The sequence below is a fragment of the Erythrolamprus reginae genome, chromosome 7, assembly GCF_031021105.1.
Source record: "Erythrolamprus reginae isolate rEryReg1 chromosome 7, rEryReg1.hap1, whole genome shotgun sequence".
NCBI classification, from domain to species: Eukaryota; Metazoa; Chordata; class Lepidosauria; order Squamata; family Dipsadidae; genus Erythrolamprus; species Erythrolamprus reginae.
Window position 1 is genome coordinate 21625835 of NC_091956.1, and position 144179 is coordinate 21770013.

The following is a 144179-nucleotide window of genomic DNA, read 5'->3' on the forward strand; positions in this document are numbered from 1 at the left end:
CTGTTGGGCAAAGCGAGTTTTGTGCACACATTTGGCTGGCTGCTGGCTGCTGGCTGCCAAAAGTTTGGCAGTTTGAATCTCACTGGCTCAAGGTTGACTCAGCCTTCCATCCTCCCGCTGTCGGTAAAATGGGGACCCAGATTGTTGGGGAAAATATATGCTGACTTTGTAAACCACATAGAGAGGGCTGGAAAACACCTTGAAGCAGTATATAAATATCATTGCTATTGCTGTTTTTCTTTTTCTCTTTTCATCTTGGCTGCACTTGAAAAAACTACACAGGATCTTGTTCATATTTGGAGGGAGATAAATAGGAAATCTGAGGGCTGTTGTAGTTAGGGGAAATCCTTTTTTGATCTCCAGCCAGTGCCAACCAAACAGTGAATAATTAGATTTTAATTTAAGAGATTGCATTATCAATAACAACCGAATATTCATACACTCAAACACTAAATATCAGCAAGCTGTGATGTCGTTATGATACAAGATTTTAATATCTCTAGCATATCTGAGGTGAGCAAATTCTCTTAAGCATAGAGAATTCGTCTTTTAAGTTGCTGATAATTTTCTCCTTTGAGAGGGCCAAGAAAGACATAAAAAAAAATCCTGGGAACCAAGATAATATTCTGAAGCAGCACAGATTGATTTATTTGACAAAATAAGGAGGAGGAACAGCACAAGATTCAAAAAAACCATTTGGATTCAGAAAGAAACTATCCTGCAACCTACAACTACTTCACTGCAAAAACATCTGGACTACCCACCTTGATCAAGGAAAATCCATCGATGCAATTTATATCGACTTCAGCAAAGCCTTTGACTCAGTGGTTCACGACAAACTTCTCCTAAAACTCAAATCCTATGGCATCTCAGGACTCCTCCACAACTGGATTACTGCATTCCTGTCAAACAGGCAACAAGTTGTCAAAATCGGAAGCGACATTTCCACCCCCGTCCCTGTCAAAAGCAGCGTTCCCCAGGGCAGCGTACTAGGTCCTACTCTTTTCATCCTATACATCAATGACCTCTGTGATAATATCGCAAGCAACTTTGTGCTTTTTGCCGACGATGTGAAACTTTTCAACACCACTGACAACACACTCACTCTCCAAAAAGACCTTGACTTTGTCTCAGATTGGTCTAACACCTGGCAACTTCAAATATCAACCAACAAATGCTCTACCCTCCACATCGGCAAAAAGAATCCTAACCGCACATATGAACTGAATAAACAAATTCTCGCAGCCAACCCACACTCAGTAAAAGACCTTGGAATACTAATATCAAAAGACCTAAGTGCTAAAGCCCACTGCAACAATATCGCCAAAAAGGCTTCCAGAGTCGTTAACCTGATCCTACGTAGCTTCTGCTCTGGCAATCTCACACTACTGACTAGAGCCTACAAAACCTATGCCAGACCCATTCTCGAATACAGCTCATCTGTCTGGAACCCACACCACATCTCAGACATCAACACTCTCGAAAACGTCCAAAGATATTTCACCAGAAGAGCCGTTCACTCCTCCACTCGAAACAGAATACCCTACGAAAATAGACTATCTATCCTGGGTCTTGAAAGCTTAGAACTGCGGCACCTAAAACACGATCTAAGTATTACCCACAAGATCATATGCTGCAACGTCCTTCCGGTCAACGACTACTTCAGCTTCAACCGCAACAACACAAGAGCATACAACAGATTCAAACTTAATATTAACCGCTCCAAACTTGACTGTAAAAAATATGACTTTTACAATCGAGTTGTCGAAGCATGGAACTCATTACCGGACTCAATAGTATCAACTCCCAACCCCCAACATTTCTCCCTTAGACTCTCCACAATTGACCTCTTCAGGTTTCTAAGAGGCCAGTAAGGGGCGTATATAAGTGCACTGGTGTGCCTATCGTCCCCTGTCCAATTGCCTTTCCTTATATCATATATCATATATATTCTCTCCTTCTCTCTCTCTCTCTCTCTCTCTCTCTCTCTCTCTCTCTCTCTCTCTCTCTCTCTCTATATATATATATATATATATATATATATATATATATATATTTGTTTTCGTAAATTTTCACGGGTATATGTATGTAGATTGTTCTGAGTTCGGGTTTTGCCCTGTGTAATGTTTTGCATGTCTATGCGACGTTTCGGCAAAATCACATTCACCATCTTCAGGCTGAGGTTCCAATCTTTGTGTTGTTGTAAATGGAATGTTTGCAACTGACATTTCTTCCTAGTATGTAGTGTGGGGGTGGAGATTTGTTTTGAATGTAGCAAATAGATTGGGTGATTATGTTTCAGTGATCTGATTGGTTGGTGTAATCATAGTTATTAGAAGGAATGACATGGAGATTTTTGTGAAGTGTTTTGTTTAAGGCTGATTTCCAAATATAAAATTCTAAAATCATAATTATTAGAAGGATTGACATGCTGATTATTATGAAGTGTTTATTTTGTTTAAGGCTGGTTTCCAAATCTCTGGCAGGCGGGAGGTATCATCTCTTTTATTTAGACAAAGGGGTCTCCTCTCAATTTCGATAGCTTCTAGAGAAATTCTTCTATATAAATTCTCTGTTTTGTGGAGTAATTTAGTTTTTTCAAAGTCAATTTGGTGCCCTGTTTTTTTAATGTGCTGGACAAGGGAGGAGGTCTTTTCTTGTTTTTTGACTGCATTCACATAGCAGAACATCAGGCTGAGGTTCCAATCTTTGTGTTGTTGTAAATGGAATTTACATATATATATATATATATATATATATATATATATATATATATATATATATATATATATATATATATGTAGATTGTTCTGAGTTCGTAACATTACACAGGGCAAAACCCGAACTCAGAACAATCTACATACATATACCCGTGAAAATTTACGAAAACAAATATATATATATATATATATATATATATATATATATATATATATATATATATATATATATATATATATATCATATATATTCTCTCCCTCCCATCTACTTCTCTTCTTTTTTACTTTCTATCTTTATATATATTATTTAATGTCTATTCTCTTCCATATGTATTGTATATTGGACAAAGAATAAATAAATAAATAAATAAATAAGTTATTAAAGCCAATATCTATATTAAAAAAGTTAATTTTAACCTTCCTATAGAGTTGATTGCTTGGTCTCAGTGGGGTACTCAATGGGGTGATACCATCCCAGTTTCTGGGAGGACATGAATCCTTAGGTAAATTGGTTCTGTATATAATTTATATATAATATAAATTCTATATATAATTTATATACAATATATGATTTATATACAACATATCATGTTTCCTGGGTACGTTATTATAGAGGATAGACTGTTACCCAAGCAGCAATTTTTTTCAGTTCAATTTTATTGGATTAGTCAATCGACCATATCAAAGCAAAAATAGCAACCACATCGGTCATCATAAAATTGCGACTCATCATAAACACTATACAGCAGTGTAAACTGGTTAAAATACAATAGAATTAGATAAAATAAATGGAATTTGAATAAATGAGTTAAAATGCAGTATAATAAGCTAAAATTAAGTAGTAAAACATGAAATTATAACTCATGGAAAGGTTTACATTAAACAAATGTAAGATACTGATATAAAATATTCTTAAGTGAATTCATCTCCTTTGCACGCCACCCCAATATGTTCTATAAAACGTGTTCTCATCTATTTATTTTTTATTTATTCATTTGTCCAATACACAATACATATGGAAGAGAATAGACATGAAGTAATATATATAAAGATAATATGGAAAATAGAGGAGAAGATATATGAAAGGAAGAAAATATATATGATATATGAGATAAAGGAAAGACAATTGGACAGGGGACGAAAGGCACACTAGTGCACTTATGTACGCCCCTTACTGACCTCTTAGGAACCTGGAGAGGTCAATCGTGGATAGTCTAAGGGAGAAATGTTGGGGGCTAGGGGTTGACACTATTGAGTCTGGACAGCCCTGACTATAAACTTAACAGTTCTAGAAGCTACATACATATTTGTACCCTGAAGAAAGTAAGATAGTTGTTTATTACAGTCCCAGTGTGTTATTTTGTCAAGTAGGGGCTGTAAATACTGAGGTCTTACTGAGGAGTATAATTTACAATTGAGTAGGATATGTGCAATGTCTTCTATTTCTGGTGCACCGCAAATGCATGTTCTCTCAAAATATGGTACTTGGTGGAACCATCCATATTTAACCAACCCAAGCAGCAGAAACCCAAGCTTCATGCTCTGGGGAATCCAGAGCATGATACCATGGTCTTTTGAGACTGAAGAATGCCAATGCAAATCATGTTTCCCCCAAAATAAGACCCTGTCTTATATTTTTTTTGAACCCTGAAATAAGTGCTTGGCCTTCTTGCCATGCATACAAAAGCCTGATTGGGCTTATTTATTTGGGATGTCTTATTTAGGGGAAAACATTTGGTGTATAATTTATTTGTTTTGATTATTGGAAGTCAGTCAGCATACTATTTTAATTATAAATACCAGTAAGTAAATAATGAATAGAAATAAATTAAAAAGCTTAATTGTGTTTAAAGTGACATATTTCATAATTAATAAGTAATTAATGCTACATGCAAAAGTACTGTATTTTTCCATTTACTTTTGTATTTTGTATTAGTTTTTTTTTAAAAAAAGTATTTCCCAAAATATTCTTGAGTACTTATTGGCCTGTTTTTACCTATATTTTCACTCTCTTTTTTAAATACTGTTTTTGTAATATATTTAATTTTTGAAAAATAGAAGGTTAGAGAAGGATGAAGCAGGAACATTCCACTTGTATCCATGTTTGTGGGGATTTCCAGATAATGCTTCTTGATTTTAAGGAAAATGAAACCAGAACATAGTCAAATGTTTATCTTGGACCCAGCTGATTTTATTATGCAATTATTAATATTCTTTGACAGAAAAAAGTAAAGAGAAAGTGAACTCGGGATGAAATAAGACCACAGAAGATTGAGAAGAACAGAAGAAACCAATGTGACCACAGAAGAGGCTTAATATGGATCTAAAGACACAAATATCAATAATCTCAGATGATATTATTATTATTATTATTATTATTATTATTATTATTATTATTATTATTATTACTACTATTTCAATACAACACAGCAAATGAGATCACTACGCTGGATTTCGTATTTCATCACCAGTCGGGCGCTTCCCAAGCACCTAGGACTGCGTGATGTAGCGGCAAATTATGTTTGCCCATCCCAGTAAAGCGGCCTTTTGCAATTGACAGATGGAGATTTTGTCAATTCCGATGGTTTTCAAATGTCCACTGAGATCCTTTGGCACTGCGCCCAGCATGCCAAGTACCACTGGGACCACTTTCACTGGCTTATGCCAGAGTCATTATTATTATTATTATTATTATTATTATTATTATTATTATTTAGATTTGTATGCCGCCCTTTTCCGAAGACTTGGACTTGGATGTGCCAATGATACTACTCTAATGGCAGAAAGTAAGTATTCTTTTGCCCTCAATTTTTCCCAGCATTAGGCTCTTCTCCAGTGAGTCCTTCCTTCTCATTAGGTGGCCAAAGTATTTATTTATTTATTATTTATTAATTGGATTTGTATGCCGCCCCTCTCAGGGTGGCTCACAACAGACATAGGATACATTGTAAAACAATTTGATCCAATTAATTACAGTTAAAAAATTAAAAAGATCCTAAAACTTAAAAAACATTCAATTTATCATTCACTCAATAGTTCACGCTCAGCACATTCGTTGGTCAGTGGGGAGGAGATCTAGTGGCCCTGAGGAAGCTAGCCCGAGATATACATTCATATTTAGTGCTAGCCCAAATTCTGCATTTCTTAAGCCTCGACCTATGGCCCACATATATAGTTATGCTTGACATTTAGAGTACAAAAGTACATTTTATGTTTATAATCTATGCCTTACATCTGGTAGAACATAGCTGTGCTACAGGGAAAGGACATGGCTTTGATGGTGTACAGATAGATCCGACACCTGCTCTCAAGGCACATAGCTTCATGCATGAACCCACATACTAACCGCAAGTTCATTTTGTTGTACATTCTGCATCTTCTACATTGTACAGTGATCCCCCGCTCGTTGCGAGGGTTCCGTTCCAGGACCCCCCGCAATGAGCGGGTTTTCGCGAAGTAGCGCTGCAGAAGTAAAAACACCATCTGCGCATGTGCAGATGGTGTTTTTAACTTCCGCAGCGCTAGCGAGGAGCCGAAGATTGGGGGCGGCGCGGCTGTTTTAAAACATCGCTGCCGACATGGGGGGCTCGCTAGCACCCCCCGAACCCCCAACCCGGGTTTGGGGGGTGCTAGCAAGCCCCCCATGTCGGCGGCGACATTTTAAAACACCCGCGCGGCTTTCCAATGAGTCCCGAAGACAAACGCGGAAGTTTGACGTTTGTCTTCGGGACTCATTGGAAAGCTCCGATCGTTTTAAAACAGTTGCGCCGTTCTCCGCTGACTCCTGGTGAACTTCCCCGCTTTAGGAGTCAGCGGAGAACGGCGCGCCTGCTTTAAAACGATCGGAGCTTTCCAATGAGTCCCGAAGACAAACGTCAAACTTCCGTGTTTGTCTTCGGGACTCATTGGAAAGCTCCGATCGTTTTAAAACAGTTGCGCCATTCTCCGCTGACTCCTGGCGAACTTCCCCGCTTTAGGAGTCAGCGGAGAATGGCGCGCCTGCTTTAAAACGATCGGAGCTTTCCAATGAGTCCCGAAGACAAACGCGGAAGTTTGACGTTTGTCTTCGGGACTCATTGGAAAGCTCCGATCGTTTTAAAACAGTTGCGCCGTTCTCCGCTGACTCCTGGCGAACTTCCCCGCTTTAGGAGTCAGCGGAGAACGGCGCGCCTGCTTTAAAATGATAGGAGCTTTCCAATGAGTCCCGAAGACAAACGCGGAAGTTTGACGTTTGTCTTCGGGACTCATTGGAAAGCTCCGATCGTTTTAAAACAGGCGCGCCGTTCTCTGCTGACTCCTGGCGAACTTCCCGGGCGAAGGGCGAAGGGCGGGCGAGCAGGTGCTGGGGGGGGCTTCGCCCTCCCGCCAGCAAGAGGGGGAAGACCCAGGGAAGCCGCCCAGCAGCTGATCTGCCGGGCGCCATCTACGCATGCGTGCCCATAGAAAAAAGGGCACGCATGCGCAGATGGTGTTTTGACTTCCGGGTTCAAAAATCGCAAATTACCCTGTTTGCAATGGTCGGGGACGCAATAACCGGGGGATCACTGTATAACCCTTTTTTAACTTTCTGTATAAAGAAACGTTGACAACTAGTATCTGATTGGCTAATATTGTGTGTTTTTTGTACTCCTATGGAAATGTATAAAGAACCCTGAAAAACAATCCACGTTGTTCAGACATTGCTTTTATATCTTCTGAACCTGATGCATGCATCAAATAAACCTGAGTTATGCAATCTCCTTGTGGTCTCCATTCCCTTGACTGGCAACTGAGTTTTGCCGCAACAGCCCCAGGCCTGGTGGCAAAGATAAGTTTTCAAACATTTTTGGAAAGCAAAGAGGGTGGGGGCAATGCGAATCTCTGGGGGGAGCTGGTTCCAGAGGGTCACCCCCCCCACAGAGAAGGCTCTTCACCTAGGCCCCACCAGCTGTTATTGTCTGGCTGATGGGACCCTGAGAAGACTCACTCTGTGGGAACTCACCGGACGCTGGGATTCGTGTGGCAGAAGACGGTCTCAGAGATAATCTGGTCCTATGCCATGTAGGGATTTATAGGTCATAACCAACACTTTGAATTGTGTCTGGAAGCTAAACGGCAGCCAGTGCAGTCCGCGAAGTGATGTTGAGATATGAGCATGCCTCGGGAGGCCCAATACCGCTCGCGCAGCTGCATTTTGGATGATTTGAAGTTTCCAAATACTTTTCAAAGATAGCCCCATGTAGAGAGCACTGCAGTAGTCGAACCTTGAGGTGATAAGGGCATGAGTGATTGTGAGCAAAGACTCCCTGTCCAAATAGGGCCGCAACTGATGCACCAGGCGGACCTGGGCAAACGTCCCCCTCGCCACAGTTGAAAGATGGTGTTCTAAGGTCAGCTGTGGATCGAGGAGGATGCCCAAGTTGTGGACCCTCTCTGAGGGGGGTAATAATCCCTCCCCAGGGTAATGGACGGAGAGATGGAAGTATCCTTGGGAGGCAGTACCCACATCCACTCCGTCTTGTCTGGATTGAGCTTGAGCCTGTAGGCACCCATCCAGACCCTGACAGCCTCCAGACACTGGCACATCACTTCCACTGCTTCACTGAATGGACATGGGGTGGAGATGTACAGCTGAGTATCATCAGCGTACTGATGGTAACTCACCCCGTGCCCTTGGATGATCTCAACCAGTGGTTTCATGTAGATATTATACAGCAGGGGGGAAAGGACTGACCCTTGAGGAACCCCCACAAGGTAGGGACCTAGGAGTCGACCTCTGGCCCCCCACTAACACCAACTGCGACCAACCTGAGAGGTAGGAGGAGAACCACTGTAAAACAGTGTCTCCCACTCCCAACCCCTCCAGTTGGCGCAGAAGGATACCATGATCAATGGTATTGAAAGCCTCTGAGAGGACAAGAAGCACCAAGACAGAGGATAAACCCCTGTCCTGGGCCTGCCAGAGGTCATCTATCAGTGTGACCAAAGCAGTTTCCATGCTGTAGCCGGGTCTGAATCCTCACTGCCAAGGGCCTAGATATTTGAGTTTCATCTTCAGGATCTGGCCTTCTAAAGAGCGGTCAGCATTGATCTCCTCTAGGATTGACCAGTTGGATCACCTTGCAGTCCAAGGGACTTGCAGGAGTCTTCTCCAGTACCACAGTACAAAGGCCTCAATTCTTTGGCGCTTTATGGTCCAACTTTCACAGCCATACATTGCAACTGGGAAAACCATAGCCTTGATTATATGCACTTTTGTCGTCAGGGTGATGTCTCTGCTTTTTAGTACGCTGTCTAGATTTGCCATAGCTTTCCTTCCCAGGAACAAGTGTCTTCTAATTTCTTGGCTGCAGTCCTCATCTGTGGTGATCTTGAAGCCCAGGAAAATAAAATATGTCACTACTTTAATTTCTTCCCCATCTATTTCCCTTGTTGGTCTAGAAATGGCTAATGTATGCTATTATGTAAAGGTAAAAAGTTGAGGTTTGATGTTAATGTCTAATTAACATATTTGATGTTAATGCCTAACATCTAAGGCTGTCTGAGGTCAATATCTTTTCTTTTTTTCTCCCTTTTTTCTTTATCACTGTAAATCCCAATGTAATCATTATAAATTTCAATATAATTGATATAATCACCAATATTTACAAATAATATCAGCAAGAAATGGAAACAGCGAGGATGAAGAAAAAGAAAAGAGTAAAAAGAAGAGATCTGAAAAGGAAAATGCAGGGACAAAAGGGAAAAAGACATGGAAAATGAGGGATATTGATGATTATATTGTGATATACGGTGATAAAAAAAGCTTAGAAAATGGGGGTGGAGAAGATAAGAAGGGAACAGTGGAAAATTTAAAGACAAATGGATGATTGGTCTTATTATATCTGATTGTGATAAGAATATCAATTGTTTATAATTTGGTATAAATAATTATCATAATTGAATTAAAAGGTTTTTTTATAGTTAATATCTTTATATTGATTGATAAAGAGTTGGTGGCTTTAAATTAAATATAGTGGTTCCTCGTCTTACGAACTTAATTCGTTCCGTGACCAGGTTTGAAAGTAGAAAAGTTCGTATGATGAAACACTGGGAATCAATGTAAAAGCGAATAATGCATGCAAACCAATTAGGAAAATCCAAAACTTTAAGGTTTTTTTAAAAAAGCGGCTACCGGAAGAGGCGGGCAAGAGGTTACTTTGGAAGCGAGATCGGGCAAAGAACATAGCAGCAGGCAAGGGACATTTTGGAAGCGAGATTGGGCAAAGAGCAGCAGGCAAGGGACATTTTGGAAGCGAGATTGGGCAAAGAACGTAGCAGCAGGCAAGGGGCATATTGAAGAGAGTTCGGGCACATAGACGAGGTACCACTGTATTTAATTTAATTTAATATAATTAAATATCTGTACTGATAGAGAAAACAGAGCATTAGAAAGAATGAGAGTGAGTCAGGTGTATACATACATACATACATACATACATACATACATACTGTACATACACACACACACACATATGTTTTCATAGATTTTCACGGATACAGGTATGACGGTCTTGGCATATTCAGGTTTCTTCCCATGTAGGATTCAGAGATTTCTGGCAATGTTTCGACGAGGTCCCACTCGTCATCTTCAGGCTGGTGCTTCTGCCCTTGTTCTAGGGTGAACACAGCGAGACCTGAGCTGCCTTCCCTCTATAAATACTGGTGGGTGGGTGTGGTTTGATGGTTCAGCAATTACCTGCTGTGTAGAAACTTCCTGGTGAGTCAGTGGGGTAACACCTGGGGTTGTTGATGTAACTGGAGGTATGCTGATTAGTTAATGTTTGTGGATTGGGGGTGATATCCTGAGTAGTTGGAGCTTGCAGGCTACTTAGTTGTTTTGCAATGTGTGTTCTGAGTCTGGTTTCAGTTTGTATGACTGGGATACGTTTGTAAATGAGGGCTGGTTTCCAGATGTCTGGTAAGCGGGAGGTATCATCACGCTTGTTCATATTTTGGGGATGTTTTTCTATCTCGATGGCTTCCATTATTATTCTTTTGCTGTAGTGTTCTGTTTTGGAAATTAATTTAGTTCTGTCAAAATCAATTTCATGTCCTGTAGTTTTGAAATGTTGGAAAAGGGAGGACCTTAATTCTTTTTTTCTTAACGCATTCTTATGTTCTGCAACACGTGCATTTACTCTCCTGTTAGTTTGTCCAATATATGTGGATGCAGATTTTACATGGTATTTGATAAACTCCCTGGTTTTCTAGCTGGATATTGTTGGTTCTTAGGATGTTGGCTATTATTTTTATCTGTACCAAAGGCCGTCTTGATGTTGTGTTTGTGGAGAATTTTGCTGATTTTAGCTGTGGTGCCTTTGATGTAAGGGAGGAGGGCGATGCCATTGTCCTGTTCTGTGTCTTGGTTCTTGGGTGGTGTCATATACATATTATATATATATATATATATATATATATATATATATATATATATATATATATATATATAAACCCAAACTCAGAACAATCTACATACATATACCCGTGAAAATCTACGAAAACAAATATATATATATATATATATATATATATATATATATATATATATATATATCACATGTTTTTGCTGAATTTTTTTTTAAATTAAGGAAGACTAGGATAGCACTATTTCGGCCTTGTTCTGGCCTCATCAGCCAGCCATACCCTTACTGGGATTTGATCAATATACCAGGGTGATCCAACAGAAAAAACATATATATATATATATATATATATATATATATATATATATATATATATATATATATAATCTGAATAATAATTATTTTGATATACAAGACTTGTTTAAACATAAAATTTGGATAATTTATGAACTTGACACAAGACTGATAGGATTTAGATGACTATGGAAACTGTTAGAAGGATGAAAGATTTTAATAACAAATAATTAATACTATTATAATGTTTTTATTTGAAATTAAGCAATTGATGTGTTGGAATTTTGTATTATGGGGAATTTGGTTCTCAACTAATAGATGGAAGAGTAAAGACAAATATTATTGGCTTAAATATAGAGAAAAGGGAGACATAAGAGGGAGAAATTAGGAATTTAGGGCATTTAGAAATGTCAGAGCTAGGCGGGAAAGTGAATGATGAATAAATATATTAAATGAGGGTAGGGAGCAATATGGCTTATAATTAAGAGGCATGATGAATAATACATATTTTTAAAGATAACCTATAGCAGTTAATTTGGAAATAAAATTAAAATTAATTAGTGGTTGACCCAGGAGACAAAATGATGTTTGGAATAGGCAGCATCAGGTGAGTACCATATACCTAGAGGAAAGAGTGATATATACAGAAAAAATATAAACATAATGATTATAGGAGAGGCACCTTTAGTCTAAAAATGTATGGCGTATGTTATCAAGCTGTTAAATATGAGGTGAATTAGGACAAGAAGCACTGAGGGAAAGGTAAAAAGAGAGAAAGAGGAAGTAGAAAGGTGAAGAAAGGGAAGAAGGAGTGGAGGGAAGTAGGAGGGGGAGAGAAGGAAGGAGTAAGAAGGTAGAAGGAGGAGATAGAGAAAGAAGGAGAGGAGTGCAACGGAATGAGGGAAAACAGACTGATGAACAGGATAAAAATAGGTGTGCAACAGGATACCTCCGAGATCGCCTTCTGCCGCACGAATCCCAGTGGCCGATTAGGTCCCACAGAGTTGGCCTTCTCCGGGGCCTGATTGGATTGTGTGATTATTTTATTTTATTATAATGGTTTTAAATTGGATTTTTAAAAATTGGATTTGTACACTGTTTATGTTGTTGTGAGCTGCCCCGAGCCCTCGGAGAGGGGCAGCATACAAATCTAATAAATTATTATTATTATTATTATTATTATTATTATTATTATTATTATTATTATTATGTCAATACAACACAGCAAATGAGATCACTATCTGGATTTCATATTTCATCACCAGTCGGGCGCTTCCCAAGCACCTAGGACTGCGTGATGTAGTGGCGAATTATGTTTGCCGATCCCAGGAAAGTGGCCTTTTGCAATTGACAGATGGAGATTTTGTCAATTCCAATGGTTTTTAAATGTCTGCTGAGATCCTTTGGCACTGCGCCCAGTGTGCCAAGTACCACTGGGACCACTTTCACGGGCTTATGCCAGAGTCGTTGCAGCTCGATTTTTAGATCTTCGTATTTCACTAATTTCTCTAGCTGCTTCTCCTCAATTCTACTGTCTCCTGGGATTGCAATGTTGATGATCCATACTTTCTTTTTCTCCACGATCACAATGTCTGGTGTGTTATGCTTCAGAATTCGGTCAGTCTGAATTCGGATGTCCCACAGTAGTTTTGCTTGCTCATTTTCGACCACTTTTTCGGGCTTATGATCCCACCAGTTCTTTGCCACTGGTAAATGGTAGTTCCGGCACAATTATTATTATTATTATTATTATTATTATTATTATTATTATTATTATTACTACTACTACTACTACTACTATTATTATATTGATTTTTGATTGATTGAGGTAAATGTGTTGAGATAAAAATGGAAATTGTGGAGAAATTTTTTTTAAAATTCTTTACAAAAAAAATAGTACGAGACTGTTTGTTTTGCTCACTGGTTGCAGAAGTGGTAAATCTGACTATAGGGCAGAGCCTTTTTGGTTAGGAATGTCTTCTTAATTTCAACAATTAAGTTAACAAAAGGCAACTTGTTAATAGGCTTGCTTCTTCTGCTGGCTCCTGTTGGGGCCAGACTCCTTCCATCAGGCTGTCTGTGGCGGCAGTGCATGTGTGTTTGTGTGTGTCTCTCTCTCTGTGTGTGAATATGTTTCCCCAGCAGACCAGGAAAGAGAAATCGTGACAAAATTGGGAGCAGCAGGAGGGGAGGACGTGTGGTGAGAGTGACTGGGAAGGGGTCAGCCTCTTTTACGTTTCCTGTATATTCCTGAGAGCGTTTCCCATTCATTTCCCTCCTCTCTCTCCTGCATTGCTCCGAATGAGATTTTGATCACCAAGAAAACACAGCAGATTTGATTTATTGTATTGTATTGTACTGCATTGCATTGCATTGCGTCGCATCATATCGCATCGCATCGTATTGTTTTGTTTTGTATTGTATTGTATTGCATTGTATTGTATTGAAACCTTCCCATCCTACCACCATTCACAATATTAGACAACACAGTATCAACAGTAAAGACCTTCAAATTTCTAGGTTCTGTCATATCACAAGACCTAAAACGGTCACCTAACCTCAATAACATCATCAAAAAAGCATAACGACGAATGTTCTTTCTGTGCCAGCTCAGGAAGCTCTAACTGCCCAAGGAGCTGCTGATACAGCTCTATGGAGGAATCATTGAGTCTGTCATCTGCACCTCTATAACTGTCTGGTTTGGGGTTCTGCAGCCCAACAAGACCAACACAGACTTCAGAGGATAATCAGAATGGCAGAAAAAAACAACTGCTGCCAACCTGCCTTCCATTGAGGACCTGTTTACTGCACAAGTCAAAAAGTGGACCGTGAAAATATTTACTGACCCCTCGTATCCTGGACATAAACTGTTTCAACTCCTACCCTCAAAACGTTGCTATAGAGCACTGCACACTAAGATAACTAGACACAAGAACAGTTTTTCATTTTGCCAAACCAATAATTCCTTCAACCCTGTCAAACTATTTACTAAGTCTGCACTACTGTTACTACTAGTTTTTTCTCATTATTTCTATCACCCATTTCCTTCCACTAATGACTCTACGACTTGTAACTTGTTGCTTGTATCCTTAAGATTTTTATTAATATTGTTTCCTCATTGCTTATTTGACCCCTATGACAATCATTAAGTATTGCACCTCGTGATTCTTGACAAATTTATCTTTTCTTTTATGTACACTGAGAGCATATGCACCAAATACAAATTCCTTGTGTGTACAATCACACTTGACCCATAAAGAATTCTATTCTATTCTGTTGTGTAATGTTGTGTCCTGTTCTGTTCTATTCTACTTTATTTTTTATCTTATCTTATCTTATCTTATCTTATCTTATCTTGTCTTGTCTTGTCTTGTCTTGTCTTGTCTTGTCTTGTCTTGTCTTATATCTTATCTTATTTTATTATTTGCCAAGCACATATAAGAGTGGATATAAAATTATAAACATGATTGTGAATACATGAAAAATATAAACATTATTATTATTATTATTATTATTATTATTATTATTATACTTGGGGCAGATACATGAGATGGTTACAAATAAAAGAGAACATTAGGACAGGGATGGTAGCAAAGGTGTGTTTGGATTTTTAGTGACCCACTGATGATGTCACGTCAATGTCACCAAACTGGATCAGTTGGTGCCGGGCCATGGGTGACACCATCCTTTGTTTGAATTTTAAAAAAATTAAAAAAAAAATTGTATTTATTTATTTCTTCTGCTAGATGAGTTTCCAGCACTGTGCATGTGTTGTCACTTCGTTTTCAGCTTTAAAAAAAAACATCGGGGGTTTTGCACTACGTAATAGGAAGCGAAATGGCATCGATGTACGTTGGAACCAACCCTGGATGGTAGGCACAATGATGCACTTATGCATGCCCCTTAGAGACCTCTTAGGAAAAGGGTGAGGTCAACAGTAGACGGTCTAAGGTTAAAGTTTTGGGGGTTTTAAGACGTAACAACAGAGTCAGGTAGTGCATTCCAGGCATTGACCACTCTGTTCCTGAAGTTGTATTTTCTGCAAACGAGTTTCGAACAGTTTATGTTATGTTTGTATCTTTTGTGTGCTCATACAATGGTACCTCTACTTAAGAACTTAATTCGTTCCGTGACCAGGTTCTTAAGTAGAAATGTTCTTAAGTAAAAGCAATTTTTCCCATAGGAATCAATGTAAAAGCAAATAATGTGTGCAAACCTACTAGGAAAGAAATAAAAGCTTGGAATTTGGATGGGAGGAAGAGGAGGAAGAAGAGAAGGAGGACAATCACTGCCGAAGGAAGAAGGTGAGGTGAGAGGAATAAAAAAAATCCAAAACTTTAAGGCTTAAAAAAAAAAAGAGGGACTCTGAGATGGCAAGGAGCATGCGCCTCCAATACACCCGGCGCGAGGCTGCCTCCCATGCACTGCCTGCTGCTACTGCTACCTGCTGCCTCTTCCTTCCCATGCTGAAGGGCTCCCCTCTCCTCTCGCTCGCTCGCTCGCTCGCTTTGTAGCTGGCACGTTTCCTTCGCTGTGGTGACTCCTCAGTTGCCCAGAGCGAAGGGAGCATTTCTTTTCTCTGGGCGCTGGCAGAGATTTATTCCCTGTCCAAGTTCCCAGAGAAAGGAAAATGCTTCGTTCACTCTGGACTGCCAAAGCCTCCTTAAGCATCACCAAAAGCCTCCTCTGGCAGTCCAGGTGGCTGGGATTAAAGGGGGAATGGCAGGAAACCGGCTGGGCCTTCGTGCCGCTCTCAAATTTCCTGGGAAATTTCTTAAGTAGAGGCGTTCTTAAGTAGAGGAACCACTGTATATCGTTGTGGTTGAAACTGAAGTAGTCATTGACAGGTAGGACATTGTAGCAGATAATTTTGTGTACTACATTTACGCAGAAGAATGATTCTCCTCCATCTCCTTCTTATGATAATACCATGATTTTAATTTAATTTAATTTAACCCTGCTCCTATGCTTGGGTCTATATGACCTGAAATGAGATCCTGTAGATTATTTGTCATGTAGATCTGAAAGTTGTGATTAATTGACTTTTCATCATTTGAGGGGTTCTTACTATGAGTGTGGGGGTTTTTTTCATTTTTTTTTTCTGATTGTTACATTTCATTACACCCCAAACAGTACAAATGTATAGTAAATGTGAACACAACAGCAGAGGAGATAAAATCTGGAATTAATTCAATGTGATCTGGGTTTCTGCCTCCCCCTCTTTTCCGAATGGCAGTAGTATTCTCTAGAACAGAGGTCTTCACAGCTGGCTGGAGAATTCTGGGAGTTGAAATTCACAAGTCTTAAAGTTGCCAGGTTTGGGGACCCATTCTACAAAAATTAAAGGATAGTCTAAGGGTAAAGTTTTTGGGGGTTAGGTGATGAAACTACAGAGTCAGGTAGTGAGTTCCATGCATCAATTACTTGGTTACTACTGCAGGTATTTCCTGCAGTCGAGTTTGGAGCGGTTTACTTTAAGTTTGTATCTGTTGTGTGCTTGTGTACTGTTGTAATTGAAGCTGAAGTAGTCATTGGCAGAAAGGACGTTGTAGCAGGTTATTTTATGGGCTATGCTTAGGGTCATGTTTAAAGCGACGTAGTTCTAAGCTTTCTAAACCTAGGATTGTAAATCTAGTTGTTTAGGGTATTCTGTTGTGAGTGGAGGAGTGGAGGGCTCTTCTAGTAAAGAATCTCTGGACATTTTCTAGAGTGTTTATGTCCTTAATGTGGTGTGGGTTCCAGACAGATGAGCTGTATTCAAGGATTGGTTTGATGAAAGTTTTATATAGGTAGTGTGAAATTACCGGAGCAAAAGCAACAAGGGATTAGGTTAACAACTCTTGAAGCCTTTTTGGCGATGTTGTTGAAGTGGGCTTTGGCACATAGATCATTTGACATCAAATGATTTGATATCAAAATGATTTTATTTGATATCAAATGAATCATTTGTATATTCTATACAGAATTATTTTCATGTGGCTACCAGCAGGGCATCTTCACATTTTAAATAACCAGTCAAAATCTAGCTGCAGACTAAATCATGCTGTAGTAGGCAAACAACCCCTGTTTCATTGGGGTGGGGAAAACATTTTGTTTTAAAATGTTTTCCCTCTAGGCGTTTTGTTAGAACTTTTGTTAGGAGTTTGTTAGGACTCGTTATTATGTTGTTGAAAATCATTATTATGTTGCTTTCAGATAAAAGTGTCTTAACAACTTGTGAAGCTGTGCCTTCCCACCTCTCAACCAATGATGATATTGATTTTATTAGAATGATGGGTCAATTAAAGACCCCTCCAAATGGAAGATTATTTGTTTGTTTGTTTGTTTGTTTGTTTGTTTGTTTGTTTGTTCGTTCGTTCGTTCGTTTATTTATTTATTAAATTTGTATGCCACCCCTCTCCATAGACTCGGGGCGGCTCACAGCAGTGATAGAAACAATGTACAATACAAATCTAATAATACAAAGTTAAAAACCCATAATTTAAAAAGCATGCACACAACACACCATACATAAATTATATAGGCCTGGGGAAGATATTTCAATTCCCCCATGCCTGACGGCAGAGGTGGGTTTTGAAAAGTTTACGAAAGGCAAGGAGGGTGGGGGCAATTCTGATCTCTGGAGGGAGTTGGTTCCAGAGGGCCGGGGCCACCATAGAGAAGGCTCTTCCCCTGGGTCCCGTCAAATGACATTGGTTAGTTGACAGGACCTGGAGAAAGCCAACTCTGTGGGACCTAACCGGTTGCTGAGATTCGTGCGGCAGAAGGCGGTCCCGGAGATATTCTGGTCCGATGCCATGGAGGGCTTTATAGGTCATAACCAACACTTTGAATTGTGACTGGAAACTGATCGGCAACCAATGCAGACTGCGGAGTGTTGGTGAAACATGGGCATACTTGGGAAAGCCCATGATTGCTCTCGCAGCTGCATTATGCACGATCTGAAGTTTCCAAACACTTTTCAGAGGTAGCCCCATGTTGAGAGCATTACAGTAGTTGAGCCTCGAGATGATGAGGGCATGAGTGACTGTGAGCAGTGAGTCCCGGTCCAGATAGGCCGCAAATAGTGCACCAGGCGAACCTGGGCAAATGCCCCCCTCGCCACAGCTAAAGATGTTTCTCTAATGTGAGCTGTGTTGTCTAGATACCCATCAAATGCAGTACATGTGAGGCAGGATCATCAAAGTCACACCTATAAATACTTTTCGATTTCTCCCTACATGGAATTGCAGTTTCATGGTCTTCTGGTCCGTGCTACCAATTTTGAGGAGTTGCTGCTTTACTATTCTGAATTGTAGACCTTAATAGTTGACATGGGATCAAAGAACATTTTTGTTATTAAGGGGAATAAACAAAGAAAGTTGCATTTCCAGAGAAGTCCAGATCAAATAAAGCATCTCCTAAACCACCCAAAATAAATGAGGGATGTGATTGATAAACTGTTATTGGACACTAAAACTGGGGAGAGATATGTTCGCAAATGGAAATTATTGGACCACTAAGATGGAATTCTAAACGAAACACTCAAGCCTGCAAGGTTTGAATGCAAAATTTGCTATACTTATTATATAGAACAGGGATCCCCAAACTTGGCAACTTTAAGACTTGTGGACTTTAACTCCCAAAATTCTGGGAGTTAAAATCTACAAGTCTTAAAGTTGCCAAGTTTGAAGGCCTCTTACATTTTTTTAAAAAAATTAGTCATGTACATATTGGTAGTATACAAAGAAATAACATTGTTTATATACATGATATTGGTATTAATAAGAGAAAAGCTTAGGACAGCCAGACCCATCCTCAAATACAGCTCATCTGTTTGGAACCCATATCCCATCTCAGACATTAACACCCTTGAAAATGTCCAAAGATACTTCACCAGAAGAGCCCTTCACTCCTCCACTCGAAATAGAATACCCTACGAGACTAGACTTTCAATCCTGGGCCTAGAAAGCTTAGAACTAAGATGCCTTAAACAAGATCTAAGTATTGCATACAAGATCATGTGCTGCAACGTCCTGACTACTTCAGCTTCAACCACAACAACACAAGACAACACAACAGATTTAAACTTAATATTAACCACTCCAAAACTGACTGTAAAAAATATGACTTCAGCAACCGAGTTGTCGAAGTGTGGAACTCATTACCGGACTCCATAGTGTCATCACCAAACCCCCAACACTTTACCCTTAGATTATCTACAGTTGACCTATCCAGATTACTAAGAGGTCAGTAAGGGGCGAGTATAAGTGCACTAGAGTGCCTTCCGTCCCCTGTCCTATTGCTCTCCTATATATCCTATATATTTCTTCTATTCCTATATCTCTTCTTCTATTCTTTCATTGATATGTTCTATTACTATATCTTCTTTTCTATTCTTTCTTAGATATATTTTACTATGAGTACCTCCTATATTACCTTCATCATGTATTTTACTGTGTGTGTCTATATATGTATGTATGTATGTATGTATGTATGTATGTATGTATGTATGTATGTATGTATACCCACTAAAACCCTCATTGTGTATTGGACTAAACAAACAAACAAACAAACAAATAAATAAATAAATAAATATTTTAAAAGGTAGGCATGCTGGTGCACTTATGTATGCCCCTTACTGGCCTTTTAGGAATCAGATGAGATCAACAATGGATAGTCTAAGGGTAAAGTTTTGGGGATTTTGTGAGGCAACAAGTCTGGTAGTTAGTTCCATGCATTAACAATTTTGTTGCTGAAGTCATATTTTCTACAGTCGAGTTTGAAGTGGTTTACTCTGAGTTTGAATCTGTTATGTGCTTGTGCATTATTGTGGTTGAAGCTGAACTCATTAAAATATTGGAACTGCTAATTTAATACCATTAATCAACTTGATGTGGAGTACATACCTAATTCCACATTATTCCTGGTTAGAAAAGTATTGATTTTGTATTTCTTTTGTAAGATGGGCTCAGGAAGGATGAACTCAGTTAGTTGTTTAAAATTCTTTCAAATTCATTTGGAAAAAGTTGGACATTTAGCGTAGATGGCGTCTACACTAAGTATGATCAGAGAGACCTACACACACATAAGCACATAGATACACACACACACACACACACACACACACACACACAATGTGTGTGTTGCTTTTATTTAGCCGAGATTCTTAGAACTGGTCCATCTATTTTAAATGTTACATCAGCCTTAAGTTGGGATGCCAGAAAGTTCATAAATTATAACATTAACCTTTCTGAAGGAATTTGGTCAGGAATGCTGAAAGGCTTGCCAAGTGTTGGCATCAGAAATGTCTTTGTATTACGAAGTTTATTATTGTCTACTTTTTAACATCTAATCATTTTGCGGCTGCATGTCTCTGTGAACTCTGCTTTTGATATTAAGAAACATAGAAACATAGAAGTCTGACGGCAGAAAAAGACCTCATGGTCCATCTAGTCTGCCCTTATACTATTTTCTGTATTTTATCTTAGGATGGATATATGTTTATCCCAGGCATGTTTAAATTCAGTTACTGTGGATTTATCTACCACATCTGCTGGAAGTTTGTTCCAAGGATCTACTACTCTAAGCATTCTGTTTTTCCTCTCCTAATCTTGAATTTAGTTCTGGATATAGTGTGATGTTATTTATTTAATAATGGCTTTTGGGGAGTTGCTGTTGTTATGTACATAGACAGGTACATAAGCAAAGGGCAGGTGAATAAACAGAGGGTAGGAATCCTGACAAATCACCCAGTTATTATCAAGAAAACTACGTGGAAATGTCCCATCGTTTCCCCTTCCAAATATGAACAAATAACTTTAAACTACTAATCCTGAGGTAAAACTTCAAAACCATCTTAGGGCAAAATAAGAAAGTACATAAAAATGAGAAACTCCAGAACATCTGTCTTGGTTTTTTTTAAAAAAAACACGTTTAAAAATGTTGGAAAGACCATGTCAGTTGTGCCCCTAAGTATAATTAAGTGTTCTAAGTACTCTATGGCTGCGGAATTCTGAGAGTGGAAGTCCACACATCTTAAATTGAGTTTGAAAAAAAACCTTAAGCTGAGTTTGAAAAACCCCCACTGCTCTAAGGAGATATTCCCCTAACTAACTTTTGGTTAGAATACAGAGTAGAGTAGAATATAATATAAGGATAGAAAAGAAAAGAAAAATAGAAAATAATAGAAAATAGGATAGGATGAGATAGGATAGGATAGGATAGGATAGAATATAGGGTAGAGTAGAGTAGAATAGAATAGAACAGAATAGAATAGAGAAGAATATAGAATAGAGTAGAGTAGAATATAATATAAGAATAGAATAGGACAGAATAGAATGAAAAGAAAAGAAAAGAAAAAAAATAGAAAAGAATAGAAAATAGGATATGATGGGATTGGGTAGGATAGTATAGGATAGAATGTAGAGTGGAGTAGAGTAGAGTAGAATGGAATGGAATGGAATGGAATGGAATGGAATGGAATAGAATAGAAAATAGAAAATAGAATAGGATAGAATAGAATAGAAAAGAAAAGAGAAGAATAGAAAAGAATAGAAAAGAAAAAAATAGAAAATGGAATGGAATGGGAATGGAATGGGAATAAGAATAGAAATAGGAATAGGAGCAGGAATAGAATAACATAGTTGGAAGCATCCTTGGAGGGTCTTTTAGTCCAACTCCCTGCTTAGGCAGGAAACCTATACCATTTCAGACAAATGTTTGTCCAATCGCTACTTAAAAACTTCCAGTGTTGAAGCATTTACAACTTCTGGAGGCAAGTTGTTCCACTGAAGAGACTAGACAGTCACTTATCCGAAACGATATAGGTTCTCCTGCTTGAGCAGAGGGCTGGACTAGAAGATCTCCAAGGTCCCTCCTAGATCCTATTCTATTCTATATACCAGTGATTTTCAACCTTTTTTGAGCTGCGGCACATTTTTTACATTTACAAAACCATGGGGCACATTGAGAGGGGAGCGGCTAAAAAAAGTTTGGACAAAAAAAAATTCTTCCTCCCTTTTGCTCTATTTCTCCCTCCCTCTTTCCCTTCCTTTTTTTCTATCTCTCCATCCCTCTTTCTTCCTTCTTTCCTATTTTTTGCTCTTTCTTTCTCCCTCCCTCCCTCCCTCTATGTCTTTCTCTCTCCCACCTTCCCTCCCTCTCTTTCTCTCTCTCTTTCTTTCTTGTTCTCTTTCTCTCTCTCTTGCTCTTTCTTTCTCTCTTTCTTTCTCTCTCGTTTTCTTTCTCTCTCTGAGCTTTGCGGCACACCTGACCATGTCTCACGGCACACTAGTGTGCCACGGCACACTGGTTGAAAAACACTGCTACATACCCTGCTCAAAAAAATAAAGGGAACACTTTTAAACAACACATTCTAAATCCAAGTGAATGAAACTTCTGTGAAATCAAACTGTCCACTTAGGAAATAACACTGACCATCAATTTCACATGCAGTTGTGCAAATGGAATAGTTGTGCAAATGGAATATTCAATTAGAATATTTCATTCATTCAGACCGAGGATGTGTTATTTGAGTGTACCCCTTTATGTTTTGAGCAGTGTATATATAAATTGAGGACTAGTTGTCATTTGAGTTCCCAGGCTTTAGAACCAAAGGCAATTGCCCCAATCCGTCTTCCTTTCCTCAACCTCCATTCCCCCTGTCCTTCCTTAAGCTTTATTCCAGGATGCTTTCAAGAAGAGACTGGACTGTCATCTGTCAGAAATGGTATAAAGGGTCTCCTGCTTGGCGGTGGGGGTGGGGGTTGGACTAGATGACCTTCAAGGGTCCCTTCCAACTCTTTTAATCTGTCAATCTCTGCGTCTGGAGAAGATCACGAACAAATGGCTGGAGCATCTGTTGGAAAAAAAAGGGCAGTGTCCCGTCCATCCCCCATCCCACTCCCACCCTCCCAGGACAGTCTGGAGAAGAGGACCGGGGGCGGGGCTTCCCGGCCAAGCTCCGCCCCCTTCCGAAACAAGAAGCGCACGGCGAAGCTCCGCTCGATCAAACGCCTCTCGCTGGAAAAGCAGGAGCGCTTCGCCCGGGCTTTGCGCCGCTGGGGATCCGAATCCTTGCGAGACCGATCCTCGGGGGATCCCGCCGCGAAAGGGCTGAAATCCGACTGGAGAGAGCCGAAACGCGATGGAGTGGGTGGCGGCAGCGGGGCTGTTGCTGGCGCTGTGCTTCGCTGCCGAGCCCTGCCTGGGGGATTCGGGTAAGGGGCGCCCGCGGGAACCCGGGGCGAGTGTTTCGGGGGGTGGAAGGTGCGGTGTCAAAGCACCGGGAGGGGTCGGTCCGTTCTGTCCCGCTGGAGCCAAGGATCGGGTTGTTCCGGCTTGGCGGGCTGGGAAGAGGCTCTCCAGGGGTGGACCCAGGGATCTATCGGATCGATCAGGTGGGTTGGTTTGGGATAGGGTTTCCATAGGTGGAGCAGGGGATCTAACCAATCGATCCGGCGGGTTTGGGTTGGAATAGGCTCTCCAAAGTTGGACCCAGGAATCAACCGGGTGAGTTGGGTTGGAATAGGTTCTCCAAAAGTTGGGCCCAGGAATCGGATCGATCCGGCCGGGTTGGGTTGGAATAGGCTTTCCATAGGTGGACCCAGGGATCGATACGATGGATGATGAGGTGGGTTGGCTTGGAATAGGCACTCCAAAGTTGGACACAGGAATCCGATAGATCCAGCTCTGATCGATAGGGTAGATTGGGTGGGAATAGGCTGCCCATAGATGGGCCCGGGGATCTATCGGATCGATCTGGACGGGTTGGATTGGAACGCGCTCTCCATATTTGGACCCAGGAATCCGATAGATCCGGCTCGGATCGATCGGGTGGGCTGGATTGGAGTAGCCTCTCTGTAGGTGGACTAGGGGATCTATCGGATCGACTGGGTGGATTGGGTTGGAATAGGTTCTCCAAAGTTGAACCCAGGAATCCGATCGATCCGGCTCGGATCGATCTGGTGGGTTGGGTTGGAGTAGCCTCTCCATACGTGGTCCCAGGGTGGGTTGGGTTGGAACAGCCTCTCCAAAGTTGGCCCCGGGAATCGAATCGATCCGGGCGAGTTGGTTTGGAATAGGTTCTCCACAGGTGGACCCGGGGATCTATCGGATCGATCGGGTGGGTTGGATTGAAATAGGCTCTCCACCAGCAGGATTCCGGGAATGCATAGCCCGACGTCCACCGGGAGAACGATTGGAGATCCTCACGCACTCTTGGTCCTTAAAAAAACCTTCTATGGTGATGCTGTTTTCATTATCACTCCGGTTTTACCTGCTCCAAGAGTTCACCTCTTGTGAGATTGCCGGCTGTATGAATTTGCTATCTAGCTAAATAAATGCCAGGCGAGTCCTCGGCTTACAACAACTCAGTTAGTGACGATTCCAAGTTATAGCGGCACTGGAAAGTATAAAATGGCTTCCGATTGCTTTTCATGCTTATGACCTTGGCAGTATTCATCCCCACCCCCCCACCCGTCATGCAATTAATGTTCAGATGCTTGTCCATTGACTCATTCTTATGACGTTGGCAGTCTTCCTAGGTCACGTTCTGACAAGCAAAGTCACAACAGGGAATCCGGATTCGCTTAACAACCCACGTCGATAACTTTGTATCTGCGCGACTCGCATAACAACTGTGGCGAGGCAGTTTGTAAGAGGGGACAAAAACTCCACTTAACATAGGCCTAAATTTATGTTAGATAAATTTGGGGCTCAATTGCTGGTCGTAAATTGGGGACTGCCTGCACTCTAAAGCAGTGTTTCCCAACCTTGGCAACTTGAAGATATTTGGACTTCAACTCCCAGAATTCCCCAGCCAGCATTTGCTGGCTGGGGAATTCTGGGAGTTGAAGTCCAAGTATCTTCAAGTTGCCAAGATTGGGAAACACTGCTCTAAAGGAACAGGTCCAGTAACCAGCTGGCCACCACTCTTGCAGATCTGGCGAGCACCAGGTTGGGGAAACTGGGGCAGCAAACCCCGCCCCCAACCACGGTATTCTATATCTTCCACTAGGACGGGATTAATGGGTGGGGAGATGAAATGATGTGAATTATGGATCCTGTTGTCGTGGGAGATTAAGATGTTGATGCTGGGAGAGTCGAGTTCAGATTAGCAAGGTATCGTGGGAACTCTTTGACTTTGGAAGAGTTTCTCCCCCCAGCCCCCAGCCAGTCTACTCCACAGGGTTGTTGTAGTGGGTACAAGAGTTGCTCCAAAGAAGAAGTTAGATATAAATCTATCCTGTTTTTCTCCAAAATAAAACCTGCCCTGATAATAAGGGCTTTTGAGTGCATGGCAATAAGGCCAAGCGCTTATTTCAAGGTTCAAGCAAATATATTTGGGAAATGATTATTTCATTTATTTATACTTATTGTAATATTTATTTATTGTAATACCCATTGTAACATTTATTTATTGTAATATTTATTTACTTATGTATTTTAATGTTTATTTATTTTAATATTTATGTTTTGGGGGAAACAACAGGTAGTAGATAAAATAAATTGAATAAACAATTATTGTGCTATTAGAAACAGAATTATTATTTTGTTTATATTTATTGCAATATTTATTTATTACTGTAATGTTTATTTATTTATTTTTGATATTTATTTTTAATATTTATTTATTTATTTACATATTGCAATATATATTTATTTACATATTGTAATATTTGCTTATTTATTTTAATATTTATTTATTTTGTGGGAAACAACAGGTAGTAGATAAAATAAATTGAGTAAACAATTGTGTTATTAGAAACAAAATTTATTATTTTATTTATTTATATTTATTATAATATTTATTTATTTTAATACTTTTATTTACTGTTGTAATATTTATTTATTTATTTATTTATTTATTTATTTATTTATTTATTTATTTATTTATTGCTTATTTATTTTAATATTTATGATTTTGGGGAAACAACAGGTAGTAGATAAAATAAATTGAGTAAACAATTGCTGTGTTATTAGAAACAGAAAAGGGGGGGGGGGTAGCCCTCAAAAGCACAAAGTAGCCTGAGATTCATGTCTTTGCTTGACAGATAATTAACATTTAAATCACTTTTCTTAACAGTATGTGTTAAGAATAACACTTATACTGGGGATAAAAGTGTTGTTAACTCTTTAGCATTTTCTTTCAATGTGTCTTGAGGGACTCAGTGGTCCATTGGTTGGATTTCCAGAACACCGTTTCATTTTAAAGATATATTCAACTTGATGACTGTCAGAGAAGTCAAATGAGCATTTATACCTGCGTTGTTGGTCAGCATTTATAATTGCTCAAGAAGACAAAGAGGTGTGTTTGCGGGTTGGTCAGCTTAGAGATCCACCCTGAACCTGTTGTATTGTGGACCACTTTTTGATCATCTCTTTGGAGTTGAAAAAAAGGCCTTTGGCTTCTCTGCTGTGAAAAAAAAATACAGCCCGGAATTTCTGTTGTTAAGTGAGACATTTCTTAAGTCCTGTTTTATGACCTTCCTTCCTGGCCACCACTGTTAAGTGAATCCCTGCCGAGGTTAAGTGACCCTAGGACTCAGCGACAGTCATAAATATGAACCGGTTTGCCGAGCATCTCAATTTAGATCACAAAGGTTGTAACTGTGACAAATGGCCATAGGTTGCCTTCTTTTATTGCTGTTGTAACTTTGAATGGTCACTAAATGAACCGTTGTAAGTGGAGGACTACCTGTACTAACATGTTGGCACCGTCCTGTTCTAGTGGGAGAAAATAGTCACAAGAGATTGTCTTCTCTTCGAATTCTGGCGTGTAACACGTACAATCATAGAATAATGAATGGATGGTTAATTTAATTGGATGAATGTGGATGATTGAAAATGGGGTTTTGGAATTTTTAGAATTTTTTAATGTTAGATTTCTTACACGCTTTGTATTTATTTCTGTTTTAAGCCACCCTGAGTCAGTTGAGAAAGGTGGCATAGAAATCCAGAAAGAAAGAAAGAAAGAAAGAAAGAAAGAAAGAAAGAAAGAAAGAAAGAAAGAAAGAAAGAAAATCAGGCTTTGTAGATATCAGAAATACCACAGGGAGGGAAGCACTGGGCAAGAGCCCTGTCAGGCTGACAAAGTTTTCTCTAAGTATGGCATTTCAAAGGTTTTTAACCTGACCTCTTTTCTGTAGAGTAGAGTAGAGCAGAGTAGAAGCATAGAACAGAACACCCTTGAAAATGTCCAAAGATACTTCACCAGAAGAGCCCTTCACTCCTCCACTCGAAACAGAATACCCTACGAGACTAGACTTTCAATCCTGGGCCTAGAAAGCTTAGAACTAAGATGCCTTAAACAAGATCTAAGTATTGCCCACAAGATCATATGCTGCAAAGTCCTGCCTGTCGGCTACTACTTCAGCTTCAAGCACAACACAAGAGCATGCAACAGATTTAAACTTAATATTAACCGCTCCAAACTTGACTGTAAAAAATATGACTTCAGTAACCGAGTTGTCGAAGCGTGGAACTCATTACCGGACTCCATAGTGTCATCCCCAAACCCCCAGCACTTTACCCTTAGATTATCTACAGTTGACCTATCCAGATTCCTAAGAGGTCTGTAAGGGGCGAGTACAAGTGCACTAGAGTGCCTTCCGTCCCCTGTCCTATTGCTCTCCTATATCTCCTATAGTACCTTTCTTCTATTCCTATATCTCTTCTTCTATTCTTTCATTGATATGTTCTATTCCTATATCTTCTTTTCTATTCTTTCATAGATATATTTTACTATGAGTATCTCTTCTATAACCTTCATTATGTATTTTACTATGTGTGTGTGTGTGTGTGTGTGTGTGTGTATGTATGTATGTATGTATGTATGTATATATATATACCCACTAAAACTCTCATTGTGTATTGGACAAAATAAATAAATAAAAATAAAGAAAGAAAGAAAGAAAGAAAGAACAGAATCGAATAGAATAGAATAGAATTCTTTATTGGCCAAGTGTGATTGCACACACAAGAAATTTGTCTTTGGTGCATATTCTCTCAGTGTACACAAAAGATAATTAATCAAGAATCATGGGGTACAACACTTAATGATTGTCATAGGGTACAAATAAGCAATTGATATATTTTTTTAAAAAACCATTTAATTGAGGAAAAGAATGAAAAGTTTCCTCACCTGCAGGAAACCAGACTAGCTAGTGCTGAAAACTCCCATGTTTCCTGAGCAATGTCCGCAGAGTCAGATGCATGTTTTACAGATAACATATTAATAGAGCTGGAAGGGACCTTGTAGGTCATCTAGTCCAACCCTCCGCTCTAGCAGACCCTATATAATTTCTGACAAATGGCAGTCCCGTTCTTTCTTGAAAGCCTCCAAGTGATGAAGTTACTACAACTACCGAAGGCAACTTCTGTTCCCACTGTCAGGAAATTTCTCATTATTTCAAGGTTGAATCAGTTTCAGTTTCTATGTGTTATTTCTTGTCTGGCCTTCAGATGCCTTGGAAAATAGATTGTCCCCCTCTTCTCTGTGGCAGCCCTTCAAATACCCTAATCCTAACCCAAACCCTAGATGTGAGTGACATCAAGTTGGCCTTTAAGCCAGTCACATGACCTTTAAACCATCCCTCTGGTCACATGATCGACAACCCACTTCCATCTAGTCACATGGTGGCAAGCCTTCGGAGAGGGGCGGCATACAAATCTAAGTAATAAAATAAATAAATAAATAAATAAATAAGCCACACCCACAAAATAAGCCATGTGGTAGTGTGGTAGTAAATTTTTTTGCAGCCCTTCTCTGTTCAGGCCAAATATATATATATGTATACATGTTTATTTTTACGTGAAAGGACCGCCCTTTGCTTGCAGCGTCACTGCGGTGTCCTTTCACGTAAAAATAACAATGTTTATTTTTACGTGAAGACCTCCCTTTGAAGGAGCTGGGGAATCCCTCCCACGAAGAGATTCTGGGGGCGGAGCCTTGACGTCACCGGCAGGTTGCTAAGGACACCAAGGTGATCATTCCTGGATTCCATGGAATCCAGGAAGTGATCACCTTGGTGTCCTTAGCAACCTGCCGGTATAGGTGATGTCAACGCTCCGCCCCCAGAATCTCTTGGTGGGATTCCCCGTTCGGGTTTGGTTTGGGTTCGGCCGAATTTTGCCTAAAGTTCCTCTGAACTTGCTGAACCCGAACACCATTGGGTTCCCCCATCACTATACACGAGTCCCATTAAGATCAAATCTTTACCATGGTCGTAAACCAGCATAGTGAACTCAATAATATATGCATAAGCTCATGTTTAGGAACGGCTGATAATTACTTATGATGGATTCTCAGTGGGATTTGGACTGATACATAAACATGTTGAGTTCATTGGGGCCCATTAGAGAACATGCGTGCCTTGGACTATAGACTTCCATAAGTAAAAGCCAAGAATATTCAGCACGGAATAGATTATTCTAAATTACTGTACATGTTTCAAATAGCTCAGAAATTCTAAACGAAAAAATATTTCTCTTGGGACATTTAATAATAAATAGTGGGATCTTTGCTTCACAAAGAACATTTGTGACAGGAATCCCTTTAGAGTGAATGGAAATGATGATTATGGTAATTCCAGAATTAAGCCCTTGCCTGAAAACAAAAACAAACCAAACTGAAACCTTTCATAACTCTTTTCAATTTAAGTAAAATGTTGGGAAGAAATAGTGCTTAGGAATCTCTTTGGCTCAGCAAGATAACTCTTCAAAATCTGATTGGAATGAAATGAAAATGGGTCATATGTGACCAATGGCCATAGGGGGAAAATATCCAGAACATTTCCCTCACACAAGAAATGAGTGTGTATCAAAGGGAAAGAGAAGCACTTATTTCATTGAATGTTCTAAGTACAGTAGTCCCTCGCTATACCGCGCTTCACCTACTGCGGCTTCACTTCATCACGGGTTTTCAAGAAATATTAATGAGAAAAATCATTCGTGGATCTTCGCTGGTTCGCGGGTTTCTGAGGAAGTCGATCGGCAGATTTAAACAGCCCGCAAAACTCGATCGGCAGGTTTTTTTTTTAAAAAAAATATCTAAAATTGTAAATACTGTATTTAAATACTGTATCTAAAATAAATACTGTGTGGGAAGGGTTTGTAAACACTTAAAACAATGAAAACTTACCAAACAATTACAATATAAATACTTAAATAAGTACTATCAGTCGATAAATTCCCCATCGCGGATTTCACCTATCGCGTCCGGGTCTGGAACGTAACACCAGCGATAGGTGAGGGACTACTGTAGGTGAAACTACTCAGCAATGAGCCAGGGTGGTGCAGCAGGTAGAGTGCTGCACTGCAGGCCACTGAAGCTGATTGTAGATCTGCAGGTCAGCAGTTCAAATCTCATCACCGGCTCAAGGTTGACTCAGCCTTCCATCCTTCCGAGGTGGGTCAAATGAGGACCTGGATTGTGAGGGCAATATGCTGGCTCTGTTAAAAAGTGCTATTGCTAACATGTTGTAAGCCGCCCTGAGTCTAAGGAGAAGGGCGGCATAAAAATCGAATGAATAAATAAATTCAAAAAAATAAAAATCTGTGGCTCTGGAGCTGCATGTGGCTCTTTCATCCCTCTGCTGCAGCTCTCTGTCACTGGTCCACAATTGATAGGGCTTTTGGTTAGGATCAGTGAAGGGCTCCCTGTCACCAGTGCTCCTAGTGTGCTCCCAGTGACTGGTGCAGGTGCGCGGTCATCCAGCGTGCACGTATGCAGGAAGTGAAATCTCATGTGAGAAGTCTCGTGCGTGAGATATTTTGCCAATTTTCAGTGATTTCTTTGCTTCCACACATGCGCGGAAGCAAAAAACCCACCGAAATCAGCAAAATCTCATGCATGTGTGCATCCTCGCATGAGATTTTTCTTCCTGTGCATGTGCAGAAGCTGAATATTGCATGGGGGCATGCATGCACATGTCAGGGGAGCAGAGATGTATGTGCATCTGGGACGGCACACTGGGCCATCCATGCTGCAGCCCACTACTGGTTAGAGGTAGAGGAAAAGATAGAGGAAAAAGGATGCTGTGCTAGGAGGAGACTCTATGGTTCGGGGAACAGGATTTCTGGTCAACAGAAGAAAAGAGACGCCGTGCTAGGAGGAGACTCTATGGTGGAGGAATCGACTTCTGCTCAGCTGAGGAAAAAGGACACTATAATAGGAGGAGACTCTATGGTTCGGGGAACAGGATTTCTGGTCAACAGAGGAAAAGGCCGCCATGCTAGGAAGAGACTATGATGGGGGACCTGATTTATGGTCGGCAGAGGAAAACAGATGCTGCCTTATGAGGAGACTATGATGAGGGAACTGGACTTCCGGTCGGTTCCAAAATTGAATGGGGGGAGTTCTGGTTAGGACCTTTGTGTCTCTTTGAGTGTTTAAGGTTGCCGACCCCTGAACTAGACATATTTCATGAAAACATGCCTCAAGATGAATTACATCATTGAGGAATGCAGGTTGAAAGTCCCAGTCAGAATTCAAGATTCCTTTGGAGGTATTGGTGATTTTATGGACTTGCCAACATGGCTTTCTTTAGAATGAATACGAAACTGGCTGGCCGTTGCTTTTTCCTGTTTTTTAAAAAATTGTTTAGTCAAGCCTTGGAATGTTTCAGTGGTCTCCCATTCTGTCCCAATTGGGTTTGACTCTCTCTATAGGTTTCTGAACAGATTTTTTTTGGCTTAGATGTTACGAGTCAAATGGACTCCAGTCACAATTGAGCATTCAGTCCTACAGAACGCTTATGCTCCATCTTGGCTCAGCCTTGTGATGTGCAAATTCTTCCCGTATCCGGGCAAGGCTGTTTTCGCACAACTTAAAATACCTTTGTAGAAGCAGATTTCATTGTGAGCTTCTTATAATTCTAGGCTCTTGAGTGACAAAAATAAAAAAAGTAAATATACTGCTCAAAAAATAAAAGGAACACTCAAATAACACATCCTAGATCTGAATGAATGAGATATTCTCATTGAATACTTTGTTCTGTACAAAGTTGAATGCACCCAACAGCATGTGAAATTGATTGTCAATCCTAAATTGACAGTTTGATTTCACAGAAGTTTGGTTTACTTGGAGTTATTTTGTGTTGTTGAAGTGTTCCCTTATTTTTTTGAGCAGTGTACAATAGGAGCAAATGGAACTAGGTTTAACTTCTCTTATTGTCATCTGCAACAGCAACGGTAGCCAAGAAAGTTTCATGAAACTGCTAACCAGTAGTGGGTTCTAAAACTCTTTTCTCCCAGTTAGCCCCCGAGGGATGCTTCTGAGCATACACAGAAGCATCCCGGGCAGGTGGGCGGACCCTCCCTCTGTCGCATTGCCGGTTCTTAGAACCGGTCCAAACTTGGAGCAACCCACCGCTGCTGCTAACGGACACATAACAACCCAGGCAGCAGCATCTGTTGCTGTCTTTGAGAGAGTAACTTGATAACAAAATGTAAAAATATCAGGTTGAAATTCCCCTTGTTCAGTTTGCTTGATTATGAAATGCCTTCAAGGTAAAGAAAACAATAGCTCCAAACGTGTTTATTTTGGAACACAATTGTCAGTGTTTATTTATTATTTTTATTTATTTATTTTATTTATTTTATTTATTTTATTTATTTTATTTATTTTATTTATTTTATTTATTTTATTTATTTTATTTATTTTATTTATTTTATTTATTTTTTCATTCATTCATTCATTCATTCATTCATTCATTCATTCATTTATTTATTGCAATTATAGGCTGCTCACTCCAAACAGACTCTGAGCGGCTAATGAGATGTGAGACAATTGTGTCTCTTTAAGTCTGAAAAGCAAAACTCGGTGGGTGGTTACAAATGGCAGGGGGATGCAGGTACAGATTTGCAGAGGTGGAAGATACCTTGTACATCATCCAGTCTAACTCCCCGCTCAAGCAGACCCTCCACCATTTCTGACAGATGGCAGTCCAGCCTCTTCTTAAAAACCTCCAGTGATGAAGCTCCCACAATTTCTGAAGGCAACTTCTGTTCCATTGGTTGATTGCTCCCACTGTCGGGAAAAATGTCTCCTTATTTCCAGGTTGAATTTCCCCTTGTTCAGTTTCCATCCATTGTTCCTTGTCTGGCCTCTAGGTGCCCTGGAAAATAGCTTGACTCCCACCTCTCTGTGGCAGTCCCTTAAATATTGGAAAGATGCTATTATATCTCCCCTGGTCCTTCTCTTCATTAGATTATCCATATCCAGTTCCTGTAACCAGTCATTGTATGTTTTAGTCTCCATTCCCCTAAACATCTTTGTTGCTCTTCTCTGCACTCTTTTTAGAGTCTCAATATCTTCTTTATAGTGTGATGACCAAAATAGGATGCAGTATTCTAGGTGTAGTCTTATTAAGGCTTTATTGATTGATATTAGTATCTCACATGATCTTGATTGTATCCCTGTGTTAAGATTGCCTCTGCACATATTTGGCACATATTTAATTGGTTGTCCACTAAGGCTCCAAGATCCCTCTCACTACGGTGTGATGGACAGGTGATGGATGGAGGAGTATGATGCCAGCCCCACCTTTTTTGCATGCGTGTTGGCATTACACAAATGAGGCAAATGCAGTGGGTCTTGCATTGTGATGCTCCCTATTCCTTTTTCACTAATCCCCATTACCCATTGGGAAATGCTGCTGAAGAGCATATTCTTTTAAAAAAAAATTGAATACACACACAAAAGACAAAAAAGAAACATATAACAATTGTTTAGTTATTTACAACCTCATTTGTTCTTCAGAAGTCATTATCGGATGTTCTGTCAAGCTCTCTGGTAGAATCCTCCCGAAAATTCACTGATACAAATTTCAGACACACACACGTTTGAAAATTCAAAACAATGTTCTTTATACCGAAAATTCAAATAAACTAAGCACTCTTTTTGTATAGCAAAGAGCACTCGTCTCCAAACAAACTGGTAATTTGTACAAGTCCCTTATCAGTTCTGAGATACTTAGCTTGCAGCTGTGAGGCAATTCACAGTCCTTCTTCTTTCACAAAGTGAAACACACTTTGCTCTGGTTTAGTTTCAAAGCGGGGGAAAATCAGCACACAAAGGTCGAACTCAGCAAGGCAGTCACGAAACACAACGCTCAGATAATCCTCCACAATGGCCAAACCCACAGGTTGCTATTTATAGCAGCCTCACTAATTACCACAGCCCCACCCAACCACAGGTGGCCTCATTTTCTTTGATAATAATCTCTCAGTTGTTGCTGCCTATGCATCGCTCTCCACATGCATAGCTGTATCATTAACTCTTGTTCCGAATCCAAGGAGGAGCTAGATAATTGATCTCCTTCTGAGCAGTCTGCCACACTCTCCTCCTTCCTGTCACTCATGTCTTCTTGGTCAGAGGAGCCTTCATCAGCAGATTCCACCGGGAGCAAAACAGGCCTGTGGCATGTGGATGTCTCCCCCACATCCACAGTCCTTGGGGCAAGAGCTGGGCCAGAGCTAACCACAACAATCGGAGATATTGGAGAAATTGTCATCTAAATTTCATACATATTTTTACTTTGTTGTTATTATAATAGAATTATTTAATTGGCCAAGTGTGATTGGACACACAATGAATTTGTCTTGGTGCATATGCTCTCAGTGTACATAAAACAAAATATAGATTTGTCAAGAATCATGTGGTACAACACTTAATGATTGTCACAGGGCTTAAATAAAGAATGAAGAAACAATCAATATTAATAAAAATGTTAAGGATACAAGCAACAAGTTACAGTCATACAGTCCTAAGTGGGAGGAAAAGGTGATAGGAATGATGAGAAAATTACTCTTTCTTATGCTATACATACAGTTACTACATCTTTTCATTACTTTGCATCAGGGGTCCCCAAACTTTTTACACAGGGGGCCAGTTCACTGTCCCTCAGACTGTTGGAGGGCCGGACTATAAAAAAAACTATGAACAAATCCCTATGCACACTGTACATACCTTATTTTAACATTAAAAAACAAAATGGGAATGTACTATTTAGAGGGGGGGAAGAAGTCTGAAATTCATACATGTTTATGTTTTGTTTTTAATTTTCTTTTGTTAACATCTGATTGGCTAAACAAGGTTTTCTTGGTTTATAGAAAAATGTATAAAATATTTATAGAAAAATATATAAAGAAGGAAGCACTTTGGCATAATGATTAATAAGTTGGAAATATAATTGGTGTTGTACTTTTTGAAGGAACATTAAGGAGGGAATTTAATTAAAAGAAAAGTATGTACCTGGATGACAACATTAGAAAAAAAACTTTTGCAACTTTTTTGATGATTGATATTAGTTACTGACAAAATACCGCATTTTATTCAGGGAAAATTAGATGGTACATTGTATTGGTTGAATGTATGTTGAGAAAAATTTAAAAAAATTTACACCCCCGCCCAAAAAAAGTCCTTCCTTCCTCCGCCCCCTCCATTCATTTCATTCTTCCTTCCTTCTTTGTTCCCTCCATTTCTTCTTCCTTCCTTCCTCCTTTCCTTCCTTCCTTTTCCTGCCATTTCTCCTTCTTTCCCTCCCTCCCTCCTTCCCACTTCTCTCTTCCCTCTCCCTTTTCCCCCTTCTTTCTCATTTGTTTTTTTCCCTCTCCCTCGTTCTTTCCCTCCATCATTTTCTCATTTTTCTCTCTCACATTCCCTCCCCCCTCACTTGTTTTCTCTCCTTCTCTCTCTTGCTTTCTTTCTCTCTCTCCTTTTCTTCTCTCTTCCTTCCTCTCTTCTTTCTTTTTCTCCCCTGCAACACGCCGGGTGCAGTCGGCTGCAAGCAGAAGCTCCCAAGATGGTGGCACCGACGTCGGGTTGCAGTACATTGCTGGCGCTGGCCTGCTGGCTGGCCCAGGACGGAGGTGCCAGCCCCATGCCCAGCGCAGCGCCAGCAATGTACGGCGTCCTGCAACACATCAAGCAGCCGCCGCCGGTGCCTTGCAGCCAACCGCCCCACCGCCGCCTTACGACTACTGCTGTGCCCTCCCGCTTGACCCACGCTGCACCACCTTCATGGCTTGCCCTGCTAACCCGCGCCCACCAGAGCTCCCGGTGCAGCCGAAGCGCGGGGCGGAGTAGGCAGCGGCGGCGGCTGCTTCAGGCCCGCCCCCGAGCTGAGCTTCCTTCGAGGCAAAACTGCAAAGCTCACCTGCCGCCTCGAAGGAAGCCGAAGGAAGCTCAACTCAATGAGGACCGGCTGTTGGTCCCTTGAAGCTGCCGCTGCCCACTGCAGAGATCCCTTCGCCCGAACGGAGGCGGCGGGCTCAAGGGACCAAGAGCCGGTCTTTCTCGGCGCTGAATTGTTGCAGCCTCTGAGTCCGCCTCCGGGTGAAGGGATCTCCTCGGGGAGAAAGGAAGGAAGCCAAAGGAAGCTCAGCTGAAGGAGGGCCGGCTGTTGGTCCCTTGAAGCTGCCACCGCCACCAACGCCCACTGCGGAGATCCCTTCGCCCAAACGTAGGCGGCGGCGGGTTCAAGGGACCAACAGCTGGTCCTCGTTGAGCTGAGCTTCCTTTGGCTTCCTTCCTTTCTCCCCGAGGAGATCCCTTCGCCCGGAGGCGGACTCAGAGGCTGCAACAATTCAGCGCCGAGAAAGACCGGCTCTTGGTCCCTTGAGCCTGCCATCGCCGCCTCCGTTTGGGCGAAGGGATCTCTGCAGTGGGCAGCGGCACCTTCAAGGGACCAACAGCCGGTCCTGGTTGAGCTGAGCTTCCTTTGGCTTCCTTCGAGGCGGCAGGTGAGCTTTGCAGCTTTGCCTCGAAGGAAGCCAAAGGAAGCTCAGCTCGGGGGCGGGCCTGAAGCAGCCGCCGCCGCCTACTCCACCCCGCGCTTCGGCCGCGCCGGGGCCAAGTAAGCCGGGCTAGGCCCGTCGCCCCCGGCTCCAAGCGCGGGGCCTGGGCAGCGGGCAAGCATCGGGAGGGCCTCCTCGTCGCCTGGCCGGGACGGTGTGGCCGTTAACAAGTTAGTGCGCGGGGGTCCTGATAAATTGTTTACTGTCCCCTCCAGACGCTCTTGCAGGGCTTCCAGGCTCCCTGCGGGGCAGCGAAGAAGCAAAAAAGCAGCACTCTCCCGCTCTCTCTCTCCCTCTCTTTCTTGCTTTATTTTTCTCTCTCACTCCCTTTCTATGTCTCCCTCTTTCTCTCTCTCTCTCTCTCTCCCTCTCCGCAGCAGACCCCCCCAACACCAAAAGTGCCCAAATGCGTGCAAACTTCACCGATGCAAAAAAAAAGCAGGAGGGACCAAGACCGTCTGCAGTGTCTGGAGAGGAGGCGGAAAGCCAGGGGGCGGGGAGGAAAGCAATTGGCCAATATCTTTCTCGCCTTTAGGGAGAGGAACTGTTGCTGCTCTGCCATAGGGTGCTTTCCTCCCCGCCCCCTGGCTTTCCTCTTCCTTGCCGCCGCCAGACGCTCAGCAGCAGAGTGGAGGGGAGATTCGGGAACATAGTATATTATATGGTAAAATCTTGCACGCTGCTGCGGGCTGGGTAAATAGCCTCAGCGGGCCGCATCCGGCCCGCGGGCTGTAGTTTGGGGACCGCTGCTTTGCATTGTCTCTATAACTTAAGCTTCTTTACAATTTCTCTCTTCTAGCCAATTCTAGAATTTGTCCCATGTTTTATAATACTCTGAGTCCTCCTTCCCTTTTAACCTCCTTGTTACCTCACCCCGAGTCTTCGTACAGGGGCGGCATACAAATCTAATAAATTATTATTAATAATTATTATTATTGTTAACATAACGTACATAAGTGCACTGGTGTGCCTTTCGTCCCCTGTCCAATTGTCTTTCCTTTCTCTCACTTATCATATATATATTTTCTTTCTTTCATATATCCTCTCCTCTAAGTTCACTTTACCCTTATATATATTACTACATGTCTATTTTTCTTCCTATGTATTTGTGTATTGGACAAATGAATAAATAAAATAAATAAATAAATATCCATCTCTGCACAATCTGGGATTTAAAAAAAAATATCATCACTTCTTTAGGGATTTCATCATTTTTCCACTGCTGTGCAAGGACCATTCTCACAGCGGTCAGAATATGAATAATTAAATATTGGGTCTCTTTTTTATAATTCTTGGTGAAAATTCCTAATAGGAATAACTCTGGGTTTTTTTTTCAATTTTATTTTCAATTATTTCTTTTAACCATTTTGCTATCATATTCCAGTACTTTTACCTTAGAACACATCTATTCCTTTTTCTTAAGTTAAATAGGAAAGCCAAAGACAAGACAAAGAAAAACCACACCAAACACTGTAAAAGGAGAAACAACAACAACTAAAACTCAAAAGCACATCTATGCATCTCAAAGTTGCCTAGCAAACGTTTCAATGAAAAGAAGAATAAATGTTTCGGTCCGTACTGATCCAATTGTTTCCTGTTTTTTTTTTTTTGCAAAGTGCTTTCATTGCAGAGTGGCAGCTTTCATTTCAATAGCACGACCTTAGACGGACACATTATTTGGAAACATATTTAATGAATTTGACCAGGGAGCAAATTATGGTTTTCTGTTTAAACGACAGGGACATTTAAGTCACGCCTGAGAAAAATGAGATCATTATTAAAACCAAGTTCACCGTATTTCAATGCGCATATCCTTTAGCTGGACCTTGAAGTTAGAAGTGCAACTAAACAGGAACTCCACCCCAGGCATATGAATTGGAGAGTTGAGTTGCTAGCTCCTGAGCATCTGCTCATTCTTCCTGTTATGATAGCACTCATGAATTTCAGTCTGATGTTTCATGGCTCACAAGTTAACCCCTTCAATGGACAAATCGGCATTTTTTTCCCTTGAATGCTATTAGTTAGCATGCACAGTATATGTCATATATGTACATGTACATGTATATGTATAGAATAGAATAGAGCAGAATAGAGTAGAATAGAATAGAATGGAATGGAATGGAGTGGAACAGAACAGAACACAAAAGAAGACAACAGAACAGAATAGAATTTTTCTTAACCAATGTGATTGGACACACAAGGAATTTTTCTTTGTTGCACATGCTCTCAGTGTACATAAAAGAAAAGATAAACTCTCCAAGAATCATAAGATATAATATATTATACATTTATATTTGTATTTTACAGGTTCATCTAGTTCTTCAGATCCACCATCTCTTAGTATCCAAAACCATATGATTACAATAACTGCAAATGATACGCTACAGATTACTTGCAGGTAAGGAAAGATGGTGACTATTTTTGGTATTTAATGTATTGTCCTGATTTCTTCCCATTATACCTGTCTGTCTTGAAGGTATGAGCACACACACACAAAATAGTCAAGGGTGGGCTGCTGCCCGGACAGGGGGGCGGAACGCGGTGGGGTAGCAAAAATGGAGCTCTACCCCAGAGCACCCAATTTGCACTGAAAGATGTTGAAAGAAAATGCAGGGCATCCTGCATAAGCCAGTGTGGTAGTAAAAATTTTGGTAGCCCTTCACTGAAAATAGTTATATAACAATAAAGAATACAAATAAATAACTTTATAGTACATTTTCTGCAAAAAATGTACAATTTGGATAAAGAAATTAGGCTAAGGATTTGATAACTGTTATTTACTGACATTCTAGAGGGTTCATCCAATTCTACCTCCCTTTAGCATCCGAAGGTTATGGTTTGATCAGAGCGACAGCTTGTTGCCAATCTAGAACACATGGTCCCTTATTTGCCAGCCTCGTTCCCAACTTGCCCTCCAATTAGGGACCGATCAATAGCTTGTGTGTGGCTATTATTGAATATTTCCAAGCTGGCATCATATAAGTTTAGATTTGTGTGTTTACCATCTCTCGTTCGAGGGCTAGCTTTCTTCCTGCTGTGTCTATAAAGGGAGGAGTCACGGTTTTTATTTTTGGGATATTGTTTAGCACATCCTTTTTACGTGGGCTTCCTGTGTGTAAATAGGGCAAACATCGGCAGCAGCATCCAAGGATCCTAACGGTGCCTTCTACTTTTTAAATAAAAAGCAATGAGCTCCTGTGAGGGGAAGGCCAAAGAATCTATGAATATATGTTATTTTTATTCAGTTTTTTAATAGTGTTTTTAATATTAATATTAATATTAATATTGTTTTTAATTGCTATTTTTATACTGCTATCAATTTAATTGTTTTTAACATAATTGGGGTTTTATATAATGAGTGACTGGGGTATATATACTTATGGGTATGAATGGAATGACTGGTATGACTGGGTGGGTGGGGGTGGGGGGGGTTATGGTATGGATGAGTTGATTGATAGTAGTGTGAATGATAGATTTGGCCCACCTGACGCTCGGGAGACAGGAGAGGGAGGGGCACCGATCTCTGGGGTGGCAGAGGGTCGGAATATTCCAGTGTTGCTGGGGAGAGGCAGATATGGCGGGGGCCGCAGAACTAGCCGTTCCAGGGGAACGAGGGACCGTTGCTTAATAACGGTCCCTTGTTTTGGCTCTGTGAGCCCAATCTTGGGCACTGGTGATGAGTGTAACTCTGGCCCTGGGCTCAGGTTGCTGCTGCTTAATGCCAGGTCGGTGGTAAATAAAGCTCTCCTCATCCGGGATCTGATCCTGGATGAGGAGGCCGACCTGGCTTGTATTACTGAAACCTGGCTGGGCCCAGAGGGAGGTGTTCCTCTCTCTGAAATTTGCCCAGCCGGGTTTCAGATACGGCATCAACCTCGACCTCAGGGAAGGGGGGGAGGAGTGGCTATTATAGCCAGGGAGAGCCTTTGCCTGCGTGGACTCATTGCTCCGGAAATTGCGGGTTGCGAGTCTCTCTTGATGAAGTTGGACTTAGGGGTTCAGGTGGGCTTATTTCTCACGTACCTGCCTCCAAGCTGCGTGTCAAAAGCCCTGCCTGTGCTACTCGAGGAGGTAGCCGGGTTGGCGGTGGAGTTCCCCAGACTTATTGTCTTGGGGGACTTCAATCTGCCGTCACTCGGCGAAACCTCTGGGTTGGCACAGGAGTTCATGGCCACCATGACAGCCATGGACCTGACTCAAGTAGTTCGGGGTCCGACTCATGAGGGGGGGCACGCACCTGACATGGTATTCCTTTCCGAGCAATTGAGTAATGGCCTGAGACTAAGGGGCTTAGAAGCAGTGCCTTTGTCATGGTCAGACCATTTTCTACTACGGCTTGACTTCCTGGCTCCAATCCTTCCCCGCAGGGAGGCGGAACCAATGAAGATGTTCCGCCCCAGACGCCTGATGGACCCAGAGGGCTTTCAGACGGCGCTTGGGGTTATTCCAGAGGCACTCATCCACAATTCGGCGGAGTCTCTTGCGGAGGCCTGGAATACGGCTGCTGCGGAGGCTCTCGACCAGATTGCGCCTTTGCGACCTCTCCGTGGCGCTAGACCCCGTAGAGCCCCATGGTTCAACGAGGAGCTCCGGGAGTTGAAACGCCAAAAGAGACGTCTAGAGAAGCGATGGAGGAAGAGTAGGTCTGAATCCGACCGAACACTTGTAAGAGCTTTTATTAAGACTTACAAAGTGGCGCTCAAGGCGGCAAGATGCGCGTACCATGCCGCCTTGATTGCATCAGCGGAATCCCGCCCGGCCGCTCTGTTTAGGGTGACCCGCTCCCTTCTTAATCAGGGGGGAGTTGGGGAGCCCTTGCAGAGTAGTGCCGAGGATTTTAACACGTTTTTCGCTGATAAAGTCGCTCGGATTCGGGCCGACCTCGACTCCAATTGTACAACAGAGTCGACTGACAACGAGTCAGTCGAGGTGACTGGGGCACGTACTTGTCCACCTGTCTGGGAAGAGTTTGATCTGGTGACACCTGATGAAGTGGACAAGGCCATTGGAGCTGTGAGTTCCGCCACCTGTTTACTGGACCCGTGTCCCTCCTGGTTGGTTTCGGCCAGCAGGGAGGTGACACGGAGCTGGGCCCAGGAGATTACCAACGCTTCCTTGGGGAGGGGAGTTTTTCCATCACTCTATAAAGAAGCGCTTGTGCGCCCCCTCCTCAAGAAGCCCTCCCTGGACCCAGCTGTCCTTAATAACTATCGTCCAGTCTCCAACCTTCCCTTTATGGGGAAGGTTGTTGAGAAGGTGGTGGCACTCCAGCTCCAACGGTCCTTGGAAGAAGCCGATTATCTAGGTCCCCGGCAGTCGGGTTTCAGGCCCGGTTACAGCACGGAAACCGCTTTGGTCGCGTTGATGGATGATCTCTGGCGGGCCCGGGACAGGGGTTTATCCTCTGTCCTGGTGCTCCTTGACCTCTCAGCGGCTTTCGATACCATCGACCATGGTATCCTTCTGCACCGGCTGGAGGGGCTGGGGGTGGGAGGCACTGTTCTGCAGTGGTTCTCCTCCTACCTCTCTGGCCGGTCGCAGTCGGTGTTAGTGGGGGGTCAGAGGTCGACTCCTAGGTCTCTCCCTTGTGGGGTGCCTCAGGGGTCGGTCCTCTCCCCCCTGCTATTTAACATCTACATGAAACCGCTGGGCGAGATCATCCAAGGACATGGGGTGAGGTATCATCAATATGCGGATGATACCCAGCTTTACATCTCCACCCCATGCCCAGTCAACGAAGCGGTGGAAGTGATGTGCCGGTGCCTGGAGGCTGTCGGGGCCTGGATGGGTGTCAACAGACTCAAGCTCAACCCGGATAAGACGGAGTGGCTGTGGGTTTTGCCTCCCAAGGACAACCCCATCTGTCCATCCATTACCCTGGGGGGGGGAATTATTGACCCCCTCAGAGAGGGTCCGCAACTTGGGCGTCCTCCTCGATCCACAGCTCACATTAGAACAACATCTCTCAGCTGTGGCGAGGGGGGCGTTTGCCCAGGTTCGCCTGGTGCACCAGTTGCGGCCCTATCTGGACCGGGACTCATTGCTCACAGTCACTCATGCCCTCATCACCTCGAGGTTCGACTACTGTAATGCTCTCTACATGGGGCTACCTTTGAAAAGTGTTCGGAAACTTCAGATCGTGCAGAATGCAGCTGCGAGAGCAGTCATGGGCTTACCTAGGTATGCCCATATTTCATCATCACTCCGCAGTCTGCATTGGTTGCCGATCAGTTTCCGGTCACAATTCAAAGTGTTGGTCATGACCTTTAAAGCCCTTCATGGCATTGGACCAGAATATCTCCGAGACCGCCTCCTGCCGCACGAATCCCAGCGACCGATTAGGTCCCACAGAGTGGGCCTTCTCCGGGTCCCGTCAACTAAACAATGTCGGTTGGCGGGCCCCAGGGGAAGAGCCTTCTCTGTGGCGGCACCGGCCCTCTGGAACCAACTCCCCCCGGAGATTAGGACTGCCCCTACTCTTCCTGCCTTCCGTAAACTCCTTAAAACCCACCTTTGCCGTCAGGCATGGGGGAACTGAAACATCTCCCCCTGGGCATGTTTAATTTATGCATGGTATGTCTGTGTGTGTGTCTGTTAGCATATGGGGCTTTTTTTAAATTTTTAAATATTTTTTAAATTATGATTTGTTTTTACATGTTGTGAGCCGCCCCGAGTCTTCGGAGAGGGGCGGCATACAAATCTAAGTAATAAATAAATAAATAAATAAATAAATCTCATTGGTAGACCTTCCTCCCTTAGTGAAGAGAATAATCAACTGGTGGATGATCTGAACGTGTTCTACTGTAGGTTTGAGACAGGCGGGGATTGCCGCTGCTACTATTGCACTGCGTGCACAGTGCCTGGTGTCTTGCGGGTGTTCACATGTTGTCCCAGCGAGATTTGGCTTCTGCACATGCACAGGAAGACAAATCTTGCATGAGGATGCTCATGTGCATGAGATTTTGCTGATTTTTGGTGATTTATTTGCTTGTGCGCATGCTCCATTTTTGCTACCACTCTATAGAGTGGCCCATACTGGCTGCAATCCATTACTGCCCATGAGCGCATCTCTAAAAATCCCTCTGTTAAAGTACAGTGGTACCTCTACTTAAGAAGGCCTCTACTTAAGACATTTTCTAGATAAGAACCGGGTGTTCAAGATTGTTTTGCCTCTACTTAAGAACCATTTTCTACTTAAGGACCTAAGCTGGGAAAAATTTACCAGGAAATTTGAGAGTGGCATGAAGGCCCGTCCAGTTTCCTGCCATTCCCCATTTAATCCCGGCCATCTTGGCTTCCAGAGAAGCCTTTCGCTGGCACTTAAGGAGGCTTTGGCAGTCCAGAGCGATCAAAGCATTTTCCTTTCTCTGGGCGCTTGAACAGGGAATAAACCTCTGCCAGCGCCCAGAGAAAAGAAATGCTCCCTTCACTCTGGGCAGCCGAGGAGTCACCACAGTGAAGGAAAGGCGACGGCTACAAAGCGAGCAAGCGAGAAGAGAGGGGAGCCCTTCAGCATGGGAAGGAAGAGGCAGCAGGTAGCAGCAGCAGCAGCCAGTGTATGGGAGGCAGTGTATGGGAGGCAGCCTCGTGCCGGGTATATTGGAGACACATGCTCCTCCTCGCTGCCTCAGAGTCCCTCTTTTTTTTTTTAAAGCCTTAAAGTTTTGGAATTTTTTGATTTCTCTCACCTCACCTTCTTCCTTTTGCAGCAACTGTCCTCTCCTCTTCTTCCTCCTCCTCCTACCCAAATTCCAAGCATTTATTTCTTTCCTAATGGGTTTGCACATATTATTTGCTTTTACATTGATTCCTATGGGAAAGTTTGCTTCTACTTAAGAACGTTTCTATTTAAGAACCTGGTCACGGAGCAAATTAAGTTCTTAAAGAGAGGTACCACTGTACTGAGGGAATGAAACACTGTATTTAAAGCAACGGCCTTCTGATGGCTTTAACAATGTTGATGCAGACCAGGGGTAGGTTCCAGTTTGTTTTGCTGCTAGTGTGCTGAGGGACATGTTTCATGCGCACACGTACACATGCACAGTACCTTAAAAAAAGCTTCTGCGCATGTGCTGAAGCAAAAAACAAGATGGCGCTGCCTACGGTGCCACTGAAAGAACTGGTTTGGGGGTGTGAAAGACCTGTGTCACTGCCAGTTCTAGTGACCCACAGCGCCAACTTACTACTGGTTCTATAGAACTGGTCTGAACCGGTAGGAACCCATCTTTGATACAGTTAAAGGAGAATGCCTTAATGCTCAAATATTCTTAAGTAGCTTATGGATTTCACATTTTACTCCCCAGTGGTGAAAGGGCTTTGGATTGGCTTTTGCCCAACAACCAAACCAGCATCGAAAACCGAGTCATGCTGACTGAGTGTGCCAGCGACACCTATTGTAAGATGCTCACCCTGACGGAAGCAATAGGCAATGACACTGGATCCTACAAGTGTTTTTACCAAGACAGCTACACCTCATCAAGTGTTTATGTTTACGTACAAGGTAGGTGCATATTGGGATAATGCAGGGGGGGGGGTTCTGTTCAATGGGGAAAGGGCTTATTATTTAACAGGGGTGGGATTGAAAAAAATTAACAACTGGTTCTTTGCCTGGTTGCTGGGTGGGCATGGCCATGGGGTGTGTGGCCTACTCAGCCTCCTGCACCACGGTGGGGTTGGTGGTGGACATTTTCACTCTGGAGGCTTTCCTTAAACTTCTGGGAGGGCAAAAGCAGGCCTGTTTCCAGACTTCTGGTACTTCTGGTAGGTCTGGTTTTTGCCCTCACCAGGAGGCTTTTCTCGAGCCTCCAGCAGGATGAAAATGGCTTCCCCCAGACTCCGGAGACTCTCTGGAGGTGGAAACAGGCCCATTTCTGGACTTCTGGTACTTCCAGTAGGCCCATTTTTTGCCTGTCCAGGCTCCGGAGGCTTTCACTGATGGGTTTTCCTAAACCAATTGATCTAATTGGCTTTAGGAACTCCACACATTGGTGGGTTTCACAATCACCTTTACTAGCACACTCACATTTATTATTATTATTATTATTATTATTATTATTATTATTATTATTATTATTTTATTAGATTTGTATGCCGCCCCTCTCCCTAGACTCCGTAGACTCGGGATGCCATGAAATAGAGTGTTCTTTTATTAACTTATTTGCAGTGAAGGGCCACACTTACCTAGCCCTACCAGATCAGTCCCGGAGGCTGGCGGGCGCATGCACCCCTCTCACAAGAATCTGTGAGTTTGCTGGCCAATCAAGCGAAGTAATTACATGGTCATTGAACCAGTTTTGGGTGCTTTTGGCAGTGTGGGCAGGTGGAAAGTCCTGCTGGAAAATTAAGTCAGCATCCCTGTAAAGTTCATCCCTGTAAAGCCACTCCGAATCTTTGGAGAGGGGCGGCATACAAATCTAATAAATAATGATGATGATGATGATGATGATGATGATGATAATAATAATAATAATAATAATAATAATAATAATAATAATCAGAAGGAAGCATGAAGTGCTCCAAAACCTCCTTGTACACTGCTGCGTTGACCCTGGACTTAATGAAGAAGAGTGGACCAACATCAGCAGATGACATGGTTCCTTAAATCAACACTCCCCAGTGGTGAAAGGGCTTTGGATTGGCTTTTGCCCAACAACCAAACCAGCATCGAAAACCGAGTCGTGCTGACTGAGTGTGCCAGCGACACCTATTGTAAGATGCTCACCCTGACGGAAGCAATAGGCAATGATACTGGGTCCTACAAGTGTTTTCCCCTCTCCGGAGACTCGGATCTTTTGTTTGAGCAGGGGGTTTGACTAGAAGACCTCCAAGGTCCCTTCCAACTCTGATGACATTCTATGTTCTATTTGTCTTGAATCCTCATCCAGATTGAATGGATTCCACTAACATGAGAGAAAGCAAAAATAACCTGATGCATTTGTGAGTTTGCTGGCCAATCAAGCAAAGTAATTGCATGGTCATTGAACCAGTTTTTGGTGCTTTTGGCAGTATAGGCAGGTAGCAAATCCTGCTGGAAAATTAAGTCAGCATCCCTGTAAAGTTCATCCCTGTAAAGCCGCTCCAAATCTTCGGAGAGGGGCGGCATACAAATCTAATAAATGATTATGATGATGATGATGATAATAATAATAATAATAATAATAATAATAATAATAATCAGAAGGAAGCATGAAGTGCTCCAAAACCTCCTTGTACACTGCTGCGTTGACCCTGGACTTAATGAAGAAGAGTGGACCAACACCAGCAGATGACATGGTTCCTTAAATCAACACAGATTGTGGAAATTTTTGCATCTCATTTGGAAACCAAGGACCCAGAGCATGGAGGAAGGATGGAGAAGAACACACAGCAAGATGCTTGAAGCCCAGTGTAAAGTTATGTCTAGTCTAATGAAAAGAAGGATCAGAGGTGGTATGATAGCAGTATTCGAATATTTGAGAGGCTACCACAAATGAGGGAGGATTGTCAACCTATTTTCCAAAGCACCAGAAGGCAAGAGAAGAAACAATGGATGGAAATTAACCAAGGAGAGAAGCAACCTAGAGCTAAGGAGATATTTCCAATAGTGAGAACAATTAACCAGTGGAATGTTTTGTCTTCAGAAGTTGTGAGTGTCCATTACTGGACGCATTTAAGAAGCCTTAGACAGCCACTTGTCTGGAATGGCATAGATTTAGAATCTTTTGTTTGAGCAGGGGGTTTGACTAGAAGACCTCCAAGGTCCCTTCCAACTCTGATGACATTCTATGTTCTATTTGTCTTGAATCCTCATCCAGATTGAATGGATTCCACTAATATGAGAGAAAGCAAAAATAACCTGATGCATTTTTTTCCAGCGGTTTTCTTTATCCTGTTCAAAACTTTAAAAGGCCCAAATGTTGCAATTATTCCCAAACAGGAAGTTTTGACAGCTTTTTTTCCTGCTTTGGAATATATATTTTTTTAAATGAAGCAATTGGGAGGAGCACACATTGTTCCAAATGAAGTGGAATTATGGATTATTCCTGGCAGTTCTACTTTCAGTTTCCCCTTTCCTAATTATCATGAAGATAATCGGACTTTAAGATAGTGAATGAAAAGGCCCATGGATTATTATTATTATTTTTTAGATTTTAATGGTACCATTGGTTAAAAAAAAGAAATTACTTAAAAATTATTCATCAAGAAAAATATCCAACAAAAACAACTTGTAAAACTAGCAACCTACGTCACAAATCATAACATCAAATTGAAACGACAAACTGTAAACATCGATTGACACGAACTTTAAATTACAAAGAAAACAAACCCTTAAACCACTGATACATATTGACACTAACAATTACATCAAAAACATATGGATAAAACTTTAGGGAAAGCTACACCACCTATGTGCTTAAACCACAGGCCGCAAAGCATGAAAGCCCCAGCTCTAATGCTGGCCTTCTCTTCTTACTACTCCTCTTTTGCTCCAATTTCCTATCCCCCTTCCCCTTATATCTCTTTCCCTTCTTCCCCAACCCCCTACCTTTCTTCTTTTCTCCCTCCCCACCTACGTGTACTATATAAGTAAATTATAAATGTTAGAATGTACACTATATATATCCCCTTTGCTTTTCTGTACCCTATTTTTAATGTATATATTCAATAAAAATATTTTTTTTTAAAAAAAAGAAAGAAAGAAAAGGCCCATGGATTATTATTATTATTTTTTAGATTTTAAGAAAAGAGAAACTTTGCTCCAGTTGTTTTTATTTTTTGCAATACTCAGCATGGACAGGGATATAGAATAGTCATAGCTCTACAGAATACGATGGTAAAGAAACGTGTATAATGGCTGGCCTTCGGTATGTAGTCAATTACCAGGCCATTTGTAATAATAATAATAATAATAATAATAATAATAATAATAATAATAATAATAACAACAACAACAACAACAACAACAACAACAACAAAAACAAAAACAACAAACAAAAACAAAAACAACGCGTTGGAAGGGACCTTGGAGGTCTTCTAGTTCAGTGTTTCCCAACCTTTTTTGAGCCGCGGCACATTACTGTATTCGTATTTTCAAAATCCTGGGGAAAACTGAAAGGGGGGGGGGGGGCTAAAGAAAAGTTTGGACAAAAAACCCCTCTCTCTTCCTCCCTTTCGCTCTATTTCTCCCTCTTTCTTTTCCTTCCTTCCCTTCATTCTCTCTCTCCATCCCTCTTTCTTTCTTTCTTCCTCTCTTTTTTGCTCTCTTTCTCTCTCCCTCCTTCCCTTCCTCTATGTCTTTCTCTCTCCCTTGCTCTCTCTCTCTGTCTCTCTTGCTATCTCTTTCTTGCTTTTTTCTTGCTTTTTTCTCTCTCTTTTGCTCTCTCTCTCTCTTTCACTGTCTTGCTATATGTCTCTTTCTTTCTCTTTGCCTCTCTTGCTATCTCTCTTTCTCTCTCTGTCTCTCTTGCTATGTCTCTCTTTCTTTCTCTCTCTCTCTCTGTGCCTCTCTTGCTAAGTCTCTCTTTTTCTCTTGCTATGTCTCTCTTTCTTTTTCTCTCTCTCTGCCTCTCTTGCTATGTCTCTCTTTCTCTCTCTCTTTCTCTATCTCTCTTTCTCTGCCTCTCTTGCTGTCTCTCTTTCTTGCTCTGTCTCTCTTTCTCTGCCTCTCTTGCTATGTCTCTCTTTCTGCCTCTTATATGTCTCTCTTTCTCTCTCTCTCTCAGCTGACTGCAAGCGGGAGCCCTGACGGCGGCAGCTGGACGTGGTGCTGGACACCGTATATGCCAGGCACGCAGCGCCAGCATGTACGACGTCCAGCAGCACGTCCAACCGCCACCGTCAGGGCTCCCACTTGCAGTCAGCTGAGAGCGAGCGAGCGGGCGATCCCTCTCGCCGCCGCCATCTCCCCCGACTGCCTGCGGCCGCTGCGGCCACCGCCCCACCGCTCCCATCGGACACTTGCCGTCGACGCCAGAGGAGCTCCAGCTGGGCCGGGCGCTGCCGGTACTTCCGTCCTGGGGCTCCCGCTCGCAGCTGTCCCCCGCCTCCTGCTCGATGCCGCGGTTTTCGGCGCTCTCCTGCTGGGCCCCAAAGAAAGAAGGCGGGAAAAAGGTGCAAAGAATGGAGCTCTCCTTCTTCCTGCCTTCCTTCTTTGGGGCCCAGCAGGAGAGAGCCGAAAACCGCGGCATCGAGCAGGAGGCAGGGGACAGCTGCGAGCGGGAGCCCCAGGACGGAAGTACCGGCAGCGCCCCGCCCAGCTGAAGCTTGGCGGCACACCTGGCCATGTCTCGCGGCACACCAGTGTGCCGCGGCACACCGGTTGGGAAACGCTGTTCTAGTTCAATCCCCCAAATCCTGCACAACTTCAGACAAATGGTTATCCAACATCTTCTTAAAACCTTTCAGTGTTTAGCTTTCACAACTTCTGGAGGCAATCTGTTCCACTTATTAATTGTTGTAACTGTCAGGAAAATTCTCCTTAGTTCTCAGTTGCTTCTCTCCTTGTTTAATTTCCACCCTCAGGTGCTTTGGAGAATAGCTTGACTCCCTCTTCTTTGTGGCAACCTCTGAGATAATGGAACACTGCTATCATGTCTCCCCTGGTTGTTCTTTTCATTAAACTAACCATGCCCACTTCCTGCAACTGTTCTTCATATGTTTTAGCCTCCAGTCCCCTGATCCTCTTTGTTGCTCATCTCTGCACTCTTTCTAGAGTCTCAACATTCTTTTTACATCGTGGTGACCAAAACTAGATGCTGTCTTGCTGGTTTGTTGTTATATTGCTAAAACAGGTTCCAAATGTTTCAACATGCTGTTAGACTAGAGAAGTTCTGGGTAGTACAATAGAAATAGCAACAGAATTTAGACTTATATACCACTCCTCAGTGTTTCACAGCACTCTCTGAGCTGTTTTTAACATCAGCATATTGCCCTCAACGATCTGGGTCCTTGTTTAATCTGGAAGGCTGAGCCACCCGCAAGCCCCATCAGGATCAAACTCCAAACTGTGAATAGAGTCAGCCTGTGATATTTCAATGTGTCACCAGGGCTATAAAACACTGCACACTAAAACTACAGTCAGCATTCTTCTGAACCCCTTTCTTTCTTGTTTGGCTGATCTTCGGGAATTGGGCGGCATATAAATATATTTAATAAATAAATAAATACATCTATGGATTTGGGGGAGCTGCCCCAAAGCACAGTCCTCCTTTAATGACATTGATGTTTAATCTGCTATAAGTTCAGTTGGATGGCTGCTGCAAATGAATTGCTCCAAATAAGAGATTGCTGAAGTTGGATAATATTTAGAATTTTCTATATTCTTCAGATTACAGATCTCCATTTGTGATGTCAGACAGTGAGCCTGGAGCTGTGTATATCACCGGAAACAAAACCATAGTGATTCCATGTCTCGGATCCTCATCAAACCTGAATGTATCACTCCATTCGGTAAGGCAAACGGTCATAATTCATTTTGCCAATGATTCTAGCTCTTTTTTTTATTTTCACATTTCATATTTTACACTTGAGGCAGATGTCTTGATAAAGGCACTGGGTTAAAAAAAAAGTAACTAGAGTGGGAATTAAATTGTGAAAGATGCTTCCATAATTTACAAGATTCAAGGGGTATAACCCGCAGCCTGCTATTAGATCACTGTTCCCTAAAGTCTTAATGTGACTTCCAAAATGATGAATCATTTGTAAATTTAAATTTGGCGGAATGGAAACATGATTAACTATATGTGGAATAATCATTGTAACACATTTGCATTTACCATATTTTTTGGAGTATAAGATGCACCGAGTATAAGACACCTCTTCGTTTTTGGCGAGGCAAATAGGGAAAAGAATCTGCTTACCAGGGATTCATCTGGCTAGCGTCCTTAGTCTGGTCAGCTTCAGCACATTATTTTATCTCCTGGTTAGAGCTTTAAAAAAACTATTTGGAGAAAGGAACAATGAAAGAGCTTGCAAGCCAGTAAAAGCTGGGGACATCATTAATACCTGGAAAGAAACGATCGGAGCAAGTAGAGTAATGGAAAAAACCCTGCAAAGACTTAGGGCTTGGAAAACATTCTTCGCAGAGTAACAATGAAAGAGCTTGCAAGCGAGTAAGAGCTGGGAACCTCGTTAGCACCTGGTTAGGGCTGGAAAGAAACTTATTCAGAGCAAGTTAGACCAATAGAAATATCCCTGCAAAGATGTAGGGCTTGGAAAACATTCTTCGCAGAGAGTAACAATGAAAGAGCCTGCAAGGTAGGAGCTGGGAAGATCGCTAGCAGCTATTTAGGGCTGGAAAAAAAATTCAGAGTATAAGATGCACCCAAATTAGGGAGGAAAAAGATGTGTCTTATACTCCAAAAAATACGGTAATTATTTTAAAACTTTTATTACATTTTTGTTGAAATTCAGTTCAAGCTTGCTGATGTCTTATTCCCTTACATGCCACTCAAATGGGGGCCTTTTAGTTCTGTACCTACTGTAGCTCCTAGACCCCTGATGTTGAATATATGGCACATATGCCAGAGATGGCACACAGTGCCCTCTCTATGGGTACATGAGCCGTTGCCCCATTTCAGCTTCGTTGTGCATGCACGCATGCTTCTCAATGGCCAGCTGGTCTCTGGTTCTCTGCCTTACATACATGGTGTGTGTGTGTGTGCAGGCGTGGAGCGCATGCGTGGGCAGTGCATGCGTGCAGGGGAAAGGCCGTGTGCAAAGTTGTGCGCATGCAGGGAGTGGGGGTGTGCAGGGGCATTCACGCATGCGTGGGGGGGGGGCCACACGGGCATTGCAGTTTGGGGATTTGGGTGCGTGCTTTGGGCACTCATTCCAGGAAAGGTTAACCATCACTGTCTTAGACTATTTTAGACAACATCAGCATTAAAGTTATGGTTGTTTTGTCGTTCATATAGAAATATCCAGAGAAAACCTTCATTCCTGATGGGAAGTCAGTTACGTGGGATAGTCAGAAAGGTTTCACAATCCCCACTAACCTGATCAGTGATGTAGGAATGGTCTTTTGCAAAACTAAGATAGATGGTGAAAGCTACCAATCGGTGATGTACGTCGTGGTGGTTTTAGGTAAGTGATGGGCTTTGTTTATTTACTTGGGGGGTTTATAAAGTAACTACAGTGGTACCTCTACTTAAGAAGTTAACTCGTTCCGTGACCAGGTTCTGAAGTAGAAAAGTTTGTAAGTAGAAGCAATTTTTCCCATAGGGATCAATGTAAAAGCAAATAATGTGTGCAAACCCATTAGGAAAGAAATAAAAGCTCGGAATTTGGGTGGGAGGCGGAGGAGGAAGAAGAGGAGGAGGACAGTCGCTGCCCAGAGTGAAGGGAGTGTTTCTTTTCTCTGGGCACTGGCAGAGGTTTATTCCCTCTCCAAGTGCCCAGAGAAAGGAAAATGCTTTGTTCACTCTGGACTGCCAAAGCCTCCTTAAGCGCCACTAAAAGGCTCCTCTGGCAGCCCAGAAAAGCCCAAGATGGCCGGGATTAAAGGGGGAGTGGCAGGAAACTGGCCAGGCCTTCGTGCTGTTCTCAAATTTCCTGGGAAATTTTTCCGGGCTCGGGTTCTTAAGTAGAAAATGGTTCTTAAGAAGAGGCAAAAAAATCTTGAACACCCAATTCTTATCTAGAAAAGTTCTTAAGTAGAGGCGTTCTTAAGTAGAGGTACTGCTGTATTTGGAAAATGAGAATTCAGAACATTACAATAGCTTAATAATCAAAAGGGGAAGATAAAGTCCCACTCAGATGGAACTTAATAACTTGGTAGCTGATATCAATTCTTTTTCTTGAAACACTTTTTATTCCTTTTTTTAAAAGTACAGTTAACAACCACAATTGAGTCCAAAGCTTCCGTTGCTAAGCAAGGCAGTTGTTAAGTGAGGTTTGCCCCATCTTATGACTTTTCTCGCCACAGTTGTTAAGTGAATCACTGAAGTTGTTAAGGTAGCAACATGGTTGTTAAGTGAATGTGGCTATACATGCACAGAGGACAGGTGGGTGGAGTCTCATGCTCCCTTCATGACCGGCTCTTTTACAACCAACAAGCATGAGTGAACTGGGAGCATTTTATCCCTGATTGACAGGATGCATAGTGGAAGACTCAACGTCTTTCTCTCGTGGAGCAGAACTAAATAGAGGTCATACTATTCGTATTATGGTGCAAAAACTCTATTTTTTTTTTTTTTAAAGTTTCTGATAATCCATTTCCCAATTTAATTTGTTTGTCTCACAATTTAAGAACGAGATCAATTGTATATTCAGTGCTGTTTCTCTTCTGATTTGTCCCCTTCCATTTAGGATATAAAATTCATGACCTTAGTATGAGCCCCCGGCACCAAGTAGAGCTGGCAGCCGGAGAGAAGCTATCTTTAAATTGCACAGCAAGGACCGAGCTGAATGTGAGAATTGAGTTTCAATGGGATTTTCCTTCGAAACAGGTAACAGGAGCAGGGAGCTTCTAAATCCAAGAGGAATTTGCTAAGGGTCCATGTCATGTGTTATTCTTTTTATATATATATTTAAATATTCAAAATGCATTGATCAAAATGAAAAAATTGTGTCATCAGTCTAGTCCTCAATCAGTTGGTGTCTGATTATTAGTAGCAATAGAGTTGGGTGCGCTGGACCACTGACAGTCAGGAGCTGCCCAAGTTCAGGTCCTCTGGACCAAGATTTCATTCTCTTCACTAACAATAACAACAACAGAGTTGGAAGGGACAGTGGACGTCTTCCAATCCAACCCCCCCCCCCACTTAGGCAGGAAACCCTACACTACTTCAGACAGATGGTTATCCAACATCTTCTTAAAAACTTCCAGTGTTGGAGCATTCACAACTTCTGGAGGCAAGCTGTTCCACTGATTAATTGTTCTAACTAGCAGTAATTTTCTCCTTAGTTCTTAGTTCTTAGTATTTATTTATTTATTTATTTATTTATTTATTTATTTATTTATTTATTTATTTATTTATTTATTTATTTATTTATTTATTTATTTATTTATTTATCCAATACACAATACATATTGAAGAGAATAGACATGTAGTAATATATATATAAAGAAAAGGATAGAAGAAAAGATATAAAAATAGAGGAGAAGATATATGAAAGGAAGAAAAGATATATGAGATAAAGGAAAGACAATTGGACAGGGGATGAAAGGCACACTAGTGCACTTATACACGCCCCTTACTGACCTCTTAGGAACCTGGAGAGGTCAATCGTGGATAGCCTAAGGGAAAAATGTTGGTGGTTAGGGGTTGACACAACTGAGTCTGGAAATGTGTTCCATTTTTCAACAACTCAATTGCTAAAGTCATATTTTTTTACAGTCAATTTTGGAGCGGTTAATATTAAGTTTGAATCTGTTGCGTGCTCTTGTGTTGTTACGGTTGAAGCTGAAGTAGTCATTGACAGGCAGGACGTTGCAGCATATGATCTTGTGGGCAATACTTAGATTGTGTTTTAGGCGTCGTAGTTCTAAGCTTTCTAGATCCAGTATTGTTAGTCTATTTTTGTAGAGTATTCTGTTTCGAGTGGAGGAGTGAAGGGTTCTTCTGGTGAAGTATCTTTGGACATTTTCGAGGGTGTTGATGTCTGAGATGCGGTATGGATTCCAGACAGAGGAGCTGTATTCAAGGATGGGTCTGGCAAAAGTTTTGTAGGCTCTGGTGAATAGTGTGAGATTGCTGGAGCAGAAGCTGCGTAGGATCAGGTTAACAACTCTAGAAGATGTTTTGGTGATATTAGTATCCCAAGGTCTTTTACTGAGTGAGGTTGGCTGTGAGATTTTGTTTATTCAGTTTATATATGAGGTTCGGGTTCTTTTTGCCAATGTGGAGGGTAGAGCATTTGTTGGTTGATATTTGAAGTTGCCAGGTGTTAGACCAATCTGAGACAAAGTCGAGATCTTTTTGGAGAGTAGATGTGTTGTCTGTGGTGTTGAAAAGTTTTACATCGTCAGCAAAAGTTGCTTGTGATATGATCGCAGAGGTCGTTGATGTAGAGAATGAAGAGAGTAGGACCTAGGTCTAGACCTAGACCTTGTTGCTTCTCTCCTAGTTGCTTCTCTCCTTTTTCAGCTTCCACCCATTGCTTCTTGTCCTACCCTCAGGTGCTTTGGAGAATAGGTTGACTCCTTCTTTGTGGCAAGCCCTGAGATATTGGAATACTGCTATCATGTCTCCCCTGGTCCTTCTTTTCATTAAACTAGCCATGCCCACCGTTCTTCATATGTTTTAGCCTCCAGTTCCTTAATTATCTTTGTCGCTCTTCTCTGCACTTTTTCTAGAGTTTCAACCTTCTTTTTGCATCGTGGTGACGAAAACTGAATGCAGTATTCCAACTGTAGTCTTACACTTGGAATACAGTTTTAGAACCCACTATTGCTCTTAATCCCTGTAGTACCACTGAGTTGCAGGCAGGGAAACATTATTTCCTCCATAGAGTTCCTGCTTGTTGCATCTTTGGTGTAATGGCAAAGAAAGGGAATTCATGAGACAGGAACCTCATGATCCATTGTTTAACAGAGGAGTGATGTTCATCTTGAGCCATGGTAGAACAGTGGTTAGAGTAAAGTACTGCAGGCTACTTTTGCTGACTGCTGGCTGACTCATATCCCACAAGGCTCAGCCTTCCATCCTTCCAAAGTTGGTAAAATGAGGACCCAGATTGTTTGGGGCAATATGCTGACTCTGTAAACCATTTGCAGAGCACTGAGAACCAGTGTATAAGTGATATCGCTATTGCTAGCTACATCTACTGAGTCTGTCCCATGAGTCAGAAACCTAATGCTGATAAGTGAATACTCTTCAATTTCTTCCTTCTGGGCAAATTACCAATTTTAAGCTATTGGGCAGGGACATCTGCAGGGTTGTGGGGCAAAACCTTCAAGATTTTGGACACAGCAAAATAACAGTGTACAGAAATGGATAGCCCAACAAAATAATTTAAAAAAGGAGATGAGCTAAAGTATACTAACTGTTTGGATAGGTTGTATGATTGGATGGAAAATGAAGAAGCCAAAACAGAGAGTTAATAAATGTTAGAAAATTTGGAGAGCTAATGTCAGAGGATTGGTTATTAAAAGGGGGGGTGAAGGAAGGGAAAAAAGGAAAAACAGTGTTCCCTCAATTTTCATGGGGAATGCGTTCCGAGACTGCCCATGAAAGTTGCATTTCTGCGAAGTAGAGATGTGGAAGTAAAAACACAATTTTTGGCTATGGACAGCTATGTTCACTCTAAGGTGTGCGGCCGGGTGCCCAAAAACTACCCCCCGCGCACCCTTTTCCAAGGCCACGCAAGGAGCCAGGCTTGAAATTGCGGACGGGGAGCGACGAAAGTGCGGAGGTTGGCGAAGGTTGTTTTGAATGTCAGCCGCCCCTCCAGTGCCTCTGGCCCCCTCGCAACCCTGGCTTCTCGCCGCTGCTCCCTGCCCGCCCAATCCGCCCCTCTCTCCGGCTTTCTTGGGGTGCGGCTCCTCCCACAGCAGTGCTGGCAGCTTCTTGTCCTCCTCATCTGGCCGCTAGCCCCTTTGAGCGCTTTGGGAACGCCCGCCCCACCTCTCTCGCAGCCTCTTAGCTGAGAGCGCTTTCGTCCCGGCTGTCAACAAGGAGGCTGCAGGAGAGGCGGGCAGGTGTTCTTCTCACAGCGGAGGCCGGCGAAGGTTAGTTTGAATGTCGGGCACACGTGCGCATGCGCTTCCCATCCCCCTGCCAGCCCCCCCAGAACATTCAAAATAAGAAAAACCTTTGTCAGCTTCCTCAGAGAAGAAAGGAAGAGAGAGAAAGAGAGAGAGAGAGAGAGCAACAGACAGAGCGAGATAGAAAGTGAGAAAGAGAGAGGGGGGAGAGAAAGAGAGATAGCAATAGAGAGAAAAAATATGGTATAGGCCATTCATGAAGTTCGAACCCGCGAAAATCGAGGGCACTGTACCTGAATAAAATCATTGGTAAGATCTGATGTATATTTCAGTAATCCCTCGCTACTTCACGGTTCATCTTTTGTGGATTCGCTACTTCACGGCTTTTCAAAGGGCACTTAAATCCATTAAATCCATTGAAAATTTTAAATCCATTAAAAATTCATAAAACTCTTCTATAGTACTATGTACTCTATTAAAGAAACTGGTAGGATATCACATGTAGTTCCAGCTGAGAAACATTATAGAATGACTGTTTAATGCAAAGGGTGGGTTTTAAAAGTACAAATACTCATTAAATACATAAAAAATATATTTCCTCTACTTCACGAAAATTTGTTTTTCACGTGTGGTCTTGGATCCCCCGGGAAAAACGAAGGATTACTGTATATAGTTAGAATCTGTGTAGTAGAAAATAAGCACTGTTAGAATTGTATTACAGGCATGTCATAAACGATCCATATTTTAAATATATATTTTGTGTGTTTTGTTGTTTTTGTTTTATAAATAAAGTTTATTTTTATTTAAAAAAAAGATTTTGGACACAGCATTGAATCTCATACATGTACAAAGGGTTGGATTTTTGATTGCAATGCTTTCTCCTGAACCAGCCCAGTCTACAGCTGAAAGGATAATTCCGAATAAATGACTTTGAAAAACTCTATTGCAGAAAATGAACGCTGCATTCAAGGAAGGGATGACAGACTTGGGCCCTGAAATGAAAAAGTTTGTGAGCACCCTCACCATCAACCATGTGACTTTAAGCGACAGGGGTCTGTATAGCTGCACAGCCACCAGTAGCCAGATGACAAGGAAGCACAAAATTAATGTCATCGTTCATGGTAAGGCTCGATTCAGGATCAAGGGTTCTCAAATGTGAGCTACTGGGAGAAGCCATGAAATGAATTGTCCACAAAATCAAGGCGAATAGCTTGAGTTGAACTTTCATTCATCTTCAGAATGATTCCCAATCCATGGTCTGTGGAACCCTGAAATATGCAATATCATCACAGAGAGTCCACAAAGTCTTGATTAAAAAAAAAGATTATGATTTAACCCTGCTGTGCTGTTCGGGTCAATGAGACCCGAAATCAAATTTGAGACCCTGTAAAAAATTTCCCCTGCATATCTGAAACTTGAAATTTCATGACTTTTCATCATTTTCGCCTCCACAGCCTGGGGTGGGCAACCCCCCCCCCCCATAGTGCAGGAGGCCAAGTAGCCCATGCCCTCCAGGCCACACCCACCCAGCAACTGAGCAGAGACCTGGTTGCTAAAATGTTTGAATCCCATCCCTGCTGGGATGATCTTGACTGACACTCTGTGATTTGATGGATGGGTTCAGACCAGTATTAGGTTCCTACCTGGATGGGAGGGAATGGTGCAGCGGTAGTGGAATTGTTAATTATAGGATGAGTGAAAATAAATCTGATAAGTTGGTTGTTTTGAGTGGTTCATATCCGATGTTGGTTTCTAAAGTCAATAAGCAATTTAAAAACTGCATTTCTTACTAGAGGTAACAGAATCTATTATATTATTAATATTATCAACTATTTATTTATTTGCAAAATTTATATGCCACCCAACTCCAATTGGACTCTGGGCAGCTTACAATAATAACAGTAATTAAAAGACATACATTAATAACTCTTAATAAAACCATACATAAGTCCCAATTATTCATAGCTGAGTCAAGATGATAACCTCATGGCCCCAGGCTTGCTGAAAAAGCCAGGTTTTAACAGATTTCTGGAAGACTGCTAGGGTGGGGGTAGTGTAGATCACCAGAAGCAGTTGTTTCCAGAGCATCAGAGCCACCACAGAAAACGCCCTTCCCCGCAGCCCTGCCAACCAACATTGTTTGGTTGGCGGGACCTGGAGGAGGCCAACTCTGGGAGATATGAGGTAGAAGGTGGTCCCGTAATTAGTCTGGTCCTAAGCCATGTAGGGTTTTAAAAGTAATGATCAACACCTTGAATTGTGTCCAGGTACCAACTGGGCGCCGATGCAGCCCATAGAGAGTTGGAGTGATGACAGTTCGTGTGGCTGCATTTTGAACCAACTGAAGTCCTGTGCTTTCCATTGTTTTAAATTATTATCTTTTAAATTTTTTGATAGAAAAGCCTTTTCTCTTCTTGGGCAAAATGCCACTTCTGGTGGAGACGATTCTCAGAGAACCAGCTAAAGTGCCTGTATTATTCAAAGCATATCCACTCCCAGAAGTCAAATGGTAAGAACCTGACCAAATCTTATTCTTCTTTAGTTTCTCTCCATTTCTGTATACATTTTACAATGTCCAATCCCATAGAAACACTGAAGGAATGGAAGAGGCAATTGTGAAGGGTTCACAAATATAGGCCGCAATATAAACTTAGAGGAATGGGAAAGAATATGGGGCAAAAACTATAAATTAACATTGTCAAACGCATTCAAAGAGAACCAATAGGTTAAAAAAGAAAGAAAATGATGACATCTGGGTGGGTGAGCGGAGTCTCGTGCTGCCGCCACTACTTGTTCTCCAAACCCTTAAGAGCCGGGGTGGCGCAGCAGGTAGAGTGCTGTACTGCAGGCCACTGAAGCTGACTGTAGATCTGCAGATCAGCGGTTCAGATCTCATCACTGGCTCAAGGTTGACTCAGCCTTCCATCCTTCCGAGGTGGGTAAAATGAGGACCCAGATTGTGGGGGCAATATGCTGGCTCTATTAAAAAGTGATATTGCTAACATGTTGTAAGCCGCCCTGAGTCTAAGAAGGGCGGCATAAAAATTGAATGAATGAATGAATGAATGAATGAATGAATGAATGAATAAGCAAGCAAGCAAGCAAGCAAGCAAGCAAGCAAGCAAGCAAGCAAGCAAGCAAGCAAGCAAGCAAGCAAGCAAGCAAGCAAGCAAGCAAGCAAGCAAGCAAGCAAGCAAGCAAACAAACAAACAAACAAACAAACAAACAAACAAACCAACCACTGGCGGATGTAACTACCAGTACGCCCAAACCAGCCCGAACTGGTAGCATTTGACCCCTGGCTTAGGATTTAACTGCTTCCATTTTCTTTTACATTTCCTTTTTAAAATAAATGAAAATCCCTATTTAGCACTAAACTTCACTGAGGATTGCAGACTGATAACCTTTCTCCCCCAACTCTAACCCAATCTTAGGAATATCTTGCAGGAAAAATCAGATTCTCTCTCTGCAATGTACTTAGGGTGAAGAAAATAGAAGGTGGTTAGCAGTAGTACAGGTGGGATCGGCGATCCATTAGCGGAAATGGAGTTGCGCATGCATCTATGTGCCCCCGATGTTGGTGCATGCAACCATGTGCAAGATTTGGCTTCTGCGCATAGAAATATAGAAGTCTGACGGCAGAAAAAGACCTCATGGTCATAGTCTGCCCTTATACTATTTTCTGTATTTTATCTTAGGATGGATATATGTTTATCCCAGGCATGTTTAAATTCAGTTACTGTGGATTTATCTACCATGTCTGCTGGAAGTTTGTTCCAAGGATCTACTACCCTTTCAGTAAAATAATATTTTCTCATGTTGCTTTTGATCTTTCCCCCAGCTAACTTCAGATTATGTCCCCTTGTTCTTGTGTTCACTTTCCTATTAAATACACTTCCCTCCTGGACCTTATTTAACCCTTTAACATATTTAAATGTTTCGATCATGTCCCCCCTTTTCCTTCTGTCCTCCAGACTATACAGATTGAGTTCATTAAGTCTTTCCTGATACGTTTTATGCTTAAGACCTTCCACCATTCCTGTAGCGCGTCTTTGGACCCGTTCAATTTTGTCAATATCTTTTTGTAGGTGAGGTCTCCAGAACTGACCACAGTATTCAAAATGTGGTCTCACCAGCACTCACAGCATGCCCCGGAAGTGAAATCTCGCACAAAGTTGCTCTCGCGCATGAGATTTTAACCATTTTTGCAGCACTTTTCTTCTTCGCATGTGCAAAAGATAATTGGCAAAAATTGCCAAAATGTCATTCGCGAGTGTGTCCTCACACAAGATTTGGCTTCCGGCACATGCGCAGGAGCCAAATCTCGTGCCGAAAGACATGCGCCCACCCACTGGATATGCATGCAACCGCACCAGTTGCCAGGAGCATTCCGGTAATGCTAGCAAAGAGGAATCCCTGCCTGGTGGTTGGACTCTTTTCTCTGTCCTCATCTTTCAAACCACATCATACCTCTGTCTTGCAGGTATAAAAACGGAGAAGCCATTGTTGCAAATCGTACGGTGAAACTTGGTTACTCTTTAATCATTACTGAAATGAGCGAAAACGATGCTGGGAATTACACCGTGGTGCTGACCAATCCCATTAGCCAGCAACGTGAGAAGCACATGTTTCACCTAGTGGTAAACGGTAAGATCTTGTTCCACTTTTGTTTTTTGTTTTTTAAAAAGCTACATTTTCTGCAGTTGCTAATAAACTGGGGGTTGGGGTGGGGAACTGGCATCACATACTCTACAAATTTTAGAGAGTTTGTTTCTAAAGCATCATGCGCCAAGAATAGGTATGGTCAATGAAGGGCTGCAACAAATTTTACTACACTGTGGGCATAGCTTATTTTGTGGGTGTGGCTTGCTGGAATGTGGAGGTGGGGGAGACATCCACATGCCGCAAGCCTGTTTTGCTCCCAGTAGAATCTGCTGACAAAGTCTCCTCTGACCAAGGAAGCGTGAGTGACAGGGAAGAGTTTGGCAGACAGCCCAGGAGGAGATCAGTCATCTGTATCATCCCTGGATTCTGAACAAGAATTAATGACACATCCATGCATGCGTAGAGTGATGCATAGGAGACAACAACTGAAGGATTATTACAAGAGAAATGAGGCCACCTGTGGTTGGGTGGGGCTGCTGTAATTAGTGCTATAGATAAAAGTGCAGCCTGGTGTTTTAGCCTCATGGCAGTTTATCTGATTCATTGTTTCGTCAAGATCGTGGTTTTTGCTGTTCAGGATTGTGTGTGTGGACTCTCTGGACTTTAGAATTGGACTCAATTTCCTAGTTATTGGGTGAGCAATTGGACTGCATTTAACCTGTGCCTTGTGTGTACCAGAAAATCCCTTTGACATTTAAAAAGGGAGCAGTTTCTGTTTTTCTGTTTATAAAAACTTTTGGGTTTTCCTTTTATCATGTGGTGTGTGTCTTCATGGACTAATTACCCTGTAAATACGGGCGGTTGAGACACGCCGGCAGAACAGGGACTAGAGAAGAAAGGACAATAAAAATATATATTAAGTATTCAATAAATAGTTCATAAACCTATTACCCCCACTGCATCCCCCATCCCCCCCGCTGTGGGGGCAGCAGCCCATTACTGGTGCCATAAGACCTAGGTGCGATGTTTTCTCTTTTTCCAGCCCTCTTTGATAGAATCTATTTTACAATCATAGGCAAGCAGCAAAAACAAGATAGGTTGATATATGGCAGTACCGATGCATTTGTTTTGTTTGACTTCAGGAACCGCCTCTGTTTATTTATTTTTCAAGAGGGAGGAGAAAGAAAGAGGCAGGCGTTTGAAAATTCCAGTTTTGTTACAGAAAGAATGTTGTTTTTCATTTGTTGTATATTTTGGTTTGGGCTTTGTGTCCTGGTCTTTTCCTGTCTTCATGCTTCTTCTTACTTCTGCACCACATTGTTTACTTCCCATTACCTCGCCCATCCTGTCGTCTTAAGCTTCACCCTTTGCATTTCTTCTTCCTTTGCATCCTCAAGAAACTTCCTTGTTTTTGCTTTTTTTTTTTTTTAAAAAAAGCCAGGTTATTGGTTATTAAATAGCCAGGTTATTGGTTCAGGAGGAAGAGCATCCCATAGTTAGCAATCACCATATCCAAGTACTGCTATGGAGTGATGTCTAAACATTGCACCACTGTGAAGAGCCATGGTGGTGCAGTGGTTAGAGTGCAGCACTGCAAGCTACTTCTGCAGATCACCAGCTGCCAACAGTTTGGCAGATCGAATCTCACCAGGCTCAAGGTTGACTCAGCCTTCCATCCTTCCTAAGTGGATATAATGAGGACTCAGATTGTTGGGAGCAATATATGCTGACTCTGTAAACCGCTTAGAGTGGGCTGTAAAGCACTTTGAAGTCTAAATGCTATTGCTATGCTATTGCTATGTTGGTTACTAAGTAAGAAAGAGGTGATGATGGCTGAACCAGTGTTCATTGTTAGTGATGGGCGAACCCAACGGTGTTCGGGTTTGGCAAGTTCAGACGAACTTTATGCAAAATTCGGCCAAACCCGAACCGAACCCAAATGGGGAATCCTTTTTTTAAAAAAATATTTTTTATTGATTTTTAACAATTTAACATCACACAACATAAAACAGTGCGTAGTGAATTGTGCCCACCACCAAATTGGGGGTATTTCTTGTATAAACCACTTAACCCAAGAGCAATATATCTGTTTACATATTATAGAGTGATTCCAATTTATTTCTTGTAGCTTGGTCTCGGATTCTGCTCGTCATATATCGTCTTACCTTGTCCCACCGTCCCATCAGCTATCCCAACTCAGTTTCATTATCCAAATTTATCCTTTTTTCCATAATTTCAAATTGAATATGGTCCACCATGTACCTATACCAATTTTGCATTGTCCATTTTGTCGCATCCTTCCAACCCAGAACTATTACTGCCTGAGCGCTTTCTATTGCTGATTTTTTTATTTCTCTAAATTCTCCCATCGCATTACTTTTTACTAGTACTGCCATTTCCCACCAAGAGATTCCAGGGGCAGAGCTTTGACGTCATGTATACCGGCAGGTTGCTAAGGATGCCAAGGTGATCACTTCCTGGATTCCATGGAATACAGGAAGTGATCACCTTGGTGTCCTTAGCAACCTGCCAGTGACGCCAAGGGTCCGCCCCCGGAATCTCTTCATGGGAGGGATTCCCCAGCTCCTTCAAAGGGAGGTCTTCACGTAAAAATAAACATTGTTATTTTTACGAAAAAGGACCGCCCTTTGCTTGCAGCGCTACTGCGGCGTCCTTTCATGTAAAAATAAACATTGTTATTTTTACAAAAAAGGATGCTGCAGCAGTACTGCAAGCAAAGGGCGGTCTTTTCACGTAAAAATAAACATTGTTATTTTTACGTGAAAGGACCGCCTTTTGCTTGCAGCGCCGCTGCGGCGTCCTTTTTCGTAAAAATAACAATGTTTATTTTTAGGTGAAGACTTCCCTTTGAAGGAGCTGGAGAATCCCTCCCACAAAGAGATTCCGGGGGCAGAGCCTTGACGTTACCGGCAGGTTGCTAAGGACGCCAAGGTGATCACTTCCTGGATTCCATGGAATCCAGGAAGTGATCACCTTGGCGTCCTTAGCAACCTGCCAGTGACGTCAAAGCTCCGAACGCCAAACGCAACCTCGAACTTTGTCCGAAGTTTCAAAAAATTTCGGGTTCGTGTTCGGCATACCGAACACCGCAAAATTCGGTACGGATCCGAATTGTGCGGGTTCGGTTCGCCCATCACTATTCATTGTCCAAAACACAGATACAGATTAACACAGTTAGAAGGGATCAAGCACACCCAATACTATTGCTGACTGATAGCAGTCCAGTCTCTACTTGAAAGCTTCCACTGATGAACCTCCCACAACTTCTGAAGGGAGGTTGTTTTACTGGTTGATTGTTCTCACTTTCTGAAAAGTTTTCCTCATTTCCAGGTTGAATCTCTCCTTGCTCAATTTCCATCCCTCATTCCTTGTCTGGTCTTCAGGTGCTTTGAAAAAATATCTTGACCCCTTCCTCTCTGAGGCAGCCCCTCAAATCTATCTATCTATCTATCTATCTATCTATCTATCTATCTATCTATCTATCTATCTATCTATCTATCTATCCATTTATTAGATTTGTATGCCGCTCCTCTCCGTAGACTCGGGGCGGCTCACAACACAATAAAACAGTTCATAACAAATCTAATAAATTACAATTTAAAATATTTTAAAAACCCCATTATTAAGCAGACATACATACAAACAAACATACCATACATAAATTGTATAGGCCCGGGGGAGATATCTCAATTCCCCCATGCCTGATGACAAAGTTGGGTTTTGAGGAGTTTATGAAAGGCAAGGAGGGTAGGGGCAGTTTTAATCTCTGGGGGGAGCTGGTTCCAGAGAGTTGGGGCCGCCACAGAGAAGGCTCTTCCCCTGGGGCCTGCCAACCGACATTGTTTAGTTGACAGGACCCGGAGAAGGCCCACTCTATTGGAACACTGCTATCCTGTCTTCCCTGGTCCTTCTTTTCTCTAGACTAGCCATGGTATAAGGTTTCTTGCTTCCGCAGCGGGTTGGACTAGAAGACCTCCAAGGTCCCTTCCAACCCTTTCTGTTATTCTGTTAAATGCTTCAGGATGGTAACAAGGTGCCAAGTGCAGTTTTTCACTTGCAGAATCTGACAGCACCTAAAGAAGAACCAAATATTTCAAAAGGCATGAATTGTTTTGTGATTGTTTAACCGTGAGGAGTAAGGAAAGGATATCTTGTTCTGTCTGCCACCTTCTCCTAGAAATGAATTAACAGCCAAAGCAAAAGCAATAGCACTTAGACTTATATACCACTTCACGGTGCTTTACAGCCTTCTCTAAGCAGTTTACAGAGTCAATATGTTGCCCCTAACAATCTGGATCCTCATTTTACCCACCTCAGAAGATTGGAAGGCCGAGTCAATCTTGAGCCTAGTGAGATTCGAACTACCAAATTTCAAGGAGCCAACAGTCAGCAGAAGAAGCCTGTAGTACTGCCCTCTAATCACTCAATTAACCTTTCACTTAAATTGAAATAAGGAAAGAAAGGAACCAATGGATGATCAGGGGAAAAAATACAATTGGGCTGGTTGGCATGCAGCTCTAAGTCAGAATGTAGTTGCTTATTTTTCATTTAGTACGAGACCATACTTCATTTAGCATTCTAGATGAAGATTGAATCTGTGGTTTTGTTACTATTCCCTACAATTGGTAGTTAGGAGATAGTTGGATGTCTTCAAGGGAATGCTTGAAGGCCTTGTGATTGCGTGCCATCGGTGAGTTCTCCTACCAACAATTTGTCAAATCTCACAGTCTTCATCAGGTCTCCTGGTAGCAATTTCATTAATGCATCATTTGCAGGAAGACTTCCTTTTTATTAAAGTTTGTTGCAAAAATCAAAACCAGAAGCACACGTAGATGACTGATTCAGCTGGATGCATAAACTTCTTTATAAACATAGTCACAGACGAATTTACAATACCCTTAGCAGAGTTCTTCTTCAAGCAGTTGCAGACAGCAGAACAGTTTGTTTCATTTCAGCAAAGAGTTACAGAGAGGAGATAGAACAGAGAGGACTGGAGCCACACTGAGCCTTAAGCTTAAGCTTCAATTTCGATTCTCTGCACAGATTCAGAAGTGTTCAAGCTCCCATTGGCTGACTCAGTTGCTGTGCCTGGCTCATCTTGTTAACACTGGTTCTCCCAGTTCACAAATATCTTTAACACTTTTTCAGGTCCTAAATTTATTTATTTATTTATTTATTTGTTTGTTTGTTTGTTTATTTATTTATTTTTATGGGATTTATATGCTGCCCCTCTCCGAGGACTTGGGCAGCTTACAACAATATAAGTTTCCTAATCCAATTAATTTAAATAATTACTACAAAACCCTACAGCATTAAAAAAAATCAATCATTTTCATTCACATAACAACATACATTACATTTCATCGGCCAGGAGGCTAGAGTCTAATGGCCCCAAGCCTGGTGGCATAAATGAGTCTTTACATTCTTGCAAAAGGCGAGGAGGATAGGAGCGGTACGAATCTCTGTGGGGGGAGCTGATTCCAGAGTGCTGGAACCTCCACAGATAAGGCTCTTCCCTTAGGCCCTTCAAAGTTACATTGTCTAGTTCAGGGGTAGGCAAAGTTGGCTCTTCTTTGACATGTGGACTTCAACTCCCAGAATTCCTGAGCTAGCATGATTGGCTCAGGAATTCTGGGAGTTGAAGTCCACAAGTCATAGACGAGCTAACTTTGCCTACCTCTGGTCTAGTTGATGGGACCCAGAGAAGACTGACTCTGTGGGACCAAACTGGTCACTGGGACTCATGTGGCAGGAGGCCGTCCCACAAGTAATCTGGCCCGATGCCATGTAGGTCTTTCCTGACCCATCCAGAGTTGGCAGACATTAAAGTTTCCTCTAATGAAATGTCTTCAGTAACAGAAAGGAAATGCTAGAGGTTGTTTCGTATTAGCCAGTGAAAGAGGGAAAAGTGGGGGAAAGGCCGTTGACCTTACCTTGATTAGTTAGATTTTTTTTTGAAATTGCAGTCATGAGTGTTCTTCAAAGTTCTGAATTTCAAAGCATGTCCATCTCTTCTCCCAGAATTACTTCCTGCTCAGGTGGGAATTACACTTACCAGCTGCTACTGTAGTAGGACAAGAACGACTTGTTGTCAATAAGGGAGCAGAGACCACGAGAAGATTGAGATTACAGGTTTATTGCATGCGGTTCAGAAGGAATAAAAGCAATGTCTGAACAGTTATAAATCTGTCCCTTGGGAGTATTTATACATATTCAAAAAGCAGAAAGTGAAATAACCAATCAAACATAAAAGAGACAAGGTTATATGATGTAAAAATACAGAAACGAAAATTACAGATCCGAAAGTACCTACAGTAGGCATAAAGAAGAAGTTGTGGTTAATTAGTGGTTATATTCGTATCAAGCTATATGCCAGTCTCCCTGCCTAGAGTGCAGGTAACAACCTATCTTACACCATCAAAGCTTTGTTCCTTTTCCTGAGTACATTTCTTGGTTACGCTTTTAGCGCTACAGCTGTACCTCAACCGGGCATAGAGGAAGCACAAGTGTGAAAGCAAAAAGTTTGCCTGATTGTCGGCACTTAGAAAATGTCAAGTTTATATCAGAGATATGTAGGACAAAGGTCATATATCAAAAGAGTATAATACTGGCAAGAATTGCAGTATAAAATGAAAATACAGATATCAGGGCATAGCCTAGCTTCCTCACTACCAGCGCACTCTCTGGGACCATCGCGTTCACATGCACGTCCGTCGGCACGAGATTTAGCTTCTGAACATGTGCAGCAAGTAAAATCTCACACGAGGACACTCTCGTGCATGAGATTTCACTGATTTTCAGCTATTTCTTTGCTTCCACACATGCGCAGAAGCAAAAAAATGCCAAAAATTGGTGAAATCTTGCACACGAGAATGTTCACGCGGGAGATTTGGTTTGCTGCACATGCACAGAAGCCAAATCTCATGCAGGCGGGGAGGTGGCATGTTGGGGGCCTGAAGATGTGTGCGCATCTCAGTTTCCGCTACCGGAACCCCGATCCCAGCCATACTGGGTGCAACCTGCTAGTGTTTCTTCTGATGGCTAGTCAATACAATACAATTTTATTTGATTAGGCAATTGACCATATCAAAGTAGAAATAGTGACCATATTGGTCATCAAAAACGTCAACTTATCATAAGCACTATACAGTAGTGTGAACAGGTTATTGTAAAATACAATAAAATTAGATAAGGTAAAGAGAATTTAAATAAAATAAAATAATGAAAGGGTTAAATAAAATGAGTTTAAATGCGGTATAATATGCTAAAATTAAGTAGTAAAACATGAAAATATAACTCATAGAAAAGTTTGCATTAAAACAAATGCAAAATACTGGTATAAGATTTTCTTAAGTGAGTTCATCTTCTTTGCATGCCACCCCAATATGTTCTATAAAACATGTCCTCAACTGGACAGTCCTGGCTATAAACTTAATAGTTCTAGAAACTACATTTATATTTGTAGCCTGAAGAAAGTGTTCTGTCGGGCTCTCTGGTAGAATCCTCCCAAAAATTCACAGGTACAAATTTCAGACACACACACGTTTGAAAATTCAAAACAATGTTCTTTATAATGAAAAGTCACTTAAACCAAGCCCTCTTTTGGTATAGCAAAGAGCACTGTCTCCAAACAAACTGGTAATTTGTACAAGTCCCTTATCAGTTCTGTGATACTTAGCTTGCAGCTGTGAGGTAATTCACAGTCCTTCTTCTTTCACAAAGTGAAACACACTTTGCTCTGGTTTAGTTTCAAAGCGGGGAAAAATCAGCACACAAAAAGTCAAAGTCAGTAAAGCAGTCACGAAACACAACGATCATATAATCCTCCACAATGGCCAAACCCACAGGCTGCTATTTATAGCAGCCTCACTAATTACCACAACCCCACCCAACCACAGGTGGCCTCATTTTCTTTGATAATAATCTCTCAGTTGTTGTTGCCTATGCATCGCTCTCCGCATGCCTGGCTGTATCATTAACTCTTGTTCTGAATCCAAGGAGGAGCTAGATAATTGATCTCCTTCTGAGCTGTCTGCCCCACTCTCCTCCTCCCTGTCACTCATGTCTTCTTGGTCAGAGGAGCCTTCATCATCAGATTCCACCGGGGGGCAAAACAGGCCTGCAGCATGTGGATGTCTCCCCCACATCCACAGTCCTTGGGGCAGGAGCTGGGCCAGAGCTAACCACAACAGTATAAGATTTTCTTAAGTGAGTTCATCTCCTTTGCATGCCACCCCAATATGTTCTATAGAACGTGTCCTCAACTGGCTATAAACTTAATAGTTCTAGAAACTACATTTATATTTGTACCCTGAAGAAAGTAAGCTAATCATTTGTTACAGTCCCAATATGTAATTTTGTCAAGTAGGGACTGTAAATACTGAGGTCTTACTGAGGAGTATAATTTACAATTGAGTAGGACATGCGCCATGTCTTCTATTTCTGGTGCACCACAGATGCATGTTCTCTCAAAATATGGTGCTTGATGGAATCGTCCGTATTTAAGCATAGAATCTAACTGCTCAAATCTTGCTCTACTGAGATCTGTTCTGTGGTATTGGGTGATTGCTGCTCATTTACTTATCTTTTCCTCTGGCAGTTCCACCTCAAATCGGGGAGAATGCTCTCTTCTCGTCCGTGGATTCCTACAAGTACGGCTCTACCCAAACACTTACATGTACAGTGTATGCGGTTCCGATGGTGAGCCACATTCAGTGGTACTGGCAACTGGAGGAAGAATGTACGTTCAATCCACAGTAAGTAGAACACAATTTCATAGTTATTGCTTTTCCCAGATTTGACTTTTTTACACATACATTGTGTGGGTGATTTGTTTGGAGATCTCTTGACCAATCTCTTCTGATCCTTTGGAAAATTCTTCCCCTGGAGCAGCGGTGAAATCTACTTACCTTCCCAGTTTGGAAGCTGTGCGATATGCCATCATCGTGTGTGCTTTTTCACCCTCTGCACATGCGCAGGAGGTTTTGCACAGGTGCAGAGGGTTAAAAAATAAAAATGGCGGCGGGTGGGCGGAGGCTCATTTTGCTACCGCTACGAGTTCTCTGAACCACCAGAGGCTACCAGCTAACCTGAACCAGACAGAACTTGTAGCATTTCATCCATGCTCTGGAGATAAGGCATGCCCCCTCTCATATCCTTTTGAAAAAGGGTTAAAACATGGCTCTGTGGTCATGCTTGGAAATGTCAAAAGAGGAGTTGGAGTTTAGTGCCATGAGAGCCTTTCCTTCGCCTTTGCCCACCAATTTTTTACAGGGTTATTCTTGCCCCCTGAAAAAAACATATTAAAGTTTGTTGCAAAAATCAAAGCCAGAAGCACGCACAGATGGCTGATTCAGCTGGATTCAACAACTTCTTTATAAACATAATAGTATACATATTTACAATACCATTTTCAGTTACAGACAAATCACAATCAGCAGAGTTAGTTTCATTTCAGCAGAGTTCAGAGTGGAAGAGTACAGAGTGGAGACTGGAGCCACACCCAGCCTTAGGCTTCTCAATTTTGATTCTCTGCACAGATTCAGAAGTAGTTAGCTCCTAATGGCTGACTGAGTTGCTAGGCCTATTCATTTGCTGACCTTGTTACCACTGGCTCTCCTAGTTGACGAATATTTTAACAAATCAGTATAATTTTTTAAAATCATTACCTTCAAATTTTAACTCTAACATTTTCATCTTTTTTGTATTTCAATGTTTTATGGTAAAACCACCCAAAAACCCTCTTTGAGGGAGACAGGTGGTTTGGAAATATGAAATATAAATAATTAATGTTAGTCTACATCTGGTTATGCCACGAGTCAAAACTACCATATTTTTTGGAGTATAAAACGCACCGGAGTATAAGACACACCTTAGTTTTTGGGGAGGAAAATAATCTGCTTACCAGATATTCATCTGGCTATTCATCTGGCCAGCTTCAGCACATTATTTTATCCCCTGGTTAGGGCTTAAAAGGAACTTTATTCTGAGAGAGTAACAATGAAAGAACTTGCAAGCCAATAAGAGCTGGGAACATCATTAGCATCTGGAAAGAAACATTCAGATCAAGCAGAGCAATGGGAAAAACCCTGCAAAGACTTAGGGCTTGGAAAATATTCTTCTTCGCAGAGAGTAACAATGAAAGGATTTGGAAGCCAATAAGAGCTGGGAACATTGTTAGCACCTGGTTAGGGCTGGAAAGAAACATTTGGAGCAAGTAGAGAAGGAAAAAAAATATCAAAGATAGGGCTTGGAAAACATTCTTTGCAAAGAGTAACAATGAAAGAGCTTGCAAGCCAATAAGAGCTGGAAACATTGTTAGCACCTGGTTAGGGCTGGAAAGAAACATTTGGAGCAAGTAGAGAAGGAGAAAAAAAAAATCAAAGATAGGGTTTGGAAAACATTCTTTGCAAAGAGTAACAATGAAAGAGCTTGCAAGCCAGTAAGAGCTGGGAACATTGTTAGCACCTGGTTAGGGCTGGAAAGAAACTTATTTGGAGCAAGTTAGAACAATGAAAAAAACCTGCAAAGACTTAGGGCTTGGAAAACATTCTTCGTAGAGAGTAACAATGAAAGAGTTTGCACTGGGAAGATCATTATAAGATGCACCCAAATTATCAGCCTCTTTTAGGGAGGAAAAAGGTGTGTCTTATACTCCAAAAAATACGGTACTCAGATTCCCTCCATTTTTGTTGTGCACCAGAATTTGACTAGAGGTGATTGCTGGTTCTCTGTTTTGGAAGCTTTTATTGTTGTTGGCATTATATAGAACAGATCTGTAATGTTCTCCCACAGTTTTCTCTCCTGGAGCAAACCAGGCCTTCATTTGTCTGGGTGTCTTATCTCTATGAAAGCAAATGTCGGCGGAAACCCCTTGATTGATGGCAGGAATGATAGAGCGAGCTTCTTACCAAGGGCCACTTCACTTCCCTTATCTGAATTCTGCACAAGAACAGACTTCCTTTTAGAATAAAAAAAAAAAGAAAAAGAAGAGGGAATCTGTTTTCCTGTTGTTGTTTTGAAAACAACTTCCGTTCTGTCTTCTTCCTTTGGTGCCTGGCTATTTCCTATGCAAAGTTGGGGTAGTCCAGAGAAATATTGATTTCCACGTTAACCTTTGCCTTTTTTATATAACTAAATCCACACCGATTTGTTGATTTTATGAATGGGGGTTTATTGGCAAAACACTATTTCTTACCTTTAATATCTAACTTGGCTGAGCTGGCAAAAAATAAAGAGCTCAAAATACAGTGGTACCTCATCTTACGAACGCCTCTTCTAACGAACTTTTCAAGATACGAATCCGGTGTTTAAGATTTTTTTGCCTCTTCTTCCGAACTATTTTCACCTTACGAACCCAAGCAGCTGCTGTTGGGATGAAGGGGTTTCTTTCCCCCCCCCTTTTTTGAAGAAAGAAAAGGGAGGGGCAGCTTGGAGGAGTAAAGATTTTGCATGCTTGCAAAAGCACTGAAACAGTGTCTTTTTAACAAAGAAAAGGGAGGGGCAGCTTGGGGGAGTAAGGATTTTGCATGCTTGCAAAGGCACTGAAACTGTGTCTTTTGAAAAAAGAAAAGGGAGGGGCGCCCCCTTGCCTTTCTTCCTTCCCACTCACCCTTTAGCCTAGCCTTACTTCTTCCACCTACCCCCTTTAGCTGCTCCTCCCTGCCCTCTGTTCGCCTCCCTTCTAAAATTTGGGATTTTCCTGAAGGATTTGCACGCATTATTTGCTTTTACATTGATTCCTATGGGAAACATTGTTTCATCTTACGAACTTTTCACCTTACGAACCTCATCCTGGAACCAATTAAGTTCGTATGATGAGGTACCACTGTATTCCTTTGCACAAAGCAGGAAGGACTTTTTCGGCATCACGTGAGAGTTTAGCTATGATCCTGAAATAGGAGATGCAGAAGTCTAATTAAGGTTTTACTCCCAATGTCAGCATTCCTCATAACGATCCCAACAAAAGGCTGGGGAGAGTTGGTTCCAGAGGACCAGAGCTGCAACAGAGAAGGCCCTCCCCCACGGTCCTGCCAGCCAGCATTGCTTGGCCAATGGGTCCCAGAGAAGGCCAACTCTCTGCGATCTAATTGGTCACTGGTACAAAGGGTCAAGATACTTAGCCAATTAACAATCCTAGCATACTAAAGAGATAGATAAAGAGGACCTGTAAACTGCACTAGTCAAAAAGAAGGTGGGGAAAATATTTACTGACCCCTCACATCCTGGACACAAACTGTTTCAACTCCTACCCTCAAAACATCGCTACAGAGCACTACACACCAAGACAACTAGACACAAGAACAGTTTTTTTCCGAACGCCATCACTCTACTAAACCAATAATTCCCTCAACACTGTCAGACTTTCTACTAAATCTGCACTTCTATTCTACTAGTTTTTCTCATCATTCCTATCACCCATTTCCTCCCATGTTGACTGTATGACTGTAACTTGTTGCTTATATCCTAAGATTTTTATTAATATTGCTTCTTCATTGCTTATTTGACCCCTATGACAATCATTAAGTGTTGTACCACATGATTCTTGACAAATGTATATTTTATTTTATGTACGCTGAGAGCATATGCACCAAGACAAATTCCTTGTGTGTCCAATCACACTTGGCCAATAAAATTCTATTCTATTCTATTCATAATGCTCCACAATAAATATTGCAGGAAAAAAATGTAGTTTGCCACCTCCTGTCCCAAGGTGTGTGTGTTTTTTCAAGAGGCAACTGGACTTTCTGGTTTTTCTTCGAAGATATTTTGCTTTTCATCCAAGAAGCTTCTTCACTTCTCATCCAAGCAACGGAACATCTTCAAAGAAAAACCAGAAAGTCCAGCTGCCCCTTGAAAAATTAAGAAAGCACCTTTGGGAAAACCATGACCTGGATGACTGAGAATCTCCATAGATATTTGCCACTTGCTATTAACAATTGTGCTACTTTTTTGGTGATAATTTTGTTAGCAAAGCATCCAAGTGTAAGATGAAATTTCTTTGATTTTTCTCAGCCAAGCTGGATTGGGGAATAATCCGTATGCGTGTAAGAAATGGAAAACTATAGCAGACCGAAGAGGTGGCAATCAGATTGAGATCTTAAAAGATCAATTTGTTGCTATTGCTGGGAGAATGAAGGTGAGACACTGATTTCTTATTTGCTGTTTGCAAAGCTGGTGGAAAGTTGGACGGTAGAATTTAACTTGCTACATTGCAAGTCTCGCTGGACTTAAACAAAATGCCATATAAGTAAAGAACTGTATGCATAAAACAGAAAATGACATAATCCAGTGACTGAAAACTGAGAAATGATTATAAATTCTTCCTAGGCTCACCTGCTGGTCTTCGTTATCTTTTAGCCCCAGTAATTTAGTGGTAAAATAGATCTGATAGCATAATGCATCAAATTAAATAAAACTTGGCAGGTATTTTTTTTTTTACCATTATTAATCATCCCTAACATTTATTATCATAAATAAATGCATTGAAATGCTAATTTAAAAGGTAAATTTTAAAAGATTCGAAACTGAGCAGATGAGTTTAGTTGGAAAAGGCTATTTTTGGAGATTTTTTAATATGATATGAGAAACAATATAGAAACGATGATAATGATAACAGTCATATGAGTGTTTACTTGGCCACATAAGATAATGGTTTTTCTCCAATATGTATACAGTTTCGTTTATAGCTTAAGGCTGCAATTTTAAGCAACTGTCAAGCCAGTGCAGAAATTGGTGATAAATTAACGGCTTGCCACACTATCTATAGAAGTTCTGATGTTTATGGGAGCTTGGGAGGGGTGATTTTCACGAGGGAACAGATGCAGCCACAAGGCCATCCTATGCCCACTCACCTGGGCGGAAGCAGAAGGAGGATTTACCATGCTGGCACAATCTGAGTGGGCAACATGACAGGTTTGTGGGTGGAGGACAAGGGATGTGAACTTTCAACTGGGTGGGGAACTCAGATTCAGGTTTCCCAGTGTAGGTGCCAGGATGGCTCCGGCAATAAAAAGTAACCTTGAGGAGTACTTTGATTTGGACTCTGATTTAGTTTATCGATTGATTGATTGATTGATTGATTGTATTTATATGCTGCTCACTCCAAAACAGACTCAGAGCAGCTAACAACAGTCATAAATATAATACAGTGTTCCCTCGACTTTTGCGGGGGATGCGTTCCAAGACCGTCCGCGAAAGTTTAATTTCCGCAAAGTAGAGATGCGGAAGTAAATACACTATTTTTGGCTCTGAACAGTATCACAAGCCTTCCCTTAACACTTTAAACCCCTAAATTACAATTTCCCATTCCCTTAGCAACCATTTAGATTATTACTCACCATGTTTATTTATTAAAGTTTATTTAAAAAATATTTATTAAAGGCGGACGAAAGTTTGGCGATGACATATGACATCATCGGGTGGGAAAAATCATGGTATAGGGGGAAAAACCGCAAAGTATTTTTTAATTAATATTTTTGAAAAACCGTGGTATAGACTTTTCGCGAAATTTGAACCCGCGAAAATCGAGGGAACACTGTAGTAGTAAAAAGAGCGATAAAAATACAACAATCAAATCTACAATACAATTGTATTGGATGCTTGGATGCTACCTGGAACCTTGACGGCAATCTTATTTCATATTTACTGCCTCTATTTGTCTTACGTTTCTTAGGCCAATGAATCAATACTTAGCAGAAAATTCATTCTGAACTCAAGAGGTCTAAGGTTTACATATGTCGGGGTTATTAATATTAAATATAATATATAAAATTAAAATAATAAATTAAAATTAAAATAAATTAAAATTAAAATTAAAATTAAAATTAAAATTAAAATTAAAATTAAAATTAAAATTAAAATTAAAATTAAAATTAAAATTAAAATTAAAATTAAAATTAAAATTAAAATTAAAATTAAAATTAAAATTAAAATTAAAATTAAAATTAAAATTAAAATTAAAATTAAAATTAAAATTAAAATTAAAATTAAAATTAAAATTAAAATTTGGACTTGTATGCCGCCCCTCTCCGAAAGACTTTGGGCGGCTCATAGAACACAATACAAAAATAATATGTGTACAAATCTAATAATTAAAAACTATAAGTTAAAATCCCATTACATTAAAAAGCAGTCAATAACTCAATCACATCCACACATAACATTTAATGGTCAGAAAAGGGGGGCATGATCTAACTGCCCCACACCTGGTGACATAGATGGGTCTTGAGGCTCTTGCGAAAGGTGAGGAGGGTGGGAGCAGTGCAAATTGTCCACATTGTTGTTATGGACAACAATAAGCTCCCTATTGAGAGAATTTACGAATGATCAACAGTTTTACAGTACTTCTAATATGTAGTAGGAGATACTGAATAAGATTAATGCATATGTGGAATTAAATTTAGAATTGTTGGGGATATTAATGGTGTTAATGATCTTTAATTGATTGGAAATATAAAATGCTTAGAAGTATTTTTTTTAATTGATTGAAATTATAGAATATTTAAAAGTATTAACATGCAAGTAAGTAATATGGATAAGTATTAATTGGTTAAATGTTATATGGGTTGAAAATAATTTTAAAAATTGGGATTAGTTAAATGTAATATTTAGAGGGGGAAGAAGTCTGAAATTTGCTTGTGTTTATTTGTTTTCTTTTGTTTTTAATTTTTTGTTAACGTCTGATTGGTTATATAGGGTTTTCTTAGCTTATAGAAAAATGAATAAAGAAAGGAAGGAGGCACTATGGCATAATGTTTAATAAGTTAAAAATATCATTGGTGTTATACTTTTGAAGGAACATTAGGAAGGGAATTTAATTAAAAGATAATGTATGTAACTGGATGACAAAATTAGAATTTTTTTTTGCAAATTTCTTTGGTGATTGATATTAGTTACTAACAAAATACTGCATTTTATTCATGAAAACTAGATGGTATACTGTATTGTTTGAATGTATGTTGAGAGAAAAAAAATTAAAAAATACCCACAAAAACCCATTTTGCTTCTATCCATCCCAGAGGGTACTCAACTTACCATCTAAATTCCAGATGCCAATACATCCAACAAAGGTGGATTGTGTTGAAGTAGAAGCAATAGCTTTGGCTAAACTAACACAATGACATGTTCCATTGACCTGTTTTGCAAAAAAACAGTTCAAAAATACTTAAACCACTTGACTTGTTTTCTTGTAGACAGTGAGCAGCCTCACCATTCAAGCCGCAAATGTGTCCACCTTGTACAGATGTGTAGCGAGTAATAAAGCTGGAGAAAGTGAAAGAATCATCTCCTTTCATGTAACTAGTAAGTTTTGCTTTCCGAACCCATCTATCACATGTTGGTTATTTGTGCATATTTCCCAAACAAACCTAAAAGGCCGAGTTTGCTGGGATTGAGGAACCATCCCAGTCTGTTTTGATGGATTCAAAATGGGAAAAATATTTCAGATTTTGGAGTGGTTGCAGCGGTGGGTTGCTACTGGTACGAACTGGTAGCAGCGGGGGTGGGAAGCTCCCCCTAGATGCTTCTGCGCATGTCCAGAAGCATTGCATACAAACTGGTAGTGACAGGATTTGCAACCCATTACTCAGTGGGTGTTTCAGAACTTGAAACTGACGACTGGTGTCAAATGTCCAGCTTATTGGATCTTTCCTTAAAAACTTTCTCAAAAGTTTTAGCTTCACCCAGTCTGGACTGAAAGAATGTTCTTTGGAGGCTCTGGTCATCCTTGAAGCAGCGAGTAGAGAGTCCACTCATCCCCAATAGTGATGGGCGAACTGATCCGCACAATTTGGGTCCATACTGAATTTTGCGGTGTTCGGTATGCCGAACACGAACCAAATTTTTTTTGAAACTTCGGGCAAAGTTCGGGGTCGTGTTCGGCATTCAGAGCTTTGCCGTCACCACCAGGTTGATAAGAATGCCAAGGTGATCACTTCCTGGATTCCATGGAATCCAGGATGTGATCACCTTGGCGTCCATAGCAACCTGCCGGTGATGTCAAAGCTCCGCCCTGGAATCTCTTTGTGGGAGGGATTCCTCGTTTGGGTTCGAGTTCGGGTTCGGTTCGGGTTCAGCTGAATTTTGCGTAAAGTTCATCCAAACTTGCCGAACTCGAACACCGTTGGGTTCACCCATCACTAATCCCCAACACTTCCAGGAGAAGCTATGATCACAGTCACAATTGCTTGATCAAAAACCGTCGCCCTTTTTCATACACGTAAAAAGGGTGGAGACTTTGTCTGAATGGTTTGCATGAGCTGTGGGTGGAGCGGTGCTTAGAGTGCAATATTGCATGCTAATTCTGCTGCCTGCCAGTTGTCTGCAGTTTGATTCTCATTGGCTCAAGGTTGACCCAGGCTTTCATCCTTCCGAGGTTGGTAAAATGAGGACTCCAGATTGTTGGGGGCAATATGCCGAATCTGTAAAACCGCTTGCAGTGGTTCTCAACCTTTGTAATGCTGTTTTCTCAACAGAGCTTTAGGCTGATTGGCAGGAAAGTCACCACTGATTGGTCGGATTGTAAAGATATGTTCCAAGATGCCAGAATAGAAGTTTTAGTTCCTAACACCATGGGAAATTTGTCTTTTCCCATGGTCTTAGGTGACATCTGTGAAATGGTCTCCTCTTCAACTCCTAAAGGAGTCCTGACCCCCAGGATGAGAACCACTGGTAGAGAGAGGGCTATAAGTGTAAAGCCCTGGGAAACGGTATATACTGCAAGTGCTATCATTGTTGCTATTGTAGATATTTTCCTGTGAAGTGCCCTTGAAGAGATCTCAGAATATTTCAAAAGCTTATCAAGCATTATTCTCTCTTGGGCCGTGAGAGGCAATGGCTCCCTGATCATTTACTTTAGATCAGGGGTGTCAAACTCAATTTCATTGAGGGCTGCATCAGGATTGTGTTTGGCCTCGAGATGGGGTGGGTGTGGCCAGATTTTAAGTGTAGCCAGCTCAACATCACTTGTGCTGGTCTGCCTGTGGCAGCCTGAGCACTCTGCCAGCCAAAACAGGCTCCCGAGCTCTGTTTTTGACTGCAACAGCCTCCTGAAACCCTTTGCCAGTGAAAACAGAGCTTGCGAGGGTCAGCTGCGGCCCTCATGGGCTCTGTTTTTGCTGGCAGAGGCACCTCCATGATCTGGTTCTTTGCTGCTTCCAGGGTGGCCCCATGGGCCAGATCCTATCATCTCAGGGCTCAGATCTGGCCCCGGGGCTTTGAGTTTGACACCCCTGCTTTAGATCCTTTCTGATCATTTTTCTTTTATTCCCAGGAGGACTTGAGATCAGCGTTCAGCCTCAAGGCCAGCCTACTGAGAAGCACAACGTAACCTTGCAATGCACCGCAGGCAAGCACAGCTTTGAAAGCCTCACCTGGTTTAAATTCAGCCCTCGGGTTTCAAGGACTCGCCTGGATCGAATGCCTATGCCTGTGTGCAAGAATTTGGAGGCCCTCCAGAAACTGAACGGCACCAGCATAAATGCCAATAGGGAGACCGTTACCCTGAGTCTCTTTCTCCACAATATCACCCTCCAAGATAGTGGGGAGTATGTGTGCATCGCTGTGGATAGAAAGAGCAAAACTCGACACTGCCTTGTCAAACATCTCGCTGTTCATGGTAAGCCCAATGCTGTATGGGGAAATTTTTATTCAGTATGTTTCTCACCCAAATTGAATCCATCAGACGATAGGCAAAAAAAATATCGGGTTCACCCATGTTTCTATGAATGTTCCTAACTTTAACTTTAGTGTCCCTCTTAAATGCCCCATGGCAGGGACCGCATTTTTCATAGTATTTTTCCTTCCTTCCTTCCTTCCTTCCTTCCTTCCTTCCTTCCTTCCTTTCTTTCTTTCTTTCTTTCTTTCTTCCTTCCTTCCTTCCTTCCTTCCCTCCCTCCTTACTTCCTTCCTTCTTTCATTTCTTTCTTTCTTTCTTTCTTTCTTTCTTTCTTCCTTTCTTTCTTCGATTTTTGTGCCACCCTTCTCCTTAGACTCAGGGCAGCTTACAACATATTAGTAATAGCACTTTTTAACAGAGCCAGCATATTGCCCCCAGAATCCAGGTCCTCATTTTACCCACCTCGGAAGGATGGAAGGCTGAGTCAATAAGATGCACTGGAATATAAGATGCACCTTAGTTTTGGGGGACGAAAATAGGGGAAAAAATAATCTTCCTACCAGGTATTCATCTGGCTAGTCCTTAGTGTGGTCAGCTTCAGCACATTGTTTTATTCCCTGGTTAGGGCTTTTAAAAAAACTTTATTAACTTTATTCAGAGGGAGTAGCAATGAAAACAAGACTGCAAGCAGGGAAGATCGTTAGCATCTTGTCAGGGCTGAAAAAATTTTTTTTGGAGGGAATAGCAATGAAAACAAGCCTTCAAAGAGAGAACTGGAAAAAAATTTCAAAGTAGCAATGAAAAAATCCTGCAAACCGGGAAAACCATTAGCACCTTGTTAGGGCTGGGAGAAAAGCTCTGAAAAAGCTACATTTGGAGTATAAGATGCACCCAAATTTTCAGCCTCTTTTAGAGGGAGAAAATTTGTATCTTATATCCTGAAAAATAGCATAATTTTATTGGTAGACAAAGACTCTATATAGAGGTCACGGGAAACATTTAATTTTATCCAATGACAAGCTTGGAAATGACCCCATAATTTTCATGTGTTTCCTAGCCTCCAAATGACAGGAAGTTGTGTTGTCAGTTTTGGCTGTCATTGTTTAAGGAGGTCACCTTAGATCAATTTAACACTTAAGGAGTGATCGTCATGCAAAGCAAGAAAAGAAAGCGGAAAAGGCAGCATACCAAAAGAAATATATTTAACATTGTTCTCAAAGCGTGTCTTTTTGTGCAGTATAAAAAATTGATTTACAGTGTAGAACATTGGTTTGGTTGCACAACTTTGTGGGGCCAAAGACTGCATTGGAATCCTGAATAATGTGCAAGAGACGACACTACAGTAGTGGATGGAGCTAGAGCAAAAAATACATTTGATTTCATTTAAAGCAGCAGGGTCAAACTCAAGGCCTTGGCCTAGATCCGACCCACTGGGTGCTTAGATATGGCCCATCGTACACTCCTGGTTATGGAAAGGACTGGTCTGTAGTATGTCTGCCAGCAAAAATGGAGCTCTGGAGGGCCACTTGCAGGACTCCCAGCTCCGTTTCTAATAGCTGAGGGCTGCAGGATGCCATCATGGCTTACAATGGAGCTTGGGTGAGCCATGCACAGCCTCCCCGAGCTCTGCAAAGGGCTGCAGGAGGCAGTCACGGCTTAAAATGAATCCTGGGTGGGCCACACATGGCCTCCCTGATCTCCATTTTTGCTGGCAGAGGACTGCAGGAGGCCACTACGGCTTTAAAAAAAGCTTGGGTGGGCCATGCACAGCTTCCTTGAGGTCTGTTTTAACCGGCAGAGGGCTGCAGGATGCTATCGCGGCTTAAAACAGAGCCTTGGCTGGCTACGCACAGCCTCCCCAAGCTCTGTTTTTGCTGGCAGAGGACTGCAGGAGGCCATTTTGGTAAAAAATGGAGTCCTGATGACTGATGTCGAGCTGCCCATGTCCCCTGGCCACATACCCTGCTCCCCTGACCCACTGAGGTCAAACACAACCCTGAAATGTTTAACCATTAAACTCGATCAAATTTATCTAGGGGCCACATTCACATCTTCCAGAGAATTCAGTTGTGCTTCTGAACTAAATTAACTGACACAAACAAATCCCGTGCATTTATCCTGGAACATTTTGTGCTCATTCTGCAATTTTAAGAAAGAACTTTTAGCAAGGCTACTAACCATTGTGTTCCTCCCATTGATTATAAGTTGTGTTCAGGTTTACCTTTCTAGAGGGGCATTTTTCAGGACCATCTCTTAAGATCTGTATTTCTTTCGAACAGAACCAGTGGCACCCGCAATTATGGGACACCCTCAGAATCAGACCACGAACATCGGCGAAACCATAGAGGTTGTTTGCACAGCAAGTGGAATTCCTTCCCCACGCATTGCTTGGTTTAAAAACAATAATTCTCTTGTTGAAGATTCAGGTGAGAAAGTTCTCCTCTATCCAATTGCTTAGGTTAAATTGCCTGCTGATGTTGCAGTCCCCAATGTATTGCTTATCTAATTCAAGAAATAGAATTATCCAAGAAATACTTTTTCTATGATGTCTCTTAAATGCTCCTATCAGTTCTTATTGATTATTCAGTGAACAAAACTGTGATTCCATTGGACAGTACTTTCTGTCCTTTTGTCTGAAATCTGCCACCTGTCCTGCCAACACAATTCGGCCATGACAACCAACACAATTCGGCCATGACAAATGGTAGTACAGTGGGACCTCTACTTAAGAACTTAATTCATTCCGTGACCAGGTTCTCAAGTAGAAAAGTTTGTAAGTAGAAGCAATTTTTCCATACGAATCAATGTAAAAGCAAATAATGCGTGTAAACCCACTAGGAAAGAAATAAAGCTCAGAATTTTGGTGGGAGGAGGAGGAGGAAGAGGAGGAGGACAGTCACTGCCAAAGGAAGAAGGTGAGGTGAGGGGAATCAAAAAAATACAAAAATTAGTGCCATACTGTGGACGTGGCTTGTTGTGTGGATGTGGCTTGATGGTCATGTGACTGGGTAGGAGTGGCTTGCTGGCCATGTGACCAGGTGAGAGTAGCTTGACAATCATGTGACCGGGGGTGGCTTAAAGGTCATTTGTCTAGGTGGGTGTGGCTTACTGACCAAGATAGGTTTTCAAATAGGTGCTTGGACTCCTTCAGTTGATTAAGTCACATTATTTGAATAGCCACAAAAAGAACAAATGATTATTTGTTGAGGAGCATAGTAATATTTTAAGGTTTTTGTACTGAACCCACAAAGTTCAGTATGATAACAGATTAGGCAAGTAGCTCGGTTTTCTTTAATTGCTTTAAAAATTCAGTTCTAGATAATGATGAAAATGATTAAAGCATTTATGGGTAAAACATACTATTTAATAATTTCCTATTTTAAAAGTAATTAAGGATCGTACTAAGGCAGTGATTTTCAACCTTTTGTGAGCCGCGGCACATTTTTTACATTTATGAAACCCTGGGGCACATTGAGCGGGGGGAGGGTGGGGGGCTAAAAAAAGTTTGGACAATAAAATTCTCTCTTTCTCTCTTCCTCCCTTTCGCTCTATTTCTCTCTCCCTCTCTCTTTCTCTAACTTCTTTCTTTCTCCATCCCTTTCTTTCTCTTCCTTCCTTCCTCTCTTTTTTGCTCTTTCTCTCTCCCTACCTCCCTCTATGTCTTTCTCTCTCTCTCCTTCCCTCCCTTTCTCTCTATTGCTTTCTTTCTTTCTCTTTCTCTTTCTTGTTTCTTTCTCTTGTTCTCTCTGTCTCTCTTGCTTTCTCTCTCTCTCTTGTTCTCTTTCTCTCTCTTTTTTTCTCTCTCTTGCTTTCTTTCTCTCTCTCTCTTGCTTTCTTTCTCTCTCTTGCTTTCTTTCTCTCTCTGAGCTTCGCGGCACACCTGACCATGTCTCACGGCACACTAGTGTGCCACGGCACACTGGTTGAAAAACACTGTACTAAGGTACTAGGGAAGGAAGGACAATAAAAAACTATTAAGTATTCAAAAATAGCGCATGAACTTACTACTCGCACTGCGTTCCCCTCCTCCATTATCATGACCATAGTATGTCACAGGAGTATACACAGTACATCCCCCACATTTTGTAAATTTATTTTTCACATGGCAACACTGAAGAAATGACACTTGGCTACAATATAAAGTAGTGTGCATACAGCTTGTATAACAGTGTAAATGTGCTGTCCCCTCAAAATAACACAACACACAGCCATTAATATCTATTAATATATATTGTATATATGTCTTAGGGCTGAACCTCATCACAAAAAAATCAAGTCTGGAGTTTAATCTAGACAAGCTTGGGTTCAGATAAATGCTACATCCAGTTCCGTAGTTCAGTTGTTCAAAAGTAATAAATAATTTGTAATGTGGAGTTTTAGAATGCTCTCGTTTGGGGTTATGTCAAAAGACTTTCTTTCTTTCTTTCTTTCTTTCTTTCTTTCTTTCTTTCTTTCTTTCCTCCCTCCCTCCCTCCCTCCCTCACTCACTCACTCACTCACTCACGCACTCATTCATTCATTCATTCATTCATTCATTCATTCATTCATTCATTCATTCATGGCGGCTTACAACATGTTAACAATAGCACTTTTTAACAGAGCCAGTTTATTGCCCTTACAATCCGGGTCCTCATTTTACAAACCTTGGAAGGATGGAAGGCTGAGTCAACCTTGAGCTGGTGATGAGATTTGAACTGCTGACCTACAGATCTACAGTCACCTTCAGTGGCCTGCAGTACAGCACTCTACCTGCTGCTCCACCCCGGCTCATATATTTGTACTTCTTGTTGTCTCTGTTACAAGGTATTGTCCTGAAAGATGGGAACCAACGGCTCACCATAAGAAGAGTGAGAAAGGAAGATGAAGGACTTTATATGTGCCATGCCTGCAATGTCCTAGGCTGTACAAAGGCAGCTGCATTTTTTGAAGTGGAAGGTTGGTAGCACTATGCATTTCCAGGGTGATGTTGGAATGTCTTACGGTCGTTCCTCCTTGGACTTGCATTAATCTCTGTTGGTTAACTCCTTAGAATTGTGTTAATGCAATTAATGCAAGTCCAGGTTCTACTAGATTAATTGATAGTGAAATAAAAACAGAGCCGGAGAGAAGCTTGCCAAATCTGGGGCCATGCGGGAAGCCCAAAAGCTGGATGGCAGCCACAGGAAAAATGCCAAAATCTAAATGGAAGAGGAAAACCTTGGAATTTAAGAGGGATGTGGATTCTACTGCCAGGCACAAAAGACCAAATTCACACATGAAGGTTCAATAAAACTGATTTATGGCTAAAGGTTTATGCATAAGAATCTTCTCGACTGATGTTTGGCACCTGCTTGGAGCGAGAAGAAGTAGAAGTTAGATTTAGTTCTGTTGGGCAGTGTAGGGATTTTCACTCTTCACAGGTTCTGCCAAAAGGATCGATCGATCGATAGATAGATAGATAGATAGATAGATAGATAGATAGATAGATAGATAGATAGATAGGATAGATAGATAGATAGATAGATAGATAGATACATAGATACATAGATACATAGATACATAGATACATAGATAGAAAAAGAGAGCGAGAGAGCTACACACACACTAAGAGACAGACAGACAGACAGACAGGCTGATTGACTCAGAAATTATCTAAATGTAGTAAATGTAGTAATTCTGAGTCAATAAGTCTGTCGGTTTGTCTGTCTCTTTCTCTCAGTGTGTGTGTGTAGCTCTCTCTCTTGCTCTCTCACTCTCTCCCATCTATCTATCTATCTATCTATCTATCTATCTATCTATCTATCTATCTATCTATCTATCTATCTATCTATCCATCCATCCATCCATCCATCCATCCATCCATCCACCCACCCACCCACCCACCCACCCACCCACCCACCTACCTACCTACCTACCTACCTACCTATCTGGCAGAACCTGTGAAGAGTAAAAATCCCTACACTGCCAATGACAGAACTAAGTCTAAATTCCTCTTCTTCTAACTCAAAGCAAGTGCCAACTATTGAGAAGATTCGTATACATAAACTTTTAGCAATAAATCAGTTTTTTTATTTATCAGTCCAACACCTGCTCAAGCAGGAGACCCTATACCAGTGATGGTGAACCTTTGTCATGAGCCACATCTGAGGGCACACGAGGCATTGGTCTATGTCAGCTCCACCACACATGCATGCGCTGGCCAGCTGATTTCCACCCTTCTTTTCAACCGTTTCCACTCTCACCAGACATCAGGAGGCTTCCTGAAGCCTGCTGATGGTGAAAAAGGGCCCAATGGGCAAACCAGAAGTTCATTTGCAAACTTCTGGTTGGCCCGGTTGGCTATTTTTCACCATTCCCAGGCTTCAGGTGTACACAGAGGCCTGTGCGCATGTGCAGGGGGCAGTGAGGGGGGGAGGTTGTGCACATGCGTGGGAGGAGAACATGGGTCTGGGAAATCATGTGCACAGTGGTGGGCAGCACCCAGTGTGCCCAGGTGCGCGGCTCCAACAGGTCAGCTGTGCCCAGGTGCGTGGCTTCGGTAGGTCGGCAGCCGTGCACAGAGCAACCGGCGAGATTTGGATGATTTTGCCTCTTTTCCCCCCTGCGCAATTGTGGAAACAAATAGGCAAAAATCGCTCAAATCTCACATGCGTGAGCATCCTTGAGCGAGCAAGATTTGGGTGATTTTTGCTGCTTTTTTGCTTCCACACATAAAGGGGAAAAATTGCCCAAATCTTGCGCAGGGATGCTCTCGCGCACAAAATCTGGGTGATCTTTGCCTCTTTCTTTGCTTCCACATATGCAGTAAATGCACAGAAGCCAAATCGCGAGTGAGTGTGAGTGCAAGGAGATGAACAACACGTCACTGCATGTGTGTGCTAGCATGCACGCACACCCTTTTGACACCCGAGTCAAAAGAGGTTCTCCATCCCTGCCCTATACCATTTCAGACAAATGCTTGTCCAATCTCTTCTTAAAAACATCCAGTGTTGGAGCACATGGCAATGCAAATATTATATGGTACCTTTCTTCAACTTATTAAAGCAGCTACATCTTTCTTGAGATTGCAAAAGGTCCTGCAACTAACATATGGTGCCAGGAAAAGATACAGCTGTTTGAAAGCATTTCAGATGAGTCAACTACTCATGCCTCTGCGTGCTGCAAAACACTGTTCTGGTACTGAATGCCTAGCCCTGTGATTTCATGTTAATGTTTAAATATCAATATACTATTTCCCTATACCATTTTTCAAAAGTACTGCTTCAGTGTCCCGAGTTGTTGTTTTTTTAAAAAAAGACAAGCACGTCAGAGTTACATCCTGTTATTCTTACAGTGCCCAGCCTGGAGTGGATGTGTTTTGCTAAGCAACTTCTATTGTTGGATGAAAAATGTCTGTAAATAATCCTTTGTGCAAATATAACACCAGTTATTTAACAAATAAGTTTTGTTTTTTCAGAATCTAGCATGTTTTTTTTCCTTTTTTTAATGGAAACAACCAACGGTTTATTCTTTGCCTCTCTCCCTCCCTTCCCCACTTTCTCCCTTTGTCTCTGTATATATCACCCTCCCTCTTTGTTTCTCTCTCTGTCTCTCTGTCTTGCTCTCTCTCTCTCTCTCTCTCTCTCTCTCTGTGATTCCTCCCTCCCTCTCTCTCTCCATTTGTCTATCTGTCTCTCCCTTCCTGTCTCCCCTTGTTTCCGTCTCTCTGTTTCTGTCTTGTCTCTCTCTGTGATCTCCCTCTCCCTCCCTCTCTCTTTTTCTCTGACTGTCAGTCTCTCTCTCTGTGTGTGTGATCTTCCTCCCTCCCTCTCTCAATCTCCCTTTTCATCTTTCTCTCTCTCTCTGTGCGTGGAAGAAAAAAATTGACAAAAATCACCAAAATCTGTGTGCACATCCTCACACAACATTTGGCTTCCAGTGCATGCAGAAAAGTTGAATCTCATGCCATATATATATGTATATATGAAATTATAGGTTAATTTACTAATGGTAAAAAGCATGTACCAATTTATATAATGAAATAGAATATAAGTGTGTGTGTGTGTGTGTGTGTGACATGTTTTTTTTGCTGAATTTGAAAATTAAGGGAGACTAGGAGAGATCTATTTCGGCCTTGTTCTGGCCTCATCAGCTAGCCATATCCTTACTGGGATTTGATCCTGGGGCCTCTTATCCTAGTTTCCCTTAATTTTAAATAGCCAGCAAAAATATGTGATACATATGTGTGTGTGTATATATATCACACGTTTTTGCTGAATTTTTAAAATTAAAATGTATGTACATTAGTAAATTAATCTATAATTTCATATATACTTAAATATATGAGTGTGTGTGTATGTGTGTGTGTGTGTGTATGTGTATACACACACACACATATGTGTATCTAAATAAGTATATATAGGCTTTTTTTTCTTCATTTATCAATGAATCATTTTTTTTTTTTTCAGGGACTGATGAGAAAACAAACCTTGAGCTCATTATTCTTGTTGGAACTGCGATCATCGCTATGTTCTTCTGGGTGCTCCTCGTAATCATTCTCCGGACTGTTAAACGGGTAATGAAACCAACTCTCTCCACTGTTGGCATTAATCTTGCATAACAAATGAAACCTGATGGGCTTCCTTTTGTCTGTTTTTCTGCTTTGTCTGGAAAGCAACAAAGGCTTCCCACCCACCACCCTCTTTTGGGGGCATCACATTCCTGTAGAACAGTGGTCCCCAATGTGTTTTCCACCAGGGACCAGTTTCAGCAAGACAATTTTTCTATGGCCCAGTGGGGGCGGAAAGGGGCGTGGTTGGGGGCGGGATTAAGCATGAGGGTGCTGGTCCTCCCCGCCCCTCTTTCCCACCATCGTCCCGTGGCCAGCAGAACCTGCCTCCCAAGCCCTCTTGCCCAGCGGGAGCTAAGCGCTGGAGAGAGGGGGTCAGGCTGGCCCTCCTGCCTCCCCCCAGCCAAAAACGCAAAAGCGCCCCGTGGCAGAAGCCAAAAGAGGCTTGAGCCTCTCGGTCCTTCCCGCCCCTCTGTCCCATCCATCGTCCTGTAGCCGGCAGAACCTGCCTCCCGAGGCCTCTTGCCCGGCGGGAGGCGAAGCGCTGGAGGGAGGGGGTGGCGGCATGAGGGCCGGCAGCTGCTGACTCCACGGACCGGTGCAACATGCCCCGCGGCCCGGTACTGGTCCGCGGCCCGGTGGTTGGGGACCCCTGCTGTAGAACATTGAAGGCATCCAAATATTTTGCTTTTAATTGGTGGGGGGAGAGAGAGAGTGGGAGAGGAAGAGAGAGAAGGAGAGAGAGGGAGAGGGAGGGAGGAGGGAGGAAGGGAGAGAGAGGGGGGATAGAGAGGGAGGGAGGGAGAAAGAGAGGGAGAGAAAGAGAGGGAGAGGGAGGGAAGGAGGGAGAGAGAGAGAGAAGAAGAAGACAGAGAGGGAGAGGGAGGGAAGGAGACAGGGAGGGAGGGAGAGAGAGAGAGAGAGAGAGGCATTTTTTTCCAGCTATTAATAAAGCAAATTCCTAAGGATAGTTGATGGCTACATGCCTCATGGAGTAGTTATGGGAAATGCTGTAAAATTCTTACATTTCTGGAAAGAAAGGAAAAGAAAACTTCAGGTCTTAGCAATGCTAGCAAACGTGAGAGAGGGCAGATGACTCAATACAGGCAGTCCTCGAGTTATAACAGTTCACTTAGTGGGGCAAGAGCACTAGGCTCTAGGCCCAATTGTGGGGTCAACCTGTAATTAGAAACATAGAAACATAGAAGTCTGACAGCAGAAAAAGACCTCCTGGTCCATCTAGTCTGCCCTTATACTATTTTCTGTATTTTATCTTAGGATGGATATATGTTTATCCCAGGCATGTTTAAATTCAGTTACTGTGGATTTATCTACCACGTCTGCTGGAAGTTTGTTCCAAGGATCTACTACTCTTTCAGTAAAATAATATTTTCTCATGTTGCTTTTGATCTTTCCCCCAACTAACTTCAGATTGTTTACGGAGAAGGGCAGCCCAGAAATCCTAATAATAAATAAGCCAAAGCTATTATTGTTGATGTTATGTTTCTTTCCAGGCCAATGGAGGAGAACTAAAAACTGGCTACCTGTCTATCATCATGGATCCTGATGAAGTACCTATGGACGAGCAGTGTGAACGTCTCTCTTACGATGCCAATAAGTGGGAATTCCCCCGGGATAGGCTGAAACTAGGTATGCCAGGACACTTAGAAAGCTTATCCTATTTGTGCTTGGAGTCTTCACTGGGAAAATGCAGAGCCATATCAGAAGGCACGCGAGACATTGCCGGAGGAGGAGGAGGAGGATTTGCTTCTCATCCAAGAAGCTTCATCAGTTGTAACTGGTCCAGTTGTCTCCTCCTCCACCTCCTCTTCCTCTTCTTCCTCTTCCTCTTCTTCCATCTTCTTCCTCCTTCTTTCCTCCTCCTCCTCCTCTTCCTCCATCTTCTTATTCCCCTTCCCTTCCTCCTCTTCCTCCTCCTTCTTTTTCCTTCTCTTCTATCTTCTTCCTTCTCCTCCTCCATCTTCCCTTTCTTCCTCTGGTTCCTCTTCTTCCCCTCCCCCTCCTCCTCTTTCTCCTCCTTCTTCCTTTTCCTCCTCTTCATTCTCCTCTTCTTCTCTTTCCCCCCTTCCTGATCCTCCTTCTTCTTTTTCCTTCTTCTCCTCCTCCTTCCTGACCCTCCTCCTCCTCTTGCTCCTGCTGCTCCTTCTCAGAGAAAACATAGTTGCCTTTTGAAAAAGACAACTATGATCTGGATGACTGAGAATGTCCATAGACTAGGATAAGGGAAATGATTAGGATATTTGTAGCTCCCATTTTGCTTCAGCTACAAATGCACTCGGGGGTCAAGTAACCCCAGTGTCAGTTCCCCAATGCCTATTGGCTAACCTCACAGGAATGATAAAATGTTAGGATCAAAATCGTATCAAATATTAATACTGCTTTATAAATCATCAGTAAAACCATGCCTGGAAGTTTTGGTTACGACCATAGTTCCCTCTAAGCTGAGCAGTGAGCAATCGCTCACTTAAAAATCATCATCAACTCAGAGTTTTCCAAACCTGCCCAGAAGCCGAGAGGGAAAGAGTGAGAGGGAAGGAGAGAGAGAGGAAGAGAGAGAAACAGATAGAAAAAAGAGAGGAAGGAAAAGAGAAAGAAAAAGAATGGGAGTAAGGAAGAGAGAAAGAAAATCAAAATCTAGTTTGAAACTAGCTCAACTATTTAAGTGGCATTTTGATATTGATAGAGTTGCCCTATTATGAGCTCACTGTTATAGACACACAGTACAGTATTTTATTTTGAAATTCTCTGAGGCAAAACAGGGTGGGTTTTTTATTTGTTTGTTTGTTTGTTTATTTATTTATTATTTCTGTGCCGCCCAGTCCCAAAGGGACTGCCGCTCAGACACTATACTTTCCCCCCCCCAAAAAAAAAAAAATTAGAGGGAACACTGGTTACAACATTACAAAAAAGAGGTTGAGACTTTGGAAAAAGTGCAAAGAAGAGCAACTAAGACGATTAAAGGTCAGGAGACAAAAACATATAAGGAACAATTGCGGGTCTGGAGACAAGAAGAATTAGGGGCGACATGATAGCAGTCTTGCAGTATTTGAGGGGCCGCCAGAAAGAAGAAGGGGTCAAAATATTTTCCAGAAGACAAAACAAGAAACTCATCAAAGAGAGTAGCGAGCTGGATTTCAGGAGAAACTTACTCACAGTTAGAACAGCCGGGAGTGAGGGTGGGCTGTTAGAAGACCTCCAAGGTTCCTTCCATCTCTATTCTGATTGATTGATTGATTGAAGCTAAAGAATAGTAGTCTAGTTAAGGCAAAGCACTGAGCTTTTATTATCGCTTGCCTGAGTCCTCTGCATTGAGCATTCTTCCTTTGACTTGTAGACCTCTATAAAATAATCTTATATATTCAGAAATAATACAGACTTACTGTATACCAACATTTCCACATTGCCCAGATGACCAACTAGGATAGCATTCTCAGATTCATTCCTTCTTGCACATTGGTTTTGGGTTTTTTTTAACAGAAGAGGTAAATTTCTTTCCTGCCATTTGGGGATAAATATCCCTTTCCCCCCTCTTTTTCCTACATATCCAGGAAAGCCACTTGGTCGAGGAGCGTTTGGTCAAGTGATCGAAGCTGATGCATTTGGAATTGACAAAACAACCACTTGTAGCACTGTGGCAGTCAAAATGCTTAAAGGTAAGAATCAAGAATCTACATTCGCCTAGCAAGGAAGTGATTATAAGCAAACCTAAAAAAACTACACCGATTATTTATTTATTCATTCATTCATTCATTCATTCATTCATTCATTCATTCATTTATTGGATTTGTATGCCACTCCTCTCCATAGACTCGAGGCGGCTAACAACAATAATAAAAACAGCATGTAAATCCAATACTACAACAACTAATTGTTGTAGATTAGAAGATTAAAACTTTTGGATGAGGAGAATTGTTAATTAATTAACAAATTAATTAACAAATTAATTAACAAATTAATTAACAAATTAATTAAAAAATTAATTAACAAATTAATTAACAAATTAATTAACAAATTAATTAACAAATTAATTAACAAATTAATTAACAAATTAATTAACAAACAAATTAATTAACTAATTAACTAATTAATTAATTAATTCCATTTTTATGCTGCCCTTCTCCTTAGACTCAGGGCGGCTTACAACATGTTAGCAATAGCACTTTTTAACAGAGCCAGCATATTTTCCCCACAATACAGGTCCTCATTTTACCCACCTCGGACGGATGGAAGGCTGAGTCAAGCTTGAGCCGGTGATGAGATTTGAACTGCTGACCTACAGATCTACAGTCAGCTTCACTGGCCTGCAGTACAGCACTGTACCTGCTGCGCCATCCCGGCTCCCCTTATACTGCATTTAATTAATTTTAGGGTCAAAAGAGGTTCAATTGCTTTATTCTTTCGTTCAGACAATTGTCTGTATTTACCAAAAGACAGGTAATATACACATTAACAGTATTAATGGAGTAGAGTAGAGTAGGTTAGGGTAGGGTAGGGTAGGGTAGAGTAGAGTAGAGTAGAGTAGAGTAGAGTAGAGTAGAGTAGGATAGGATAGGATAGGATAGGATAGAATTGAATTCTTTATTGGCCAAGTATGATTGGACACACAAATAATTTGTCCTTGGTGCATATGCTCTTAGTTTACATAACAGAATTTGTCAAGAATCATGAGGTACAAAAATTTACTTTAAGTTTGTATCTATTGTGTACTCATGTATCATACTGAGATAGTCATTGACAGATAGTACATTGTAGCAGATAATTTTGTGTGCTACACTTAGGTTAGATCAAAGACAGCATAGTTCCAATCTTATGTTGCTACAAAGAAGCTTGATAGACCTGATGGATTTAGTAATTCTTCCCCGCTTTTGGAACGGAAGTTGGCAGCTCAGCTAATTGAAGCCCTTCGGATAAATTGCGACTACAATCTATAGAATTCAGTTTATTAAAAAGAACCATGGTGGTGCGATGGTTAGAATGCAGGCTAACTCACTGCTCACTCCAAGAGTTCGATTCTGAACTGCTCAAGGTTGGCTCAGCCTTCCATCCTTCCATGGTCAGTAAAATGAGGACCCAGATTGTTGGGGGTGATATGCTGACTCTGTAAACCGCTTAGAGAGGACTGTAAAGCACTGTAAAGCAGCATATAAGTCTACATGCTATTGCTATTCCTATTATTGCTATTGCTTGTGTGCTTTTTTGTTTTTCAGAGGGTGCAACCCACAGTGAACACCGGGCCCTGATGTCAGAACTTAAAATTCTTATTCATATTGGCCATCATCTCAATGTAGTCAACCTACTTGGAGCTTGCACAAAACCCGGAGGTCAGTGTTGCTACTTAAGAACATCTCTGATGTATGTTGCATTAACTGATTTTCAGTGATGGGCTCCTACGGGAATGGTCAGGAACGCAGTTCCGGTAGCAAAATTTGGAGCTCCACCCCAAAGCTCCCAATTTGCACTGAAAGATGTTGAAAGAAATTGCATAAGTCACGCCCACAGCATGGTAGTAAAAATTTGGGTAGCCCATCACTGCTGATTTTTCTCTGAACAGATGGATGAATGAATGGATTGATGTAAAAACTCACATCGTAGACTTCTCTTGGAGTTTAGCAATGAAGAAAAAAATAAGACACAAAACTAAGCAGAAATATTTAACAGAGAATTAGTCAATGGGGAAGATTGATGACTGCTTACCATATTTTGCAGAGTATAAGATGCACCTTCCCTCCTTCCCAAAAAGAGGATGGAAATGTTGGTTGTCTTATACACCAAATGCAGCCATTTTTGCCATCCTAAAGCCCTTTCTCCCATCTGCAGAGAGCTCTTGGGTGCTGTTTTTCACAAAATGGGGCCATTTTTGCCACCACCCCCAGCACCCAGGAGCTCCCTGCTGGCTTCCCAAACCATGCAAAACACGGACTGGTTTTTTTTTTTTGCAAAACTGGGGCTGTTTTTGCCTTCTAATTACCCCATCTAGCATGATTGGAGGAGGAATTCTGGGAGTTGAAGTCCACTAGTCTTAAGGCTGTCAAGTTTGAAGACCCTTGGGCAAGGGTCTTCAAACTTGGCAAGTTTAAGACTTGTGGACTTCAACTCCCATTCCTGAGCTAGCATGACTGGAGGAGGAATTCTGGGAGTTGAAGTCCACAAGTCTTAAAGCTGTCCAGTTTGAAATTTGTAAAAAGTGTACGTGGTTGTAAAAAGTGTACAGGTTGTAAAAGGTATTCTGCTACACTGGTATTTTATTAAATAATACATTACTACACCATTTGGTTCAGAATACTTTTTTCCTTGTTTTCCACCTTTAAAATCTAGATGCGTCTTACACTCCAGTGTGTCTTATGCTCCAGAAAACATGGTAATATTTTTGAGTCTTCCTAACTGAAGCAGAGGTGTATTCCTGCTGGTCCAGACTGGTTCTATAGAACCAGTAGCAGGAATTTCCTCCAGCTGGCCAAATTGGCAGCAATGGCCAGCTGGACATGTCCCATAACAGCTTTCTCGTGGTGCTGTGGGCACTGCCATCTTGTTGTTCACTTCTGCGCATGTGCAGAAGCTGGGTTTTTAGCGCATGTAATGCAGGTGCACCCACGTAATGCTTAAGGAAGCAAACTAGCAGCGAGGTAAGTCAGAACCCACCATCTGAAGGCTTCTAAGATTCTGTCTGATGATGGTTGACCTACTTAACCTTAAACATGCTTTGGTTTGTTTTCCTGAGTCCCATGGAATTGGACTTCATAGAAGTATAATAATAATAATAATAATAATAATAATAATAATAATAATAATAATAATAATAATAATAATAATAATAATAATAAATTAAATTCACGATCTGCCCTTTTTTCTCCCTGTCCTTTCTTCAGGTCCACTCATGGTGATTGTGGAATACTGCAAGTTTGGAAATTTGTCTGTCTACTTAAGGAGCAAGCGAAATGATTTTGTTCCATACAAGGTGAGGTTTCAGAACCTTGGAGAGCCATTCACTGTATTCCTGATTAGATTTGTTGGAACATTGTGTGATATGGAGGTTAAGCTAGTGGGACAAGAATAGAAGATTCTAGTCAGCCATCAGCCACAGATATTCCACGGATGACTTGGTGGCCACCATTCTTTTCTTTCTTTCTTTCTTTCTTTCTTTCTTTCTTTCTTTCTTCCTTCTTTCTTTCTTTCTTCCTTCCTTCCATCCTCCCTCCCTCCCTTTCTTTTTTATTTAACTAACTAATTATCTAGCTAACTAGCCAGCTAGCTAGCTAAGTAAGTAAGTAACTAACTAACTAACTTACTAACTTACTAACTAACTAACTAACTAACTAACTAACTAACTAACTAACTAACTAACTAACTAACTAACTAACTAACTAACTAACTCAGCTCCAGTATGTATGTGTGCACTAGCCAGCTAATTTTCAGCCATTTTGTCCTCCAAACACTTCAGGGAGGTACAAAAATCCCCCAACAGACAAACTGGAAGTTCGTAAAAATGCACTTCCAATTTGCCATTGTGCTGTCAGAGAAGCTTCCTGAAGCCCCACAGTGCAAAAAACAGCACAACGGTAAATCGGAAGTATGTTTTCTCGAACTTCCAGTTTGCCCATTTGGGCAGTTTTTTCACCTACTAGACTTCAGAAAGGCCTATGAGCATGCACGAGGAGGGAGGGGGAAGGGGTATAGGCACGTACATGCATGCTAGCACACCCACTCACACCCCTTTTGGCATGCAAACCAAAATAGGTTCGCCATCACTGACATAGATGAACCAGTGATGTGGAATCTTTGCATGTGTGAAGCAAATACAGTGGTACTTCTACTTACAAACTTAATTCGCTCCATGACCAGGTTCTTAAGTAGAAAAGTTTGTAAGAAGAAGCAATTTTCCCCATAGGAATCAATGTAAAAGCAAATAATGCATGCGATTGGGGAAACTACAGGGAGGGTGGAAGCCCTGTTTCCTCCCAGGAGATTCCTAGAGAGGCCCCATGGAGGCTTCTCCTCACCTTTTCTGGCTGTGTTTCCTCCCAGGAGATTCCTAGAGAGGCCCCATGGAGGCTCCTCCCCAATTTTTCCTGCCCTGTTTCCTCCCAGATTTCTAGAGAGGCCCCATGGAGTCTTCTCCCTGCCTTTTTCCGACCCTGTTTCCTCCCAGGAGATTCCTAGAGAGGCTTCTCCCCGCCTTTTTCGGTTAGAGTTTGGGAGGCTCGGGTTTGTAAGTGGAAAATGGTTCTTGAGAAGAGGCAAAAAAATCTTGAACACCCGGTGCTTATCTAGAAAAGTTTGTAAGTAGAGGTGTTCTTAGGTAGAGATACCACTGTGCTCTCTTTTTCGCCACATTTTCTTGCCTTTTCTATTATACAGCTTCCATTATTTACCACCAACTAAAACTGTGGGGGTTGTACCCTCCTTTTTCTTGCCGTCACAGAGAAAGTACAAATTTGATGGCCCTCATTTTTTCTTTCTTTGTTTTAACCACCATAGACCAATAATATCAGATCTGGACGAACCCACAGTGATTTCTCTGCGGATCTAAAGAAACGCTTGGATAGCATTGCAAGCAGCCAGAGCTCAGCAAGTTCAGGTTTTGGCGAGGAGCGATCCCTAAGTGACGTGGAAGAAGGCGAAAGTGAGATTTGCCATCATCTTTTAAGCCAGTGGTTCTCAACCTGGGCGTCAGGACCCCTTTTGAGGGTCAAATGACCGTTTCATAGGGGTTGCCTTAAACCATGGGAAAAGACAAATTTCCCATGGTGTTAGGAACTAAATCTTCTAGTCTGGCGCTTTGGAACATATTTTTACAATCTGACCAATCAGGCGTTTACAGTGGGGCTGTCCCTCTGATCTTCCTGCCAATCAGCTTAAAGCTCTGTTGGGAGACTTGGCACTAGACTTATGGTTGGGGGTCACCACAACATGAGGAACTGTATTAAGGAGTCGCGGCATTAGAAAGGTTGAGAACCACTGTGTTAAGTAAATGTTACGACTGAAGTTGAAATGAATAATAAAATATATGAAATAAAATCCTCTGTACCCCCAAATAATTTGAAGAAATCAAGAATCAATTTCTGTGAGGAAAAGAAAACCTTCAAGGGTGAATTAGTAAGGTTGTTAATATTAATTGGCATTTTTTAGCTTCACCATTCATGGTCAGATGTTCCCCAGGTGTTCATTCTCATTAACCCACAATGAGTTTTTTCCTAAGGAAAAAAGGTATCTGTCAACTAAGACAAGGACATTTCCCATGAAAGATATTCCATCCTGTTAATTCAGCTATGGATGGGCTTCAAAAATTTTAGCAAGGGATTTTCTGCCGGAATAGCAAAGTTGTTAGAGTGCAGCACTGCAGGCTACTTCAGCTAACTGCTAGTAGTAACTGCTAGTAGTTCAGCACTTCAAATCTGACCACCGGCTCAAGGTTGACTCAGCCTTCCATCCTTCCGAGGTGGGTAAAATGAGGACCCAGATTGTTGGGAGTAATATGCTGATTCTGTAAACTGCTTAGAGAGGGCTTTAAAAACACTATGAAGTGGTATATAAGTCTAAATCAGTGATGATGAACCTATTTTCCCTCGGGTGCCAAAAGAGCGTGTGGGCATGTTATTGCATATGTGTGAGTGACCAAACCCACAATTCAATGCCTAGGGAGGGTGAAAACAACTCCCCCACCTCCTGGAGGCCCTATGGAGGCCAGAAACAGCCTGTTTCTCAACTTCTGGTGGGCCCAGTAGCATAGTTCCCTCTAAGCTGAGCAGTGAGCAATCGCTCACTTAAAAATCATCATCAACTCAGAGTTTTCCAAACCTCCCCAGAAGCCGAGAGGGAAAGAGTGAGAGGGAAGGAGAGAGAGAGGAAGAGAGGAAGAGAGAGAAACAGATAGAAAAAAGAGAGGAAGGAAAAGAGAAAGAAAAAGAATGGGAGTAAGGAAGAGAGAAAGAAAATCAAAATCTAGTTTGAAACTAGCTCAACTATTTAAGTGGCATTTTGATATTGATAGAGTTGCCCTATTATGAGCTCACTGTTATAGACACACAGTACAGTATTTTATTTTGAAATTCTCTGAGGCAAAACAGGGTGGGTTTTTTATTTGTTTATTTGTTTGTTTGTTTATTATTTCTGTGCCGCCCAGTCCCGAAGGGACTGCCGCTCAGACACTATACTTTTCCGCCCCCCCCCCAAAAAAAATTAGAGGGAACACTGCCCAGTAGGCTCGTGTTTCATCCTCCCCACGCTCCAAAGACTTTCCTGGAGCTGGCAGAAGGTAAAAAGGCACTCTCTCATCCCCCCAGAGGCTCTCTAGAAGCTAAAAATACCCTCCCAGAGCCTCTATGCAAGCCAAAAATTAGCTGGCTGGCACACACATGCACATTGGAACTGAATTAGAGCAACAGCTCATGTGCCAGCAGATATTGCTCTGCGTGCCACATGTGGTACCTGTGCTATAAGTTTGCCATCATTGGTCTAAATGCTATTGCCTGGTATCTTGGTGGGTGTGGCCATGGTGGGTGTGACCTATTTGGCCTCCTGCACCATGGCAGAGGGGGCGTTTTTGCCCTCCACAGGCTCTAAAAGATTTATTTCAGCCTTTGATAAGGTGAAAATGGGCTCCCCAGGCACCAGAGGCCCGAACTTTTTGTAGGCCCATTTTTCGCCCTCCCCAAGCCTCCAAATATGCCCTACACTTACTTGTATTCAAAACAGGCCATGTGGGGGACTCCTGGGCAGAGTGGGGTGGGCAGGGCAGGGCCATTCAGGATTGGGATTTGGGGGCTCTCCAAACTGCACAGAATCTTAGCTAGAGGTTCTCCCGAACCCCTGCGAACCCCCAGCAGCCCACCCCTAAATTCAACTGATGAAGGGTAGATGCCACCCTCAGCCATTTCCATGGAAAATATTTCATCATTCCCATGCGAGCTACAATTTTAACTATGTTTGCTCGAGATGTGCCGTAGAGTGTGCGCTGAACATTTTTCGTTTCTTTGCAGCAACATCAGAAGATCCTTGCAAAGCTTCTCTGAGCCTAGAAGACCTCATCTGCTACAGCTTCCAGGTGGCTCGGGGGATGGAATTCCTGGCATCCCGGAAAGTAAGGAATTTCTTGTAGGGAAATGACACTTGTGGAATGACAACATCCTTCCGGAAATAATTGTAATAAGGATGGGGCTTAAGGGGAAGGAAATTGTAATGTTTGCATCTGCGGTTCATTCAAGACTTCATTGCATTTCTTGAGGTTAAGACTTAAGCTATTGATACTCCTCTTAAGTGCTTTGGTGAAGGTATCAGCCCTTGTGAATTCGCCAACAACATTGAGATACAAGCTGGAAGCACTTTGTCCATTTTCTCTGGTCAGGTTTTATAGTTTATTTTATGAATGTACATGAACATTTGCATATCTAAAAGAGCTGAACAGTGATTGCAAGCTTACAGTTTGGCAGTTCAAATTTCACCAATTCAAGGTTGACCCACCCCACCCCACCAGTGTTGGGTTACTACAGGAACTGGGGGGGGGGGGGAACCGTCCCAGTAGCAAAAATGGAGCTGTGCGTGCAACTCCAGCTGACCGGCAGGCAGTCACATCGGTGCAAGATTCAGCTTCTGCGCGTGCGCCGGAAGCCAAATCTCATGTAAGGACCTAGGACTTGACCTATGACCCCCCACTAACACTGACTAGAGAGGTAGGAGGAGAACCACCATAAGATGGTGCCTCCCACTCCCAACCCCTCCAGTTGGCGCAGACGGATAACATGGCTGATGGTATCGAAAGCCGCTGAGAGGTCAAGGAGCACCAGGATAGAGGATAAACCCCTATCCCAGGCCTGCCAGAGATCATCTCTCAGTGCAACCAAAGCAGTTTCCGTGCTGTATCCAGGCCTGAATCCTGACTGTTGAGGGCCTAAGAGTGTCTTAGGGTGTCATTTTGTGTCATTTTGATGGTGGTGTGCCCCAGGATTTTGTAAATGTAAAAAATGTGCCGTGGCTCAAAAAAGGCTAACTAAAGGCTAACTAGAGTTTATCCAGTTAGGTTTAGGTAGTTGGATTTAGTTTTTCCTGTTGTATGACTCATTAACTACAGGAATTTAACAGTTAAATACTGACTGTTGAGCTTCATCCAAGGACCGTTGGAGCTGGAGCGACACCACCTTCTCAACAACCTTCCCCATAAAGGGAATGTTGGGGACAGGACGATAGTTGTTAAATACAGCTGGATCCAAGGAAAGCTTCTTGAGGAGGGGGTGCACAAGTGCCTCCTTGTAGGGAGCCAGAAAGGACCCCTCCCTCAAAGAAGCATTGGTAATCTCCTGGACCCAGCTTCGTGTCACCTCCCTGCTGGCCAAAACCAGCCAGAAGGGACATGGGTCCAATAAACAGGTGGCGGAACTCACAGCTCCCATGGCCTTGTCCACTTCATCAGGTGTTACCAGGTCAAACTCCTCCCATACAGATGGACTAGGACCAGTCCCTGTTATCTCGACTGACTGATTGTCAGCTGACACTGCATTTCAATTGGAGGCAAGGTCTGTCCGGATCTGAGCGATTTTATCTGCGAAAAACTTGTTAAAATCCTCAGCAGTACCCTTCAAGGGTTGGTCAACTCCCCCCTGATTAAGGAGGGAGCGAGTCACCCTAAACAGGGTGTCTGGGATTCTGCAGATGCAATCAGGGCGACATTATATGTGTATCTTGTCGCCCTGAACGCCACTTTGTAAATCTCCATATGAGCTTTTACAAGTGTTCGATCAGATTCGGATTTAGTTCTTCTCCAACACTTCTCTAGACATTATACATTAAGTATAAGGTCATGCAATTTGCAGAGATTATAGCTTTTAAAGATAGCCCTATTTTCTGGAAGAATCCAGACAAGTGACTGTTTTTCTTGCTTCAGTGTATTCACCGAGATTTGGCTGCTCGCAATATCCTTTTATCGGAGAATAACGTGGTCAAAATCTGTGATTTTGGACTGGCTCGAGATATCTACAAAGATCCAGATTATGTCAGGAAAGGAGATGTAAGTTCAGTGTCTGAAATTTTGAGACGTTTATTTGAAATGTTGACCATGACATCCTAAATCCCCAATCCCACCTCCACTTCAATGATTTGCAAACATGTTGCAATCAGTTTACTAAAACTACAAGTTATAGCAGCTTACTACAACTATAAGTAAAACTTGTTTACTACAATTGTTCATATTTTACTGTGTTATATCTTTAACATTTGTGGAAGTTACTGTAACAACAATGTTCTTGTTATCGATTGCTGGCATTTTAGATATGTAACATTATTTCTTAACTATTTAGGCTAGACTACCCCTTAAATGGATGGCTCCAGAAACAATTTTTGATCGCGTATATACAATTCAAAGTGATGTATGGTCTTTTGGTGTGTTGCTGTGGGAGATATTTTCATTAGGTAAGTCAAATATCTTTGCTGGCTAATTCTTTTTAAAGTTTAATATGAACATTAACAATAACATTAAGACTACTGAAATGTAACCATGTTTGTTTATTTTTAATGGAGTGTCATTGTAAATACCTATTTCTTCATCAACGTAGAACAAAAAAGTAAACATTCAGTAGGTTTTTAAGCATTTGGAATACAGTGATCCCTCGATTTTCGCGATCTCGATTTTCGCGAAACGCTATATCGCGATTTTTCAAAAAATATTAATTAAAAATATTTTCCCACCCGATGACGTCACTCTCTTCCTTTCTCATCTTTCTTTCTCTCTCTCTTTCTCTATCTTGCTTCTTCCTCTCTCACACTCTCTTCCTCCCTCTCTCATCTCTTTCTTTCCTTCTCTCTCTTTCTCTATCTCTCCCCCTCTTGCTCTCGAGCGGCGCGTGGGTGGCGGGGAAGACCCAGGGAAGGTTCCTTCAGCCGCCCAGCAGCTGATCTGCTCGGCAGCGCTGCAGCAGCGAGGAGCCGAAGATCCGGGTTTCCCCTTTGCGTGGGCGGCGGGGAAACCCGGATCTTCGGCTCCTCGCTGCTGCGGCGCTGCCGAGCAGATCAGCTGCTGGGCGGCCGAAGGAACCTTCCCTGGGTCTTCCCCGCCGCCCACGCAAAGGGGAAACCCCGATCTTCGGCTCCTCGCTGCTGCGGCGCTGCCGAGCAGATCAGCTGCTGGGCGGCGGAAGGAACCTTCGCTGGGTCTTCCCAGGTGCGGAAGTAAAAACACCATATGCGCATGCGCGGCCATGGAAAAAAAGGGCGCGCATGCGCAGATGGTGTTTTTACTTCCGCACCACTATATCGCGAAAAATCGATTATCGCGAGGGGTCTTGGAACGGAACCCTCGCGATAATCGAGGGATCACTGTATGTTTATTTGTTGCTTCTTAATAAAATCCAAAACCTTCAATAAGGCCCAATTATGCCTGTGCGTTTAATGGGATGGAGCTCTCGACTCATCATCAGGAGGTTGTGAATTGCAGAGGATGGCGCAACAGTTTACAATGACCACAAAATAATGTCTATTTTTTTTGTAAGGCCATCATAACTCAAAACACCAGTTTTGAGTTAGTTGTTTTAGAAGTCTTGATTTTTCTGATCTTCTCCAAAAGACTCAAAGGTTTACCTGCCAAGCCTGATCTATCTTCCGCCTAGCTTTGGTTGAAGTGATGTACCTGTTAAATTTGTAGCTATTTTTCATATTGGTGAAGAACAATGAGCCAAGAATTTTCAATTTAAAAAACCCACCAAAAATCTACTATTTTAGGGGCCTCGCCATACCCAGGTGTAAAAATTGATGAAGATTTCTGTAGAAGATTAAAAGAAGGAACGAGGATGAGGCCTCCAGACTATACCACGCCTGAAATGTAAGACTTTTTGCTGTTGCAAACATATTTTGTAGCAGAGGTTGATCCTACCTTCATTTTGCTTCCTTCGATGTCATTTAGGAACGTTCCAATAAAAATAAAACACATTCATTAGTTGGCTAACACGGCTTTCACTTTAAAGAGGTAGAAGTGCAAAGCCAAACCATGCAAATCTTAAGTATAAGTAATAAGTAGCTGAATGGGTTTTATTCTGGGACATATTTATTTATGGTGGGTTTAATTCTCCAGGTATCAGACAATGTTGGACTGCTGGCATGGTGAACCCAAACAAAGACCAACCTTCTCAGATTTGGTGGAGAGCTTAGGGAATTTACTGCAAGCAAATGTTTACAAGGTATGGAATTGTTCTATAGCAGGGATAGGGAACAATAGCCTCTTTTATGACTTGTGGGCTTCAACTTTATTAATTCGCAAAACTGTATTAGAATTATAGAATTACATAGATAATTTCAAAATGTAATTGGAAATGTAGAAGATTGATTGTAAGTTAGCAATAGTTAAATGCTAATTGCCGGAATATTAATTGAGTTTGGAAGTATTGAATGAAATTATAGAAAAGTAAATATGGAAATACTGTATATTAATTGACATATTGAAGTTCAGATAGATTTTTGCAATGTTATTATATTATTACAAAATTATGATAAATACTTAAAAAATGAAGATTTAAAAGTATGGATTGACTAATAGTTGTGGAGTGTTTTGTTTTGCCGACTTTTATTTTAGTTTTAAAAGTAATAGAGTTTGGGTTTTTTTATTAGTATAATTTTTCTTTTGTTTTTCTTAAAAAAATATTTTTATTAGTTAGGGAAAGGTGGTATAAAGGTTTTTAGTTCTTTTGAGAAGAATGTATAAGAAGGAGGAGTAGGCATGATGTCCTTTCTGGATTTGAAAGAGAATAATGGTATCAATTTATAAAGAAAATCAATATTATTATTATTATTATTATTATTATTATTATTATTATTATTATCAATTAGATTTGTATGCCGCCCTTCTCCGAAGACTCGGGGCGGCTCACAGGATACAATGTAAACAATACAGCAACAAATCTAATCAGTTAAAATTACAAACTAAAAACCCAATACAGTAAATCAATCAGCCAATTCATTCACAACCACACATCTCATTTATAATGTTGAATTCAATTAGAAGAAAATTGGCTATCTAGACGACAAAATTAGATGTCAGGGTTTGGAGGTTTGATGAATACTGGAAGTAATTAATTTGAAATCAGTAATTTTTTGGCAGCGATTATATTTGTTTTATTAATACGATATTTTTTTTATTGTAATGTGAATAGAAGGTAGTTTGAAATGTATTGAAAAAGTTTGTATGGAGGAAAAAATAACCCCCCCCAAAGAAAACCCTTCCAGAATTCCTAAGCCAGCCATGCTGGGCTCAGGAATTCTGGGAGTTGAAGTCCACAAGTCATAAAGGGGCCATTGTTTTCCACCAACTCCCTGGATTCCCCCCCCCCATCTGCTCCACTCATTAATAATAAAAAGTGAACCTATTTTTGTCTGTCTCTCACACCAGGATGGTAAAGACTATGTTGTCCTTCCCCAAGTTATGTTGCTCCATACTGAAGAAGATTCTGGACTCTCCTTGCCAACGTCCCCTGTTTCCTGCGAGGAAGAAGAAGAAGTACACGATTCTCAGTTCCATTATGACAGCACGTCGCAAACAAGGTTTGTAATAGTCAGAGCATTCCATTGGGAATGTTCAACATCCCTTTCCCAAGGTTGACACTTGATGTGGTGATCAGAGGTGGTGTTCGGATTGGTTTGGGCAAACTGGTAATAGCAACCTACTGCTATACCCATGATGGCAAATGTATGTGGTACGCAGAGCCATATCAGTGGTCACGCAAGTTCAGATCCTACGCGCATGTGTGCACTGGCCAGCTGATTTTGGGGCCTTCTGCGCTGACTGGAAAACAGTCTGTTTTCAGCCTCTAGAAGGGGTGGGGAAAGCTCCAAGCTCCAGAGCTTTTCTAGGAGTCTGGGGAGGGGAAAAACAGCCTGCCTCCCCTCCGAAGTCAGAAATAACCCATTTCCCAACTTGAAATGGGCCATTTCTGGCCTCCAGAGGGCCCAACCGAAGCTCCTAGAAAGCTTGGGGAGATCAACAAAACAGAACTTCCAGTTCAACCAGAAGTCGGCAAATGGAATGCCTCCCAAGGACCTCCAGGGCAGTTGACGAAGGCCATTTTCGCTCTCCCTAGAGTCCTAGAAAGGCTCTGGAGCTTGGGAAGAGCAAAAGAATAAGTCTTCTGGTTCAACCGGAACTTGGCAAATGGGCGATTTTCCGCCTCCAGAGGAGGTGAGGCTATTTTCGCCCTCCCCAGGCTCCTAGAAAGGCTCTGAAGCCTGGGGAGAGCAAAAATGGGCATGCCATCACATGCTGGGAGTGGGGGGGGGGGAAATCACACGCACATGCACAGGGGGCGCATGAAATTATTGGTATGGGCACGCACATGCACGACCTCCCCTTTTGACACACGAACCAAGCCGCACACATGTGTAAAAGCTGTGCGCACGAGCAAATCATAAATCTGTAAAGCATTTAAATGCATCAAGGGGTTGACTAAATCCATAGGAAGTACCTCTTTCTACTGGATAAAATTGTAATCAGTCAAATCGTACGAGATTCTGGCAAATTTTGAGTGTTGCCTGGGGTCCAAACTGCTGGCGATCACAGCTTGGTGGGATGCTAGTTGTACAATAGAATAGAATAGAATAGAATAGAATTTTTATTGGCCAAGTGTGATTGGACACACAAGGATTTTGTCTTGGTGCATATGCTCTCAGCATACATAAAATAAAATATACATTTGTCAAGAATCATGTGGTACAACACTTAATGATTGTCATGGGGTCAAATAAGCAATGAAGAAGCAATATTAATAAAAATCTTAGGATATAAGCAACAAGTTACAGTCACACAGTCAGGGAGGAAATGGGTGAAAGGAATGATGAGAAAAACTAGTAGAATAGAAGTGCAGATTTAGTAGAAAGTCTGACAGTGTTGAGGGAATTATTTGTTTAGTAGAGTGATGGCGTTCGGAAAAATTTGTTTTTGTGTCTAGTTGTCTTGGTGTGCAGTGCTCTGTAGCGACGTTTTGAGGGTAGGAGTTGAAACAATTTGTGTCCAGGATGTGAGGGGTCAGTAAATATTTTCCCCGCCCTCTTTTTGACTCGTGCAGTATACAGGTCCTCAATGGAAGGTAGGTTGGCAGCAATTGTTTTTTCTGCAGTTCTGATTATCCTCTGAAGTCTGTGTCGGTCCTGTTGGGTTGCAGCACCAAACCAGAGAGTTATAGAGGTGCAGAGTGCTAGCAATAGCACTTAGACTTATATACCATTTCTCAGTGCTTTACAACAGTTTACAGAGTCAGCATATTTGCCCCCAACAATCTGGGTCCTCATTTTACCCACCTCGGAAGGATGGAAGGCGGAGTCAAGCTTAAGCCTGTGTGATTTAAACTGCCAAATTGCAGTCAGCCGGCAGTTAGTAGAAGTAGCCTCCAAAGCTTGCTTCGGATAATAATTGCAGAACGGAAGTGAAGTTTTGACCATCCAGTTCTATTAAGCTTTGGGAGGCTAACAAGAGATCTATTTCTTTTTTTTTAGTCAGCATCGCACAGGAAGTAAAAGGAACAGTCGCCCTGTGAGTGTCAAGACTTTTGAATCTGTGCCCGTAGAACCAACTATAAAAGTGGTTCAAGATGTAAGTCCATTTTATAGCTTCTTCTTTGGGGGAGGGCTTTTGATCTGTCTGTCTGTCTGAGGGGTGAGTTCCATTTACCTTTGCCACCAGTCTGCAATATGATGTTTCATGCGTGCATGCATGTCCCCTCGTGCAATTTGGCTTTCCTGCATGCTCAGAAGGTGGATTCAGCCCGAAACACAGCTGAGGAGTTGATCAGCTGTGCTTCGGACAAAGAGGAGGGTCCTTTTTCAAGCAGCGGAAGAGGAGAAGCCATCCAAACAGGGAAAAATTCGCTAACATTTTCAGAAAAGAAGATGGCGGCACATACAGACCAGCACTGGTTGCTACCATTTCAGGCGATCTGGTTCAAACTGGGAGGAACTCACCCCTGGTCGGTCGATCGGTCTGTTTGTATTTCCATTAATTGTCCAAACATCCTTTTTTCCCCTTCCTGTTTTTTTTTCCAGGAAAATCAGACAGACAGTGGAATGATTCTTGCGTCTGAAGAATTAAAGGCATTAGAAGAGAAAGCTAAAGAACTGGAGTTGCCCTTCAGGTAAATCTGGAGAAATAATCATTATACCCATTTTATTAAAATAAATAAATCAACCAAGGCAGTTCCTAAAAAAAGCAAAGGTTAGTTTTAGGAACTATCTAAAAAATTAGGTACGTAATTCCTAAAAAAATCAAAGAAGTCCCAGTGTGACACTGAAGGCATGGCTTATTTTTGGGGGGCGGGGGTGGCTTGATTATTATTATTATTTATTAGATTTGTATACCGCCCCTCTCCATAGACACGGGGCGGCTTGATGGTCATGTGACCAGGTAGGAGTGGCTTGACAATTATGTGACTTGACCAAGGATTTCCCAAGAACCTCAAAACAATACTCATATCAATGGACTCAAGACAAGCAGGTCAACAAATTTACCCACATCCTAGAAGTGAGCAGCTATAGAACAGTGAAATGACAGAAACATCTCACTTAGAATTTTGAAAGCACATTTTGAGCATTGTCATCAAGGTGCCTTCATGATTACAATGGCCACTCACAAAATAATCACTTACTCAAAGGCAACAATACTTTCACAGCCTAAGTGAACACCCCAAAATGCTCCATTCCACATAACAGTCTTAACCCTCCTTCCTGCCGACTACCAAACAAAATCAAGGTTTCTGGCAAAACATTAGGTTTCAAGCATTATTCATTTTATTTTTCTAGAGCAGGGGTCCCCAAACTTGGCAACTTTAAGACTTGTGAATTTCAACTCCCAGAATTCTCTAGCCAGCTATGAAGACCTCTGTTCTAGAGAATACTATAGCCATTCGGAAAGGAGGGGGAGGCAGAAACCCGACCACATAGAATTAATTCCAAATCTTATCTCTTTACTTTTTCTAGACACTTTTGTTTGTAGCAGAATTGCCGGCTTTGGGGTTTTTTAAATGCTTTCGAGAAGAATGCAGAGGCTGCCCAAAGAGGACGCCCTGCATTTTCTTTCAATATCTTTCTGTGCAAATTGGCTGCTCTGGGGTGGAGCTCCATTTTTGTTACCCCATTGCATCCCCCCCCCCTCTGGTCCGGGCACAGCTCACCCCTGCATTTCATATACTCAACTTTGGTGCAAAATTAGCCATTTTTATTATTTTTTAAAAAATATACTTTATTTGTAAATATAGAAAGAAAAAAAGGAAATAGGGAAAGGGTAGCGGGGGGTAGGAAGGAATATACAGAAAAGAAAAAGGGGGGTGGGGGGGGAAATGGAAATATGAAATCAAGCAGTTCAGGTAAGTAATACAATTATACATTGTAAGCTGTAGATTGTAATACATGTAATTCTTGATAACAATGTTGTATTTCTTAAACATTGTAAATAGACAATATCCTTAGTATTTTCAAGAATTTTCTTAGGTTTTAATAATAAATGTTACATCTCATGTTAATATATATTAGCTAATAACAAATTAATGAAAATATTTTCTAAATTTGAAGAATAAAAAGAGAGAGATATTAAATTTGCAAAAAAAAAGGGTAAGTGGAAAGATGGGAAGAAAGAAGAAAATGAATAAAAGAAAAGAAAGAATGCAAAAAAGAAAAGAAAGATCTGCGTGTGACGCAGACTTTTTCAGGGACGACTTTTTGTGGAAAAGTAGGAGGAGGAGTATATGCACAATATAGTAAATGTATTTTATATATAAAAGAGAAAAGGGAAAGAAAAAAAAAGAAAGTATATGTTAGTATTAGTAATGATGTGTTGTGTGATATGTATTGCATTAGTTTAAAGACGGATAAAAAGAGATATGATATAAGTTTTGTTGCAAATTGATTAGTTTTTGGCGCTGAGTCTTTTAATTAATTTGAGTTTGGTTGGAACGTTCAAAAGTAAGATATGATTAATGGTTTCATAAATTAGTGGTTTTATAATATAAAAGTTTGATATTTTTTTGTGAAACCCACACAAAACAAAAAAGACTCAGAATATTATGAAATATGGGAAAATTGGTACAAATGGGTTTCACAAAATTAGCCATTTTTATTTTATATTTTATTTTTGTTTTTCAGCGGGCTGATTTCCAGTAAAAGCAACGAATCTGTTATGTCTGAAGCTTCAAATCCCACCAGCGGCTACCAGTCAGGCTACCATTCAGATGACATGGACATTACCACTTATCCAAGTGAAGAAACAGAACTGTTAATGCTCAGGGACGATGCTGCTCAGACCTGCTATGTTGCCTATGGCCCTGCTATCTCCCTGAGTACCCAGTCTGTATAAGGATTTCTCAAAAAACCAGCAGCAACTGGAACTCATACCAAACATTGCCTTGTCCCATTGTATTCATACCCAGAATACAGGAGGGGAGAAAAATATGAATTTTCCCATTAAAAAAGAAGAAATTTCAATAAGGAGTCCTGCAGACGCAATGCAAGACTTGAAGAGAGCTTGAAGATATATGGGGCATTGCTGAAAGTCATAGACAATTGTTTCATCCTCAGTTTGAACATAACATCCGTTTGTAAAATCTGATAAGCAAGCCATCTTTCTCAGTCAAAATCCTTTGAATTTTGGGTTTGGTCAGCAATCAGATTTCGAGAAACATGGTCAATGGAGCTTAAGACAGTGTCTGACAGTCCATCCTAAATTCTCTTTCATGTTTATCTCTTCCATTGCAGGACCCTTCTTGTCTAAATCTTCCTGTTAAAAAAGTAAGGCGCTGAAAAGCAGTGCAACTGTCTTTGTGTGAGAAGCTCTGTTTTTAGTATCTAGGTCTGCCCTTGATGTATTTTTGATCCTTTCAAAGAAGGTTTCCTACTGAAATGAACTCCTTTAGGCTTGGGAAAGGCTTAAAAATTAGCAAATAACTCCAGAGTTTAACCATTATTCACCAAAGAATGTCGGCGAACATTTCTTTATTCAATCAATGTTGTATGGTTCTTAAGATGCAGTTGCGTATTAATTTTTTTCTGAAAGTAAAAAATTCTCTGGATAAAATAACCTCTTCTAATGCAGCCAAGCGAATTGTCCATAAAATTTTATCATGGAGATAACAGAGTTGGAAGGGACCTTGGAGATCTTCTAGTCTGACCCCCTACTCAAGTAGGAATCCTCTACCATTACTAGCTGCTCAGAATGTTCTGATGGAACTTTCAAGTGGACAGAATCCACAATTTGGTCACTTAGAGCTCTAACAACATGTGATATACTGTACATTGAAAGACTTTTCTTTACAGAAAGTATCATGAAGCTATTTTGACTTAGTGTTCTTTTTTTTTGGCTACTTTTATATTTTTTTCATTCATGGTTTTGTATTTTGTTTCCTATTTCAAGCAGAACAAATCCACGAATTATCGAAAAATTTAAAAGGCACAAACGGTGGTATTTATAGTCTTGGATACATAGGAAGAATTGTAATATATTATGGAAATAAATAAATATATTGTATAATGAGAGCTGAGTGGAGCTCATTCTTCAGTCGGCTCCCAAATTGTAGTTTATTTTATTTTTTTAAAAAGGGGGAGCAATTCAAATGGTCAACTCTCAACTGAACGTTTTTGAATGTGAATGATTTTACACGGTAAATGTCTATAGCAGTGATGACAAACTTTTTTTTTACTTGTGTGCCAAAAGGGTGCATGCCTGTGTGATAGCATGCACGCTTGTGCCCCCACCCTTATTGCAATGCCCTCCCCGTGTGTTCTGTCGAGCTCTCTGGTAGAATCCTCCCAAAAATTCACAGGTACAAATTTCACACACACACACGTTTGAAAATTCAAAACAATGTTCTTTATAATGAAAATTCACTTAAACCAAGCCCTCTTTTGCTATAGCCAAGAGCACTCGTCTCCAAACAAACTGGTAATTGGTACAAGTCCCTTATCAGTTCTGTGATATTTAGCTTGCAGCTGTGAGGCAATTCACAGTCCTTCTTCTTTCACAAAGTGAAACACACTTTGCTCTGGTTTAGTTTCAAAGCGGGGAAAAATCAGCACTCAAAAAGTCAACGTCAGTAAAGCAGTCACGAAACACAACAATCAGATAATCCTCCACAATGGCCAAACCCACAGGCTGCTATTTATAGCAGCCTCACTAATGACCACAGCCCCACCCAACCACAGGTGGCCTCATTTTCTTTGATAATAATCTCTCAGTTGTTGTTGCCTATGCATCGCTCTCCTCATGCGTAGCTGTATCATTAACTCTTGTTCTGAATCCAAGGAGGAGCTAGATAATTGATCTCCTTCTGAGCTGTCTGCCCCACTCTCCTCCTCCCTGTCACTCATGTCTTCTTGGTCAGAGGCGCCTTCATCAGCAGATTCCACCGGGGGCAAAACAGGCCTGCAGCATGTGGATGTCTCCCCCACATCCACAGACCTTGGGGCAGGAGGAGGGCCAGAGCTAACCACAACAGCATGCATGGGCAAAGTGTCCCCCCCTACGTCCCCCCAACCATGTGTGCAGGTCTCACTGAAGCCTTTGGACTCCGTAGAGAAAATTGGGCACAGTGGGCATACCGGAAGTTCAGAAATGAACTTCTAGTGGGCCTGTTGGACCATTTTTCACCCTCCCCCAAGCTTCAGGAAAGCCTCCTGAAACCTGGGCAGAGCAAAAATGGCCTGCACCACCCTCCAGAAGGCTGGAGCTGACATAGGGCAACGTCTCATGTGCCCTCAGATATGGCCACCTGTGGCATACGTGGCATAGGTTCTCCATCATGGGTCTATGGAGATGCTCAGGTTTGCAGGTCATGGTTGTATTCCAAAGGTGCTTTTTCAAGAGGCAACTGGACTTTCTGAGGGAGATTTCTTTCTTTTTTGAGAAGCAAAAAGCCCACCAAAATCCAGGAAGTCCAGTTGCCTCTTGAAAAAGCTTCTTTGGGAAATTTTATACGGTAGTTGATGTGTAAATTCATCATTTCACAACAATCTTAAAGCAACTTCTTGTAGTCTTTCATATCTTACCATTCCAGGACCAGTAGAAAAGTTTTGATTTATTTTTTTTTTATTTTTCCCCCTTTTGGGCTCTGGGTATGTTTTTACTATCACAGTAAATGAGGTTAAATGTATATAATTATAAAAGAGCTGTGCATGTGTGTGTGTGTGTGTGTGTGTATACATACACATACAATTTATATAGTAGATAATGTATATTTTTGTGTGCCTGTGTGTAATATGTATGTACACATATGGCATATACAGTGGTCCCCCGAGTTTTGCGATCTCGATCATTGCGAAACGCTATATCGCGATTTTTCAACCCGGAAGTAAAAACACCATCTGCGCATGCGCGCCCTTTTTTCTATGGCCACGCATGCGTAGATGGCGCCGGGAAGATCAGCTGCTGGGCGGCTTCCCTGGGTCTTCCCCCTCTTGCTGGCGGGAGGGCGAGCGGCATCAGCGAGGAGTTTGCGTGGGCGGCGGGGAAACCCCAGCGCCGCTTCCCAGCTGAGTCCTGAAGCTAAACGCGGAAGTTCGCTTCAGGACTCAGCTGGGAAGCGGCGCGAGCGAATGGCGTGGGCGGGCGAAGGGCGGGCGCGCGGGCAGGCAGGCGGCGGACAAGCGGCGGGCGGACAAGCGGCGGGCGCGGCAGCAGCGAGGAGTTTGCGTGGGCGGCGGGGAAACCCCAATCTTCGGCTCCTCGCTGCTGCGGCGGAAGTAAAAACACCATCTGCGCATGCGCAGATGGTGTTTTTACTTCCGCACCACTACTTCGCGAAAAACCGATCATTGCGAGGGGTCCTGGAACGGAACCCTCGCGATAATCGGGGGACCACTGTATACATAGAATCAAAGAGTATATTTTGCATGTTCACTAATAATAAGGGAAATTGTATCTCTTTGAGGCAAGGAGAGGCCAGGCAGCCTAACCCTAACCCAAACCCTTGACATAAATGACATCAAGTGGGGCACCTTTACGCCAGTCACATGATCTGTAAGCCATCTTGGTCACATGATCATCAAGCCACTCCCACCTGGTCACATGGCCGGCAACCCACAAAATAAGCCAACCCACAGTGTGGTAGTAAAAAATTTTGCAGCCTTTCTCTGCTCTATATATGTTCCAGATATCTCCCCTGCCAGGTACGAATTCTAAAATTTATATCCAATGGACCAAGTCAACCAATTCTCTGTCATTTCAAATGGTGGATAGGATTACATTTTTTATTAGAATTTTTTTCTCTCCTGCAAAAGGTTTCAGATCAGCAAAAGAACAATTCTACATCTGATTTTTGGGTGGTGGTGGTTTGGGGTAGCTGACCTTCTTTGTTTCTAGTTTATTTTATTTTATTTTCAACTTCTCAGGAATCTGTTGCTCTATTTAGTCCTGTTTTTATGGAGGAAAAAACATCTGGTCTTTCAAAATATCTGCCTTTCAAAATATATCTATATTTAGTCTCAGTGTTCTTGGCAAAATGCCAGTGGGGTCGCAGATGTCAAGACTACACAATAATTGAATGATGATACTGTAAATGAAGAGGCTTTTTTGCACCTGCATACATACACCCAGTGCTTGATGTACCGTATTTTTAGGACTAAAAGACGCACTGGTGTATAAGACGCACCAAGATTTCGAAGAGGGACTCTGGACTGCATGGGTAGAAACCCATCACTGTCCCAAACCCTCTGCACGCCCTGTTTTTTAATGACTGCAGTGGCTCACTTAAAAAACTTGGCAAAAAAAAGTCACAAACTCACTTATTATCACAGAACTAATGTTTCTGATAATAATGTTGCTGAAACATAACAGATTAATCACTCAGCAACATAATTTTGGGGGTCAATTGTGGTTGTAGATTGGGGGCCACCTGCAGGCGGGGGCTCCAACTTGCTGCCGCTAGTGGTACTGATGCATGCGCAGCTCTGGGTGACCAGTGGGCACATTCATGTATCCAGTGGGTGCGTGTACGCATCAGAGCGAGATTTTACTTCTGTACAAGCGCAGAAAGCAAATCTTGTGAGAAGACACATGGGCGCCTGAGATTTCAGTGATTTTTTTGCTTCCACGCATGCTCGGAAGTGAAAAATCACCAAAAATTTTCAAAACGTCTACATGTACAGAAGCCAAATCTTGCACCAGGAGTGTGTGCGCACTTCCAAGGCATTCTTGTAGTGCCGGGAAATAGCAGCCATTTACTGGGAAGGATACTGAAAAATCCTCATTCCTGCTCCACTCCAGGGGAAGGATACTGCAAAATCTCCATTCTTATTTGTTTGTTTGTTTGTTTGTTTGTTTGTTTGTTTGTTTGTTTGTTTGTTTGTTTGTCTGTCTGTCTGTCTATCTTTCTATCCATCCATCCATTTATTTATTTATTTATTTATTTATCTATTTATTTATATATTTATATATTTATCTATCCATCTGTCCGTCCGTCTGTCCGTCCGTCCATTCATTCATTCATTCATTCATTCATTCATTCATTCATTCATTCATTCATGTATTTTGTCCAATACACAATGCAGGTAAAATACATCAATAGAAGAATAGGTGAAAGACATTAGGAATAGTAAGGAAGAAATAATCATTGGGAATATTAGAGTTCATATACATGGAGCTAGTAGAAGTATAAGATAGACGTTAGGACAGGGGACGGAAGGCATGCTGGCGCCTCCTACTCTGATGCCTCCTGCTCTGGAACCAGCCAGAGCTACTCAAAATTATTGAGCTGCTCAAATTTTCTGCTACCGGTTCTCCAGAATTTGTTAGAACCTGCTGGATTTCACTGCTGTGTGGCTTTCTCTCTCTTTATACAATCCTAAATATTAAGACACTGCATAGCATGAGGAATGAGGAAGACCTTCAAAAAGGTGAAAGGCTGTATATTGACTTACATGTCCAATTGGTTAAAGATAACATATTATTTAAGTCTTTAAGAATGCTAAATGTCAGGCTACGTGTTCCTACTAAATGGGATTTAAATCCCATCTTCTCCAGCTTTTCAGACTGAGTAGGACCTGGGAAACATCATTTAGGCCTCATGTGGGAGAAGAGTAGGAGCCCTTTAACTTATGCTGCTTAGATACTTAAGAGAATTTGTTTATTGGGATTTGGGAAACTTGTCCTTTGTTAGTCCACAGTGAGACTGTGTAAAGCATAATCCACAAATGCAGTTACCCATTAACCTTCCTAGGTTCATTAGTCTCGAAATCATAATCTGCAGATTATGCACAGTAAGTATAAACAAACAGCTTTTTTTTCTGGCTGCCACCCTGTATACAATACCTGTAAACTTCCACAAATGCCAGGATCAAACTGTTCAAACTGAAAGGCAGTTTAGCAACGTAGCTCCTATGAGTCACTATTTTTAAAAGCATTTTGTTTTCCGAACTATTGATGGATTGGGAGTGCACATCTAGGAAAGTTTCTTGAAGGGGGATATGAACGGCTTCATTGGTAGCTAAGTGGGAAGGAAGGAAGGAAGGAAGGACATGGATAGATAGAAAGAAAGAGATGAATAGAGGAAGGAAGGGAGGGAGGAACCAATGAAGGAAGGAACCCACCTGTTATATATTTTGGTTTAAACTGTTTACTCCAAGGTCTGCTCTCCGAAGCAGGAATATAAAGATCACTGATTGGTGGAACCAGCCAGCAGCCCTTTATTTAAAGAGAGGTCTTTTCAGCTGGTTCCTTTGCTGGGTCTATGTGTTATACAATAAAGAGCTGTTAGTCACTGCTGTCTCCAAGTCTCTTCAGTACCAGAACTTAACACTACCACTGTTCTCCAGGCTTTTTGCCTTCCCTCGTCTCCAGAGGCTTTTTTGGAGCTTCTGCATGCTCAGAAGCAAAAACAATTTGCCAAAATCTCACATGTGTGTGCATCCCCTCACAAGACTTTGCTTCCTGTGCATGCGCAGAAGCAAAATCTTGCTGGGACATATACACGTGCATGCCAGAGACCCAAAGCTGTGCACGCAGTTCCACTTTTTCTACCAGTGTGGCATCCTCATCCACATCGGTAGGAACCCGATAGTGGCATGGAGACTTCTGGGAGATGTGGGGTGGGGTGAGTGTGGTCAGCTCAGAGTGGGATTTTGGATTCTCCGAACCACACAGAAACTTAGCTAGAGGTTCTCCAAAACCCCTACGAACCCCCCACTATATGCCGTGAAGGGCTGCAAAAAATTTTACTACCACATTGTGTGTGTGGCTTCTTTTGTGGGTATGTCTCCAGGTAGGAGTGGCTTGATGATTATGTGGGGGTGGCTACAGGGATGGGCAGCAAGCAGGACAGGGTGGAACACAGTTCCACCCGTGGAAATGAAGATGCCTGCACAGCTCCAGCTGATCAGTGGCTGTCACTTCCTGGATTACTGGTCTCCGCTCGGCTCTCCTTTTTCCCCCTGCTGCTGTTGCTGAGTCTGCGCTCCTTGCTTTTTTCCTCTTTCCTCCTTCCTGGCCTCGGATGAGCTTCCCTCTCTCTCCTGCTCGCCTCCGCTCCAGCCTCACACAGCCACCTCCCACCTGAGGTGCAAGCAGAAGGCGTGGGTGGAAGCGGCGCTGGCAGCATTTATGCTTCTGGCAGCACCCGTTCACCTAGCTACCCAGCCTGAGGCAGGGGGGGCGACCCAGGAAGGAGAGCACAGGAAACACGAAGCAAATTGTCACCGAATGACACTGGTAAGGTTGTAAATCGAGGATTTAACAGAACGATGATGATCGTTCAAGCCACTCCCACCTGGTCACATGGCCGGCAAGCCACTCCTACCTAGTCACATGACCATTAAGCTACACCCACAAAATAAGCCACACCCACAGTGTGACAGTAAAAGTTTTGGCTGCCCATTACTGTGTGGCTAGTTTAAAGGTGGCCAATTTAACATCATTCACATCAAGGGCTTGGGGTTAGGGTTCCTGTCCTCTCCTCGCCTCAAAGAGATACAATTTCCCTGTCTATTTACTATTGCTGAACATCCAAAATATACTATTTAATTCTATGTATATATGCCATACATGTACCTGCATATTGCACACAGGCACATTAAAATACACATTATCTACTATATAAACTATGTGTACGTACACACACACACAGGCACGCATAGCTCTTCTAAAATTACACACATTCGACTTCATTTACTGCCCTAGGAAAAAAGATACCCAGAGCCCAGAAGGGGGAAAAAAGACAAGAATTCAAAATTTTTCTACCGGTTCTGTTTACCTGACCGTACCCATAGGAGCCCATCCCTGACTATATGACCATTCAAACTGGGCAGGACAAACAGAATGGAGAAAGACAGCCCTTAATTGGTAGAAGATTATTTAATGAACTTTCGTTTCATGGCATAAAATGCAAGGTTATGCGTGTGAGCCTTCGGGAGGTAATACAATAACAGCTCTCGAGATGCATTTCAATGTTTAGTTTTAAATTACAGTCCCCAAGACTTCTTTACATTTTCTGATAAAACTATTCAAAGTGCCCGGAGCTGTTCAGTGTCACAGCTTGGTTAAGTGCTAAACCAGCATGCCATAAGCAGATAAAGCAAAGGCAATTATCAACACAAAGACCAGCCAGATTATTAAATCAATGGCCTTTTCAACCATGTTCTCCCAATAATTTGATTGGTTTCTTGATGAAGTTAATTAGGTTTTATTAGCAATTTGCAATTCACATTAAGTTTATGGCTGCTGCAGATAGCACTATACTATAATTATGTTGATTTTCCCATAATAAATATAACCTGCTTTTAATATGTAAGATCAGCTTTCTCCGTCTAGTGCAGTCGGGTGTGAGCGATTATGGTTCCCTTCATTTATCCGTACTGGCTGGGAATGATGAGAATTGTCATCCTCCATGCCTGAAAACTTCCAGAATGGGAAAGGGGGCGCTGGATTAATGATGCTTTGGAAGACAAAAATTGGGGGTGGAATTAAATGGTGAATGTTACCCTCTGAATGTTGAAGAAGTCTTCAACAATGGGAAACATTGTCGATGTGTCTTTTTTCTTTCCTTGTTCAATTTTTCCCCCCTGTTTAATATTATACTGATGGACATGAGCTATAATATAGGAAAAGTTCTCTGGTGGCTTTACCTATTCCAGGGAGATAGATGCTACACTAACATGAATAGGGTTGATATTCCTGGAGGCGTCTGTAATATGGTAAATGATTTAGCTTTACTAGATAAATGGTCAAAGCAATGGAAACTGCAGTTTAATGTTTCCAAATGTAAAATAATGCACTTGGGGAAAAGGAATCCTCAATCTGAGTATTGTATTGGCAGTTCTGCGTTAGCAAATACTTCAGAAGAAAAGGATTTAGGGGTAGTGATTTCTGACAGTCTCAAAATGGGTGAACAGTGCAGTCAGGCGGTAGGGAAAGCAAGTAGGATGCTTGGCTGCATAGCTAGAGGTATAACAAGCAGGAAGAGGGAGATTATGATCCCGCTATATAGAATGCTGGTGAGACCACATTTGGAATACTGTGTTCAGTTCTGGAGACCTCACCTACAAAAAGATATTGACAAAATTGAACGGGTCCAAAGACGGGCTACAAGAATGGTGGAAGGTCTTAAGCATAAAATGTATGAGGAAAGACTTAATGAACTCAATCTGTATAGTCTGGAGGACAGAAGGAAAAGGGGGGACATGATCGAAACATTTAAATATATTAAAGGGTTAAATAAGGTCCAGGAGGGAAGTGTTTTTAATAGGAAAGTGAACACAAGAACAAGGGGACACAATCTGAGGTTAGTTGGGGGAAAGATCAAAAGCAACATGAGAAAATATTATTTTACTGAAAGAGTAATAGATCCTTGGAACAAACCTCCAGCAGACGTGGTAGATAAATCCACATTAACTGAATTTAAACATGCCTGGGATAAACATATATCCATCCTAAGATAAAATACAGAAAATAGTATAAGGGCAGACTAGATGGACCATGAGGTCTTTTTCTGCCATCAGACTTCTATGTTTCTATGACAGAGGAAAGAAATGTACACTGCTCAAAAAAATAAAGGGAACACCTAAACAACACAATATAACTCCAAGTGAATCAAACTTCTGTGAAATCAAACTGTCTGCTTAGGAAGCAACGCTGATTGACAATCAATTTCACAGGCTGTTGTGCACAATCATTTTTGTACAGAACAAAGTATTCAATGAGAATATTTCATTCATTCAGATCTAGGTTGTGTTCTTTGAGTGTTCCCTTTATTGTTTTAGCAGTATATTTGGAACATTACACAGGTCTACAAAAAAATATTTCTTTGTAATCATCGCAGTTGACCTTATACTTTTCTGAATCACTTTTTGTTCTGATTTCAGAAATGTCTGTCTGTCTGTTTGCCATGCCCCACCTAAGGATCTCTAAAATCCTGAGGCTTCCCCCACCCATGATGTATAATTCTTATTATTCAAAAAGTGAACTACCACGGCCTAAAAGGCCATTAACTAGGTTTAAACAAGGTTCCAACTGCCCCCATTAAAAATGAAACTGCCCCCCTTGGGGACATGGGCCCTACGTTGGGAACCAGACTCTTACGGAAGGCGAGAAGGGTGGGGGCAGTATGAATCTCTGCAGGGAGAAGATTCCAGAGAGCCCCCACAGAGAAGGCTCTTCCCCTAGGTCCCGCCAAGCGACACTGTCTAGTGAATGGGACCTGGAAAAGGCCAACTCTGTGAGACCTGACCTGTCGGAGAGATTCATGCAGCAGAAGGCGATCCCGCAAGTAATATGGTCCAATACCATCTGGGCTTTATAGGTCATAACCAATACTTTGAATTGCATCTGGAAAGAAATTGACAGCCAATGCAGTCTGCAGAGTGGTGGAGAAATATGGGCATGCCTTGGAAGGCCCATAACCACTCGTGCGGCTACATTTTGTATGATTTGCAGTTTCCAAATACTCTTCAAAGGTAGTTAGATATAGTTTTTCTGTAGCAGGTATAGTTTCCATGGAGCTCCACCTCTAAGCTCCACCGCTAAGCCACTGCACAACTCTTCAAACGGTCACTAAATAAGTGGTTGTCAATTGAGGACTACCTGCACTGCATTTGACTGTTTTTAATATCGTGGGATCTTAGCCTATACTTTTAATTAATTATATTTAATTAATTAGATTCGTGTACACATTGTTTTATATTGTACCCTGTGAGCCGCCCTGAATCTTTGGAGAAGGGAGGCATACAAGTCTAATAAATAATAATAATAATAATAATAATAATAATAATAGATATTTTTAGGATTGGATTTACATGCTGTTTTTGTTGCTGTTGTTAGCCGCCCCGAGTCTGCGGAGAGGGGCGGCATACAAATCCAATAAATAAATAAATCCAATAAAATAATAATAATAATAATAATAATAATAATAATAATAATAATAATAATAGATATTTTTAGGATTGGATTTACATGCTGTTTTTGTTGCTGTTGTTAGCCGCCCCGAGTCTGCAGAGAGGGGCGGCATACAAATCCAATAAATAAATAAATCCAATAAAATAATAATAATAATAATAATAATAATAATAATTTAAATTGTTAGTAAATAATGCAGCCTTAACATTTTAAAGAGGCAAGAAAGGGATCGCAACACCAGCAACCTTCCACGATTGATGTAAAAGGAAATCTACTACGGATTTAGGAACCAGCTAAATAGGTTTCCCACGCCTTCTCAACAAGATGATTCTAATTATAGATATCCTGTCCATATCTATTGTAATAGTAATGTTATCTATTCTTAAAGGAGAAAGGAAGAGGGAGAAAAAAACCCTCAAAATTTATTAAGCAAAGTCTGTCGAGAGATCACACTATTTATCCTGTTTATTTGTAAATTTTAGGCGTAAGAAAAGCACCCCTTTGGGTTTTGCAGAATGTGTATTCCTGCTGATAGGAAATGTTTTTAGTTTAGTTTAGTTTTTAATTAGATTTGTAGGCTGCCCTTCTCCGATAACTCGGGGCGGCTCACAACAACAGCAATGCAATACACAAAGTACAAATCCAATATAAGTTAAAACAATTTAAAACCCATAAATATTAGAAAACGATCATTACTGCACAATCACACCATTCTCATATATTACAGTCAGAAAAAGGTGGTGCTGGGGGGACAAGGTGTACATTTCTTTTGTAAAAACAAACTTGTATTCCCCAATGAAGCAAAAGCTCGGACGTTTGTGCACGCTACCAATAAAAGAGAATATTTGTAGCTCAGGGTTGACTTCAGGAGGGGGTTGTGCACACAGCTTCAGATCTCTGACGTGCATGTACATGCATCTCGTGTGAGGGAGATTTCAGCATTTTTTTTTACTTCTGCACATGCGCAGAAGCAAAAAATTGCTGAAATCTTGTGCGTGCGTTCAACCTGTTGCAAGATTTTGCTTCCTGTGCATGTTCAGAAGCAAATTCTTGCTGGGACGCACGTGTGAACATGCTGGCAACCTGAAGCTGTGTGCACATCTCCTGTGTTATTACTGGTGTGCAGTGTGGCCCGTACCAGATAGGAACTACAAAACTTTTGCAAGACCAATCCTTGAATACAGTTCATCTGTCTGGAACCCATACCACATCTCGGACGTCAACACCCTAGAAAATGTCCAAAGATACTTCACCAGAAGAGCCCTTCACTCCTCCACTCGAAACAGAATACCCTATGAAAGCAGACTATCAATCCTAGATCTAGAAAGCTTAGAACTACGACACCTAAAACACGATCTAAATATTGCCCACAAAATCATATGCTGCAACGTCCTGCTTGTCAATGACTACTTCAGCTTCAACCGCAACAACACAAGAGCACGCAACAAATTCAAACTTAATATTAATCGCTCCAAGCTTGACTGTAAAAAATATGACTTTAGCAATCGAGTTGTCGAAGTGTGGAACTCATTACCGGACTCAGTAGTGTCAACCCCTAACTCCCAACATTTCTCCCTTAGACTATCCACGATTGACCTCTCCAGGTTCCTAAGAGGTCAGTAAGGGGCGTACATAAGTGCACTAGTGTGCCTTTTGTCCCCTGTCCAATTGTCTCTCCTTATCTCATATATCATATATCTTTTCTTCCTTTCATATATCTTCTCCTCTACTTTTATATCTTTTCTTTATATATAATACTTCATGTCTATCCTCTTCAATATGTATTGTGTATTGGACAAAATAAATAAATATAAATAAATAAATAAAATAAATAAACCCGATACTGATTGACTCCCCTCCTACCTACATTAAAATGGGCACAGGCGTGGTCAGGGTGATGGTGTGGTGGTGCATCTGGTCTGTGGGCTGCGAGTTCAACACCCCGTTCTAGGAAGTAGAGTTAAAAAGCACCTTAATTTTATTGACAGAGGTTTACATGGAAACAAAAATGCTGAAGATTGGCGAAAATGTCTCAGAAGATATCATCAAAGTGCTGGAAATGTACACAGGATCTGGGAACTTACTACGACATGTGGTGGAAGTGCCTAATAGTTTTTTAAAAAATATTAGAAAAAGATCCAGAGATGGATAGAAGAAATCACAAAACAAAAAATAGATTTAAAACTGGAAATGTTCCTACTAAGAATTATAAAAGGGAAGATAATAATAAATTGATATTAATAACAGCAGCCAGAATCACCTACGATCAGTGCTGGAAAGCAACAACTGTTCCTCTGAGTACAATGATAACAACTAAAACATTACAATGTGCAGAAATGTGAAAATTAACCATGGAAATTCATGATAAAGAGGAAACTGGATTTTATAAAATGTGGAATAATTGGTACAATTGATTGGAACCTAGGCGCAAAGTTAAATAGTTAGTTAGGTATATAGGACATGAGATGAAAGGTGGATAGATTTAGAGAAGATGTTATAAAACATCTTGTGTTGCATAGAAGTCAAATAAATGAAGTTAAATTAAATTAAAAGAGAAAATTGTAATAGGTTGGAGTTTAATGAATTTAATAAATAAAGATATTTATTTATTATAACAAGCAGGAAGAGGGAGATTGTGATCCCACTGTATAGAGCGCTGGTGAGACTTCATTTGGAATACTGTGTTCAGTTCTGGAGACCTCACCTACAAAAAGATATGGATAAAATAGATCGGGTCCAAAGACGGGCTACAAAAATGGTGGAAGGTCTTAAATAAAACGTATCAGGAAAGACTTAATGAACTCAATCTGTATAGTCTGGAGGAGGAAAGGGAAAGGGGGGGGGGCATGATCAAAACATTTAAATATGTTAAAGGGTTAAATAAGGTTCAGGAGGGAAGTGTTTTTAATAGGAAAGTGAACACAAGAACAAGGGGGCACAATCTGAGGTTAGTTGCGGGAAAGATTAGAAGTAACCTTTATCCTGCTGTGAGCTGCCCCGAGTCTGCGTAGAGGGGCGGCATACAAATCTAAATAATAAATAATAAATAAATAAATAAAATATTATTTTACTGAAAGAGTAGCAGATGCTTGGAACAGAACTTCTAGCAGACGTGGTTGGTAACTCCACAGTAACTGAATTTAAACATGCCTGGGATAAACATATATCCATTGTAAGATGAAATACAAGAAATAGTATAAGGGCAGACTAGATGGACCATGAGGTCTTTTTCTGCCGTCAGACTTCTATGTTTCTAAGATAAGTTAATGAACAAGTGCTATAGATATTCAGAAGAAATACAGTACTGATATGCAATGCTGCTAAGTGAATATTAATTTTTACTGTTTAAATTATTAAATTTTTGGTTTATGTTATGTTATGTTATGTTATGTGGTGTCTTTTGAATGCTGGTTTTGTATATGTGCATATTTATATTTGCATGTTTTAAAAACTGTTTAATAAAAATTATTGTTAAAAAAATGCTGAAGCCTTTCCCATTAGTTCAGTTATTTTGTTTTTACAATTCCTCTTTCAGGTAGGTTGCATCAAGTGATCGTGGCCAGCCTTTATCAAATATACTATATAGGCTAGATATATATATTTAAAAGGCTGGTGAAATGATTCTTTAAAAAAAGATCTGTCTATCCTCCATTCTCATTGATGCGGGATTTCGTGCCTGCCTGAAATAGTATTTCCAGTCATGTCCAGTCAACGAAGCAGTGGAAGTGATGTGCCGGTGCCTGGAGGCTGTTGGGGACTGGATGGGTGTCAACAAACTCAAACTCAATCCAGACAAGACGGAGTGGCTGTGGGTATTGCCTCCCCAGGACAATTCCATCTGTCCGTCCATTACCCTGGGGGGGAACTATTGACTCCCTCAGAGAGGGTCCGCAATTTGGGCGTCCTCCTCGATCCACAGCTGACATTGGAACATCATCTTTCGGCTGTGGCGAGGAGGGTGTTTGCCCAGGTTCGCCTGGTGTACCAGTTGCGGCCCTATTTGGACAGGGAGTCATTGCTCACAGTCACTCATGCCCTTATCACCTTGAGGTTCGATTACTGCAACGCTCTCTACATGGGGCTACCTTTGAAAAGTGTTCAGAAACTCCAGATCGTACAGAACGCAGCCGCGAGAGCCATCGTGGGGCTTCCCAGATTCGCCCATGTTTCTACAACACTCCGTGGCCTGCATTGGCTGCCGATCAGTTTCTGGTCACAATTCAAAGTGTTGGTCATGACCTTTAAAGCCCTACATGGCATTGGACCAGAATACCTCTGGAACCGCCTGCTACCGCACGAATCCCAGCAGCCAATAAGGTCCCACAGAGTTGGCCTTCTCCGGGTCCCATCGACTAAACAATGTCGTCTGGCGGGCCCCAGGGGAAGAGCCTTCTCTGTGGCGGCCCCGACCCTCTGGAATCAACTCCCCCAGAGATTAGAACTGCTCCCACCCTCCTTGTCTTCCGTAAACTACTTAAGACCCACCTATACCGCCAGGCATGGGGGATTTGAGACACCTTTCCCCCAGGCTTACTATAATTTATGTTTGGTATGTATGTGCTGTTCGGTTTTTAATTACGATAGGGTTTTTAGTTTTTTTTTTAATATTAGATTTGTGCCTGTATAATATTGTTTTTATCGTTGTTGTGAGCCGCCCCGAGTCTGCGGAGAGGGGCGGCATACAAATCTAATAAATTCTTCTTCTTCTTATTATTATTATTTTGATCTTGCTGACAATTCTCCTGAAATAGGACGAAATAGGACGATTAATAGGCTCCCTCCTCCTGAAATAGGACGATCCAAGGCTGATCTTTTTCAATAATTCTTTGGTTTATTTGTAGGATTTCAGCTTCAAAATCCTCAAGAGACCTGGGGGGGTTTTGGGGGGGGGGAGCAGGGGGTCTGGAATCTTGAATCGTGCCCTCTGATTGTTTGTTTTGAAAACAAAACTGCCAGTCAAACTAGAAGGAGAGCTGTGGATTACACAGTCACTTGATATTATAGCCCAAATGAACAAGCTACCTTGGTGTTAATCGAGGTCATCTTTAAATGAATTTAAAGATGGCCTTCTCCAAGATGCTCGTGCCATGAATCCCCAGTGTGCAGGAAGCAAAATCTTGTGATAGGATGCATAGCCATGTGCAACTTCAGGTGTCTGGATTGTACGCGCGTGCATGCCAGCAAGATTGTACGCTTCATAAATATGCCCACTGGCAAAGAGAGTTTTTGGGGGGGAAATCAGGAATATATTAGAACAAATTACGTCCAACAGAATTCCATCAATACCAGAAATTTTCTTAAGGGTGTATAATAATAATAATAATAATAATAATAATAATAATAATAATAATAATAATAATTATTATTATTATTATTATTATTATTATTATTATTATTATTATTATTATTATTATTATTATTATTATTATTTGGATTTGTATGCCGCCCCTCTCCGCAGACTCGGGGTGGCTAACAACAATAATAAACACAACATGTACAATCCAATAATAAAAACAACTAAAAACCCCTATTATCAAACCAAACATACACACAAACATACCATGCATAACTTGTAATGGCCTAGGGGGAAGAGCTATCTCAATTCCCCCATCCCTGGTGGTATAAATGAGTCTTGAGTAGTTTACGAAAGACAGGGAGGGTGGGGGCAGTTCTAATCTCCGGGGGGGAGTTGGTTCCAGAGGGCCGGGGCCGCCACAGAGAAGGCTCTTCCCCTGGGGCCCGCCAAACGACATTGTTTAGTCAACGGGACCCGGAGAAGGCCAACTCTGTGGGACCTTATCGGTCACTGGGATTCGTGCGGTAGCAGGCGGTTCCAGAGGTAATCTGGTCCATTGCCATGTAGGGCTTTAAAGGTCATAACCAACACTTTGAATTGTGACCGGAAACTGATCGGCAGCCAATGCAAGCCACGGAGTGTTGAAGAAACATGGGCGAATCTTGGAAGCCCCACGATGATCTGGGAATGTCCGATACTGCAGAAATTTTGGAAAGAAGTGCAAGAGGATATTAATAGGATGTTAAAAATATGATGGACCACTACAAAGGAAATGGTGGTATTAGTTAAAAGGAATGAGACGGGAGAATTTAGAGAAATTAAAGAAGTGGTGATAGAAAGTGCTCAGGCAGTAATAGTCCTAGGCTGGAAGGATGCAGCAAAATGGACAGTGATGGGTGATGGGACAAAGTAAGAAAATATGGGATTACTAGAATTTGAGACCAATTTACAAAGAATAAATTAGAATTACTTTATAATATGTAAATAGTGGGCTACTGCCCAGACAGGGGAAGGAAGGCAGTGGGGTAGCGAAAATGGAGCTCCACCCCAGAACACCCAATTTGCACTGAAAGATGTTGAAAGAAAATGAATATGACCTTTAAAGCCCTGCATGGCATTGGACCAGAGTACCTCCGGAACCGCCTGCTACCGCACATATCCCAGCGACTGATAAGGTCCCACAGAGTGGGCCTTCTCCGGGTCCCGTTGACCAAACAATGTTGTTGGGCGGGCCCCAGGGGAAGAGCCTTCTCTGTGGCAGCCCCGGCCCTCTGGAATCAACTCCCCCCGGAGATTAGAACTTCCCCCACACTCCTTGTCTTTCGTAAATTACTCAAGACTCATCTATACCGCCAGGCATGGGGGAGTTGAGACACCTTTCCCCCGGGCTTTTTTTAATATATATTTATGTTTGGGTATGTATATGTTGTTTGCTTTTTAAAATATGATAGGGTTTTATGTGCTTTTTAATATTAGATTTGTTTTCGCTGGAATATTGTTTTTATTATTGTTGTGAGCTGCCCCGAGTCTTTGGAGAGGGGCGGCATACAAATCTAATAAATAATAATAATAAGCCACGCCCACAGTGTGGTAGTTAAAATTTTGGTAGCCCTTCACTGAATATATCGCTCTTAAGTTAAAATGTTATATAGAAACTATGCCCTCATCTTGGTAGAGGGGTATGAATGATGTTTGGTGGTGGGAACTTTGATCATTGAGCACATTGTTATTTGTTGGGTGAATGTTTTACTATTATTATAAAAGTAAATTTAAAACATCAATAAAAAAGGACCAGAACTTTTCTTATTAGGGATAATTAGGCACAAAACTACTAAAGAAGATAGACATTTGATACTCTATATAACAACTGCAGCTGGACTGCCATATGCCCAAAGTTGGAAGTTAGAAACAGTCCCTCAACATTAAATTTGATAAACAAAATTAATGAAATAGCAGAAATGAAGACATTAACATTAGAGATCCGGGGAAAAGACAATAGAGAATTTTGTAAGACTTGGAACAGGTAGTATGATTTTTGGCTAAACCAAAAAAAATAATATTTGAAACTTTAAGATCATACAGGCTTCAAAAGGAAAACGAATAAATAAAAATAGAAATCTTATAAATCCTTTAATCATGATTACAAAATAAGCAGACAAACCGCTGTCAAACACATTTATTGATATATTGACCTATAGCGACAAAAATAATACGACTTAGAAAGCGTAACAAAATGAAACGTGAATTATGTAAACTGTGAGATTTATAAGAAAGTCTGAAAATGGAAAAGAATAATACAAATGGGCTATAAGGAACAAGGACCAGGTAGATAGATGGCATATATGTTAATCGTTAAATACTTAAGTTCTGATACAATAAACAATAAAAAATTTGTATATTGGTATGTTTTTGTATGCTTATATGAATTTTTTCCTTTTTTCTTTTCTTTTGTATTCTTGTATTCTTTTATATGTAAATATTTTCTTTTGTATTCTTGTATTCTTTTATATGTAAATATTCAATAAATATTTTTTTATGTACATGTCTTATTTTCTTCTATGTCTTTTTCTCTCATGCAATCAATTACACACCACAATACACTTATACCTGCAATGTATATTTCTTTAATTTGAATGTTATACTTTTTCTTAAGACAAAAGTTTGACCCAGACTGTCTCCTTCTGATCTTATTCCCCCTCTCCATTATGGTATGCCAACAAATGGATGAGGATTACATTTTTATTGTTTAGTTCTATCATCCATGACCCAAATGAAAATACCAGGCTTTAATCCCTCTAAAGGTGTTACTAGCTTACAAATGGCTGGCACTTGTCCTATCACTTGTGGGTCAATATATTTTATCTTACACAATTCGGCTTTAAGTAACACAGTATGTTTGTATTTCATTCCTTGTTTTCACCTCACAGCTTATCTTTTCCCCTTTCTGTATATCTCTGTCTGTCAAGTGAGATTAACACTTCATTGGCTTAATGAGGCTGACTCAGTCCAAAAAGGTAACATCACCTTCCAGGTGGGTTCAACACTGCATGATATATATATTGGAGGTGAATCCATTTGAGAGCTGTATGCAATGAAATTTCATTTTAATGTAGGCTGATTAGTGTAGAGTCAAAGTGACAATATTCTAAGTCTAAGTCAAAACTAAGTAACTTAAAACTTAGAAAATTAAGATCATGGCATCCAGCTCTCTCAAATCTTGGCACATGGAATGGGAAGAAGTAGAGGTAATGACAGATTTTATTTTTCTGGGCTCCAAGATCACCACAGATGGGGAGTGCAGTCAAGAAATTAGAAGATGCTTGCTCCTGAGTGTTCTGTCAGGCTCTCTGGTAGACTCCTCCCAAAAATTCACGGGTACAAATTTCAGACACACACACACGTTTGAAAATTCAAAACAATGTTCTTTATAATGAAAAGTCACTTAAACTAAGCCCTCTTTTGGTATAGCAAAGAGCACTGGTCTCCAAACAAACTGGTAATTTGTACAAGTCCCTTATCAGTTCTGTGATACTTAGCTTGCAGCTGTGAGGCAATTCACGGTCCTTCTTCTTTGACAAAGTGAAACACACTTTGCTCTGGTTTAGTTTCAAAGCGGGGAAAAATCAGCACACAAAAGGTCAAAGTGAGTAAAGCAGTCACGAAACACAATGATCAGATAATCCTCCCACAATGGCCAAACCCACAGGCTGCTATTTATAGCAGCCTCACTAATTACCACAGCCCCACCCAACCACAGGTGGCCTCATTTTCTTTGATAATAATCTCTCAGTTGTTGCTGCCCATGCATCGCTCTCCGCATGCGTGGCTGTATCATTAACTCTTGTTCTGAATCCAAGGAGGAGCTAGATAATTGATCTCCTTCTGAGCTATCTGCCACACTCTCCTTCTCCCTGTCACTCATGTCTTCTTGGTCAGAGGCACCTTCATCATCAGATTCCACCGGGGGCAAAACAGGCCTGCAGCATGTGTATGTCTCCCCCACATCCACAGTCCTTGGGGCAGGAACTGGGCCAGAGCTAACCACAACACTGAGGAGGAAAGCTATGGCAAATCTAGATATAGTATTAAAAAAGCAGAGACATTACCCTGCCAACAAAAGCGCATATAGTCAAGGCTATGGTTTTCCCAGTTGCAATGTATGACTGTGAAAGTTGGACCATAAGGAAGGCTGAGCGCCAAAGAATTGAGGCTTTTGGACTATGGTGCTGGAAAAGATTCCTGCAAGTCCCTTGGACTGCAAGGAGATCAAACTGATCAGTCCTAAAAGAGATCAACCCTGGTTGCTCTTTAGAAGGCCAGATCCTGAAGATGAAACTCAAATACTTTGGTCACCTAATGAGAAGGAAGGACTCACTGGAAAAGAGCCTAATGCTGGGAAAGATTGAGGGCAAAAGAAGAAGGGGACGGCAGAGAATGAGATGGGTGGATGGAGTTACTGAAGCCGTCGGCTTGAGCTTAAATGGACTCCCAGGGATGGTAGAGGACAGGAAGGCTTGGAGGAATGTTGTCCATGGAGTCACGACTTCACAACTAATACTACTTGTAATGAACCCTCCTTTTAACTCCTTCTTCTTCCCACCCACTCCCACCCACCCCCAAAATGCCCTTTCTTAATCGCAAGCATCCCAAGTCTGGAAATGGTCAGGTACGCAGAACCAGTAGAAAAAAAATTGTGTTTCCCCCCCCCCTTCTGGGCATGTTTTTCCTATTGCAGTAAATGAGGTTGAATGTGTATAATTTTAGAGGAGCTGTGCGTGCATATGCGTGTGTGTGTTTGTGTACATACACATACAGTTTATGTAGTAGATAGTGTATATTTTTTGTGTGCCTGTGTGTAATATGTATGTACACATATGGCATATAGACCTAGAATTAAAGAGTATATTTTGGATGTTCAGTACAGTGGTCCCTCGACTTGCGCGTTCTCGATTAGCGCAAAACGCTGCAACGCGGTTTTTCAAAAAATATTATTTAAAAAATAAAATATTAAAATATTATTTAAAAAAAAAAATTTTTTTTTTTAAAAAATTTTTTTTTAAAAAAAATTTTTTTATTCTGTTCCCTGAATGGAGACCGCCGGCCGCTCAATCGGGCCGGCAGGGAACAGAATGGAGCCTTCCGCGGCGGGGCTGGTAAGGGGGGGAGCCGAGGGGGGAGCCGAGCCCAGCCCCGTGGCATTCGCTTTCCTCCCTGCCCCGGAAGCTCTCCGAGGTTGCGAAGGAGCCCACAATCAGTCTCGGCTGCGGGTGGGAGGAAGGCGAATCCCCCGTGGGCTCCGTTACATTTTCTGCTGCCAGCCAGGCCATGCTGGCGGCAGCGGAACAATCGCTGGGTGGAAGGCGTGCTCGGCTCTGCCGCTCCAGCCGCTTTCGGCCGAGCCTCCCCGGCCAAGCAGCCAGGGAAGTCGAGCCAGGCGTGGCGGCGGCCTGCGCCGATGTTCCCCGCTGCGACGGAAGGCAGTCGCTTGGCTAGGGAGGCTCGGCCGAAAGCGGCTGGAGCGGCAGAGCCGAGCACGCCTTCCACCCAGGGAGTCCTGCCCTTTCATTCCCGCCGACCACAGGGGCGAGGGGTGGGGATGAAGGGGCAGGACTTCCCGGGCGGAAGGCGTGCTCGGCTCTGCCGCTCCAGCCGCTTTCGGCCGAGCCTCCCTAGCCAAGCGACTGCCTTCCGTCGCAGTGGGGAACATCGGCGCAGGCCGCCGCCACGCCTGGCTCGACTTCCCTGGCTGCTCGGCCGAAAGGGGCTGGAGCGGCAGAGCCGAGCATGCCTTCCGCCCGGGAAGTCCTGCCCCTTCATCCCCACCCCTCGCCCCTGTGGCCGGCTCATCCAGGGGGGCGTGTGTGGACTGGCAAGCGGCAAGCGGGAAGACCAAGGGAAGGTTCCTTCAGCCGCCCAACACCTGATCCGCTCCGCAGCGCGGCAGCAGCGAGGAGCCGAAGATGGGGTTTCCCCTTTGCCTTTACCCCATCTTCGGCTCCTCGCTGCTTCCGCGCTGCGGAGCAGATCAGCTGTTGGGCGGCTGAAGGAACCTCCCCTTGGTCTTCCCCGCCGCCCACACGCAAACTCCACCATCTGCGCATGTGCGGCCATGAAAAAAATGGTGCACATGCGCAGATGGTGGTTTTACTTCCGCATCCAATATAACGCGGAAATCGGTTAGCGCGGGAGGTCTTGGAACGTAACCCCCGCGCTAACCGAGAGATCACTGTAATAGTAAATAGATAGGGAAATTGTATCTCTTTGAGGCAGGGAGAGGCCAGGCATCCTAACCCTAATCCAAAACCCTTGACATGAATGACGTCAAGTTTGCCACCTTTAAGCCAGCCATATGACTTTTAAGCCACCCCCGGTCACATGATCATTAAGCCCCTGTCCAGCAAATGTTGTTAGTGTGATTGCTGAATGAATGAAAATGAATGTTTTTAAAGTTAGAATTTTAAGAACTTTTTAGTATATTAACTGGATAACTGTACTGTTGTGTTTCGCTATATGTTGTGAGCCGCCCCGAGTCCACGGAGAGGGCTGGCATACAAGTCAAATAAGTAAGTAAGTAAGTAAGTAAGTAAGTAAGTAAGTAAGTAAGTAAGTAAGTAAGTAAATAAGTAAATAAGTAAATAAGTAAATAAGTAAATAAGTAAGTAAGTAAGTAAGTAAGTAAGTAAGTAAGTAAATAAGTAAATAAGTAAATAAGTAAATAAGTAAATAAGTAAATAAGTAAATAAGTAAATAAGTAAATAAGTAAATAAGTAAATAAGTAAATAAGTAAATAAGTAAATAAGTAAATAAGTAAATAAGTAAATAAGTAAATAAGTAAATAAGTAAATAAGTAAATAAGTAAATAAGTAAATAAGTAAATAAGTAAATAAGTAAATAAGCCACTCCCACCTGGTCACATGGCTGGAAAGCCACACCCACAAATAAGCCACACCCACAGTGTGGTAGTAAAAACCTTTGCAGCCCTACACTGCCTATCAGGGCCACTGGAAGTTGGGAAATGCATGTGTGGGGAAGCTGGGGGATGCTGGCACACATATGCGCAGGAGGGGGTGCCGGGGGCATTGAATTATGCATGTGGGCATGCACACTTGCGTGATAGCACACACGTTTGCGCTTTCAGCACCCGAGGGAAAGAAGGTTCGCCATCACTGCTATAGGGTCTCCTGCTTGAGCAGGGGATTATTATTATTATTATTATTATTATTATTATTATTATTATTATTATTATTATTATTTATTAGATTTGTATGCTGCCCTTCTCTGGAAACTCGGAGTTGGACTAGCAGACCTCCAAAGTCCACTGCAGTTCTATTTTGATTCTGATTCTGAATTTTCTTCTTTTTTCTTTTGGTTTCAATTAATTTTTTTTAATTGATTTTGAATTTTCACAGGTGGGTTAAACAAACTGGAATCAGCGTTATCATCAGTGCAAGAATAATGTCGCCACACCCAGCTGATAGGGATAGAACCAGCGGTGAGCTACGAGCCATAATGCTAAATTGCACTCTGCGCCACAGCTCAGCACGATTTTGCTGCTGCACCTGTGGTGAGGTTTTTTTTGCTTCCGTGCATGCCAAAACATGGGCGCATTTGCGGCTCCATGCGTGATTTTGCCACCTCCACAGGTGCAGCAGCAAAATCGTGCTTTACCGTGGCAGAGTTGAGCCGTGGTGGCGAGTGCAATTTAGCATTCTGGCTCATAGCCCACCGCTGGATATACAGTAGTCCCTTGCTATCCCGCGCTTCACCTACTGCGGCTTCACTTCATCGCGGGTTTTCAAGAAATATTAATGAGAAAAATCATTCGCGGATCTTCGCTGGTTCGCGGGTTTCTGAGGAAGTCGATCGACAGATTTAAACAGCCCTCGGAACTCGATCGGCAAGTTTTTCAAAAAAAAAATATCTAAAATTGTAAATACTATATTTAAATACTGTTTCTAAAATGAATATTGTGTGGGAAGGGTTTATAAACACTTAAAACAATGAAAACTTACCAAACAATTACAATATAAACACTTAAATAAGTACTATCAGTCGATAAATTCCCCATCGCGGATTTCACCTATCGCGGCCGGGTCTGGAACATAACACCAGCGATAGGTGAGGTCTTACTGTAACACTTTTCTACTCCCTACCAACTTCATTAATATATCTTTCTCTAATTCAGATGTTTTCATGTTGGGGAGGGGGGAATCTGCTTAATTATATCACTTTGCTTTCTAGCCATTTCAGATCCATCGCTTCCCCGTCCCCTGCTATTTTTCCTGTTTTTTCTCCAGCAATCCATCTCTTTAAGTGGGATGGAATATACTTAAGTTTAGCCTTTCATGTTCAGGGCTTTAAAAGCAAACAGTATAAAGCACTGATACTTACACCATAGCCACGGCGTACACCTTTAAGACAAACAACATATTGTATTCTTCTGACATCAGCTTGTGTTTCTAATAATATTTTTTCAGAAAATATTTTGACTGGGAGGTTGGGGAAGCTGAATTCATGGCAATAACAAATGATTGGTCTCCAAAATTAAGCTACAAACCTTTCAAGATCAGGTCCTTTACCCCTAACCTGTTGACAGATTCTTCTAAAAAGATATTGTTGTTCGCCTTTAGAGTTGCTCTGGTCTTACTAAAGTTACTTGAAAGATCATCTTTCTGTGGATAAACAGAGCTAACTTATAAATCCCTTTAGCCCGTGTTTGTCTAAACTAAATGGGCAGGGCTATGACAATTGATTTCATGGAGTATTACCCTGACCTTGTAATCTTATAAACCAAGAAAATTCATTTAAGTATTGAGTTCTTCGAGGCTGCCAAGAAACTGGTATAATATTTTTAAACATTAAATAATGACTTTAATTTTCTAAATAAAACTGTATTAAGATAATCAACCACCTGGGTATATCAAGAAAAGTAGTAAGAGAATAATGAAATATATCCCTATATAGTTGAAGAATTTAAAAAAAGGGATTTTTTTTCCTGATAGGTCACACATATCAGATACATGTCACACTCTCTTTGTCTCTCTCTGTCTCTCTCTCTCTCTCTCTCTTTCTTTCTCTCTCTCTCACACACAGCCTTCCTTCCTTCCTTCCTTCGTCCCTCCTTCCCTCCCTCCTTCCCTCCCTCCCTGTCTCCCTTCCTTCTTGTTCCTCCTCTCTCTCCCTCACTCACTCTCTCTCTCTGTTCCCCCTTCTCTCTCTCTCTCTCTCTCACACACACACACTGTACATATGTATACGTATATGCATGCACATATGTGTGTGTGTATACTGTACATACACATATACATATTGACAGAATTTTTTTTTAAATTCTCCTGGCTCAACTGATAAAAATGAGTAGAGTCTGTGGCAATCTCTAACCAGATTTGAATCCTATGAGGCTATAGCTGACAAGAGCAAAAAAAGTTCGAAATGGATCTATCCTTGTCTCCCTCTATTTCCTTATCAGTTCCTTACAAGTTTGAACATATACATATAATGTATATGTTGTGGTTGGCTCTGGGCCAGCTCCTGCTCCAAGGACTGTGGGGGCTGGTTTGGGAGAATCCTCACGTTATCAGAGACCGTTTTTACTGCCAACAGCTTCGGACAGTGAAGCTTCTATGTCAAGGGAAGGTTCTGGAAGGGAAGATTCTGGGAGTGAAGCAGGATCGGATGATGGGATAGTTACAGCAGCCCATTAGCTAATTACCCCATTAGTGAGTCATGATCATTAGACTTGGAAGAAGAGGGATTCATAGATGCTCGCAGGCGCAGGTTTATGACAAGGAGGGAACAACTGCGCAAGTATTATAGAAAATAAGGGAGAACACCTGTGGCTGGGGCAATTAGGCTAATAGGGCTGCTGATAAATTGCCAATGTGGTTGAGGGCGTGAGTGGGAAATTATCCATTTGGTGAGAGAGAAGTGTGGTTTGCCTTTGAACTGCTTCAGGATTTACAAGGACTTTTTTGAACAATTCACAGTTAAGTACAGTGTGAGGACTCTTGAAGGGGGTGGCTGTGACATCTTCACAGCCGCCTTTTATCTGCTCTGCTTTTGTTTTTGTTTTTCACAGCATTCCTGGCTTGTGGTTTGTGGGAGAGCACTTTGGGCTGATTTAAAGTGCATGTGTACCATATTTTCTTGTTGATAAACTGACTTTGTTTACTTTAGAACTATGTGTGTTTGAATTTATACTTTGGACTTAATTGGGGCTCGTAACGTGAAGCCCGGCATAACAGTATATATAAAGTGCTCCCTCCCATATTTGGGTATACCAGGTGACTCGACAGAAAAACATTTAATCTTTCCCCTGGCTCAGCTGATAAGGGAGAAGAATTTGTGGCTTAGAGGGTAAAATCACTGCCTAACAAGCCCAAGTTTGAATCCTAGAAGTGTATGGCTAGCTGATGAGAGCTAAATAGCTTGAAATAGAGCTATTTATTTATTCATTCATTCATTCATTCATATTTTTTTTAATGCTGCCCTTCTCCTTAGACTCGGCTTACAACATGTTAGCAATAGCACTTTTTTTTAACAGAACCAGCCTATTGCCCCCACAATCCGGATCCTCATTTTACCCACCTGAGAAGGATGGAAGACTGAGTCAACCTTGAGCCGGTGATTTGAACCGCTGCCCTACAGATCTACAGTCAGCTTTAGTAGCCTGCAGTACTGCACTCTACCTGCTGTGCCACCTCGGCTCTGTAGCTATACTAGTCTCCCTTTATTTCTTCATCAGTTCTTAGTAAGTTTGATATGCACAGATATATATGCCGGACTTGGCATATTCAGGTATTTTCCCATTTAAGATTGGTAGTATCTTGGTGACGTTTTGACGAGGTCCCACTCATCATCTTTAGGCTGGAACAAAGCACCTTGTTTGCACTAGCATGAAGCCATAAACACCAGTCTGAAGATGATGAGAAGGACCTCGTCAAAAAGTCAAAAGGTTCTCTGTTCTGCCAGCGTGTCTCAACCACCTGTAATTACAGGGTAATTAGTCCAGGAAGACACACACCACATGATAAAAGGGAAACCCAAAAGTTTTTATAAACAGAAAAACAGAAACAGCTCCCTTTTTAAATGTCAAAGGGATTTTCTGGTACACATAAGGCACAAGTTAAATGCAGTCCAATTGCTCACCCAATAACTGGGAAATTGAGTCCAATTCTAAAGTCCAGAGAGTCCACACACACAATCCTGAACAGCAAAACCACGATCTTGACAAAACAATGAATCAGATAAACTGCCATGAGGCTAAAACACCAGGCTGCACTTTTATCTGTAGCACTAATTACAGCAGCCCCACCCAACCACAGGTGGCCTCATTTTCTCTTGTAATAATCCTTCAGTTGTTGTCTCCTATGCATCACTCTACACATGCGTGGATGTGTCATTAATTCTTGTTCAGAATCCAGGGATGATACAGATGACTGATCTCCTGGGCTGTCCGCCAAACTCCCCTCTTCCCTGTCACTCATGCTTCCTTGGTCAGAGGAGACTTCATTGGCAGATTCTACTGGGAGCAAAACAGGCCTGCGGCATGTGGATGTCTCCCCCACATCCACCTCCACATTCCTTGGGGCAGGAGCTAGGCCAGAGCTAACCACAACAATTCTCCCAACCCCATGCGAACCCACAGCAGCTCATCCATGGGTAGGATCTGGGATGGATTCCTGTTTTTGCTGCTACCAGTTCACTGTGTGCACAACTTTGGGTGTCCCACCCATGTTCTAGCATGTTATTGCTTCTGTGCATGCATAGCAGTGATGGGCTCCTATGGGAACAGTCAGGAACGCAGTTCCGGTAGCAAAATTTGGAGCTCCACCCCAAAGCACCCAATTTGCACTGAATGATGTTGAAACAAAATGCATAAGCCACGGCCACAGTGTGGTAGTAAAAATTTTGGTAGCCCATCACTGATGCACAGGAAGCAAGGGGATGCACTCGTGATAGAGATTTTGTTAATTTTTTTTGCTTCTGCACATGTGCAGAACCAAATTTTTCCCCAAATCTAGTGCATGCATGTCACCTCGTGAGATTTTGCTTCCTGCGCATGCGCAGAAACAAAAATATAATGTGACGTACGAACACACATGCAGGGCACCCAAAGCTGTGCATGCAGCTCAACTTTTACTACCGATGCGACATCCTTGACTGTTCTAATAGGAACCCGCTACTGGTAGGACCCAAGAAAGCACATCCTCCATTTTTACAGATCATTATTTTGCATTATTTTCCTTAAGTCTATCAGTTCATTTGAACTTCACAGCAGAGAAGGAGAGCAAGACATGGACCATGAAGAAATGAGTCACTCATGGCATCTCACCAGTCCACATGGGGAGGGACCTTTTCATAATTCAAGCTCTTCCCTCCCCCAGTAATATCGTTCCAAATACTGTACAGTGATACCTCTACCTATGAACGCCTCTACTTATGAACTTTTCTAGATAAGAACCGGGCATTCAAGATTTTTTTGCCTCTTCTCACAAACCATTTTTCACTTACAAACCCGAGCCCCTGAAACTGTAAACGGAAAAGGTAGGGAGAAGCCTCCGTGGGGCCTCTCTAGGAAACTCCTGGGAGGAAACAGGGTTGGAAAAGGTGGGGAGAAGCCTCCTTGGGGCCTTTCTAGGAATCTCCTGGGAAGAAACAGGGCCAGAAAAAGTGGGAAGAAGCCTTCATGGGGCCTCTCTAGGAATCTCCTTGGAGGAAACAGAGCCAGAAAAGGTGGGAAGAAGCCTTCGTGGGGCCTCTCTAGGAATCACCTGGGAAGAAACAGGGCCAGAAAAGGTGGGGAGAAGCCTTTGTGGGGCCTCTCTAGGAATCTCCTGGAAGGAAACTGGGCCAGAAAAGGTGGGGAGAAGCCTCTGTGGGGCCTCTCTAGGAATCTCCTGGGAGGAAACAGGGCTGGAAAAGGTGGGGAGAAGCCTCCGTGGGGCCTCTCTAGGAATCTCCTGGGAGGAAACAGGGCCTCCACCCTCACTGTGGTTTCCCCGATTGCATGCATTATTTGCTTTTACATTGATTCCTATGGGAAAAATTACTTCTTCTTCCAAACTTTTCTACTTAAGAACCTGGTCATGGAACGAATTAACTTCGTAAGTAGAGGTACCACTGTATTTGCTTAACTGAGTGCTAAATCTCAGGGGAGAATCTAGACATATGGTGAATTGTCAAAGCAGAAGCTGGCTCTGGTTGCCACCTTCCATAAATCAATTCTTTAGGTATTTGGGACGTACCCCCTCCCTTAATCCCCCTCTCTTTATACAATAAACCATAAAGACCTGCTTTTCTCTTTTGTCCTAAGTGCCTGCTGTAATTGCATTCTTCTCCTCCATCTCACTCTGATGCACAGCATCAAAGCATCTTTTTTTTAAATTAAATTTCTCCTGCTTAACTGTAAGAGGTAGTTGAACTAAAGCAGAAAAGCAGTTCTGCCTGGGCAGCGCTTCTGACAATAATTAATGACATGTATCATAACTGGAATATTTCCCCATTCAAGTCGTGAGAGGCAAGTAACCGTGACTGATGAGAAATAACAGAGGAGATCAATGCAGGTTAAAGCTATTTGTGGCTCCTGCTGAAAATATTTACATGTTAAGATTTCCAGCAAGGCTTTTCAAGAAAGGGACCACTCTATGGGTAGACCATAAACCTTCCTTCCTTCCTTCCTTCCTTCCTTCCTTCCTTCCTTCTCTCCCTTAATCCCCCTCCTTTTCATTCCTCCCTCTCTCCCTCCCTTCCTTCCCTCTCCCTTCCCCTCTGCTTTACCACCTTCCCTTCCTTTCTCCCATTCCCCTGTCCCTCTATCTCCCCTCTTTTTCATTCTTTTCTCCCTCCCGCCTTTTCTTCCTTCCTTTCTTCCTTCCCTCTTCTTTACCTCTTCCTTCCCCTCTCCATTTCCTTCCTTCCTTCCTTCTTCCTCTCCCTTCATTCCCCTCCTTTTCATTCCTCCCTCCCTCCTTCTTTCCTTCCTAACTTACTTACTTCTCCCTCTCCCTTCATCACCCTTTCCCCTTTTTATTCCTCCTTCCCGCCTCCCTCCCTTTCTTTCCTACTCCTCCTTCCCTCTCCCCGTCTCTCTCCTCTTTCATAAGCTGAACTTAACCTTTATCATTTCCACCCAAATTCAGAGTTTATTATATTTGATTTTTGCTCTTTACCATCCTTTCTGGGTTTAGATGGATGGGCCCTTAGTACAGTGGCCTAATATCTTTGGCAATAAGTTGGATGGTGGGTCTTAGTGAGCAGACCTCTATTGAAAGCTCACTAATTGATTACATACCTGATGGATCTTTTTCCTCCTTCGACTTAGTTTCAATAATACTTTAACAGGATTTGATCCTGAAAGGTTGAAACTTCTTCACCAAACCAGACCAACCATTTCCTCAGTTTCTGTTTGATTTGTTGATTAAATTTCATTAAATTGGATTGGAATGCTGTTTTGGACCAGCTCTAGCAAGGAGGTAAGTATTATAAGCAAAGACAATTATGCTCTTCCTTAAACTATTATTTCACATATTCATGGGGAACAATGCACTATTTAGATATTAATCTTAAACTTCTCCAGGGATAGTATGAGACCTCCCAATTTTGCTGTTGTGCATCTTGTGGGGCTAAAAAGGCCCCTGTGTTTTTGGATACAGCTCTCTTTCAATTCAGATACATCTGGAAAACAGCCAACAGATAAAACCTTAAGTGCCTTTTCATCATTATTTCCACTTGAACAGATGCCAACAAAAGGAAGAAGGTATTATAAAATAAAGACCACGTGGTATCTTCCACATGTTTTCCTTTGACTTGTACAGGGTGGGGGGCATGGTTGAAAGCTCAGGGGGATAGTGTGTCATATCCTTGTTATGCAGCATAGAACATAGAGTAACAATATTAGAAGGGAACCTGGAGGTCCTCTAGTCCAGTGTTTTTCAACCAGTGTGCTGCGGAACACTAGTGTGCTGTAAGACATGGTCAGGTGTGCCATGGGAAATTAAATATGGGTCCCCAAACTACAGCCTGCGTGCCGGATGTGGCCCACGGAGGCCATTTATCCAGCCCGCCGCCAGCCACCTCCATCCGAACAAAAACATTCCCCTCACAATCCCTCCAGCTATCAGCGACAGGAAGAGTGGAGGCTCACTGACCAATCACCTTCTGGATTCATTCCGGCCACTTGCGATGAACCAATAGCAGGCCGCCTCTCATCCACTCCCAGGAAGATCCCCAATCAGGCTGCTGCACACTTGTCCTTGTGTGTGAGTAGTTGAAGCTCCTCCCCATGGTCCCGATTTCTAATCCTAGTCAGGACTGGAGATAAATGTTGCCACCAGTAGATGAAGCCTCAGCCTCAGCTGATTATTTCTATCCTGTGTTAGAGTGTCATTTTGTGTCATTTTGGTTGGTGGTGTGCCCCAGGATTTTGTAAATGTAAAAAATGTGCCGCAGCTCAAAAAAGGTTGAAAATCACTGCTCTAGTCCAGCCCACTACTCGAGCAGGAGACACTATACCAGTGATGGGCAACCTTTTTTGGTTTGTGTGCCAAAAGGTTGTGTGTGGGGTATTGTGACCAGACATCCCACTTTCAGTGGGACAGTCACACTTTTTCACCATTTGTTCCACGTCCCGCGCCCTTTGAAAAATGGCCCGCTTTTTTTTACTCCCAACCAGCCCCCTTGGGAAGAGGCTGCAGGGAGGGGATTCTGAGCTCTCCGCTGCTGCCTTGCCCTCCCTGCCCCAATCCAGCTTGGCCGGAGGCCTCTGCGCTTACTTCCAGCCAGCTGTACAGGGTCTTTGCTCGTCTGTTTCCCCCACCCCTCCTCCTCTCCCACCTTTGCCTCCACCCGGGCACCATTGGGGCAGGGAAGCCAGGCGGCTCCTGTGTTGCAGACGTCCCGCCTGTCAGCCTCTGAGCCCGAAGGAGGAATGGAAGCCCCGCCCTCTCTCTCCAGGTGAAGCTGCTCCTGGACCGGAGTGCCTACTGAGCCATGGGGAAGGGGCTGGGTTCGTGGGGGGAGGGGGGAGAAGAGGAAGGAAGGGAGAGAAAAAAGAGAGAGGGAGGGAAGGAGGGAGATGGTTAAAAATGAAAAAGGGAGAGAAAGAAAGAAAGAAAGAGGGAGGGAGGGAAAGAGAGTAATAGAGAGAAAGGGAGGGAGGGAGAGAAAACAGGAAGGAAGAGAGAAACAGAAAGAAAGAAAGAAAAAGAAAGAAAGAAAGAAAGAAAGAAAGGGAGCGAGGGGGAGGGAAGGAGGGAGAGAGAAAGACCGAGGGAGGAATGATGAGAAAGAGAAAGAGAAAGAAAGAGCAAAAAAAAGGAAGGAAGAGAGAAAGAAAGAAGGATGGAGAGAGAAAGAAAGAAGGAAGGAAGAGAGAGAAAGAGGGAGGAAGAGAGAGAGAGAGAACTTTTTTTGCCAATTTTTTTTTGGCTAAACTTGGCTACTTGTCCCAGCTTCTGCCAACCTAAAGTTTGAAAGCACATAAAAAATAAAAGTCAAAAAATAGGGACCACCTTTGGTGGTGGTCCCACGCGCCTTCAATGCCAGCCACATGACCACAGAGACATCTTTGGACCGCTCTGGCTCTTCAGCTTTGAAACAGAGATGAACACTGCCTCCTAGAGTCAGGAATGACTCACACGCATGTGCGGGGGAACCTTTACATTTATCTTTTCTTTTATTTATTTATTTATTTATTTATTTAATTTGTCAAACATGTATAGGATAGTAGTAGTTTGTATAAACATAACATAAGTAAAAAGTCACGGGGAGGACCTTCTCTGTGGTGGCACAATAAAATAGGGTTTTTAATTGTTTTTACATTGTTTTTTAAAAGAGGACAAAGGACAGCAGGGCAGGGATGGTAGGCACAGTGGTGTGCCCATGCACACACACCCCTTACAGACCTCTTAAAAGTGGGGAGAGATTGACTGTAGACAATCTAAGGTTGAAGATTTTGGGGTTTG

The 144179-nt window shown here is 41.9% G+C and overlaps 1 protein-coding gene across 1 annotated transcript; it reads left to right on the forward strand.

The window, feature by feature from the left end:
• Nucleotides 1-23454: 23454 nt before the first annotated feature.
• KDR (kinase insert domain receptor) lies at nt 23455-112078 on the forward strand. The gene is made up of 30 exons (XM_070757140.1): nt 23455-23598; nt 39488-39578; nt 45484-45680; nt 51486-51607; nt 53074-53242; nt 54467-54606; nt 58756-58927; nt 60204-60315; nt 62290-62453; nt 71032-71188; nt 75447-75570; nt 78626-78734; nt 80704-81048; nt 83328-83474; nt 85852-85983; nt 89475-89581; nt 91090-91225; nt 93145-93249; nt 94804-94917; nt 96463-96551; nt 98072-98216; nt 100573-100673; nt 102471-102593; nt 102883-102994; nt 104300-104399; nt 104649-104754; nt 105960-106111; nt 108056-108152; nt 108602-108690; nt 110693-112078. The coding sequence occupies exons 1-30, from the start codon at nt 23526-23528 to the stop codon at nt 110901-110903; spliced, it is 4041 nt and encodes a 1346-aa protein (XP_070613241.1). The 5' UTR covers nt 23455-23525; the 3' UTR covers nt 110904-112078.
• Nucleotides 112079-144179: the final 32101 nt, after the last annotated feature.

Coding starts and splice junctions, on each gene's coding strand:
- KDR (XM_070757140.1), top strand. CDS start 23,526: ATGGAGTGGGTGGCGGCAGCGGGGCTGTTGCTGGCGCTGTGCTTCGCT. Junction 53,243..54,466: donor GTACGTCGTGGTGGTTTTAG/GTAAGTGATGGG, acceptor CCTTCCATTTAG/GATATAAAATTCATGACCTT. Junction 78,735..80,703: donor CATCTCCTTTCATGTAACTA/GTAAGTTTTGCT, acceptor TTTTATTCCCAG/GAGGACTTGAGATCAGCGTT.